Source organism: Equus caballus, chromosome 3, assembly GCF_041296265.1.
Source record: "Equus caballus isolate H_3958 breed thoroughbred chromosome 3, TB-T2T, whole genome shotgun sequence".
NCBI classification, from domain to species: Eukaryota; Metazoa; Chordata; class Mammalia; order Perissodactyla; family Equidae; genus Equus; species Equus caballus.
In genome coordinates, this window is record NC_091686.1 from 9,099,575 (window position 1) to 9,230,523 (window position 130,949).

At 43.0% G+C, this 130,949-nt stretch overlaps 1 protein-coding gene and 1 long non-coding RNA gene across 11 annotated transcripts; one reads left to right on the plus strand and one right to left on the minus strand.

Annotated features, from left to right (window-relative positions):
• Positions 1-14,335: 14,335 nt before the first annotated feature.
• LOC111772764 (uncharacterized) lies at positions 14,336-18,726 on the minus strand. The gene is made up of 3 exons (XR_002806787.2): positions 18,407-18,726; positions 15,601-15,717; positions 14,336-14,775 (listed from the first exon to the last, which is right to left on the minus strand). It is a non-coding gene; the product is annotated as an uncharacterized lncRNA (long non-coding RNA).
• Positions 18,537-120,854, plus strand: NUP93 (nucleoporin 93). 10 transcript variants are annotated; one of them, XM_023637027.2, is made up of 23 exons: positions 18,830-18,936; positions 35,907-36,099; positions 46,012-46,129; positions 82,249-82,311; positions 83,020-83,134; positions 87,583-87,711; positions 98,199-98,273; positions 100,925-101,014; positions 102,555-102,694; positions 107,097-107,229; positions 108,484-108,641; positions 109,623-109,788; positions 110,067-110,160; positions 110,933-111,124; positions 111,799-111,925; positions 112,041-112,113; positions 112,401-112,445; positions 114,013-114,129; positions 114,899-115,017; positions 115,866-115,983; positions 116,427-116,510; positions 117,938-118,066; positions 120,589-120,854. In XM_023637027.2, exons 6-23 carry the CDS (start codon positions 87,592-87,594, stop codon positions 120,697-120,699), a joined length of 2,091 nt encoding a protein of 696 aa, XP_023492795.1. In that variant the 5' UTR covers positions 18,830-18,936; positions 35,907-36,099; positions 46,012-46,129; positions 82,249-82,311; positions 83,020-83,134; positions 87,583-87,591; the 3' UTR covers positions 120,700-120,854. The 10 variants fall into 10 exon arrangements, with proteins under 10 accessions (XP_023492793.1, XP_070117933.1, XP_023492795.1 ...); XM_023637025.2 differs by lacking the exon at positions 83,020-83,134 and having other exon boundaries at positions 18,537-18,936; XM_070261836.1 differs by lacking the exon at positions 114,013-114,129 and having other exon boundaries at positions 18,854-18,936.
• The last annotated feature ends 10,095 nt before the right edge of the window (positions 120,855-130,949 follow it).

Genomic DNA, 130,949 nt, shown 5'->3' on the forward strand with positions numbered 1-130,949 from the left:
TTTGGAGTTAATTTTTGTATATGGTGTTGGTGAGGGTCCAGCTTCATTCTTTTGCAGGTGGATATCCAGTTTTCCCAGCACCATTTGTTGAAAAGACTGTTCTTTCCCTATTGAATCACGTTGGCACTCTTGTCAAAAGTCATTTGACCATATGTATGAAAATTTATTTCTGGGTTCCCTGTTCTCTTTTTTCTGGGCTGGCTTTCTATTCTATTCCATCGCTCTGTATGTCTGTCTTTATGCCAATAACACACTGTTCTGATTGCTGCAGCTTTACGGTAAGTTTTGAAATCAGGAATGTGAGTCCTCCAGCTTTGTTCTTTTTTGAGAGTATTTTGGCTATTTAGGGTCGCTTGAGATACCATGTGAATTTTAGGGTGAGTTTTTCTATTTCTGCAAAAAATATCATGGAGATTTTGATAGAGATTGCATTGAATCTGTAGATCGCTTTGAGTAGTATTGACATCTTAACGATATTGTCTTCCAATCCACGAAAATAGGATGTGTTTCCACTTATTTATGTCTTCTTTAATTTCTTTCACCAACGTTTTGTAGTTTTCATTGTGTAAGTTTTTCACCTCCTTGGTTAGTTCCTAAATATTTTATTGTTTTGGACACTATTTTAAATGGAATTGTTTTTGTGATTTTCTTTTCAGATTGCTCATTGTTAGTGTATGGCAATGCAACTGATTTTTGTGTGTTGACTTTGTGTCCTACTGTTTTGCTTAGTTCATTTATTAGTTCTAACAGTTTTTTCTAACAGTGGACTCTTTAGGGGTTTCTACATATGAGGTCATATCGTCTGTGAGCAGAGATGGCTTTATTTTTTCCTTTCTGATTTGGATGCCTTTGATTTCTCTTTCTTGCCGAATTGCTGTGGCTAGAACCTCCATGACTGTATTGAACAGAAGCGGCAGAAGTGGACATCCTTGCCTTGTTCTCGATCTTAGAGGAAAAGCTTTCAGCTTTTCACAATTGAGTATGATGTTTGCTGTGGGGTTACCATATATGGCTTTTATTATGTTGAAGTACTTTCCTTCTGTTCCTAGTTTGTTGAATGTTTTTATAATGAAAGGGTGTTGAATTTTGTCAAATGTATGTTACGCATCAATTGAGATGATCATGTCATTTTTCCTCTTTATTCTGTTAATATGGTGTCTTACACTGATCAATTTTCATATGTTGGAACACCCTTGCATTCCACAAATAAATCCCACTTGGTCATGGTGTATAATCCTTTTAAGATGCAGCTGAAGTTGGTTTGCTAGTATTTTGATGAAAACTTTTGCTTGTACTGTCTTTGTCCGGCTTTGGTATCAGGGTAATGCCGGCCTCATAGAATGAGTTAGGAAGTGTTCCCTCCTCTTCAACTTTTTGGAAAAGTTTGAGAAAGATTGGTATTAGTTCTGCTTTAAATATGTGGTAGAATTCACCAGTGAAGCCATTGGGCCCAAGACTTTTATTTGTTGGGAGATTTTTGATTTCTGATTCAATTTCCTTACTAGATAGGTCTAATCAGATTTTCTATTTCTTCTTGAGTTAGTCTTGATGGATTTTGCATTTCTAGGAATTTGTCCATTTCACGCAGGTTATCCAATTTGTTGGTGTGTGGTTGTTCACAGTATTGTCTTATAATTCTTATTTCTGTAGAATCAATAGTAATGTCCCCACTCCCATATCTGATTTTAGTAATTTGAGATTTCTCTCTTTTTTCTTAGTCTATTTAGCTAAAGTTTTGCCAATTTTGTTGATCTTTTTAAAGAAGCAACTTTTGGTTTCATTGACTTTCTCTATTGTTTCTCTATTCTTTATTTCATTTAACTCTACTCCAGTCGTTATTATTTCCTTCTTTCTGCTAATTTTGGGTTCTTCTTCTTCTAGTTCCTTAAACTGTATGGTTAAATTGTTGATTTGAGATCTCGCTTGTTTTTAAAATTTTTTTTATTTCATTGAGGTCTCATTGGTTTATAACATTGTGTAATTTCAGGTGTAAATTATTATTTTTCAACTTCTGTGTAGACTGCGTCATGCTCACCACCAATAGTCTAGTTTTTATCATCATACATTGTGCCCCTTTACCCCTTTTCCAAGCCCCCGCCCACTTCCCCTCCGGTAACCACTAATCTGTTCTTTTTGTCCATGTGTTTGCTTAGCCTCCACGCATGAGTGAAATCAAATGGTGTTTGTTTTTCTCAGTCTGGCTTATTTTGCTTAACATTATACTCTCAAGGTCCATCCATGTTTTTGCAAATGGGAAGATTTTGTCTTTTTTGATGGCTGAGTAGTATTCCATTATGTGTGTGTGTGTGTATATATCTATACACCACATCTTCTTTATCCAATCATCAGTTGATGGTTGCTTGGGTTGCTTCCATGTCTTGGCTATTGTGAATAATGCTGCAATGAACATAGGGGTGCATAGATCTCTTTGTATTGTTGGTTTCATGTTCTTTGGATAAATACCCAGTATTGGGATAGCTAGATTGTATGGTATTTCTATTTTTAATTTTTTGAGAAAACTCCATTCTGTTTTCCATAGTGGCTGCACCAGTTTGCATTCCCACCAGAAGTGTATTAGAGTTCCCTTTTCTCCACAGCCTCTCCAACACATTATTTCTCATCTTGTTAATTATAGCCTCTCTGACCAATGTGAGATGGTATCTCATTGTAGTTTTGATTTGCACTTCCCTAATAACTAGTGATGTTGAACATATTTTCATGTGCCTGTTGGCCATCTTATATCTTCTTTGGAAAAAATGTCTGTTCATATCATCTGCCCATTTTTTGATCAGGTTTTTTGTTTTTTTGTTGTTGAGTTGTATGAGTTCTTTACATATTTTGGAAATTAACCCCTTATCAGATATATGACTTGCAAATGTCTTCTCCCACTTGGTGGGTTATCTTTTCATTTTGTTTATGGTTTCCTTTGCCTTGAAGATTTTTAGTCTGATGTAGTCCCATTTGTTTATTTTTTCTTTTTTTTCCCTTGCCTGAGTAGACAGGTAATGGTATTTGAAAAGATGTTTCTAAGACACTTTATTTATTTCAATTATTTCTGCTCTAATTTTTACTATTTCCCTCCTTCTGCTGACTTTAGGCTGTTTGTTCTTCCTTTCCTAGTTCTGTTAGGTGTAATTTAGGATTATTTCTTTTGCAATTTTTCTTGTTTGTTGAGGTAGGCCTGTATTGCTATAAATTTCCCTCTTAGTATCACTTTTGCTGCATCACATGAGAGTTGGTATGTTGTATTTTCATTTTCATTTGTCTCCAGGTATTTTCTGATTTCTCCTTTGATTTCTTGTTTGATCCAGTGGTGGTTCACTAGCATGTTGTTTTGTCTCCACATATTTGTGACTTCCCCAGATTTTTCGTCACAGTTGATTTCTAGTTTCATAGCATTGTGGTCAAAAAAGATGCTTGATATGATTTCAATCTTCTTAAATTTATTGAGGCTTGCCTTGTTTCCCAACATATGGTCTATCTTTGAGAATGTTCCATGTGCACTTGAGAAGAATGTGTATTCTGCTGTGTTTGGATGGAGTGTCCTACATGTATCTATTAAGCCCATCTGGTCTATTATTTCATTTAAGGCTGCTGTTTCCTTGATGATTTTCTGTCTGGATGATGTGTCCATTGATGTAGTGGGTGTTGAGGTCTCCTACTGTTATTGGGTTGCTGTCAATTTCTCCCTTTAGGTCTGTTAATAGTTAGTTTATATACTTTGGTGCTCCTATGTTAGGTGCATACATATTCATAAGTGTTATGTCCTCTTGGTGGAATGTCCCTTTTATCATTATATCCTGCCCTTCTTTGTCTCTCATGTCTTTTTTTATCTTTAAGTCTGCTTGTTTGATATAAGTATGGCAACATCTGCTTTCTTTTGCTTGCCCTTTGCTTGGAGTATCGTCTTCCATCCCTTCACTTTGAGCCTGTGTTTGTCTTTAGAGCTGAGACGTGTTTCCTGGAGGCAACATATTGTTGGGGCTTGTTTTTTAAATCCATTCAGCCACTCTGTGTCTTTTGATTGGAGAATCCAATCCATTTACATTTACAGTGATTACTGACATATAAGGGCTTAATACTGCCATTTTGTCTCTTATTTTCTAGTTGTTCTATATTTCCCTTATTTCTCTTCCCTTGTATTTCTGACTGCCATTTCAATTTGGTGGTTTTCTCTGATGGCTTTCTCAGTTTTCTCTTTCTTTGTGTCTTGTGGCTGTGCCCTGATTTTTTTGTTTAGTGGTTACCATGAGGTTTGTATAAAAGATCTTATAGATGAGATAGTCCTTTTTCTGATAACCTCTTATCTCCATTAGCCTAAGCAGGTTCCACCCCTTTCCCCTTCCCCTTCTAAGTTATTGTTGTCACAAATTGTTCTTTTCTGCGTTGTGAGTTGGTGACTAAATGGAAGTGTTTACGGTTGTTTTTGGTGCTTTCTTTCTCTTTGTCTTTTATGTTATAATTAAGTATTTACTAACCTATTCTGATATAGAGCTGCCATTTTCTGATGCTATCTATTTATCTCCTTGCTCAAGGTTTTGTAAACCTTTGCTTTTTAGTTTCACATGGGAGGGCTCCTTTCAACATTTCTTGTAAGGCAGGCTTAGTGGCACCGAACTCCCTCAGCTTTTGTTTATCTTGGAAAGCTTTTATTTCTCCATCATATCTGAAGGATAGTTTTGCTGGATAGAGTGTTCTTGGCTGAAAGTTTTTGTCTTTCAGTATTTTGAATACATCATTCCATTCTCTCCTAGCCTGTTAGGTTTCTGCTGAGAGTCTGATTGGGGTTCCTTTGTAGATTATTCTCTTCTGCCTTGCTGCCCTCATTATTATTATTTTTTTTTGTCATTGACTTTTGCCAGTTTTAATATTATATGCCTTGGAGAAGGTCTTTTTGCATTGGTGTAATTAGGAGTTCTATTGGCTTCATGCATTTGTAAGTCCAATTCCTTCCCCAGGTTTGGGAATTTCTCAGCTATTATTTCTTTGAACAAGCACCTTTCTCCCCCCTTTACTCCCTCTGGTAGACTTATAATCCTTATATTGTTTTTCCTGATTGAGTTGAATATTTCTCAAAGAATTTCTTCATTCTAAACAATCTTAGTTCTCTCTCCTCTTCCACCTGAAGCATGTCTAGATTTCTAGCCTATAATTCACTAATTCTGTCCTCCATAATGTCAGTTCTATTTTTTTATAGATTCCAAATTATTTTTTTGTTTTATTTATTTTATTTTATTTTTATTTATTTATTTATTTTTGTGAAAGATTAGCCCTGAGCTAACTGCTGCCAATCCTCCTCTTTTTGCTGAGGAAGACTGGCCCTGAGCTAACATCCGTGCCCATTTTCCTCTACCTTACATGTGGGACACCTACCTCAGCATGGCTTGCCAAGCAGTGCCATGTCCGCACCCAGGATATGAACTGGCAAACCCTGGGCTGCCGAAGTGGAACGTGCACACTTAACTGCTGCGCCACTGGGCCAGCCCCTAGATTATTTTTTATCTCATTGTGTTCTTCATATCCAGACTTTCTGTTTTGTTTTATTTTTAGAGTTTCCATCTCTTTGGTGACGTATTCTTTCTGCTCATTAATTTTGTTCCTGAGCTCACTGAACTGTCTTTCTGAGTTTTCTTGTAACTCGTTGAGTTTCTCTATGACAACTATTTTGAATTCTGTAGTTTAAGCTGTAAATTTCTGTGACTTCAGGATCAGTTTCTGGAGACATGCCATTTTCCTTGTGTTCTGAAGTGTTACTGTAGTTCTTCATGGTGTTTGGTGAATCAATCCTCTGTCAGTGTCTTTGTGGTAGTATCCGGTCACAGATTACACCTGCTACCACTGTGGGGGGTGGGGAGGGGCGTGGGAGCAGGAGCTGCATTTTCTGATCCCACCCCATGTGCTGGAAGTTGTGCTGGTAGGGTTACTTTTCATTTGCGTACTGGCTGCGGACACTTGACAGGTCACACATTCATGTGCAAGCAGGGCCTCTGTGCCCCAACAGCAGGTCACTCTGGTGTGGAACTGCTGTGCACAGCAAGGCAGGGGATCAGCCAAGCTGGTGCACCAGGAGGGAGTGGTGGGCGCTTTCCTTCATGCATGTGGGCCAGCTTTGTGCTCATAGGTGGTTCAGCTGAGCTGCTAGGCTTGGTGGGGGCTTCTTCACTAGAGCTGAGCTGCACCATTCAGTGGGGAGTGTTCCCATGAGGAGGGCTGCTGTGGCACAGTGGATGCTCCTGTGGGCTGGGCTGTCACTCCAAAAGCATAAGTGTTCTCATGTAGGCCAGGCTACCCCTGCCTCCCGTTACAATCATACTGGCCACTGTGTGAGGACCTGCAACCTAGATCACTGGCGCCAGGGAGGGGGAGAGGTCTGCTCACCTAGTTCCACTGCTTCCTGGGGATCCAGTCCCCCCACCTTCAGATGTATAGCTGCACGGATCTCTCAGGCATCCTACTGTGCTGTTTAGGGAATCCTCTGTTGCTTAACGAATGTCCATTTAGTTGTAACTTAGAGGGGAGAGACAAAGGGAGCAACTCACTCTGCCATAATGTTGACATCACTCTTGCTTGCTTTTTCTAAATTTAAGTGTTTATAGCTATAAATTTCCCCCTTACTGCTTTCACCACATCCCATAAGTTTTGATATACTGTGTTTTCATTTTCATTCATCTCTAAGTATTTTCTAATTTCACTTGTAATTTCTTCTTTGATCCATTAGCTGTATAAGAGTATGTTATTTAATTTCCATGAATTTTTTAATTTTCTGGTTTTATGTCTGTTGTTGATTTCTAATTTCATCCTGTTGTTGTTGGAGAAGATACTTTGTATAATATCTATCTTTTAAAATCTATTGAGACCTAATTTGCGGCCTAATATATGGTCTATCCTAGAAAATGTCCCACAGGCACTTAAGAATATGTATTCTGCTGTTGTTCTGTCTTTTGTAAAGTGTTCTGTATCATGTCCGTTAGACCTAGTTGGTTGATTGTGTTGTTTAAGTCCTCTATTTCGTTACTTGTATTCTGTCTGGTTGTTCTGTCCATTATTGAGAGTGGTTATTCAAGTCTCCAGTTACTATTGTAGTTTTTTGTAGTAGTATTGCGTTGTAGTATTATTATTGTGGTGTCATTGTATTGCTGTTTACTTCTCCCTTCATTCTATCAGTATTTGCTTCACAGATTTTGCTGGTCTGTTATTAGGTACACAAATGTTTGTAATTGTTGCATATTCTAGCTATACTGAATCTTTTATTAATATATAGTATTCTTCTTTGTCTCATAATTTTTCTTGATTTAAAATCCATTTTGTCTGATATCAGTATAGCCACTCCTGCTCTATTTTGGTTATTATTTACATGGATTATTTTTTTCCATTCTTTCACTTTCAGTCTTTGTCTGCCTTCAGATCTAAAGTGTGTCTCTTTCAGACAGCATATAGTTGGATCATGTATTTTTATCCATCCTGCCATTCTCTGTCTTTTGATTGGAAAGTTTAATCCATTTACATTTAAAATAATTGCTGGTAAGGAGAGACTAACTTTTGTCATTTTGCTGTTTTCTATATGCCTTACAGCGTTTTTGTGCCTCACTTCTGCATTATCATCTTCTTTTGTGTGTAGATTTTGTAGTGAAACATTTAAATTCCTTTCTCATTTCCTTTTGGGTATATTCTATAGCTGTTCTTTGTGGTTACCATGGGGATTATGTTTAACATTCTAAAGTTATAACACTCCAATTTGAATTATACCAGCTTAACTTTAATAGCATACAAAAACTCTGCCCTTTTACAGTTTCATCCCTACCCCTTTCGGTTGCTAATGTCACAAAATTACACCTTTATACATTATGTGCCCCAAAATATGAAATAATTCTTTTTCTTAAAGATTTTATTTTTCCCTTTCCTCCCAAAGCCCCCCAGTACATAGTTGTGTATTTTTAGTTGTGGGTCCTTCTAGCTGTGTAAAATAATAATTCTTTTAAATGCATCAGTCTCTTAAATTATGTAGAAAAACTACATTTGGAGTTATAAAGCAAAGCTACAATAATACTAGCTTTTAAACTAATAATTTTTAAAAAATATATTAGCCTCTTAAATCATATAGAAAACAAAAAATGTAGCTACAAGCTGTTGTTACAATAATAGTAGCTATTATAGTTGCACATGTGTTTACCTTTTGAGATTTTTTATTTCTTTTTTTTTTTTTTTTTTAAGATTTTATTTTTTCCTTTTTCTCCCCAAAGCCCCCCAGTACATAGTTGTGTATTCTTCGTTGTGGGTTCTTCTAGTTGTGGCATGTGGGACGCTGCCTCAGCGTGGTCTGATGAGCAGTGCCATGTCCGCGCCCAGGATTCGAACCGACGAAACACTGGGCCGCCTGCAGCGGAGCGCGCGAACTTAACCACTCGGCCACGGGGCCAGCCCCGATTTTTTATTTCTTTACACAACTTTGAGTTACTGTCTAGTGTCCTTTCATTTCACCCTGCAGGACTCCCCTGAGTGTTTCTTGCAGGGCAGTCAAGTGGTAACAAATTCCCTCAGCTTGTTTATCTGGAAATGTCTTAATTTTTCCTTCTCTTGAAAGACAGTTTTGCCAAATATGGGATTCTTGGTTACCAGTTTTTTTTCCTTTTAGCACTTCAGATACATCAGCCCACTGCCTTCTGGCCTCCAAAGTTTATGATGAGAAATCTGCTGATAATCTTATGAAGGAGCCCTTATATGTGACGAATTGCTTCTCTCTTGCTGCTTTCAAGATTCTCTCTTTGTCTTTGTCTTTTGAAAGTTTGATTATAATGTATCTTGTTGTGGGTCTCTTTAACTTCATTTTATCTGGAGTTTGTAGAACTTCTTGAATGTTTATATTTATGTATTTCATCAAATTTGGGGAGTTTTTAGCTGTTATTTCTTTAAATATACTTTCTGTCCCTTTCTTTCTTTCTTTTATCCTTCTGGGACTCCCACAATGCGTGTGTTGGTTCCCTTTATGGTGTCCCACAGTTACCTTAGACTCCATTCACTTTTCTTCAATCTTTTTTCTTTCTGTTCCTCAGCTTAGATAATTCCCATTGTCCTATCTTCAAGCTTGCTGATTCTTTCTTCTGCCTGTTCAAATCTGCCTTTGAATCCCTCTAGTAAAATTTTCATTTCAGTTTTTGTACTTTTCAGAATTTCAGAATTCAGAGCTTTAGAGTAAGCTCCAGAATTTCTTTTTGGTTTCTTTTTAGTTTTTCTATCTCTTTACAGATATTTCCATTTTGCTCATATATCATTTTATTGACTTTTCCCACATCTTCCTTTAGTTCTTTGAGCATCTTTAAGATAGTGGCTTTAAAGTCTTTGTCTAGTAGATCTGCCACCAGCCTTTTTCTCAGGGACAATTTCTTTTGATTTTTTCCCCTTTGAATAGGCCATACTTTTCTGTTTCTTTTCTTTGTATGCTTTGTGATTTCTTTTTGTTGTAAACTAGACACTTGAATCTAATAACATGTTATTCTGGAAATCAGATTCTTTCCTTTCCCCTAGGGCTTGCTGGTTTTTGTTATTGCTTTTGTTTACTGTGTTTGTTGTTTTGATTCTTGTAGGCTGTATGTGTGCCAAGGATCAGCCTGAGACATAAAATAAAGGTCTTCTCAGATCTTTTCTGAGCCTGTGCCTGTCCTTGGGCACACGTGGTCACTTTCTAATTTTACCCATGTATGTAGTTGTTTTTGAATACCCTAGTCTTTAATGTCTGACTCCCAACAGGGGAAAAAGAGAAAAGTGAAAGAGGGAAAATAGGGCACTGGCTTTTAAATCCCCTGGAAGTCACTTCTGCTGAGGTGGAGGGGCTTTCAACAATGAGGGAAGGTGCAAGAACAATCGCTGCCCTTCTCTTTGTCTGCATCTCTGAGATCAGAAGCAGCAATCAGTGATCAGAGTATAGATTCTTAACATTTGGAGGACAAGGTTATTTTTGCCCACCCTGGCTCCTGCAACTGTGCATAAGCTGCTCTAAGAATATGTGCACGGCTGTCTGCCACATGTGTGGGGGTGATGGGTATTTGAGCTGAAACTGACTGAAGTTAACTTCAATTTACTGCTCAAGTCTTCCTCTGGAATTCCCAGGCTTCGATAGACTCCACAGTCCCAAAATAGTTACATCATACAGATTCTGCCAGTGCAATTCTTGTCTAGTGGGGAGACAGATTCCTGATGTTTCCTGCTCTGTCATCTTCCCAGAATCCTCACTCTACAATCTTTTGAACACTTGTCAACTTTTAAATGTAGCCATTTTACAAATATCATTAATTGTCAGGGAAATGAAAATTAAAACCACAATGAGATGCTCTATACATCTATTAGAGGTGCTCAAACAAAGAAAAAAATTGACAATAAAAAGTGTTAGTGAAGACTGGAGCAGCAGGAACTTTATACATTGCTGGTGGAAACGTAACATGGTACAACCATTTTGGAAAATAATTTGGAAGTTTCTTATAAAGTTAAATATAAAAATACCATATGACCAGAAATTCCATTCCTAGGTATTTACACAAGAGAAATGAAAACATACGTTCACACAAAAACTTGTACAAGAATGTTCCTATCATCTTTATTCTTAACAGCCCCAAACTGGAAATAACCCAAACATTCATCAAGATGAATGGATAAATAAAATGTGGTTTATCTATACAATGAATACTACTTATCAATTAGAAGGAATGAACTACCAGTACAGGTATCAACCTGGATGAATATAAAAAACATGCTAAGCTAAAGAAGCCATACACAAAAAATATGGTATGATTCTATTTAGATGAAGTTCTAGAACAGGCAAAACTAAGTTACAGTGTCAGAAAGAAGATCAGTGGTTTCCTGGGATGTGTTTTGGGATTAGAGAGGAGATTGACTGCACAAGGATGTGAGGAAACCTTTTCGGATGATAGAAATGTTCTGTATCTTGATTGTGGTACTGGTCATATATTTCTCTATTTCTTTTATTATATTTTTTTTGAGGAAGATTAGCCCTGAGCTAACATCTGCTGCCAATCCTCCTCTTTTTTTGCTGAGGAAGACTGGCCCTGAGCTAACATCTGTGCCCATCTTCCTCTACTTTATACGTGGGATGCCTACCACAGCATGGCTTGCCAAGCGGTGCCATGTCCACACCCGGGATCCGAACTGGCGAACCCCAGGCCACCAAAGTGGAACATGCGAACTTAACTGCTGTGCCACCGGGCTGACCCCCATATATTTATTAAATACATCTAAATGTACTTTTAGAACAGGTGCATTTTTGGGGAAAGAAATTGTACTTCATGAAAAATGTAGTCATTCTGGCCTGGTGGATGAGCAGTGCTTTTTCATTGTGGATTTAATTTTCGTTACCCTATGACTAATTATATTAAGCACCTTCCATATACTTTTTGCTATTTTGAAGTTTTTCTAGTTAGATTTCTCCAGAAAAGTCATGCTGGAGGCCCAGGAGAGCTTGCAGTAGTTTCAGCCCAGTGCAACAGGCTCTGGGCCCAAGTAAAGCTGATGTTTCAGCTTGTGTTGGAATGCAAGAAAAACCAGTGTCCCAGCCTGAAGGTGGTCAGGCAGAAGGGATTCTCTCTTACTCAGCCTTTCTGTTCAGTGTAGGCCTTCCTCTGCGTGGTGGGGCTTATCCACATTAAGGAGGACAATTTGTTTTACTCAGTCTACTGATTCAAATGTCAGTCTCATCCAGAGACACCCTCACTGACACACCTAGAATAATGTTTGACCAAACATCTGGGCACTCTGTGGTGCAGTCAAGTGGATACATTAAATTAACCATTATAGATATCCCTTTTGGGAAATACTTATTCAAGTCTTTTGCCCATTTCTAATTGAGTTATCTGTCTTTTTCTTATTGATTTAGAGGAGTTCTTTATATATTCTGGATATAAGTCTTAGTTAGAAAATGTGTTGCAAATTTCTTCCAGTGTTTTTCTTTTCACTCTCTCAATGGTGTCTAATTTATCAGTCTTTTCCTTATGGTTAATGATTGTTGTGTCTTATTTAAGAATGTTTTCCAACCCCCAGATCATGAATTATACTGTCTTATCTTTTAGAAGCTTTGTTGTGCTTTCTTTTCACATTCAGGTCTATCATCCCTCTGGAATTTATTTTTGGTCTATGGTATGAGATACGGATGAATGTCTTTTTTGGCCAAAAATCAGGTCACCATATAAGTCTAGGTCTGTTTCTGGACTCTCTATTCTGTTTCATTGGTCTATTCATCTATCCTTGTGCTGATTCTTTTCTAGTTATTATAGCTTTAAGTAACTCTTGATATTTGGAAGTATAAGTCCCCCTCCCACTTTGTTTATCTTCTTTAAGAATGTCTAGAAGGAATATTCTTGATCTTTTGCATTTTCAGATAAATTTTAGAATCAGCTTGGTAATCTCCATTAAAAAATTTGCTAGAGGGGCTGGCCTGGTGGCATAGTTGTCAGCTCCCATGCTCTGCTTCAGTGGCCTGGGATTCGTGGGTTCAGATCTGGGCACAGACCAAGCACTCCTCATCAAGCCATGCTGTGGCAGCATCCCACATGAAACAGAGGAAGATTGGCACAGATGTTAGCTCAGGGACAATCTTCCTCTCTCTCATACACACACACACACACACACACACACACACATACACACAAAATTTCCCAGGATTATGATTGGAAGTGCTTTGAATCTGTAGATCACTTTGGGGAGAACTGACATTTTTATATTATATCTTCAATCCAAGAACATGATATATCCCTACATTTATTTACGTCTTGTTTCTGTCGTTAATGCCTTGTAGATTTTAGTGTCCAGATCTTGCACATCTTTTTGTGAAGTGTATTCCAGTTACATTATTTTTATGCTAACATTAAACATTTTTCTAATTATTTTTGCTAATACATAGAAATACAATTAACTTTCATATATCAAGCAGGTATTTTACAAACTTGCCAAATTGTTGATTAATTTTCATATTTTATTTGCAGGTTATTCTGGATTTGCTTCCATGTGGTCATATCACCTGTCTGTGGTGACAGTTTTCTGTTTCCTTACTAATCTTCATACCTATTATTTCTCTTTCTTGCCGTGTTGCACTGGCTAAGTTCTCTAGTACAGTGTCAAACATAAATGGCAATATTTGACATCTTTTTCTCATTTTTGACCTCAGGGGACCTATTTCTATTTCATCAAGTGTGATGTTTGAGGAAGGATTTGCAGCTCCCCTGTATCTCATTAAGTTCCCCTCTATTCATAGTTTGTTAAAAATTTTTACCATAGTGAGTGTTGAATTGTGTAAAATGCTTTTTTTTGCATCCATTAAGATAAACAGTTATTTTTTTCTCATTTATGCTGTAAGTGTGAGAATTGCATTATTTTTCTAATGTTAACTTAACCTTGCATTTTTGGCTAAAAAAAAAAATCCTCATTCAACCATGGTGTATTATCCTTTTGCTGGATTTGGTTTGCTAACATTTTACTTAGAATTTTTGTTGTTATGTTTACTAGGGTTGTTGTTCTATTTCTTTTCTCGTAAGATCCTGCCAGGTTTTGGATTCAAGATCATAAGGGCCTCCCTGAACAAGTTGGAAAGTGTTCTCATTTCCTCTATTCTCTGGAAGAGTTTACGTAAGATTAGTGTGATTTCTTCCCTAAATATTCGAAAGAATTCACCAGCGAAGCCATCTGGGCTTGGAGTTTTTCAGTTTGAGTGTGTTCGTTTTATTTTGGTGGAAGTAGAGGGGGTGTTTTGAAATCCTGTGTGTCCCAGAGGCCGTGACACTTGCTGATCCTTCATGTCTCCACGTGGCTGCTCCTTCCACGCTTCAGTTCTCTGCTCAAACGCCACCTCCTCAGAGAAATCCACCATGACTGCTCCAGCTAAAGTAACACCCAGTCCCCTCAAATACCATTTCTACTTTTTTATAGACTTAGATTCCCTAAAAGGAACCTTTCCAAACATTTGTTTCTTTGCTTATTATCTGTCTCCCCTGTTAGATAGGAGCTGCGTGGGGCAGAGGCCTTGTCAGTCTCGTTCCCCTCTGAATCCCCAGTGCTCAGCACATAACAGATGCCCAACAAATATTTTTCAAGTGACTAAATGAATGAAAGGAAGCCAGATGAAGGCACTTTCCTGCAACGTCACCAGAAGACAAGAGCAGTGATGAATGCTCACCATCAATTCTTACCTTTTTGTGATAAAAATTGTCTAGGGTCTCAATCAGACTTAATATAGAAACAAAAATCTGCCACGTAATTCCATAGTCTCTGTCAAGTTAGGATGTCATTTTGAAACAAAATGTAATGAACGTAAAATAAGACTTTCTCAGTTTCGTTCTTTGTAAACAGAACTATTTAATGATATTTTAAAAATGTACAGAACAAAATGAAATATGATGCCGAAAACATTCTTCTTAACGTCGTTGAAAGAACCACCATATATCGCATGTGAGGGACAAGCACATTCAATTGGGAAAAGCTTACTGAATTCTGGCCTCCTGACCTTGTAGCGAGCTTGTTAGAGGAGCTGTTAGAAGGATTCAAGTAATGCCTGCCTCCTTCAGGATTATTTTGATTGCACGTGACAGAAAAGCCAACTGAAAGTGAGCAAAAAAATGGAATTTTTTTTTCCTAATGCCACGTAACATTCCAGGGGTATGTCTCGCTTTAGCCTGATCCGGAAGCTCACACGGCATCACTGGATTCTAGCCTCTCTCTCCGTCACGGCATTGCTGTCTTCTGTAACGGCTTCCTTCCAGGCAGGTTCTTCCCTCGTGGCTAATAAGCGATCAAACAAAGTTTTAAAAGGTTAATTTCAGGGAGCAAGAACTCCTCCCAAAACACCTTCGCAGCTTGAATTCTAGTGGTAAAGAAACAACTGTCTGAGCAGAACATCTGGGGAGTGAATTTTCTTGACTCTGTTGAATCATAGCCCCATCCCTGACCCAGCCCCCGTGGCAAAGGTACTGGAGTGCTCTGATCAGCTACGCCTGAGTCATACGCCACCAATCAAAATACAGGGACTGAGAGCAGGGGAAGGGTAGGTCCCCAGAGGGTGCTGAGCAGCGGATGTCCACTGGAGACCCACTGTGCGGTAATACAGTCTACTGCACGGGACGCACGTCCCACATACTTAATGAGTTAATCTGAAGACTAAGAATATCCGAAAACGCCACAATTCAACCAAACAAGAGTACACAGAGTTGCATTTGTTTAAGATGATTATGTAGGCAGAAAAGGTAAAGTTATACACTTGGCGTGTATACAAGACACGAAAAATCTGTACCATATATAAGTGCTCCACCAAAGATTTCCTTTGAAAAAAAGGTTCCAAGAGAATGTTTGGAAACCAACAGGCCAAACTGGTGGAGTTAAGGATTCCCTTAGCCCTCTTTTAAGTAGGAAAGACCATGCAATTCTCCAACTCAGGGAGAAAGCGCAGGTCTTACAGGGACCCTGGAACACATTACAGAACAATCTTTAGACAGAAGTGCTTGGCAGGGTCTGAGCTCAGTTAAAACTGATGTTTGAGAAAATACTTTAAGCTGTATAGTTAACTAACAGACAGACAGAAACAGCCCCAAGAATCACACTGATACAGACCTTGTCATCAGGAGAAAGAGACTCCTCTCTTTGTGCCATTTAGACAAAAAGGTGGTTTAAGGACCGTGGTTGGAGCTCAGTTTGGAATCCTTAGAGGAAATCCTTTGAATTACATACCTGGGTAAATATTGGGAAGCTGATGTTTGTTTTAACTCTTGTGCAAGCGAAATGACAAAACAAGTTTTCATTATTTTTTCTGATTATGAGAGTAATGCATGGTTATTTCACTGCAGAAACTCTGAAAACAGCACTAGCTTTTAAGGGCTTGCCTGTGGTTTCAAATACCCAGGAGAGAATCTGTTCCCATTTTACCATATTTCCTTCTCTCTCTCTCTAATGTGTATTTTTAGCAAAGTTGAAATTATAGTTATTTTGTTCTGCTTTTTTCCTCGTTTTGGGCATTTTCTTCCTTTATTATTTGAAAATATTTTATACATACAAAATTATTTATATATAATGTATATATAATAATAACAATATAATCAACACTTATGAACCAACTACCTGCCCCAGAACTAGAAATATCCAGTACCTACAGCTTTCCAGGTCTTCCTCCCCATATCCCTTCTTATCCCCAGAGATAATTACAATCTTAAACTTCCTATTTATCATTCTAATGTCCTATAGTTTTATCACAAATGTATCTATGTATAAAGAATATATTGTTTGATTTTACTTGCTTTTTAAATTTATTAGAAATTTTGAGCTTATACTATACTATATAGTCTTCTGTTACTTGCTTTTTCCATATGTTATGCTTCCAAGATCCATCCATGTTGCATTCGTAGCTATAGCACACTCATTTTTCACTGCTGTGTAATATTCCATTGTGATAATATTCACAATTTATTTATCTTTTTTTTTTGATTAATGGACATCTGTTTTTTGGGTTTTTTTTTTTTTTTTTTTGCTGTTAAGGACTACACTGCTATGGAGATTCTTTCAAACGTCTCCTGCTGCACGTGTATAAGAGTTTCTCTTGGGTACATTTTTAGGAGCAGAATTGCTGGGCTTTACAATATGGAAATATTCAGCTTTAAAAGGTAAATGTCCAATTTTTCATTTGGCTATGATTCATGAGTATTTGTCTATGTCATTAAAAATTCTTCTTTACATAAAGGAAAAAGCAAGGTAAAAGGATAAAACATTACACAGATGCAAGATGCTATTATATTTGTGAATACCATCTGACCACAGATGATGCATATTTAACAGCTGTAGGACAAAGCCACACTCATACATATTGTCAATCAGCACCAATAATTTATACAGAACCCACAATATGCCAGTGTGAAGTGTTAAAGATACACAAAGCTGGGGGTTGGCCCTGTGGCCAAGTGGTTAAGTTTGGCACCCTCCACTTTGGCAGCCCAGGTTCGTGGGTTGGGATCCTGGGTGTGACCTACTCCACTAATCAGCCATGCTGTGAAGGTATCTCACATACAAAAAATAGAGGAGAATTGGCACAGATGTTAGCTCAGCGCTAATCTTCCTTAAGCAAAAAAAGAGGAAGATTGGCAACAGATGTTAGCTCAGGGCCAATCTTCCTCAGCCGAAAAAATACACACAAATAAATTTTAAAAAAGACAATCAAAGCGGATACTAGATAAAGTGGTGAGGCCATATTTTAATCAGTAATATACTGTTGCAATAGGGAAAAGAGTCCAGCATGAACTGAACTCAACTTTGATTTCTACAGAGGGGACCGGGCATTTCAAAGGGAGAATGAGAGAACAGGGAGAGGGGTGAGCTACACGGAGTCAGGGAAGTGAAAAATTACAGAAAGGGAGGAGGTGTTGGTCCACATCAAACCTGTCTGGGTTTGCCTATTGCTGCTCGTTGAAGTTAGGCTCCTACCCTCCCACAGAAGCTGGGAGACAGGGGCCCCATCTTCAGGTGTTGGCTGGAACAAACTAAATTCTTTTGGCAGCCTTGAGTTTTCTCAGGCAGGTACTTTAAGAGGGGCTAGGGTCACCTAGGGAGGTGGCCTTGAGCTATTAGAAACTATCTTAGTGTTTTGTTCAAGTCTTTATAGACCAAGGTTGAGGCCTAGAAGAGAAAAGGGCTCAGAGGAGCCTGGCTAGAGTTCTGTCAAGGAGGGAATCTTTGTCAGAGGGTAGAGGAAGGATGTGGTGAGGGTGGGCAGAGCACTGCTCCTCTCCTCTCCATTCTGCTTACTCCATTCCCTAGACCGGGAAAAACTTCCCCTCTCTCTTTGCCAGGCTAAACACTACTCATCTTTATGGGAAGGCCTCCTTCACTTCCAACCCATCAAACTGGGTTAAACCCACTTAGCACCCTTACATAGCTCTGTCGTGCACTTAGCACATTAAACTGAAATGCAATCTGTTTATGTACTTGCTTCCTCACCAGACCATAAGAACTGGGCCATATTCATTTTGGCATGTTGTGAGCACTAACGTATGTTGCATGAGTGGACACTGCAACAATCCTGGTCCCACTAGCTCTCTGTGCTGGACAAAGCAGGAGTCTCCTACCGCCTCTCTGCTGCCTGCTGTCCATTCTCCATCCATCACTGCTCTGCTTCAAACCCTCCAGCGGCTTCCATTGCATGACTTTCTTTCCATGGCCTGAAGGATCTGCAAAGTCTGGCCCCAGCTAACTGTCTCTCCACACCTGTCCTCACTCATCCTCTGCCAGCCATACGACCCTTGTTTCTATTCTTCAAACGCCGTTTGTTTCCCTGAGGAGCCTTCACTCTCGTTCCCTCTGCCTGGAATGTTCTGCAGCCACGACTTTGCAAGGCTGACTCTTTCTCATCAGCCATGTTTCAGTTCAGACTCACCTCCTCAGGGAGGCCTTCCCTGACCACACAGGCATTCTCTTTTCCATCACCCTGCTTTTTTCGTCTTAGCTCTCCTTACAAACTGGCAGTTATTATATTTTGTTTCCCCCACCAGCCTGAGAACTCCATTAGGGCAGGGATCTTGACTGTCGTGGTCGCCACTGTGCCCCCAGCGCCTGGAATCGCGCTTAAGCACTAGGTTCGTATTCAATAACGGGTAAGAAATCCGCACACGCAGTTGTGGAATCGCTTGCTGCGAGCACAGCCGTCTCTAACCACGTGGGAGGGGTGAGGGCGGTGGCCGCGGGCCTACCGTGAGTGACAGGTCAGCCGCAGGCCCCGCCCCCAGCCCCGCCCACGTCCTTGTCCTTCTCCACGGGTCTCCATAAAGTTCATTCGGCGGCGCGCCGCGCGGGGGCTTCTGGGAGCGGCCGGCCGCGGCCAATCAGGAAGCGCGGGCGAGCGGCGCGAGAAGCGGCGGCCGCGTTCTCCAGCCGGGACTGAGTGGCGCAGGCGGCTGCAGGGGCCAGGTAAGGGTGGCTGTGGGCGCGCCCTTCGACCCAGGACTTGCCCTTGAACCCGGGGCCTCGACGTGGGCGGAGCCGGGTCCCCACACTCGGAGCCATGCTGCTCACACTTCCCGTTTTCCTCATGGCAGCCGGGCCTGCCTGACGCCGGCGACGGGGCGCCTTGGCGAGCCGCCCCCATCGCAGCGCGGCCGCGCGCCGGGAGGCCTCTCTCTGCCCTCGTTCTGGATGCGGAGCCTGGGCCTCCCGACTCCTCTCCCCCCTGTCACGCTCAGCCGCTGCGCGTCACGCCCCCACGTGCGAGCCCACCCTCCCCATCACAGCGCTCCGCCTGGTCACCGCGCCCTGCCGGCTCGCTCCCCCCTACCCCGGGCTGCATCGTGTCGGGAGGCGTTGCCCTCCGAGGGAAGGGCTCTTTGGGGCGAGGCTGACGACCCTGCGAGCCTCTCCCAACCCTTGACCTGTCTCCTCTGCCGGCGTCCAGGGGACTGCTCCTCTCGCCCGGGGAGATGCTAGTGATTAGAAACTGGAGGTGGCCCGCGCCTTCTCTGGGTTCACTGCACCCTATCCCCTGCAAAGGCAGCGCCCAAGTTTACGGGGCCTCTCTTTAAAAAAATTGCGGGGCCGACCGCAGGCGTCTTCGATCAAAGTTTAGACGACCCGTTGGCAGAGCCGCTGGTCTGGGTTTGCCCCTGTGTCAGGTGTGAGAAGGACGTTTTGTTGTTTTTGCTTTGGCCGAAATGTTTTTCAGCATGAGCAAGGGGTCACCTTTGTATTCTGTCTGGAGGCGTGAGAGGCTGTCCTTGGGCATCGTAGCTTTTCTTTCTTTCCACTCTTCTCCTGTGGGCATTTGTGTTTGGAACGTTTTCATTTTTCATTATGGTAATCTCATCGAGGCTCATCGTTTTTAAATACTTATATATTAGGCTAACATGTCATATTTATGTCTCCAGCGTGGGCCCCTCCTTTGACCTACATGCAGCTGCCGACTTAATATCTCCACTGAGATGGTTGATAGAGAGCTCAAACTGAACGTGACAAGATAGGGCTAGCAAGCTCCCCTCCATCTCCCTTCCCAAACCGCCCTTCTTGCTGTTTTTCTTCTCATCTCGGTGATAGAAAAGGCTCCTTTGACTCATCCTTGACTGCTCTCTTTCTTTGTGACTCCACGTCCAGTGCTTGCCACCCTGGGCTAAGTCACCACCATCTCTCGCCTAGATTATTGAAATAGTCTCCTGTTTGGTCTCTGCTTTTGCCCTGGCCCCTATTTTCAGCACAGCAGCTAGAAGGATCCTTTTAAAACATGTCAGATCATATCACTCCTTTCCTCAAAAAATCCTCCAGTGGGTCCCCGTCTCATTTAAAGACAAACTCCTTACAGTGAGCTATAAGACTTTACATAATCTGACCCACTGTTACTTCCCCACTCTTATTTTCAGCTGCTCTCCCCTTCCACGTGTCAGGCATGCTTTGACCTCAGAGCCTTTGTGCTTGCAGTTCAATATCCTTGTGGTTTACACTCTGACTTCTTCCAGGTTTTTACTCAGGGGTCACCTGGTGAGGCTGTCCGCGCTTCCTGTCTTCCTTTACTGCTTTAGTTGGTTTCTTTAGCACTTATGTTTTACTTACTTATCTCGTGTGTTGTTTGTTTTCTCCCTCTAGCATGTGAACGGGGGATTTTCATCTGTTTGTTCCCTGATGTATCCCCAGCACCTAGACCTGGCACACAGTAGGTGCTCGGTAAATATGAAATAAATGCACATTTCTGGCACTGTTATAGGCTTGGGGATACAGTGGTGAATGAGACAGGTTTGCTCTCATTGAACCGGCGTTCCTATGGAGAACACTACCAGCAGCAAGCACACAGATATAGAATGTAGTGTCAGGACTGTTTTTAAAGGAGGACAAGGATATCAGAACAGAAACTTGGTTGACATGAGAGAGCAAGTCATGGGAATATCTGGGGCAAGAGCATTCTGGAAGGGCAACAGCAAGTACAAAGACCCTGAGGTGGGATCATTTGGAGATGTGGTGAGCTTGAGAGTCTGAACCTGCTTCTTGATGGATTGAAGTAGAAAATGAGGAGAGTGAGGGGTCAGAGCAAAGACCCGGAGGTGAGGGCCCGAGGTGTGTTCTGGGAACAGGTCACTTTAATTCTGCAAACATTTATGTGGTACCTATTATGTGCCGCTTAGCATCCGAGGATTCAAAGTTGAGCAGTCTGTAGACCTCACCCTACCAGAACTCTTCATGTAAAGAGGGAAACAGACGTGGGAAGAATCATTGCAACTCTTCCACTAGGGAAGAACAGTAATAGAAGGTCCAGAATGGTGTGGGAGGGGTTTGAGGTAGGGGGGACTGCCCCAGCTCACTTTGAGGGGTACATAGGAGTTCCCCACGTGACAAGGTAGGTTGGGTATGCGTTATAGCAGAGTGTGCACCTGCGTGTGCAGGGGTGTGAAGGGAGGAAGAGCACGAGGCACCCCAAGGAGTAGCGAATTGCTAGAGTATATTTGGGGGGGAAGGCAGTGAGCAGTGAGGATGGCAAGGCTGGCAGTGCCCGTTCTGTGCAGTGCCTTAGGGCCGTGTCAAAGCACGAGCACTTCCTCCTGAAGGGGATGGAAGGTGTCCCTGAGGCGATTAAGGCAGAGGAGCGTTTCAGAAAGACCTCTCCAGCCAAGGGGAGGGTGGATTAGAGGAACGAGAAGGCTAGACTGTTGAGATAATCAGGAGAAAAGTGTGAGGGTCAGAGTGGAGGCAAGAGAGCTGAGGGTTCAACTTTACAAGAGGTTTGAGAGGTAGGATCTGGAGATTGACTGGCTGTTCAGGAGAGGAAGGGGAGGCCAAGGTGCCTCCCAGGTGGTTTCTGGCTGAATTGACTGGGTGCTGATTGTTCTACCAAGAGAGACTGGGCACCCAGGAAGAGGAAGTGGTGGTCGTGGCAGTGGCAGCTAAGAGGGGAGAGACGTGAGGAGTTTGGTTTGGGATATGTGCAGTTTGAGGCACTCATGGGTCATCTAGGTGTAGATGTCAGGTAGGCAGTTGGAAATATTGGCTCAGAGGGGAAATCTGGGATAGAGACGTGGGAGTCCTCTTTGTTGTGATAGAGCAGGGTCCTCCCCTGGGCTCAGATAGTCCTCAGAGATCCTCGGATGTACTTTCTGGGGAAGGGCAACTTCAAGCCTCCTAACATTGCATCCTCAAGAGTGTGTGTGTGTGGTTCTGTTGTGTGCACGTGTGTACGAGAACGTCAGATTCAGAGAGGTTTGTGGCCATCTGGAAGATTAATAGCCACTGGTAGGGATTGTAGTTGAAGCCATGGCCGAGGTGGATCTTATCCAGAGAAATATATAGCCCGAGAAGAGGAGGTCCAAGGATAGAAGCTCGGCATTTAAGGGGTGGGTAAATGAAGAAGCCACAGCAGAGGAGGCTGAGAGGAGGAGCCGGAGAAACAGAGGAGAACCAGGAGAAGGCGGTGTCTCCAAGTCCAGCGAGGAGAGCGCTTCAGGGAGAAAGGAATGGTCAGGTGTCAAAGGCTGTGAGAGGGAATGATGGAGGAGTCCGTTGGATTGGGCAGTGAGGTCATCGGTGATGAATAAATGAGGTGTGACAGAGGATGGCTGTCTCTATGAAGAGAGTGGGAGCTGGAAGAGGACGTGGGGTCGAGAAATTATTGTTAAACTTTTTATTTTAGAATTGTTTTAGATTTACAGAAAATGCAAGTTTCTGTAGCCCCAGTTTCCCCTATTGATGAGGAATTATTTTGGGAAAGGAGAGACTTGAATTCTAGCAGAAGGAACCAATGAAACTGGGGAAAAGGACAAGCATCATTTCCTGAGCTCTGGCTGTGTGCGAGTCCCTGCCGTGGGCTTTACTTGTACGATCTAATGTGGTCTTCATGGCAGCCCAGTGGTGTCCAAACCTCCTTCCTTCCCTGTCTTCCTCATTTCGGTCAATGGCACCTTCATGCTCTGAGTTACTCAGGCTAAAACCTTGGTATCATCCTTGACATCTTTTTTCCTCTCATGTTCTCAGTGATTTATGTCTACACGAATCTACTCTTAAAATATGTACATGAATCAGATCCACTTTTGTCTCTTCCACCACTGTCAGCCTATCCACGCTCTCGTGTGTCACATCTGGGTGAGAGAGTGGCCTCCTGACCGGTCTCCCTGTTCTTACTCTGTCCCCTTCCTCCCCTAACCCGTTCTCCACACAGCAGTGGGAATGGGCCGTAGAGAAGGCTCAACCTGTCCATACTCCCGTCACACACACACTGAAACCCAGTCCTTACCTGGTGCTGTGAAGCCCCCGTGATCTGCCCCTGCCCCAGCCCCTCTCCCACCCCTCTTCCCCGTGATTATGTGCTTCAGTCACGTGGCCGCCTGCTCTTCTTCAAATATACTAAATACACTTCTCCCTCGGGGCTTTTGCGTTGACTGTTTCCTCTGCAAGAACATTCTTCCCTCAGACATCTCCATAGCTCACCCCCTTACTTCATTCGGGTCTCTGCTCAAAGGTTTCCTTTTAAAAGCTTCTCAGAATGTGCCAGCTAAAGCAGTCCAGCTGTTCACTCCACCACAGTTCCTTGTTTTATCTCCTTTGTAGCACTTTTCAAACCTGGCATCGTGTGTCTATTTGTTTATGTGCTTCTGTTGTCTGTCTCCTGACAGACATAAGATCCTTGAGCCTAGGAACCTTGTCTGGTTTTTCCACAGCTTCACCCCCCGTGCCTTGAACAAACAGTATATAGTGCATGGTAGATTCTCCATAAATATTTGTTAAGTGAAGGACGGAAGGAATGTGGGACTCTAACTTTGGTGGCCCTTGTAAGGCCAACATAGGAATTCAGAAAATGAGGAGTCTTTAGACATTTTTGGGAAAGTTTGCAGAAGGTTATTCTGGCAGTTAGTGTCTGTATTGAGGATCTAACTACTGTTGGAGGAGACTGTTGGAGTTATAGAAAAAATGTAAAGCTACACAACGCTTTAAGCTTTAGGCTCTTTGGCCGAGAAGGGATCTAGGTATTAATAGACAATACTCTAAGGCAAATAATAGAGAGTGGCGTGAGCAAGAGGGCAAATAAGAGACACTCATCCCCCCATGAAAATGACAAAAACAATGAATAAACAACTACATATCGACAAAATAGCTCTGCGAGAGCTCTAGAGTGAAATGAGGAGGTTGCAGAAACCCCATGGAGCACAATAACTGAGGCTGGCTGTGTGGAAAAATGTAAGACAAGTAAATGAATGGAGTAGAAGGAAGTTAGATGAGGGGAGATTTCTGTGGGATGGGTATCGAGGACAATATTTGGTAGGTAGGACTTGAATTAATGGTAAAAATAATAGCTAATGTTTATTGAGTGGTTACTATGTGGCAAGTGAAGTAGGTACAATTATTTTTCCATTTCACAGGTGAGGCCCAGAGAAACTAATTAAGTTGCCTAAAGTCACCTAGCTAGAGAGTGGAGGAGCTGGCTGGACCTCAGGGGTGCAGTGGAAGGTGGGTAGGTATTCCTGGTTCAAAAAAATGGTAGGAGCCAGGGCACAGAGCAGGGCGTGCACAAGGATGGTCAGGGACAGAGCACATCAGTGCCTCATCTGGATCCCTGTGAGTGGGAGGCATTGAGGGCTTTTGAGTGGGAGCAACGTAGGGAAAGTGATGGTGGGAGGATTGAGGTGGCCACAGTGAGCAGAGGGACATTGGTGGGAGGGGCTAAAAGAGGGGCGACCATGTTCTAGCATCTAGCCAGAACTCGGGCTTAAAGGGATGGAGGTCTGGCCTCCTGTGATGGTGAGGAGGATGGAAGCAACAGTTAGGCTAGCCTAATTGTGATCATTTCACAATATATACGTCTGTCAAATCATCACATTGTTCATTGTAAACTTAATGTTATATGTCAGTTATATCTCAATAAAGCTGGGGGAAGAAAGGAAGAAAAGCTACACTTAGGAGACGCTGCAAAAATACAAGTATCCCTTGCTGTTTCAATCTGTTTAGGTGATGAGAGTTTGGATAGCACATTTGGAGAGGGAGGGGCTCTCATGTTGTCTGATTCTGTAGTATTTGGTTTTCTGAGTCTTTGTTAGGGAGTAGCGGTAGTTTGGGTAATGAGGAATACCTACTTGCTTTCTCTCAAAAAACGTGTCTGCATCTGTTTGTTTCTGAGTCTGGAGGGTGGAGAATACCTGTCAATAAACAATCCGAGGTTGTGCACAGATGCCAAGGAGAAGGGTGAGTTAGAACCTGACAGCGACAAGCCAGGGGACGGGGTGGAGGAGTTGGGGAGGGCAGCTGGTGGTGGGGGGGTTGGGGTGGGGGTGGGTACCTGCATTTTGAGACAAGCTGGGTGTGACGGCGATGTGCTTGAGTGGAAGTGCACGGGCGGCGCCTAGAAGCTTGGGGTTGGAGTGTGAGTGCAAGGAGCAGGGTTGGGGTGTGGATTGACAGTCGTTGCCATCGAGGACTCGGGGGCAGTGGTGAGACAGAGGCTCTGAAGCAGGGAGGGTAGAGCAGTTTAAAAATTAACAAGTTATTAAAAATTAGAAAAGGTCACATAAACTCTTGGAAGAGAGTTCAGACTGACAGAGGGTAGAAAAAAAGAAAAGTAGAGATCTCCCAAGTTGTTAATTTTGCTTTCTGGAGATATGCTAGGTTAAGTTTCTTGCTTTTGCTTCTCTAAACTATCTGTGAACAAACCTTAAGTGTATAGCTCAGTGAATTTTTACATATTTATTTGCTTATGTGACCACCACCCCTACTGAGATAGAGCATTTCTAGAACCCCCGTTTCTTCGCTTGGGCTGCCATAACAAAATGCCGTAGACTGAGTGGCTTAAACAACGGAAGTTGTTTTCTCACCCTTCTGGAGGCTGGAAGTCCGAGCCCCGGGTGTCAGCGTGGTTGGCTCTGGTGAGAGCCCTCTTCCTGGCTTGTAGATGCCCTGCGTCTCACTGTGTGCTCACGTGTTCTTTCCTGGGTGAATGTGGGGTGGGGCGGGCTGTTGTGGGGGAGGGGAAACAAGCTGGTGTCTCTTCTTGTAGGGCACTAATCCCATTATGAGGGTCCCATTTTCACCATCTTATCTAAACCTAATTACCTCCTAAAGCCCCCGTCTCCAAATACCATCCCCGAGGACTTCATAGGAATTTTGGAGGGACAGATTTCAGTCCATAGCACCTGGAAAGTTCTGTTGTGCTCCCTCCCAGCACCCCCACCACCCAAGGATAACCAGTGTTCTGGTTTCTAGCACCATAGATTAATTTTTTCTGCTCTTAAAATCCATATAAGGGGCCAGCCCTGTGGCGTAGTGATTAAGTTCAGTGTGCTCCACCTTGGTGGCCCATGTTCATGGGTTCGGATCTCGGGTATAGGCCTACATCACTTGTCAGCCATGCTGTAGTGGCGACCCCCATGTAAAATGGAGGAAGATTCGCACAGATATTAGCTCAGGGCTAATCTTCCTCAAGCAAAAAAAAATGGGGGGAAGATTGGCAACAGATCTTAGCTCAGGGTGACTCTTCCTCAGCAGAAAAAAAAAATCCATGTAAACGGAATCGTGCAGTATGTCCTTTTTTGTATCTGGCTGCTTTAGTCCATCATTTGCTTGTGAAATTTTCCCCTCTTGTTCCACGTAGCTGTAGTTCCATCTTCTCTGTTGCTGTCTGGTACGCCAGCATATGCATATTCCACCGTGAAAAACCCAGCTGGGATAATTCTGTGTATACAGTGGTTTTAAGATTTTGTGGGGGGAAGCTCAGACTTTTGTTAGAATCTGATAAAAGCTATAGTGCTTTTCTTAAATTAAAAAAGAAGTGTTCATAGATTTCCAGGGGTTCCTAGTGCCTTTGATGCTGGTGTCATGGTGCTCGGGACAAGAATCCTCCCTTGGTTGCAGGAGGGTTTCTCACCCTCAGCACTATTGTTATTTTGAGCTGAATGATTCTTTATTGTGGAGGTCGTTCTGTGGATTGTTCCACGTGGCATGTTTAACAGCACTCCTGGCCTCTACCTTCTAGATGTCAGTAGTATGTGGCCCCTCTCCCTCAGTAGTGACAACCAAAAATGTCTCTAGATATTGCCAGTGACCCCTGGAGGGCGAAGTTGCCCCCAACTGAGAACCTTTGGTTTAGGGAGAAGACCCAAAGACCTTTTGCAGGCAGACTTGGTGATCTGCCCCTGTTTATGCCTGTTCTAAGATGGCGGCCAGTGTCATTCCTAAGGTTCTGTATACAGATAATTTCCACCAGCACTAAAATGGGGCTGCCCTTTCTGAGGACGCAGCAGGTGAGTTTAAGGTCCGAATTGAAATATCTCACATTTGTAGATTCTTCACGGTGCGTGGGCCCTTAGAAATCACTTGAGCCGACCCCTTCATCTCTCTGGTGGTGAAACTGGGATCCAGAGAGGCAAACATTCTAGTCCCAGGGTCAGAGGGCTGATGTGGGGCAAAGCCAGGCAGGGGTCTACAGTTCTTCCATCCCAGGTCCAGCCTCTCCTCTCCCAGACTGCGCAGAGTTTATCAGAAAGTAACCTCTGTGGATACTGTCTGTTTCTGTGTGACGCCACGTCGCTTCTCTTTGCTCACTGAAGATGAAAGAATATAAGTGATACTTTAGGTATCAGGAAAGCTGATACTGCACATTCCTTACTGCAAACACTGAGTCATCCAGACCAGTGCTAGGACTGAATCACCCAGGTCTTTAATTTCTTTTCTGTCTAGGATAATTTATTTTAGTTCTTTGCTTTCTCCAGAAGTCTGCCTTCTGAATAATGATTAAGTCTGACTCTCTTTTACTTAGTTTCACTTGACTATAAAGAATTATCCCACAATGAATTTTTTTTTATCATCTTTTCCTCCTCTTCCAGATGTGTATGAAACAATAATATGTGTTAAGATGTAATTTTCTTTTTGGTTGTTGTAATTGACAGCTGACAGATGCAATAAAAAGTGGAATGATATTGTCATCTAACCATAGTTTATATATTCAAAAGAAGAGAGGAGAATACAGAACCAGTCTTAAATTTTTGATACCTCGAGTAAGGCTTTACTCATTAATCTTTGGTGTTGAATATTGAACATTGTGTTTTAATCCTTCTATAGTCTAATTAATAAGAAGGTTTAAGGGCAAGATTTCCACTTGAAATTAAATGCTAAATTTCTTTTGAATTACACTTTCATTGTGAAAATTTGGATTTATTAAAAAAACTGTATTTGATAGTGGGGAATAAAACATACATTTGAAAATTGTAACTGTCTTCCAGAAGTTCTTACTGAATGATACGAAACTATGAGTAAAGAAGTTATAATTTAGTATCACATATTTACTAGAAGGTTTTTTGAAGCAGAGATGTTTATAATTAAATGACAAAATGTTGCCAAATTGGCATCTTTGGAAAAAAGCTAAAATAGCATTTTACAATGATATAAATCAGTAGAGTTTATAAAATGCTTTCTGTGTATCATCAGCCTCTTGAAGTAGGTGGGAATTATCATCTCCTTTTTATAGATGAGGGAATTGAGAAGAGAGATTTGGATTTTATTCTAGGGGTAAATCGACCCACCTTCAGCTAGTAAGTGAACATTCTAGATTCAAACCAGATGTGTGGGTTCAAAGTTCAGTCTTCTCCTGTTTACTCATTCTGTTTAAAATTTTTTTTGGATTTATTTTACTGTCACATTAAAACTTTTAAAAATAATTGCAAAAAGGAATAACATTATTAGTTGTACATTTTGAAGAAAAAGGGTGTAAGTAGCAGCATCATTTATTTTCTCTAATGTATATAAAACTTCCCCTCGACAGCATCCAAAAAAATTTAGCAGTGCTAAATGTGCAATTTGTTAGATTGCAGGATCTTCGTAGTTGAAAGAGATAGTATTTGAGTATGTGGTAAAATTAGAATTCCACAGTGGTAATAGGTATTCTTTGAGTATATCGAAATTCTGCAAGGAAAGTAGTGGTGCGATCTCCCCGTGCAAGTTGGTGAATCGAGAGAGGGTCCTTCAACACTGAAGAAACAACAAATGGCCTTGTTTTTATCCTTCCATCTCTGTCAGCCCTTGTGTTTCTTGGATAACTGGGCTGTTTGGATTGTGGGTGATAAGAAGAAGGAAAAATTTGCGTGGGTGTAATATGTTGCCTTGTACTTGGAAAGGGCAGTGGGTTCCCTCTAGCATTCTGTGCCTTAGGTCAAAAGAACATTTACTGGACGGATTTTGTCATTTACAAAACACATTCCTTCCCCTAAATATATTCTCCATGTAAATCACTTAAAGTGGGAAGGGGAATGACAACAGACTTATTGTGTCACTTGTTTCATCTTTCTAACTCTTTTCACTGCCCAGGCCTCCTGAGGGTAGCTTGGGCCAGGGGCGCATAGCTTGGTAAGCGCTGGACCAGGATTTACTTACCAGGTTTAGCTCAGATACCCTAGGCAAACTAGGAGTTGGCAGACTCTGACCTGTGGGCCAAATAAACTGTTTTTTTACATCTTTAAATCATTGGGAAAAAATCCAAAGGAGAATATTTTATGACACATGAAAATTATATGAAATTCAAATTTGAGTGGCCATGATTAAAGTTTTATTGAAGTGCAGCCATGCTCATTTGTTTACATATTTTCCACTTTCAAGCAGAGTTGAGTAGTTGTGACAGAGACTGGCCCGTAGGCCCAAAATATTCACTGTCTGGCCCTTGCCCACTCTAAAAGACTAGAAACTGGGAAAGAGAGTTGGGTAGACAGGTCTAGGATGGATGGCTGTGAGGCTCTTTCATACTTTCCTTTGTTTTCTGTCAGCTTTGAGGCCCTGGAGGTGCTAATTTTGGGGAGTATACCCTGGAAGTAACATAGGCTTAGGTCAAGAAGACTAGTGAGTAGCAGCCATTTCTGGGATGACCCAGGGATCTTTAAAGCACTCATTGTCCCCAACTTGGGAGTCCGCAAAGCCCTGGACAGGTGAAAAGACGTATTCTACTTGTGGCTGATAGTTTGAGAGAAAAGAAACTAATGAACTAATAATTAATACCAGAAAACAGATGTATAGACATTTTAATACAATAAGCATGACTATTCTAAGAGATTAAGAATCAGATCACCTGCAAAATCCTAAAGGGGCCACTCTGAGAATACTGATTTAAAATGGTCTAGAAGTGCTGAGCAGTTTGAGTATTTCAGTATCTACTTGTAGGGGATGAATACCCTCCTCTGTTTCCTTTTCTCTCACACTACTCTGCTACAACACTGCTTCCCTTCTGACACCAGGTATATGGGTTTTCCACACATCAAGCTATTGGATGCTCTGGCCCCTCACTCTGTGTCCTGCTATTTAACTCAGTTCTGACACTATCTACCTGGAGATAGCGTCAGATCCCACAGGTTAAGGGCTCAGTCCCACAAGACACCCCCCCTCCACCTGCCCCTTCAGACACCAATTGCAATTCCGGGTTGTTACCTGTGCTACTGATCAACTGGCCATAGATGGGAGGTGTCCACAACCCCCTCCTCGAGTTTGATTAATTTGCTAGAGCAGCTCACAGAGGTCAAGAGAAACATTTACTTTACATTTACCAGTTTATTATAAAGGATACAGATGCACAGCCAGATTAAGAGGTACATAGGGCAGGTTCTGGAAGGGTCCTGAGTGCAGGAGCTTCTGTTCCCATGGAGCTGAGATGTGCCACCCTCCCATCATGTGAGTGCATCGGCTAACCCGGAAGTTCATCAAATCTCATTGTTCAAGAGTTTTTATGGAGCTTAACCTGCAGCCCCTCCTTCCCCCTCCCAGAGGTCAGTGAGTGGGGCTGAAAGTTCCAACCCTCTAATCACTTGATCTTTCTGGTGACCAGTCCCATCCTAAGGCTGTCAACCCCCGCCCCCCACCAAGTCCCCTCATTAGCATAAACTCAGGTGTGCTCAAAGGGGCCTCTTTGGAGGTTACACAAGATTCCTAACCTCAGCACCTTCCAAGGGTTTTAGGAGCTTTGTGCCAGGAAGTGGGGACAAAGACCAAATATATTTCTTATTATACTACACTACTGTCTTCTGGCTTGATTAAATATTTAACATGGTTATGTTGAGAATGTGAAAATGACCATACTTTTCGTAATTAACACACCTGTTAATAGCAAGTGAACCAAAATTATTTGATGTATTTTTGTTCTGCCTTTTTATTTAGTTCATTTCATCCTGAATGCAATTTGGAGATTTTAAAAAATCTTATTTGAGAATGTTTATTGCCTGGAGGGGGCATTTTTTTGGACACTGAATGATGCTGACTAATTTGAGGAAATGGAAGTCTGCCCAGCCCTTGGTTTTAGCTCTAGGTAGGAGCTGTCTCTCTAAAACTGTGGACTTTTTCCCCTAGTTAATTTTCTCAGCATCCTTTAGGTGTGGTGAAGGGATCTGGATCATGGAAATTTCCTACTAAGAGCATTCCTTATTTCTAACAAAGCAGAGGTGTCCTGCTGCAGCATCTGGAAAACAATGGGTCATTGTCCTTTGTTTTGGGGATAACTTTTATTGAATTGTGATCACAATCAGAGAAGTGCACAAATCGTGTGTCTGGCTCAGTGAATTTTCTCAAAGTGAATACACCGTTAAGCAACACCCAGATCAAAAACAGAAAATTACCAGCCCCCTCACAAGCCTCCCTTCTGTCTTCCCCCCGCAAGGGTTACCAGTCCTACCTTCCTACAGCAGTGGTAAGTTTGCCCTTCACTTTAAGTTCTCGGTTGCCTGGGTGGTTGAGGAGGTCTGTGGAAGCTCAGTCGGACTTCTGCCAAGTGGCGTGGGAGAGCAGTTTGTTGCTCAGGGCCCTGGTCCCCTGCAGTGCTCTCTGAAGCACCTGTCGGTGTTTCCAAAGGCCTCTCACAGTCGGGTTCCGAGTCATTGCGGACAGAGAGGAGCCCTAGTGCTGTGAGTCTGTCCTTGCTGGCCTTGTCCCATCCAGCCGCAGGTTGCTGTATTGGCTGTTCCACATCCTGCCTCTGTGGGTTTTCTATGCGGCTTCTTCCTGGCTCTCTCCCCATAGCTCCCCAAGGGTGCAGCTGGCATCCAGTCTCTCAGTGTGTCCTGGCTAGATTTTCTCAGCACAAAGCTTGAACTTCATTCCCGCTGCCCCACCTCCAAACATTTTAGTTCTCTCTATTGGATAGAGCTAGTGAGGTTATTTTCATGATCAGTTCTTAGTATCTTGGGTCAAAATTGATGGTTGGTTTAACATCTATATTATATGGCTAAGTTGACGTTTATTTTGCAGAATGGATAAAAATTGTCCTTTAAATTTCTGAAATTAACCATAAATTTAAAAATTTTAATGAAATATATCTGAAGTGTAGACTGTATCAAAGTGTAGATTTGGAAACTTTAATAACTTTTTTGTAAATCAGTTTCCACTGGTTGAGTTATAATGCAAATCTAGTTTTTCCCAAATATAGTGTTATATACATATCTCTCAGACAGACATGGAACAAGCTTATTTTCTGCTCTGATGTTGTATAGCAAAATTCTGTGCTGTTCTGTTCTATACAATAGAATATGGTCTTCTGTATGTATATTTATTCTTTTGGTTTGGAATTCTGCTCACCAAAAAACTGAACTATTTTTTCTAAAATACCACTGGTTTTTGTCTGGGTATTTAGAGGGAAAGCACTAGTCTGGACCAAGTGTGATCTGAATTCATGCCATTTATACTGTCGCCGCCTTATGCCATGCAGCCTCAGAAATGTTAAGTATCAGTTGGTAGTCGGAAGGGAATGTTTTTGCTCTGGTCTTTGCTTGCCAGTGGGTGCCGATTTGGCAGGGAGCGCAGGAAGCCTTCAAGAACAGACTCTCCACAAATGGAAGAATAAAACTCCTCCTAGACATTCAACAAATGAGCACCTACTATGTGCCAAACACTGTTCTAGGAGCTTGGGGTATGTCAGTGAACAAAACAGACAACCGGCCCTGTCCTTGTCCAGCTGGCATTCTAGTGGGGTGACAGACAGTAAGGGAAATGAGGGAGTGCTGGAGTGGTTGCAGGTTGCACTCTGAAATAGTTTATTCTAGGTTGGCGTCAAAGGCAAGGTGACACTTTAGCTGAAACAGAGAGAGAGGGAATCAGCCATGAGCGTATCTGGGAGAGGAGTGTTCCAGGTAGAGGAAACAGGGAGTACGAAGGCTCGAGGGCAGGAATATGCGTGACCCACTGAGGGACTAGCAAGGAGGCTCCAGGGTGGCCGGAGCCCAGGAGGGAAGGAGGACAGGGCTGGAGATGAGTCGGGGAGGTTAGGGGAGATGGGCCGCTTCTGTAGGGCTTCACTCTGTACAGGAGGTGTAAGCAGAGGGATGTGATCTGACTTCTAAAGGATTTCTGGTTGCGGGGTGGACAATAGACTGTAGAAGGCAAGGGCCGAAGCAGGGAGGCCAGGGAAGATGTGATGGGGACTCGGGTGAGCGGAGGTAGATTCTGGGTGCATTTTGAAGGTAGATTTGAAAGGCTTTGTTGGCCAATTGGATGTAGGGTGTGAGGCCTTCAAGGATTTTGGTCCAAGCCACTGAGTCTCCACACTGATGTGGCCTTTGTAGACAAGGTTGGAGTTCAGTTTTGGGCATATTAATTTTAGGATATTGTTTAGAGTTTCAGCCTTTGTTTCACCATGATCAAAATAATTCTATTTAATTAACTTTAAAAAATCTTATTTGGGCCGGCCTGGTGGCGCAGCGGTTAAGTGTGCATGTTCTGGTTTGGCAGCCTAGAGTTTGCCGGTTCAGATCCTGGGTGCGGACGTGGCACCGCTTGGCACGCCATGCTGTGGTAGGTGTCCCACATATAAAGTAGAGGAGGATGGGCACGATGTTAGCTCAGGGCCAGTCTTCCTCAACAAAAAGAGGAGGATTGGCAGCAGATATTAGCTCAGGGCTAATCTTCCTCCCCCCGCCCCCACCAAAATCTTATTTATTGGACCATATTAAGTAAATCGTACTTTTATTTTGCATTTATTACTTATACTCAAATCCATCACTCTACATATTTGTATGGATGGGTCATTTGAGAAGTTGAATGTTTCCTTTGTCTGAATTTGTCTGACATGGACATGAAATGTTAGATGTATTTCTTTTTTCTTTTTTTAAACGTAAAGTTTTGTTTTATTCACTTTATTCAGGGAGTGCCAAGATTTTCCTTCTGAAAGAAAAAAAGTATTTCCTTCTCCTTGGCTGTTGTTAGACAAATTATTTTATCTTAGAGTAAAAATGGGAGGAAGAGGCAGCATATTTTCTTTCCTCTTTCTGGTGGGTCACCGTGTTTTTGGTAGTTCATAGAATGTCGTTGACTCTGACATAGGTTTCTTAGAAAGAACATTTTTCCGTTAGGCAGGAACGTTGTTTAAAAATCCTCTTCTGTTTCTTCTTCTGACCCTGAGAATGCCTTCCCCTTCTGCCATCCCCATTTTCCCACAGGTGGAGATTGCCAGTTATAGCCTGATACTGTTGGGTCAAAAAAAATGACAATGATTATCTAGAAACTTTAGGTAAAGAGTTACTTTGTATATGACTTTTTGTCTAAAGGTGAAAGTCAGCTTGGTGCTTCATAAACAATACCAAAGTGTTTTCATGTTTACTCCACCTGAGCTATTTTTGTTTTAACCTTGTGCCCTTGCCTTTAAAGTTAATGTCCTTTAATGTTCATTTAAAAAAGTCCTTATTCTCCTGCTGTGGATTTATGGTGGTAACCATGCCCTTTCAACATTGACCTGTGCTTCATAGCTGAGATATAATTGTATGTTACATTAACATTGTAACTACAATTCTAGACTAGGGGATTTCAAAAGTGCAATAGAAACCGTGGATTTAAAACAAAGAAGAAAAGTATAATCAACAAGAGCTCCTATTTAAACAATTTTGTTTTCTTTTAAATTATAAGTTTGTTAACCTTTTAGCAATATAATTTTTGTTGGTAATGATCATGATATTGTTTATCTTCTGTTGATTTAAATAGTGGTAGGAGTTAAAAACATTCTGGTCAAGAACCTTATACAAGGATGGTACTATATATATAAGATTCACAAATGTGTAATATCCATTAAATATCAACACTGTTCATAAGGCTTTTCTGTCAATTGTTGGAGAAATGGGTGGTCTTGCTAATAACAATCATGGTCTAGAAGCCAACTCCTATTTATATTAGCAGTGGTAATTAGTAGCAATGGTAGTTCTAAAATCAAAAGGTATAGTAACAATTAAGTCTGCTGGTCTGAATGTCATATATAATAAGCAGACATGGATCTCTGCTCTCAGTAACCTTGTAAGCTAAAGAACCTGTGAATGGAGAGTTGGACATGAATTTTAAGACTGTCTTTTATGTTAGTGAAGGATCAGGTGTGTGAGAAAACCACGGGATTAGTCAGAAGACCTGTGTTCTTCTGGTCTTGCTTCAGCCACATTGCAGCTGAGAGTATTCTGGGAGCGGAACTGAGCTCCATGGACTAGAGTTGCTTGTCTGTCTGCTCAGGAGCCTGACAGAGTGTTGAGAATCGTGTAAGATAAGGGCCTTATAAATTGCCCAGCCCTCTGTGGGTAGTGGTGTTTTTCTAAGACAAGTGGAGGGCGAGGAGGTGCGGGGTGGTGGTTCTCTGAGCCTCTCAGAGGTTGCCGCAGTGGCTTCCATTTCCTTGTCGGCTTTGAGTCTGTGGAAGGAGGCAGGAGTTCTGGTCTGTGGCTTAACATCTTTGCATTTGTTCTGGTGGCAGGAATCAATCTTGGGGCTGCCAGTTGCACAGAAATGATCTGTTTCTTCACAGTTTGACTCATTTTCTCTCTCAGACCTGTTCTTGGGTTATGTTCAGGAACAAATCCTGCTTGTTGATGAGCTGTCTCCTTGTCTGTTTACAAAAAGTCCTAGTGTTTCGTTAATCTTGTAACAGATTCAGGCAGTGTTTCAATGCTGTCTTTCCCTTGATTTAGGTCTCTTCTTTTTTCTCCCCCATCTAGTATCTGCATCTCCAATGGATACTGAGGGGTTTGGTGAGCTCCTTCAGCAAGCTGAACAGCTTGCCGCTGAGACCGAGGGCATCTCAGAGCTTCCCCATGTGGAACGGAACCTACAGGAGATCCAGCAGGCGGGCGAGCGCCTGCGTTCCCGTACCCTCACACGCACGTCCCAGGAGACAGCAGATGTCAAGGCGTGAGTACTGGTGGGGAGGCAGCATTGGTACTGGGTGGCTTGGGGGCAGGATCCGTTTCTTCTTTCCTGCCTCGAGTTTTAATGCAGTCTGTAAATGACAGACACAAGCCAGATTCTCAGGAACTCAGAGAGGTTTTGTAAACAAGTCAGCAGCCTTGCTTTGTCTCCCTGCCTCTTGGGTTTTTTGGCCTGTCTGCCTGACCAAGCTGAGAGCCCCTATCACAGGCGGAGATGATCAGGGTAGAAAAGGGCAAAGAGCTTTGTCATGCAGGAAGCCATCACGGTAGTGCCTGCTTGGGTTCACTGACTGTTGGGTCATAAATGGGTCCTGTAAGCATCTTAGTAAATATGAGCCACACTGATGTTCCCAAGGCCAGAGAGCACTCAGTATGAGCAGAGGTTTTAAAAGCACTTGGAAGAATTGATGAGCAGTTAGTGACGAGAAGCCGTTCTAGTGAGGAGTGATTCTGTCTGCTTATTGTCACTGACCCTGAAGGCTTCCTCTGAAAGCCCTTGGAAGTGCAGGACCTGCCAGTTGATTGTAGAACAGGAAAGGGGCGAGCTCCAAGAGAGTGCAGATGGAGCAAGGTGCTGACTGACTGGCCGGCCAGTGGCTGCTGCTGCCACATGGGATCGATTGGGCTGTTGAATCCACAGACATGTGTTTAGAGTCCCCACTGTGCTAGGCCTAGGCCATCTTTGGGGCTACCACCATGAGTTAGACATGGCCCTTGCCTTCAAGAAGCTTATAATTTGGGAGGCAGGAAAAAAAACCTTGCTGCTTTCTATAAGAAACGTGATTTACCAATGACTTACTGTGCATCAGAAACTTGGCTAGACGTAAGATTTTGTTTAATCCTCACAGCGAATATTAGGACTATTGTACCGTATTCCAGTTGAGGAGCTAAGGCTCGGAGAGGGCAGGTAACTCTCAGCTCACACAGCTGGTGACCGGTGAGCAAGATTCAAACCCAGCAAGGCTGACTCCAGAGCACATACTCGTGTCATGGAAGGATGGAGGGGTGCTGTTACTTGTGACTTGGGTGGGTCTGGAAAGTGACTGAGATTCTGTGTGAGAGATGTGGGAAATTGTCAGTCATCTGCTCAGTTTTCGCTCCTTGAATTTGAGAAAGATGTAAGTGCTGGTATTGATGTGGGGACGTTGTTTGGGGTACGTAATAAATGTCTCAGGAGTGAGTAGAGGGGCTGTATTCTTTTCCCAACCAATCTTGAGAGCTGAATGTTTTGGCTGCTCTGCTGAGTCAGTAAGGATGTTGTGGAAATTCTTCTGTAGGCCTCCCTAGAACTTTGTTTTTGAAAATACTAGTGAGTTTTGGTTCTCTTGGTATTGGTAAAGGCAAGTCAGGGGAACCTTGGCAGGGATTTTTTTACTATCCAGTCTTGTACCTAAATGCAGCCAACTGCTCCCATACAGTGTTCCCCAGCACTCCAACCAGCCTCTAGACGTTTCTGCTAATTTGGCCTCCCTGCAGGCTCCTTCCTGCTGCTTCTGGCTGCCTGCTGTTAGCCCCAGTCTTGAGCATGCAGGTTCTGTGCTGGTGTGCAAGGATGCTGCTGGAGCGAAAGGACCATGATGCCAGCTGAGTTGCTATAGTTATAATTTAATTGCATCAGCTTTACAGCCTATTAAGAGCAAAGAGGGAAAATGTTTTCTTGGTAACAATTATCAGTCATGCTCTCTTTCTTGTAAATTTCCATTCTTCCTCTTCTCTTTCTACCTTAAATTCATTATTTTAGGGAGGAGGAAGTTTGAACATTGAAAGAATGGGTATAGGGTGGGGCAGACGCTTAAAAAGAAACCAAAGGGCTGATGCCTGTATTTTTCCATCTTCTTGATAGGCAGAGACATAAAGTGTGATGTGAATATTTTAGTACAGGGTGAGGGCAGAGGAGAGAACTGAGTAGGAAAAATTTTCTTACATGAAATAAATTTTGAAAGAAAATTTTGTCTTTAGGATTTTAGTTAAGATTAGATTGTAGATTTAAAATTGAATTGTTCTTTGCTGAATTCATTTGTTTAAATATACTTTGTTGGATTTTTCATTTTAGGGGACAGATTTGATAGCTTTTTTGCATGTGCATGTTTGATATTTTTAAATTTATTCACACGTAAAGAACAATGTGCGTAACATATATAAAGGTGTAAATCGGGGATTGGCAGACTATGACCTGTGAGCCAAATCCAGCCTGCCGCCTGTGAAAGTTTTATTGGAACACAGCCACGCTTCCTCGTTTATGTATTGTCTGTGCTGCTTTTGTGCTACAATAGCAGAGTTGAGTAGTTATGACAGAGACCGTATGGCCTGTAAAACCTGAAATATTTACCGTCTGCCTTTTACAGAATAAGTTTGCTGACTCCTGGTGTAAATAATAAAATGAATGAATACCCCTGTACACATTGCACAGTTAAGAGAGAGAATATTATCAGTAGCTGTGAAGCCCTCCCTGGGTACCCATCATCAACTGCATCCCCCTCTTTTCCCATCAGAGATGTCTCATTGGATTTTTCCATTCAACTCAGAAGCCAAACAACCTAGAAGTATACAAAGAAAAAGCCACTCGCTCTCTCTCCCTAACTTTACCCTGCAAAGTAACCAGTGTTATTAATTTGCTTATTTCATGCTTTTCTCCATATTCATGCAAAGCATATGCTAACATTTATTTGCCCAAAGTTACACAGCAAATTATAACTTTACTTGTGATAATACTACTAACCTACCTTTTTAAGCACTTACTGTTTGTCAGGCAATGTGCCAAATACTTTAAATGCATTACATACTTTCTTCTTGAAAGAACTCTGTGAAATAAGTGTTATTATCTCCATTTTATAATTGAGGAAGCTCGGGTAGCAAGTGATCACGTCAGAGTTCAAATCCAGCTTGGTCAGTAAGAATCTCTCATATTCATATGGCACTTTTCAGTTCCCAAAGGATTGTCGCAGGTATTCTCTTGACTGGTCTTCACAAGCCTGAGAGGTGAGAGGTAGGATTTTTCTCTACGTTCCACAGTCGGTAAGTGCCAGGTGGAGCTAGCCCAGACCTCCTGACTTTTTCTGCTCCCCATGTATCCTGAGCACAGCTTTTGTCCTCCTAACTCTCCTGGGCCTGGAGGGTTTGACTCCAGCCTCTGTGGCTTTCTGCTCAGGAGAAGCTGCTGGCTTAAGGAAATTGGGAGAGATAGAGGGCAGGGAGCCTTTGGATTTTCCCACCCTTAGAAGCTGAAAGTTTCTGGCACGGCCTTTATTTGTAAAACCATCCCTACCTTAGATTCCCTGCCTCTCCTCCTTCAGTCCTCCCTCCACCTCCCCCAATCAGGGCTTCTGCATTTGCACTGCACAAGCCATGTACTGCACAGTTCCTCCAGGCGCCACCCACTTAAATGACTTTTCTAATAATTCTGATAGCTAGTTTTTTTTAATTCCAAGGTTCTCAACCCTGGTACACCTTAAAATCGCCTGAGCACTGGGTACATTCTGACATATTATTGGTGGAGACATAGTGCCCATGGGACAGAGTTTGGCAATATTTAGTGAATTTTACTCTGGACCCAGCAGTCCCACTTCCCAGGATCTATCCCAAAGATAAATTGGCAAAAGTATGAAAAGAGTGCACATGAGAATATTCATTGCAGCATTATTTGTAATAGTAAAAATTGGAAACAACTCAAACATCCATCAGCAGGGGACTGTTGAATAAATGTGGTAGGTCTGTATAGTGAAGTGCCTTCAGTAGTACAAAGGAATGAGAAGACACACTGCCGTGGAGTGACTCCAGGACATATTGTTAGTAAAATAAAAAATACAAGCTGGAGAGAAGAGTATAGTACCCTATCATTTATTTAAGAAAGCAGGTGAAAGATATCCCAGGTTCATGGATTAGAAGAGTTAATATTATTAAGATGTTAATTCTTCCCAAATTGATCTGCAGATTTAGTGCAATCCCTGTCGAAATTCCAGCTGGACTTTTTTCAGAAATTGGCAAACTGATCCTAAAATCCATATAGAAATGCAGGAAACCTAGAATGGCCAAAACAATCTTTAAAACCAGAAGAAAGTTATAAGACTCACACTTCCAATTTCAAAACTTACTACAAAGCTACAATATAATCAAGACTATGGAATTGGCATACAGAAGACATACAGGTCAATTGAATAGAATTATGAGTCCAGAAATAAAGCCATGTGTCTGTGATTAACTGATTTTCAACAAGAGTGCCAAGAGCATTCAATGGGAAAGAGTAGTCTTTTCAACAAATGATGCTGAGACAACTGGATATCTACATGCAAAAGAATAAAATTGGACACCTACCTCATGCCATACACAAAAATCAACTCCAGATGGATTACAGACCTAAATCTAAGAGCTAAAACTTTAAAACTTTTAGGAGAAAACACAAGTGTAAATCTTCCTGACCTTAGGTTAGGCAGAGCCTTCTTAGATATGAAACCAAAAGAATCAAAAATAGATAAGTTGAACTTCATCAAAATTAAAAAGCTATAGACCTAATAAGGGATTTATCTAGAATATGTAAAAAGCTCTTAGAACTCAATAATAAAAAGACAACCCAATTTTTAAATGAGCAAAAGATCTGAATAGACATTTCTCCAAAGGAGATACATAAATGTCCAATAAGCACATGAAAGGATGGCCTAAACCACTGGCCGTCAGTGAAATGTGAATGAAAACCTCAGCGAGATACTCCTTCAGGTTCACTAGGATAGCCGTAATCAAAAAGACAGATAACAAGTGGTGGTGAGGATGTGGAAAGAATTGAAACCCTCGTAGACTGGTGGTGGGAATGTAAAGGGGTGCGGCCGCTTTGGTGAACAGTCCAGCAGTTCCCCACAAGGTGAAGTGTGGAGTTACCATGTGACTCAGCAGCTCCACTCCCACGTGGATACCCAAGAGAAATGAAAACAGTTGTCCACACAGAAGCTTGTACGAGTCTTCACAGCAGCATTATTGATAGTCACCAAAAAGTGATTATGTCTGAAAACTGATGAATTGATAAATAAAATGTGGCGTATCTGTGTAATGGAATAGTATTTGGCAATAAAAAAGAGTAAACTACTAATACATGCTCCAACATGGATGAACCTTGAAAACATGCTGAGTGAAAGAAGCTAGTTAAGAAAGGCTACATGTTGTATAGTTTCATTATGTGCAGTGTCCAGAAAGGCAGATCTATAGAAACAGAAAGTAGATTATTGGTTGCCTAGGGAGTTGGTAGGTTAGGTTAGAGCGACTGCTGATGGATAGGTAGGGCGTTTCTTTTTGGGGTGATAAAAATGTTCTAAAATCAGTTGTAGTGATAATTGTACAACTCTAAATAGAAACTACTGAATTATACACTTTAAATGTGTATAATTGTAGTACATGAATTATATCCTCGGTAAAGCTGTTTTAAAAGAGCAGGTGACACAAATGTATATACCTATCTGATAATAAAAAAAAGAAGAAATGAGTTTTAAAAGTAGCTGGGAGGCCAGCCCCATGGAAGGAGTGGTTAAGGCTCTGCATGCTCCGCTTCAGCGGCTTAGGTTTGTGGGTTTGGATCCTGGGCATGGGCCTACTTCACTCATCAGCGATGCTGTGGAGGCATCCTATATACAAAAAATAGAAGAGGATTGGCACAGACGTTAGCTCAGGGCTAATCTTCCTCAAGCAAAAAAAGAGGAGGATTGGCAACGGATGTTAGCTCAGGGGTAATCTTCCTCATCAAAAAAATAAATAAATAAAAGTACCTAGGATTTGCTTTAATCAGGTATGATAAGACACATGGACCTGGAAATGACTGTCACAGTTCTCTAGAAACAAGAGTCAGGACATGCCATGGAGGGCCACATAGGGAAGCACTGGGGTCAGTCAGGAGGCAGAGGGAGAAGGGGAAAAAGTGGGCATAAGCCTTTATTGTGGTTTCTGCAGGAAGACAAGGCAAGGCAGGGTGGCAGGCTTGGGACTGGCTAGTTAGCAATAACCTCAGCGGGTTCTGGGGGTACCGGTCCTGGCTCTAGGTGTCTGGTACCTAGCCCTGGGATGATAAGGGCAGGAGACAGCGGCCCAGTAAAGGAGGTGGTTGGGTTATGGGCTCTGGATTGATTGGTTTGCCTGTGAAATAGGCACTTGCAGGCCTCTAGGAATTAGCTGACCCAGGGAGGGGCAAGTGTCAGCAAGGTCCCAGATGTCAAAGCATCAAATACAGAAAATAAAAAGGTACAATTAATATGAAAGATAAATAACCAAAAGGTTGCCTGTAGGAAGAGGGAGGGAATAAGGTGTAGAAGACAGAGACTTTTTTTATAGATTTGACTTTGGAATTGTGGAAATACTTTATATAATTATAAAATAAAATTAAATTTATAAAAGGGAAAATAAATACTTATCCAGTTGGTCACATAACCACACAGAGAGGAATAGTTCCAAGTAATGTGTTAATCTGTCTTCGGTAATCATGTTGTTGATGCAGCGGTTGTTAACTCCTGTTTTGAGACTGTTGTGTGTATAGTGTAGGATAAAGCAAGTAAGTAGTTTTGGTGGTGATGCTGAGAAGTGGGACTTTCAGTGTGGGAGGAAGGACACACAGATAGAAAATCTATGAGGTTAACCCAAAATCTTGTGTTTTTAACTTTGAATTGGAAGGATCAGTATGAATTCATGATAATTTATCTAAGGGAAACTGAAACAAAAGTAACAACTCCATTTCTAGCTCTGCCTTTTGAAAAGGCCTAGAAACAATTAACAGTGAGCAATCTTAGTGCCCAGATAGTGGTCCCTAAAATCCATTTCTTAATAAAAGGAACTCGGCCTCTTTGGAGAGTTGGCTGATTCTAGGACTCGGGCAGTTCTGGATAAAATAAATAGGAAACACCTGTCATACCAGATAGCAAGGAAGTTATGAAGGCCTGCTTGAGTCATGGCGGAAGAACTCAGAAACCGACTTCACAAGGCTTCTACTGGCCAAAGAGGAGATGCTTTGAGCATCATAAAGATAATAACTGCACTGGGTTGAAATACATCAAATATGTTTAAATTCATGAGTTCGTAATGATAATAAAACAAAACTCATCAGTCATCTTGGGAGGATTCTAGAGAATGACTCATTATTCAGAGTTATCACATAGTTGATGAAGAGTGTGTCTCTGAAAGGAAATATTCCAGCTAATAAAGATAGAATACCACCATTTTGCAACCTCTAAGGAATTAATGAATCCAAGCAATGATCATCAATGTCTGCAAACATTCCAAAAAGAGATCATCAGACATTCCATACCTCTTGGTGTAAATCTGAAGTTATATAACCAAAAAAATAATGCTACCTGAATCTGATCAGACCTTTAGTGCTTACATTCAATTTGCAGGAAGTTGGACAGAAGCAGCTAGAGGAACGTGTGGAATGACGTCATGGAGATGCAATCAGTAAACCTGTTATGTGGGAAACTGCATCCTTGCTACTTTGAGGGTAGTCCATGGATCAACAACATAAGCATCACCTATGAGCTTTTTAGAAGTGGAGGATCTCAGGCCCCATCCCAGACCTACGCAATCGAAGTCTGCGTTTTAACAAGCTTCCCAGGTCATTCACATGTACATTTCAAGTTTGAGTAGCACTGCTTTACAGGACAAATAATCCAGAGCCTCTAACAAAGAAATTATAAGAAGAAGAAAGAGATGGAGGCAATTTGTAGATTAAGAGAGATTTAGGAGGCATAGTAAGCATTCACAAGTAGAGACCTTATTTGTATGCCATTCAAACAAACACAAATTTTAAAATTATGAAATAACTGGGGAGATAATCTTGGATCTACTTTGAAGTAATCGGGGTGGTGGAGAGAGGAAAGTAGGTAGGGATGTAGATGAAACAGGGTTTGGCTATGACACGCAAGTTGTTGAAGCTGGGTAATGGGTACAAGGAGGTTTACTATTTTAATTTTGTATTAAATTTTTTTCACTCTAATAACAAAAAGGGGGACTTACTAAGATGGCTGTAATAAAAACAGTAATAAGTATTGGCGAGGGTGTGGAAAAGATTGGAACCACGTGCATTGCTTGTGGGTATGGAAAATGGTGTCGCTGCTTTGGAAAACAGTCTGGCAGTTCTTCAAAAGGTTAAACAGAGAGTTGCCATACGATCTAGCTACTCCACTCTTAGGTGTATACCCAAGAGAGAGGAAGACATATGTTCACACAGAAACTTGTACATGATGCTCATGGCAGCGTTTTTCATAATAGCCAAAAAGTGGAAACAACCCAAATGTCCAACAACTGATGGATGGATACATTCATAAATATAAAATGTGGCATATCCATATAATGGAATACTATTCAATAATAAAAAGCAATGAAGTACTGATACATGCTACAACATGGATGAACCTTGAAAACATTTTGCTAAGTGAAAGAACCTAACACAGAAGACTACAGCTTATATTATTTATTTGTATGAAATGTCCAGAATAGGGAAACGTATAGAGATGGAAGTTAGATCAGTGGTTGCCAGGGGCTGAGGGGGGATTTGGAGGGACATGGGGAGTGACTGCTGATGGGTAGGGGGTTTATTTTGGGGTGTGATAAAAGTTCTAAAATTGATTGTGGTGATGGTTGTACAACTCTGTGAGTATACTGAAACCCACTGAATTGTGCTCTTTAAATGGGTGAATTGTATGGTATGTGAATAACATGTCAGTAACGCTGTTATTAAAAAAGGAAGGTGGCTGTTAGACTGATACCCGTGCTCCAGGCTTCACCCAACATCAGTCAGGATCATTGTGAGGAAATTTGCCTAGGTGATTCTAATGTGCAACCAGGGGTGGGAACCACTGTATTAGAAAGCTAGCTATTGAGGATTGTAAGAAAAAAGAGGCAAGATTATCTATTTGACATGGTAGCCTGGAGGGGAAGCCTCAGGGATGGCATCATAGTTGACCTGTCTACATGGAGGAGACAAAAATCTACAGTGAGGAGCCCTCTGGGCGCACATCATCTATTTCTGTAGTACTTAGTAGAATGGAAATAAAGAAGCAACAATCTGAACAATTAATCTAATTCTCCTAAGTTTCTTTCTTCCAGAGAGTGTTCTAGATATTAGTGAGAATCTGTGGTTTTTTTTCTTTTTACTCTTCCATTGTTACGTTGCCCCAGATGAGTAGAAATAAAGCCAGCTGTGTTATTCCTGCCTGTCTTCAAAAGCATTAATTAGTCAGGTGACAGCCTCCTGGATTATTGAACTAGGCAGCAGAGAGGGATCTTGCAGAGGTACTGCATGTGGTACTTGGCTTTTGAGGAGAACTGGCCTTGGATTCTGGTTTGACTGCCTTTCGCAAATCATTGATTGCCCTGGACTATTAGATTCCTCAACTAATGAGTAAAGTTTAGACTAGATTGCTCCTGAAACTTCTAAAATTTTGTGGTTCACTATATCTGTCTTTATTGATGCTGTAACTATAGGGTGGTTAGTAGTTTGTGTTCTGGAGCTTGATGACCTGACTCCGCCATTTCATGGCTCTGTGACTTTGGATAAATTGGTTAACCTCTTCGCGCCTTGGTTCCCCATCTATGAAATGGGGATTGAGACTAGCATCTACCTCATGATTTTCTTTACTATGAAATGTTTGGAGCAGTCTAGCCTGTCATTTTATTGATACATTATCATTTTATTCTGGATAAATTCCTTACTCTAATTCAGGCTTGATCAGAATTTTCTCTCTTACTACCAAATGCAATGTTGTATCTGTTATTCTGGGTGATAAATCTTTATGGGAACGTATAAAACAACTAGATAGAAGTGTCTGGGCAGTATATAGGAAGTTAGGAATAAAAAATACTCTTTAGTATTTTATGAAGCGTACTAGATGTCCTAACCCTACTTTTTTCTCCCTGCTCTGTATCCTCATAGGTCAGTTCTCCTCGGGTCTCGAGGACTTGACATCTCCCACATTTCCCAGCGATTGGAGAGTCTGAGTGCAGCCACCACCTTTGAGCCTCTTGAGCCTGTGAAGGACACGGACATTCAGGTAAGGGCTGCCAGGTGCCAGGACCGGTGCAGGTTGATCCTTGAGCATGCAACCCAGGCTGAAGGCCCTGGCCTTTGTTGACCAGCTGCTTTAGGAATTCCAGATTTCTTTGTTAATTCTCTTTTTCCTCAGATATTAAGAGATTGGGAGAGACACAGCTTTGGAGGTATAGTGGGTATATATGTTGGGTTATTTTCAGAATGCTCTGTGAGGCTGAATTTAAGAAAGCAATTCCAACCTGCAGTTTTTAGATAATTGTAATTACGAGAACAGATTTCTCTTCCTTCCTTGGGCTTAATCCAAAGCACAGAGACATTAGTTGTACGTTTCTCTTGCTTTCTTTGCTAGATCTCAAATAATTTTACTGTTCATCTTCCACATTTCTTTTCTACGTCTTACTTGTATTGGTTGGCAAAGAGCTGGGGAAAACTTGGAGTACTATTTACTGAGACCTACTCATTGATTTCTAGGAAGTATTTGGCTGCGTTAGTGGCACCAGGAAATGGTCTAATAGAGCACTCCAGTCTCATTTAACCTAACATGCCACTGGGCACAATTGATTGTTATTTTATCTAATCAGAAACTGATTTTGTATGTGTGTGTGTGCGCGCGTGTGCACTCAGAATTGTTAAGGAAGAGCTTGTGATCCATTTAGTTTTGAGGAATTGGAACACTGTGTTGGTGTTAGATTGAAGGGACAGTGGGTACCATTTTTATCATTAGTTTGCCTTTGAAAGGAAAGGATGCAGGTCCTACAAAGGCAAATGCTAGTACAAACGGGTACTAATTGTGTTATTATTTGGGCTCAGTTCGAATTAATACTCTCTGCCCCACCACCCTTTCCAAGAACTGTTTTAATCCATCTAATGGCCACAGTCCTACTGGATTAATTCCAGTGCAGAAACCTAAAATCCCCTAGACTTTGAGTTGAGAGTTGAACAGCTATAAACGTTTACTGTTTTTCCTGTTGTTGATATGTTCCCAGATTATGGAAATCCCTTTTTTTCCAGTTTTATGTACTAAATCACAGTTTCCTGTCACCTTATAGATACTTTCTCATTTCCATGTAATCTTAAAATGGCATGTATACTTAACTTTTTTTTTCTTTTTCTAGTTTTAGCTGTCCCCTTCTGCCCTTCTATTTCAACTGCTTGATGCTCTATAAACAAATACTTGTAACAGGCCTGTGGTGGGTGAATGAGATAGAGCTCAAATAATTTGAATAATCACCGTATATTTTGAGGAGTATCCCTAATAGTGTGGAATGAAATGGCACTTTCTGAAAGGTGGTTGTTTGCTTATTTGTTTGAGTGTTTTTAATGTTTAAAATACCAAAGAAGCTGTTCATTTAAAAAACTAATTGCTTTTTAAATTTTCTGTGGCATATTTGTAATACGTGTTGGGATACTCAGGAACATTTAATGACGTACTTCATGAACTCCCACTGATGTGGTCCTCCATTTTTTGCCTTGAGAAACTAATGAAAGGTTTATAAATGTATTGAGTCGTAACGGTCATTTATTGTAACCTTTTGCTTAATGCATGAACACTCACCATCAACATCCCCATTAGATGGTTTCCGAGCAATGCATGCTTGGTGAAAGAGAGTTTCTTAATTTGGAATGAGCGTGGCTAAGAGTTTGGGTCCTGCACCACAGGGAAATCTTTGAACTTGGAGAGGAAGGATGCTTCTATTTCAGAATTTTACTGCTCAGTTGAGTTTTTCCAGAATAGCTTCAAAAGTGCAAAATGGTGAGTCTAAGATAACTTTTGATTGATTGGGAATTGATCATCTAGATCTGAAGCAAAGATTTAAGCCTTACTAGTTTCAAAATAAGTCCTCTATTGACTTCATCTTCTTGCCAGTGAAGACTTAAAGGAGAAAATTTAATTTTTAAAAGGCTGAGGCTTTGGCTTGATCTGAGGTGGTTCTAGTTATTGATAAGGGTTGGAAGTTTTAACTTGTGTTGTGTGGCTCAGCTGGCTTGTGCTGAAACGTCCTGTGCGCGCAGTATTATCCTGTCCTTGCCTGACTTCTTGTTCGGTACTCAGATGTGGGAGCCAAGCCAGCTTTCACCCTGAGCATGGGGTGGTCCTCCTTTTAATTCTTCTCACAATGTGTTGGTTATCCAAGAAGAGTTAACGTGAACACTTTCAGTTTTTTCTTTTTAGAAAAGCCAGATATACTTTTTGATGGACAGTTTTTTCTCATTTAACAGCTTTATTGAGATATAATTCACATACCATAAATCTGATGGATTTTTGTATATGAACTTTTGTTTTCCCACTAGTGTGGGTTTTGAGATGAGAATGCACCCTAATCCCATGTGCTGAGTGTCAGTGAATTTATTATGTCAATTTATAAATTCGTTAAAGGAAATGCTGACAGATCCTCTGACAGATGCTGTCCAAGACTTTGTATCCTCCATCATTTGCGTTACTTGTAAGGTTGGAAAGGCATCTTCCCATGTATAGTTATATATAGAGATACAGGTATAGTCCTTTTGTGTTTGGTAAACGTTGATTGTATTTCTTTCTGTTTCTAATGGAGCTTGAAGTTAATATGAGTTTTTTTGTTCTTACTGTTTTGTTGTTTGTCATAATCAGTGATGTTGGCATGCGTTGAGAATGCATTTTTAAAAGATTGCTGTGGCTAGCAAAGGTAACATATTTTACCACTTAAATGTCTGTATGGCTGAGGCTAGTAGAATTTTTGAAATGTTTATTGATTTTGTTTTTGGAAATGCTCATAAAGAAGGCCTACACGTTTGTGTAGTAGAGGTCAAGAGCAATAATTATTAACAGGACGTGGTGCTAAAATGACTGCTGCTCTATTCTAAGTGACTTCATGGTGCTTGTGAGTACAAGTCCTCTTGTAGAGATCCACTTGCTCACTTCTGTCTTTGGGAAAAAAATATTGAGGGCAGATTGCGCATCTTGACTGTGATCTGAACAGGCCTAACGTACCACGGATGATGTGTATTATATAGCAATAAAGTACAGATTTACACAGTTCACTTACATTTTGGGCTTTTTCACTGGATTACATGTATATTTCAGTAAGGCTGTGCAAAAATAGCCTGAGTTGGCCCTAAAAATGGGAGCTGCATTTTCTCAGCATTAGGCTATAATACTTTCAAATGGCATTAGACCAAAATATAGTAATATTATTGCTAAACTTATTATGTTAGATTTGTAGGACTGCCACAACAAATTACCATAAACTTAGTGGCCTAAAACGTTAGAAATTTATTCCCTCCACAGTTCTGGAAGCCAGAACTTTGAAATCAAGGTGTTGGCAGCACCATGCTCCCTCCAAAGGCTCTGGGAGAGAATCTTTCCTCTTCCAGCTTCTTGAGGCTCCTGGCGTACCTTGGGTTGTGGCAGCGTAACTCTAGTCTCTGTCTCCATCTTCACAGGTTTTTCCTTGTTTGTGTCAATCTTCACAGGTTTTTCCTTGTTAGTTGTTGGATATAAGGCCCACCTTAAATCCAGGATTATTTCATCTTGAGAGCCTTAACTTAATTATATTTACAAAGACCTTATTTCCAAATAAGGTCACATTCATAGGTACTAGGAGTTAGGATGCAGACATATCTTTTTGTGGGGGACACACTTCCACCCACCACACTTACAGTGCCAGAAAATTTAAAACTGCAAATTAGTAAAACATCTTCAAAGCTAACCCTGTATCACAGCTGTCTGTAATATTGGAATAACGCATCTATTGGTAATTGTTCCAGTGACTGCAAACCTCAACCAGGTATCTGCTCTCATCCTCAGCATTCTGTTTCAGGCCTTTGGGAAGTGAGGCTGACTACCCATGTCTGATTCCAGAGTTCCCTAGTAGTTACTCTCTCCAAATAGGTTAGTGCCTTATGTGTTTGAGAGATTTCTGTAGGGATGTTTTTCAATTAGAGACAGTCTGCTTTTTAAAGTACTAAATACCTAGTTTTTAGGGTCTATATAGGTAGGATTAAATTGTGATACTTCTCTGAGGCAGGAGGAGCTACCTTGTATATATGTATTTCTACTTCAGCCAACCAGGTTGCCTAACCCTTTCCTTTTTCTTTCGTACTTTAGGCTTTTGTTTACTACCTTCCTTTAGCTTGGAGTAGCACCTCTGAAATGCCAGGTCCTATCAGTCTGACGCTCTGAGGCTTTCCTTAACGCCATCTCTTTCATAGTCTTCTCAGATCTTTCTACCCATGGCCTCCAAATAGAGTATGTTGGCTTTACTGCTTAGGGGAAAACGAAGCTTTCTGAATTTTCTCCCACATTACTTTAAACAGAATATTTATGTTGTTTAGATTATGTTGTTGGAATTGACTTAGCAGCTGGTTCAAATCTTAGATAAGTGAAAATTCAGCCCCTTCTACAAAAAAAGGGGGGAAAAAAAGACACTATACTTGAAGGTCTTTGTAATCTGCCTAAATTTCCAGATAGAAATCTGTCCTTTATGAGCAAAGAGAAAAAGAAGTCTGAAATAGGATAAAATAAGTATAAGAAAATTAGAATCAGAGAAACTGATCTATCACAATATAAGACTAATGGTGCAATAATAATTGACTCGTTAAAAATTTCTTTTGCTTGCCACACTGTATCTGTAATAAAATATTCATTATTTCCTTCCTTTTTCTGTCCTTTGCCTTGGAAATGTAGAGTATGCTGAAACCATTCTCAGCTTATCTTTTACATAATCAGAAGAGACTAAATGGCTTAAGTATAAAAACGCATCAGTGGTGTGTAACCCCTTATCACCTAAATTGTTATTTTCGTGGTTTATCTTTTAATTTTATATCTTCAGAATTAAGATATGGCTGCTTAAATGCTGCTATATATAACAGCAAAGAGGAGAAGTAGTTGTGTTGCTTGCTAATTGTGTGTTTATAGTACTGGCAAGTTGTTGGGGGGAAGTTGGTTCCAGAAATCCCGTGACATTTGTTGGAAAGAGGGTCAGGCTTGCCTAGAATGATTAGTGTGCTAATAGTAGCTCTTCAGGAATATTACTGGCACAATATTAATATTCAGGAAAAAATGCAGTAAGCTTTCCCTAGCACGAACCAGTTGAAGGAAAGTTCAGTCTGAATGGGTGAACAATATCTTAATTCTGGAATTATTTTTTGAAGAAATGTAGTTGTCGTTTTTAACTGTTTCTAGAAATTGAAACTACTAAGCATGTGTACCAAGGAGAGGTCTTACCAGAGTTGCTTTAGTAAATTTAAGGAAGAGACAAGGTTCATTCATAAGAGTTGCATCTATTTGCATACTGTTATTTGTATAACAATCCAAGAAATGGTTTAAGCAGGCAAAACATGCCTATCTTCCATATTGTTTCTGCTCTTAATATGCTTGAGCAGGCTTTTCTGCACATAATGGTGATGTAGCCCAAATTGGATGATTAGACATTTTGAATTGATGGACTCTGAAGGAATAAGACTCTGTTATTTAAATATTTTCGCATAATATAAAAATATAAGAGACTATTGCCTGGAATCTGAGTGAAGATTTTTAGTTAAGCATTTGTGATTATTGACCTTCTTTGTTATATTCTTCCTGCCCCTAAGAGAGTCAATGGGAAGTTCATGGTAACCTTTCTTTTGAGTTTTAGAGGACTTTAATGGATATTTGAATTTTGCCCTTCCCCAGCTCATAACAGCTGCCTATTCTGGACTTAAAACAACCAATAGTTAAGACTTTTGGGTACACTAGCAAATGAACCCAATTCTCTCTGGATCCAAAGCCTGTTAGTTAGAGGGAAACCCTTTCCTGTAACTTCAGGTACATTTTAGGCCAAAATTCAGCTGTAGTGGCTGAACTGCATTTGGAAAAGACACACATCCCCTGTGCCGTGTATTGTTGTTCAGGGCGGTGGTCGTGCCAGGCTTTGTCTCTTGTGTGGACACTGCTGTGTTCATTCACCTCCACTTAATAAACATATTTGCTGTTCCTTGTCATTAAACCCTGACCCAGTGTAAATCTCAGAGCGGGTAAAAACCAGTAAATATGTAAAAAAAATAAAATAAAAAAGTGTCTTCACAGAGGAGGTTAATGTGCCATCCTGTTTTATGTTTCTAATTATGTAGTCTAATGCTGATTGCTATGTAAGTACTGAAATGATTTAATTTTTCTGCCTATTTGTGGTAAGGGAGAAGGAAGGTAGGCATTGTGATCTGGTGGCAAAATATGCAGTTCCATTAAAGTATCCTGTGAATGGAAGTAAAAATGACGACTTTGGACTAAAAATGGCTGTTAAAGGCATCGTCTGTGGAAAATGTGAAAAACTGCTTTTATGTGAGCCAAGGATGTAAGATTTCAGCCTTTTTACCTATCCATTCACACTTATTCCTGAATGTAAGCTTTCAGAACAAGCAGGTAGATAGATGCCGAATGCATTCTGAGCAGGCAGGAAATGACAGGCTTTTTTGTCTTCTCAGAGGTTTCTTATATCCTGTAGTGAGCAAGGGAATATCAATTACCAACTTAAAGAAGAAGTTGGAATGGTTTTGGAAGAAGCCCATGGCTAAAATATTTATCCAGCAATGTAGTAGAGCACTTCAGATATTGGCCAGGCCCTGGTGCTTTGCTCTGGAGTTGAGTCACCCCCACCAGGAGCTGTCTCTTAATCTGCCGGTGTCTGTGACGCCTCAGCGCTCTGGAGATGAGGAACATACACTGTCATCTTCAGGCTGGTTTCTTTAACTCGCTTGGTTTCGGGAACCAGAAATGGGCACGTCTTTTTATCTGCTGAACTAGTTGATACTGAAGTGGATGTGATTTAAATGGGGATTAAAACCTCCTCGAAGAGTGAATGCATTCCTGTAGACCAGTTTGTCATTCTCGGATGGCAGCCCTTGACCCTGGACGCCACTTTGATCTGCTTGCCACAGCACCTTGTGATCTCTTATTTCTGTTTTGGAATGTTCGATCCAAAACTTCCCAGGCCTGCAGCCTGATGTGGCTCCTTGCGTTAGTGGTGGTTGCAGAGTGTGGCTCCTGACAAAACTTTGAGGTCCAGGTCCCCGCTGTCTCCACTAAGAATCCATATCCTCTGAAAGAACTGAGAGAGGGGCTCATACAGGGAAGACTCTTGGTTTTTCTTCTTTTTGTTTGTTTGGTGGGGACCAGGACAAGAAGCTGGGAGGTAGGATGGGCGACGACATCCTCTGCTGAGAAGACCTGCATGTAGACTTTATTTTGCTGCAAAGCTCTCATAACCAGTGTGTGTTGCTTTCTTTTTAAGTATTTTCCTGTTTGACACATGCTTGGCTTCCATCTTGCACTTCACTTATGGAGGGTGAGTGCCCCAAGCTCAGGTTGCCGGCAGCCGAGCTGAGGCTAAAGCCCCTGATTCTGACAGTCCCTGGTCTGCAACACTATCGTCAGCAGCAGTGCGTTCACCACTTTAATTATCCTGGAGGACAGAAGGGCGAGTCCTCGCTCCTCACCGTGGAGTGGCTGAGGGGCTGAGATGCCATCAGCAGAATCCTGCCTGTGCTTTTCAGAAAACCGCAGCACTTGAAGTGGGGCAGCAGAATCTGCTGAGCAGGGCGCCGTGTGACACAGCTTCCACGAAACTGTACAGAGAGAACCCTTGTCTCATAAAATGTATTTACCACTAGGACTGGGCTACTTGTTTAATTTATAAAACAAAGGAGAGGATTGGGTCAGCAGAACATAGGTGGCAGTGTGGGTTTACTGGCTGATTTTTATTATTACTACCTGATTTGGTTTATTTCTTTGGCATGAGCAAAAGCATGTAGGTGGGGGAGAGTTTCCTCCGCTTCTCCCTTTTCTTTAAAAACAAGATTGGCTATTTTAAAATGCTGTCACTATCTTAGGGATAGGTAGAAACAGCCATGAAAGGTTATAATATGCTTGATTTGCTCAAGGTACCAAAAAATGCACTGGTGTGATGTTAACTGGGAGTACCTTCTCCTCTCTTATTAGGTTCTCTTATCCACAGTGCGTATCAGTCTGTCTCAGCAGGACCAGTCGCTAAATGAGCAGGGCCTGGTGGATCCTTGAAGGTTTACAGGAATTCACAGGAGCACTTGCTTCTCTGACGAGGTCCCAAACTGCCCCAGATGTCTTTGTGTTGGAGGAGTATGGTGGTGGGTGTTGTTCATTCAAAAGGTCCTCACTGAATCACTGCTTCCCAAACAAGTTTTTTTTTTTCAGATTTGTGTCAGACTGAGAGATACTTTTATAAAATACAGTAAAAGTGAATTACTAGAAAAAAATGAAATAAAAGACATGCAAAATACAAGCCCTAGTTTTTAAAGTTAAATTCAATAGATATAAAATTACTCTGTCAGGTTGCTACAAAAGTTTCTACATGCTTGTTCTCGGCTTCTGTAATTATTTGCTGCAGACTCGTACTGCTTCAACTCTACTTTGAGTAGTGCTAGTTTAAATAATTATGTTTTCTTCCTCCCTCCCTCGCCTCTTCCCTCTCTTCCCTGTGTCCCCTCCTTTCTTTTGTTTAGTTTAAGTATTCTCTACTGGTGCAGTGAAACAGGCACCGAAGACAGGTTTGAATTCCTGTCTTCTGTTTTCCCCCAGCTGAGGTGAGGAGGCAGAGCTAAGGTTTACTGAGCATTTGCTGTGTCTGGACACTGTACTGAGCACTTACTTTCTGGGTTTCCTCATTCAGTCCTTCCAGTAACCCTCTGAGGCGGATACTTTTGTTAACCCCATTTCACTGATGACAAACCTAAGGCCTGCAGGGCCGAGGTATGCCAGACTTGGACTCCCTTCTGTTGGTTCGAGTTCAGTACTGTGCCCTTAGCTCCCTAGGTTTTACATTTTATTTGTAGACTGAGACTTTTAGTAAAGGAGTGAATTTCAAGATATATTTGAAGGAGGAAGGAAGTAGAAGTATGAAATAAAAGTAGAATTGATTGCTTATTTAGAGTAAAATAAAGAGTAGAAAGCCCGTAGTGAATGGATGTGGTGGGCATTGCTCTTATTTACATCAGCTTAGTAGTAAAACGACATTGATTGAGGGAGAAGCTGGAACATGCATTCTAAACCGTGATACAAACCCCTGCTGGTTTTGGGGGGAGATGAGCTTTGCAGGAAGGCCAAAGCTGCTTCATCCATTTATCTCCAGGTGCTTGCTTTTTTGCCGTAGTTTTCTGCTTGCTGAGCTGTCAGTTTAATTTACTGTCTAAAACTCAGCCTGTTATTTCTCAGGTTTGCTGCCCTACAGGTACACTATAAAGGATTTCTGTGAAATCCTGGAGCAGCTTTTAGTTTTGAAATGCCAAGGCTTTGTGTTCGTGAAAATAGGTTGTGTTCAGCTTCTTGCTTGATCATCTTTGTTTTGTTTTGCTTCTGAAGCTGAGCTTGAGTTAGAAGGATGATGCTAGAAGCAATTTGAAGGGCACATCAAATTTTTACCGTAATCCTGAACTATTGATTGTTGACTTATTTGTAGGTTTAATGCAGACCCATTTCCTTACTTAGCGTCTGACTGGCCATTAAGCCCTGGCAGTGTGCCGGAATGTTGAAATCTTGCATCTTATAATATGATTTGGCTGTCTAAGGGTATTATGTGTGTTTGGTTTTTAAAGACACAGACAGAGCCCTCAACTTTGTGTCTGCTCCAGAATACAGGAAGGAATTTTTCTACAACAAAAGTATTCATTTCTAGGTTACAGCATAAAAAGTAAGGCATTGACATACAGCTGAATGTTAACACCTGAACTCATGCAGACTCATGCCTTTTGGACTAACTGGCTCTTATAAATAAATGCAAACTAACATAACGGAATCTTGAAGAGAAGACCAAGGAGGGAACTGAAAAGGCGTGGTAGTGTTCCAGAATAGGTCACAGTTAAGCAGTCCTGTGTAAGTGGCTCTCAGCGTGTGCCTGGTGCCACTCTCCTAGCATGAAGTTGAAATTAGGATCTAGCTGAGGGGCTGGTACAGTGTCCTGCTTCCTGAGGGAGCTGGGCTCAGAGTGGTTGGAGGAGAAGTAATCATTGTCTGCAAAAGACTTTTACCCTCCTCTTTCACAACCTGGACACCTCTTGACTAGAATAGACGGTGAGCCCTCACCTCTTGAGTGAGGGCTGAGGGAGTTAGATGACAAGGAGAACTTAAATTTAGGATTTTGAGAGTGTGAATGAGAACTGAATGGCTTTAGGAGGGACAATTCACTTTCCCCCCAGTTACAAAAGTAAGACACGCTTATTAATTCAGAGAACTTGGAAAATGGCTCCATAGTGCACTTTCTTGACTGATATATTGCCCCTTGAAGTTGTCAGAACAGTCACCATTTGGGAATGTTGAATTGTTTGGACCAGGTACTTGAGACTATAGAACATCTGTTTGAAATGACAAGGAAACTTGATTTATTTTAACAGAGAGATGAGGAATTAGTCCATGAAACGTGTTTGAGATGGACCATAAAAATGGCCCTCATAATTGAGAACTGGCCAGTTCTTATAAAATGACACACAGTCTTTTTCTTTATTCTGTAATGGAAAAGCTTCCTAATGTGTGAAAAGGGATCTGAGACAGGCAGATTTCATGAGCAACCATTACGCATTTCGCTATCCCCCTCAAACCATTTAGAAGAATATTATTGAGAAGTTCTGTGACTTTGTCTGAATTTGGAAGATTTAGGGGGAGGTAACAGGCCAGGAATTTTATGTGAACTTTGAGGCCATGGTAACGTGAACTTGGAACATAATAATCCTTCCATTTGTATAATACTTTGCAGTGGGCTTTGTCTTATTCCTCATTGCAGTGTTTGAGGTGGGTTGAATGGATGTTGGCGTCATCTCTGTTTAGAAGGGGAAGAAATTGAGACCAAGATAGAGACTTTAGTTACTATCAAAGGTGGAACTTGAAACCAGATACTCCTTTTTTTTAAAGATTTTATTTTTCCTTTTTTCTCCCAAAAGCCCCCTGGTACATAGTTGTGTATTTTTAGTTGGGTACTTCTAGTTGTGGCATGTGAGATGCTGCCCCAATACAGCCTGACGAGCGGTGCCATGTCCGTGCCCAGGATTCGAACTGGTGAAACAGAGCGCCCAGACTTAGCCACTCGACCACAGGGCTAGCCCCCAAACCCAGATGCTTCTTTTTTTTTTTTTTAAAGATTTTATTTTTCCTTTTTCTCCCCGAAGCCCCCCAGTACATAGTTGCATATTCTTCGTTGTGGGTCCTTCTAGTTGTGGCATGTGGGACGCTGCCTCAGTGTGGCTTGATGAGCAGTGGCATGTCTGCGCCCAGGATTCGAACCAACGAAACTCTGGGCCGCCTGTAGCGGAGCGTGCAAACTTAACCACTCGGCCACGGGGCCAGCCCCCCAGATGCTTCTTAATACCTTGTCTTGTATCCTTATTGTCATGCCTCCCTGAGGAAGGCATCAAGGAGTGGACTATTTGGGTAAATTCCACATTATTTTTTTTTGCAAAGACAGTGTTAGTTCTTTTGCTACTGGTCAAGTTTCTTATGTTTTGGTCCTGTCTGTCCTCTCGGACCTTTTCTTACTTGTTTTCTTTGAAGTGACATTTCCATTTATTCCTTTCCATATGAAAGATTTGCTGGTTAACTCAATCAATTGTAGAGATGAAAATGCTACTTAGAAGAGTAATACTGTAAACTGAGTAGTGACAAACCTCACATTTTCCACCTGAGATACACTTTGGAACAAAATGTGGTACTGATGTTTGTTGCTACTGCTGACGGTTTACAGGTGCCGTCTGTGAAGGGGCTCAAGGTTTCTCAAGATTTGTCGCACTAGAGCCTATCAGCCTGGTTTATGCTGTCTGAGTAGGTTATTGGTGGCAAGCAAGTGCAGAGCGGCAAACTGCAATGCAAGTTGTATTTGAAGCTTTAGGTGGACTAGACTGTCAGGGTTTAGAGCATATTGGAGGAGAGGTTTTTTGTTTGTTTTTGTTTTTGCCAGTTTTTTGCTTTCTGTTTCACCCTCCTCCCGTCCCGGTTTTCTTCCATTCTTTTTATCTGTTCTTTTGTCGTTTCTCCTTTCTTCCTTTCATTCTTGCTTTCCTTCTCTCCTTTGCTTTCCTCTTTCTCTGCCTCTCTCCCCCAAACTTTTAGGCTGGCTGTCATCTGAAGCAGCCATTCCTAACAGGAGTGTACCTCCTTTTTCCTGATCAGGTATTAGCTGTAGATCTCAGCTCTTAGGATGGTTCCTGCAGCCTGGCAGTGTGCGCCCCCGAAGCTCTTGCTCTGTAGAGGGAGCACAGTCTAGGCGTGATGTTGAGCTGGACGCTGTGGAGAGACTGGTTCTGTGGAAGCCCGGCCTCTTCTTCATGTGCTCTCATTACTTGTGCTTGCTTGCTTGCTTTTTTTTTTTGGTGAGGAAGATTTTTGCCCTGAGATAACATCCGTTGCCAATCCTCCTCTTTTTTTGCTTAAGGAAGATTAGCTCTGAGCTAACATCTGTGCCAAACTTTGTCCACTTTTTTGTATGTGAGATGCCTCCACAGCATGGCTGATGAGTGGAGCAGATCCATGCCCAGGATCTGAACCCTGTGAACTTGGGTTGCCAAAGCGGAGTGGGTGAAACTTTAACCACTTGGCCTGGGGCTGGCCCGCATTCTGCGTTTTCAAACCCCAAAGAAGTGGAGTTTAGTTTATCAATCTAGCTAACTTGCTTTTGTTTTGCTGTTTTAATGAGTGCCCTGAAGTGCATTTCCTTATTTTTGGCCCTTGCGTAAAGCCTCTGCTAATATTCTACTTTTGTTTCTTTGGTGCCTGATTCAGCTTGGTATTGAGAGTGTGTATGAGTTTTCTGTTCCAGTGCATAGCAGTCTGGGGTTTGGGTGAGGCTGTTACAACTTATTCATTTTTTAGGACTGATTGTATGTTACAGCCAAATCCTAAATTGAGGGGATGATGGGGAAGAAAGTGACCGAGGAAAAGGAGATATTTGATTTTGTTTCTCATGTTTTAGGAATGAAGTTATAAATTAATCTAGCTCTCAACTTCATATGTGCTCTTCCCCATGTGTTAACTGTTCATCCTACTAGCTCGGTTCTTTGGGGGAGAGGGAGTGTTATGGAATGGGGTTTGTTTTGGGCAGCAGACATGCAGAGCCCTTCAGGCATCTGGGTTTTTCGCTGGGGCTGGGAAGGGAAAGGAGCTGTAAAGCTCATCACTGTACCTCAGGTTGGTTTTCATTTCCTTCTCCATTCCTCTCATGCTCTGAATGCCTTGATCAACCAGAGGCAGCTCTTTGTCAGTGATTCTCAAGTGTGGTGCCCAGACCAGCAGCATCAGCATAACCTGGGAACTTGTTAGAAATGTAGATTCTCAGGCCCCGCTCCAGGCCTGCTGAATCCAGTCTCTGGAAGTGGGGCCCAGAATCTGTATTTTAACAAGCCCTCCAGTGTGAGATCCACCAGGTTAAGTGATTACCGAAGTTTAGTGTAGGTAAACCCTGCTTTTCTAGCAGTCTCTGCCAACTTGTAAACTTTATCCACCTGTGAACCAACCCTGAACTTTTAGCCTGCAAAGCAGTGTGTTTATCTTTTAAGTATTCAAGTCCATAAAGAATTTGTAACTACCTTTGTTATTATCTTTGCTTTGTTAAGGACACAGTGGTCAATAAAATATAGTTAAAGCTTATATATATTAAAAACTTATGACTTATATTGGTCATTGATTATTTTTCACCATGGAGGTATTCACTCTGATGCTGAGGCTGTAGCTCAAAATCCACTGCCTGAAGAGCAGTCGGAGCCCAGAGGAGAATGCAGAGAGGGAGACAGAGGAAGAGGAAACGGAGGGATTAATAATCCCATCCTGCTTCATCATCATTGTCCTCTCTGATCGCTGCGAGCGGATGTGCTGTTGCTTCTGCAAATGTTAATAATTCATGGATGGGCTGTGCCAAAGCGAGGCCTTGAATCTGGTCTCTCAGCCGATTAAATACGCCGTCTGCCGTCAGTAGGAACCCAGAGAAATGAAAGATGGACTTGCTGTTTTTACTCATTAACCTGATTTTCTCTACCTTTCTCCTCAGCTCCTCTCATTCTCCTTCTGTTTACCTTCTCATTGCTTCTCTCTGTACCTCCCCTCCCCCGTTAAGTGAGTGCTCGGGATCTTGGGTCTACTGTTAATGACATTAGATTTACTTTTCCTTAGCTACTAGTAACAACAGATGCCATGAGAGAAAGCAGAAAGACAGAATAAGTATTTCCTTGGAAATGTCTAAATCAGTCTGCATATTTGAAAGATATATTAAAGTGTGCAGGCTGTGTTTTAGACATCACTTGAAATTGCTTCTCTTTGCTTTGAAGAGTAATGCTATCGTATAGACAGTTGAAGGTATATATAGTATTCCTACTTCATATGGGTCTGGTGGCCTTTTTCCATTTTACAGATGAGGAAGCTGAGGCATGAGGTGAATGACTCATGTGGGGTTACCTACAGCCCAGTTCTTTTGACTCCCAACTCCACTATGCTTTCTGCTAGACTTAATAACCTCTGGCTTTTAGAAGTCATATGTAGGTAGCCTTATGGGGCATTTCATCAGATTAAATTCTAATAACATATAAATAGCTTTACAGGAACACTTCAGATTAAATTCTAAACGTAAATTTGCCAAGAAGCACCATAGTCGGAGAAGGCTGATGACAGTCTGCAGTTCTGTAGACATTTCCAGAACTTCTGCATAACAACTCTCTACAACTTATAGGTTAATCAACTTATAGGTTAAGCGCTCAAAATATATGTTGAGCGCTTAACCCTGTGCCTGAGTTTTGGTTAAGCACCCTAAGTGGATATAATATAGTCCCCATCTTTATTAGATTTTCAGTGTTTTAGGTCTATCCAAGGGGATTCGGCTGCTTGGAATGCCCCGGTATTGACTTAAGTATGTAAGATGGCCAAGTGGTAGAACTGGGATGTTTTAGTTAGCTGTTTGCTAGAGGACTCACTGGTAAGAAGCATATTAATAAAACTGGATCATTGTTTTTAAAATGCTTTCCACTCGTGTCACTGCTGGAAGGCTGGCGGAGAGAAGAATGGCCTTGGGAAAAGCATATTTTAAAATAAACCTAATTTTCAAAAAACTGTTTTAGAATTGCACATCCCTGTGTTTGTTCCTGTTGTGGAGACGAGAAGGGTACAGTACAGAGAAGAAAACCCAACCTGGTGTTTTATGGGGCAGCCTAAGTTCCTGGGGCCTAGACAAGACCACTGTCTCTCTTGCCCTGGCTGTCTGTCCTGACCCGAAGTGGTGCGTGATGAAGGGCAGGGGCCTCCTCTTCCCTGTCCCACTCCTTCGTGGAGGCCACCATGTGTTCTATTGCAAATTCATTTTGTTGTTATTTCTCATATAATTTTTACTCTGGTTATTTTCTTGTGTGGTTTTTTCCCCTTAAGGTTTGCCTCCTTGAATATAATTTTATTACATCTTGATGTCAGATTTTATTTATTGCTTTGAAGAATGGCATATTCAACTTTATAATAGGGATTAATGAGAAAATAGAATCCTGCCTATAATTTCCTTCATAGAAAATTTCCAGGAACCTGTATTTTTTATGTCAGTGAATTTGAAATTCTGACCAGATAATGAAATAAATAGTTTTGCCCTTGTTTAAATCATTTATGGTTGGATAATCTTAGTACCCCTTTTCTAGATTTCTATTGAGGAATTTTTTTTTTTAAATTAGTGTCAGGCCTCAACAATATTTTCCAACTAATAGCGGAAATAATAAATATGTACAGCAAAAACATTACATGAAAATTAAGGTTTTAGCATCTTTTCTTCAAAATAGTAGTAATAATATGATGGACCATGCCTTAATAAGCAAATCCACACTCTGAATATCTGCATTTATAAAAGAAATCTTGGGGTGACATTTAGCTTTAGTATTCCTTCAATTAACAGCTTCCCTACTGAATTTAAAATAGAATTTGTTTAAAAGAATTCTATTTACAATCAACCTGGTAAGAAATACATCTGTTGTGTGAAGTACATTGGTAACAAGAACTAGCAAACTAGAAGAGGTTCTTTTGTATCCCTTATCATCCCCATGTAATAACTTAAACTTCCATGAAATCTGGGGTTCAGGCACACACTTGAGCAGTTTTTCTCAGTCCAGTGTCCCATAGTGCTGTACAAAGAGCCCTGTAAGCAAGAAACTCAGGTCCCAACCCAGGACCTGGACCCGGTCACTGTGTGACTTCGGCCAGAATCTGAGTTTCTTTGTGCCTGTTTTCTTGATCTGTGGCACAAGGAAAGTGAATTGCCCCTGGAATTTTATGGCTATGACTCTGCTGAGTCTTCATGTACTTTATTATTTCATTTGTTTTTTATTGAGGTAGAACTTCTTCATATAATCTACAAGTTCTTGCCAAAATCATTTGTTCCCTCGTTCTAAACACTAAAGCTTGATGGATGCTGTGAGCGTGTTTGTGTTTGTGTATGTATGTGTGTGAGAGAGAGACAGAGAGTTCTCCTCATTCTGAGTTTCTAAACTTAGGACTGCACTGAATTGCTCTGGAGGAATACCTGAGGAGATGCTTCCTCCTCCCATTTTAGCCTGTTCCCATTAGTAACTGCATTTACTAGGGAACTGCTTCTTGAAGACATGTTTAAACTGGAAATCTTACATATGAAATTATTTTCACCCACATGCATTAAGTTTCTGGCTCACTTCTAAATCCTGCTGCCACCCTCTTTGATTTATAGGCATACCAGAGGCAGAACCCCGTGCTGCTGCAGTTGAACTCATCAGCTTCTAAATGCAGAGAGAACTTTCTCTTCTCTGTTATTTCTTGATCCCTGGACAGACAGGTTTGCATATGAGCAACAAAGAATGAAACAATTTGTTTTACTGCTAAAGACAGACATGTTTAAATCATCTGATTTTTATTGACTGCCTAAATCTAGCATTTCTCACTTATAACAATACTCAAGGTGAAATGTTATTGATAAAATTAGCAGATTGCATTTTCATTCTCAGCTGATTTGTCAGGACAGATGAGTTGTGAATGCCACACCAATGACTTTGGGCCAAGACCATCTCATTTTCCCTGAACCTCCTTGGCTCTCGGTGCAACTGAGGAAGCCGACTTTGGGAATTGAATATTGTTGGTAATGATGCTTAGTCACAAAGGAGAGTTTGGTGCCTCTGCACATTGGCCAGGAACCACCTCAGCATCTGTCTTACTTCCTGAGGCTGCAGTTTTCTCAGGGAGCTGAAGAGATTTGAAAGAACAAACAACAAGCAAAAGTAATATTTAGCTCCCCTTTAAGTAGTTGCCCGCATCTACCTGGGTGGGGCCTCGTAAACAGTAATAAAAATCAATGAAGTAGTCTTGTTGAGTGCCCATTAGGACAGCACTGTGGTAAGCACTGATGATAATTAGAATAAACATAAATTCTGGATACTGCTCTCGGGAAGCTCATTGTCTTCTACCTGGAGAGCCAAGACTAACATTCCTATAATAGGATCAAACTGCCCAAGCCAGTGTAAAGTGACAGGCAGAACTGAATGGGAACGACGTGAGATTCTAAATGCCGTGGGAGTTCAGGGCAGAGGAAGGAGGTAATGAAGAGTGAATTCTGGGGTAGTTGGGGAAGACCCCCTGGAACAGATGGGATCTCAGTGGACCTTGGAAGATTAAATGGGTTTAGCTCGCAGGAAGTGAAAGAGATGATATGACAGTAACAACCTGACCAAAGTCAGGGAGGTGATTTCAGAAGTTATGTGCTAAGAGGGAAAATCTGTCAGGGAAGTGGAGATCACATGTAGGAGTGCCTGCCAAGCAGTGGGATGTCGGCACTGTGTGCTGCTGAACGTTTGGAGCAGGTAAATGTCAAGAAGAAGGGAGGGAGGGTGTGGAAGCACCTGTGGAAATTGGCTTGGCCAGAGGAAGGATACCTGCTGAGTGTTGTTCAGAGACAGTTGTAACATATCCGGCCAGGACCAGGTTGGTGGCTGAGAAAACGCAGAGGAAAAGATGGATGAGAGATGTTTGAAATAAAACATCTGCCACTCTTGGTGCCTGATGGGCTTAAGAAGGATGATCAAAAATAACTCGAGGTTTGGAGCAAGGAGAAGGATTGGTGCTATTGGTTGAGGCTGAGAGATTAGGAAGATTAACTGGATTGAGAGTTAGAGTTTGTTTCAATTTTTGATGTTCTGGTAAGACATCACTGTGAAAATGCCCCTGAAACATTTAGAGATAGGATAAGAAACACTGCTCAGAAAATAGCTCCAGACAGAATTTTCCAGAGCCAGTGGTCTAGAGCTAAGACTTGCGGCAGTAAAAATGAATGTCCGGGAAATGTACAGCATGGGGCAAGGGAACAGGGTCTCAGCAAAGAGAGAGGAGCCAGGAGGAGGTTGGTGATGGCCAGCTGGGAAGGGGAGCTGGGTCCAGCTTTGCTTCAGAAGGCTAGGGGTTAGGGGACAGTAATTGCCCAACCTCCCATTCTTAACTCTGAAAGGCACTTCCCACCAACGGTATTACTTACCTTCCCAGCAGCCCAGTGCACCTGGCAGAAGGCAGGACAGAGCTCACCAAGAATCTGTAAACGTTTGATTTCTGGGTAAAGCCCTGCATACGCTCCGTGTACTTTATTTATGGTTGTTCACTTCAACATGATAATTTCACCTGGTGATTATCATCATTCTTCCTGAACCTGAACCACAGAATTTCAATGGCTTCCTTTTTCTGTTCTGTAATCCTATTTATTAATGGTAACAGGAGAAAAAAAAAAGAGTATCAGTGCCACACCTTCAAAAAAGTCTCCTCATCCTTGGTGTGTTTCAGGTGTGGGCTTAAGGAATTTGGAACTATCCCCCCTTCCCTTTTTTTTTTTCCCCTCCTACTCAGAAATCTTTCAATCCAATTAACTACATGAGGGAAAAGGTCAGAGTCTTGGAATCTGGGTATCTTAACTTGGAGGAAGTGTCTGTACTTTTTTAGGTAAAAAAAATCTTCCTTTTTTTCTTGGTCCTCTACTTGTACTTTGCTGAGAAGTTGTTTAATAGGCCAGTGAAAGAGTCTGTAGAGAGATGGAAATAGAAATAACAAACTTGAAACTTCTCTATTAAAGATTCTCATTACAGTGGATTCTAAGGAAATATCTAAAGACATGCTTTGTTGGAATTTTGTATGGAATACTGTTTGAAAATTCAAGCCCTCATCTGAAATTTGGAGGTCTTTCAATACAGAGACCTTAATACTTGGGTCATTGTGGTAGTAAGATGCATCTGTCCTTACTTTTGGGTGTCTAGATTTTTTATAGAGAGTGTGTATCTCATGTACAAGGTGGCTGTTGTAGTTCAGAATGGTGCAGTGCACAGAGAATTTTGAAAAGACGGTGTCAATTCCCTTTGGTAGAAAGGATCAGACGTCGTCCCTGCATTTATATACGCGAGCCTGTTTTCATTTCTTATATTAATAAATGCAGGGTCCACTAGTTGTCTACCCTTTTCTCTTTGTTTTAGTTTTTGGTGCTTACAGCTGTATAAAGCCAAAACACAAAATTAAACAATGGACTACCAAATAGACATTTAGGAATGGATCACTTTATGTTCAGCTACTGATAAAACAAGTGGAGAAATACATCGTTTGTAAGGTGTCTTCTTCCCAGTGGTTCTAAGACCTTGGCATACGTATAGGCACCTGGGGTCTGAAGGCAGGTTAGTTACACTTCTCAGTACCCTCTACTCCGACATCCTTTGCAGCTGTTATATTCTGCAACTCATCTGGTTTCCTTGGGATACTCACAGATTAGGGGAAGATGGAGTCTGGGCTGTTTTACGGTTTATTCTAGCGTAAAGATATATCCTTGTAATTTATTTGTTGGCTGTACCGACGAAGAAAAATGTCTTAATAGTGACCTGATGAGTGGGGTTTTTTTAAGTAATTAAAGGGGGCTTTCTCACTTCCCTGTAGTGAACTTCAGATGTCTCCCTCAGGAGCAGGTTTTAACCATCAGTGAAATGGTTTGACTCTAACTACATTTGGGTCTTCGAGTTCTTTTTTTCTTGCCCCTTCCATCCCCAGGCAGAGACTCCTATTGCTGTACATCCACTGTGCTTCAACACAGTATTTATTTGATCAGAAACAAAAGAGTTTGCTTCTTGCACTGGTTCAGAGAGAGGTCCCCCAGGATTGTCTTTTGTTCAGTAATTGGAGCATAAGCTGAGCCTGGTTAATTTCAAAGCTATCCCAACACACGTTCCCTCCCTCCCTCCTTCTTGTGCAGTTTCTTAGCTGCCAGTGGTACCTTGTATTGGGTCTGGAACAAAAAAAAGCTTGAATTGTTGAATGTTAGCTACAACTACTGTGACATCTGGTATGGCACCAAATAGCACTGTTGGTACAGTTAATTTTGTTAGGATAAGAAATAAAACTAGAAAGCTCTTCAGCGTTACAGAGCTTGTTAACACATGCACCTCCAAATTATGCATTTGGTGCTATCACAATGAATAAAACAAAGGAAATCATGGGTTGATTTTTATCTTAGTAACATAAATTCTTTCGTTGTTATTCACTGTTTCGACACCAATGTGTTCCTATGCTCATTCTTGTTCGTTTATTTTTTTTTTAATAAGGCAGAAACGTCTGAAACATCCTCAACTCTGAGCATTTAATTGGCAAAAGTTCTGATGTTAGAAATAAGTTAATTTTTATAAAGCAATGATATCTATAACTTGGTTCTGCTTCTTTAAATACCAAGATGGTGATTGTAGATGAATAAGAACCTTGAGTAGCCAAATTGTAGATGCTAAGCATCCAAGTTAATATTTGTATAAAAATATATTGTGAAATTGGCAAATATTATGTGTCCTTCAGGTTCTGCAGCGTAGGTGTTGGTTTTGCAACCAACAGATTGCAATCATAGGGTTTGTGGGTTTCATTTCTGAAGATGGAAGGGTCTTTCTCTTGATTTTTCTTCTGCAATCTGCACCGTAATGATGGTCGACTACCTGACTGGCCTGACTTTTATCATCTGGTGCCTGGTTCTAATGCCGTTTCATCTTTGCTTTTTCACAAGCTTTCCTGTAATTGTACGGTTGTTTGCTGCATTGAATTTCTTTTAGTGACAATGAAAATCGCATGTTAGTATTTTAATGTAGTCTTTAATTTTCAGGTTATACATTAAAACATGGAGGGGAAAAAAGCCCTTTCTGAGGAGCACTTTTAAAAACCATTACAGTAGGACGGGAATATTCATTACTTACACACCCTATATTTTTTTCCCTAAATGTTATACAAAGAAGTGACAGTTGAGCTGAGCATATGTTAATAAAAGGTCTGCATTTTCCTGTGTCACTGACAGTTTCATTGGCTGTATATTCCTGAAATGCAAATAACCTCAGTTCTGTTCAAAGCTGTAATTAATCTGAATAGTTATTTAAACAGTATCAAAATCTTTTAACTACTGAGAGGCCAAACATTTAAGATGGTGAATTTACTGTTTTGTTTGAAGGACAGTGCAGTTGAAGAGGGCACAGTGACCTGAGACTGAGATGCTGTGTATGTTGGAGCTACACGTTCTGTAGGCTAAAATGGCAGAATCTGTTTGCTGCTGTAGAAAATCTTTTAACTACCATTTATTTTAGCATCATGGCATGTGCAAATTCCTGCTGCTCAGTTAAGGGACCAGCTTCACAACTGGTGTTACAATCTGTGGCCACAGCACTGCATCACAATGCAGCAAATGCATTTTCCACATTAACCAAACATGACAGCTGAAGCGATTATTAACCATGCAAGATGTCGGAAGTCATCAAAAATTCACATCAGAGTAATTGCGGTGGCTTGGGTTGGGGAAAAAAAAAGTATCATAGCTTCCCTTGCCTACATGTTGTCTCTCCCCCTTTTAAATCTTAACTTGGTACAGTCCGTTAACAATAAAATACCCTTCTGTAACCTATAAACTGTCACTCCCATCAGTTTGTGCTTTCAAACTGATGGCTGACTTCTCTGAATTTGTGGAGAGCAGCAGGAGTGATGATGCTGTGCCCCGGGGGCTGCAGTGCATCCTTTTTAAGGAGACCCTGCAATCTTATTGTCTAATTGGACTCTTTAGTGCTTCAGTCATATCAACATTTGCAGGGTGTTCTCTTTTCTTTTTTCTTCTTTCTCTCTCTCTCCTCTCTCCCTCCCTCTTCCTCCCTCGACTCTCAACTCTGGCTGTTTGGAGTGGGAAAAACTTGAGCACTTGTTCCAACAAAGCTCATCCCACATAGAAGGTCTGGAAGAGCTGCAGTGACCAACAGCATCGAGCGGTCTGTAACTCTGTACATTTGGGAGCTGCAGGTAGGGTTACTAATGTTCTGTAAAGACATTAAGATAGATGCGTACTGGTAAATAGAGTGACAGCGTATTGTTGCAGTACCTCTGAAAGACAAGGTCTTGGTTAGTTTAAAATTTTGAGATAAATTCAAAATCATTTAACTCATTTGATAGAAAAAGTACTTGATTCTCCTGAGAATTGTTCAGATTTGTGCCTTGTCATCCTGATATTTCTCTTTAAAAAAATCTGTTGGGTGGGGCAGAGAGGTATTTGCTTAAAGATTTAGATTGTTTGTTATTTAGGATTTTTGCAGACTTCATCTTTAAGTAGTAAGTAGTGTAAACTTTCTTTAGGATTTTTAAGAAAGATGCATGTAAACTGCAGAATTCTTATAGGAGGTAAAATATTAAAATAGAATTTCTTTTCTTTGCTAAAACAAGATCTTTCTTTGGGATTATAGGGGTGTGTGTGTGTGTGTATGTGTATAGGATGCCTTACTAAGGAATTCAGTCATTTATATTTTGTTGTAGGAAAAAGTACTGTTAGAGGTATTTGGAATTATCTCACAGGAAATGCTTTAGCATAAGGCTTTAAATGAGAGTAATTAAATAGAGGCACCAAAGATGTGGATTCTTAAGTATTATCAAATGTTGGTAATTTAAATTAGGATAGTTGTGTTTCCTTTCTTAAATTCATCCTCAAAAGAGTGTGACGAGTCCTTTAAGTATATTTCAAATTTTTGCTGTAGAGAATGTGATTTGTGTAAGGGAAATGAAAACTTCCTCAGTCATGTAAGCATTATCTGGAGGGTAGTAAAATTATAAATGTTGTCTACAACACTTTTAATACTTTGATTAATATCAGAGATAAAATGCTTTTAATTCAGCATTAAAAAGCAGCTTGCTTGTTGTCTTCCTTAAAAACAACAAAAAAGACAATGATGTATAGCTTTTTATCCCAGGGAATGTATTTGTATCATGGGACCTGTAGGGTCTGGACTTCTTTTCAAAGCATGGTCTTGGAAATTGCTCACCTAGTTGAGACATTTAGCTCCCTCAGAGGTGTGGGACTTTCTGTACTCTTAACAATAGGAAGACTTGAGGAGCTGTCAAGTGGGGAATGGAGGAGAGCTGCTCAGGGAGCGGAGAGGAACTGTGAGAATTTCGCTCGTCTCGGCATTGGAGGTCTGGATTTACCCACGACTAAGATTTCTTTAAAACTCTGACCCAGTGCAGCATTGCAAAGAATTGATTTCTGAGATGAGACAATGAGCTGTGGTTTGCCTTTTGTGAAGATGGAGGAAACGTCTAACATTGACCCTGTATGGGAGATGACTCAATTATCCATGCCTTGGTACTGTTGCAAATTATTTTCCTTTGTCTGAAGTGGGTGGATGCCAGCGCCTTCATCAGAGCTCCTTAATTTAATGTATGGAAAATGTCTCAGCCACCATTTTTAACATTTAGCTGTATCATGGTTGAGGTGAGCTGGGTTCTGAAGGCAGCTGCAGGGCCATTTCATTTACATTAGGTTCTATGGCACAAGAGCTTTGTTACTGTAAAACTCAGAAAATGAATTTGCACACTGCATAGAAGAGTTCTCTAGGAGAGTGGAGAACATTCCCACAAAGAAAATGGAACCCTTTTGTCTACAGTAAGTATTTCTCAGACTCACATAGCGGTGAGAGGTTGAAAATTTGTCTTTGATTGAATAAGCAAAATAGACTTTAAAATGAATGCCACAAATATGAAAGGTGTAACACAGGTTCTTTGATGCCTTTTTTAATGTATGTGTTAGAAACCAGTTGTGATATATATACTTGAAATGTAGGTTTTATGAATGATTTTAACACATACTTGTAATTAATTATTCATTGGTAATTTAAGTTAATGAGAGGCATGAATTTATCACTAGTCACACAAAATGACACTTGAGAGAAAAAAGGAATCTAAATATGGTCTATTTAAAAGAGTTTAGGCTTCTTTTCACTGTCTTTTGCAAACAGTTTGTTTTCCATTCTGAAGAAAATTGCTGTATTTTAGTTCTTTTTTTTTGTTTGTTTAAGAAAACCGCTTCCATGTTAATGATCTATAATAGCTGATTAAAATATGTAAGAAAAAATGTTTTAACAAAAGATTTTGTCTTAAAGGATCAATAGATTGAAGCTTTCACTCTCGTTAATGGGGATAATTTTTAGTGCTTTCTGTTTAATTAATAGTTGTGACTTCAAAGCTACTTGTGTAAAACTCTTGCTTGTGATTGTAAGCTTAGAAATCTTGATTCTTAAAATTAATTGGATTTGACTCAGCTTATTCCTTTGTTCCTTTATGCTGTTACTAAGAGGAAACAAGTGGATTTTAACTTTGATTTGTGTGTTTATCTTTTTAAAGGCACTTAGCCCTGAAGAATTTATAGTAAGTGTATTTTACAGTGAACTGTACCATGAAGAATTTGCTCAGAATGCTTTAGTAGCCGTTTCAGGAGTTGAATCTTCACAGAACTGGGTATTTGAGAGTCCTTTTAACTTGATACCAAATTTATAAAGCCAGCTGTTCCTCTAGGCCTTGCACTGGCTGTTGTTCATCCTACTCACTGACTGCTGTTTTCTCTAATTAAAAGATGTTCTTGAAACTAGGGGAGAGGGGGATTGTCACATCAGTCTTTCCATTGAAATAGGAAGGCTCAGTTATCCTAAGCCCTGTTTAGAATCCTATAAAGACTCCATAAATCTTGCATAAATCTTCTGCTTGCAGCATGAGAACCTAGATCTTAATATAAATTTTTTAATCTTGGGAGGGACATTTAAGATATTAATTGTTTAGATATATGGTAGAAGGCAAAGGGAGTCTTTTCCTTTGATTTTTATAAGGCTTGCACTTTGAAATAAGAGAGTTTTAGGGCAGCAAATTAGAACTCCATTTTAACTGCATCTTTGCGTGCATAAAATGTTTGGTTGGATGGCATGAAAGGGGTCACAAAGCCTTCCTTTGGAATTTTTAAGGTGAAACTTAGTTGAAGATTCTGGTCTTTTCTTCCTCCGGCTTTGTGTGAGCTGGGTAGTAGTGCTCTGGGAGATGGCAGAGACCCGGGAGCTGCCCATTTGCTTTGCCTCCACCATGTCTACTCAAGTTTGGCCACCGGGAAGAGGCTTCCTTTCTGGTACTTGTAGGAGACTCCCAAATCTCTTCAATCTGGGAGCTCTGCAGTTTTCTCATAAAATTTTAGTGCGACTGTAGGAAGAGAGTGAAAGGCTGATTCTTTTTGCTACAAAAAATGTCTTCCTATCAAACCTTTGACTGCTCTGGCAGTGCCATGATGTAGATAAGCAGGCACGTCGGCCAGCCCGCTCGGAAGCATCCCGTGGCACTAAGATGGCAGTGAGGAAGGAGGAAAATGGCGTCCCCAGGAGCACGATGAGACAAGGTGGGCCACACGAGTTCTTTCCTTCAGTCAGGTCTGAAGACACCTCTGGGAGCACTGCCTTGCCAATTTACAGTTACTTTTTTAGAAGATGGAAATTTTGAAATTTTCCTGAAGTAAAGTCTTTATTAGCATTCATATCTAGATAGCTTCCGATTGTTGCTTTTAAGAAATTGTTGGCAAATATGGATAAAATAAAATTTCAAATAGATATTTTATCTCAACACTTCTGAAATTCCTTGCTTTGTGTTTTCTTCGTCTTTTTTTTTTTTAATATAGGACCTTACTCCTTCCAATATAGGATGGATTTTCAGAAAACAGGACAATATGCTTCCCGTTTTATGGCCAGATAAGACTAGCATTCCTGCGAAAATATGTTATTTGTCTTTGATTCTGATTTTCATTCTAGCATTTTGTGGGCTTTGGTTACTTTGTATATAAAATATATGTCCGCTGCCTTCAAAAACAAAGTTTATTGTATTTCTTTTGTGGTTCAAGGTCTGGATTATTTTGGAAGTCGACTATAGCCATAGTGGTAGCGACAGTGCTATTTTCTTACCTGTTTGCATGTCTCACGGAGTTGGAATTTCTGGAGGTAGCCTTGGAGTTTGTGTCGTGCAGTCAGCTCATCCCACCGTTAGGTAAAGCAAGGTTTACTGTAGCTAAACAACTTTCTCAAGGTCATACATCTAGAAAACAGGTGATTTTGCCCTAAACCCAGGCCACCTGCCTCCTAGTGTGTGCTGTGCTGCGCCTCTGTCTGCATTTGACACCATCTCTTTTCGGGCTTGCTGGAGACGGACAGGTCTAATGGATCGAGCCTTCAGCAAAGTCTGTCTTTGCTTTAGCAGCCTAACTCGGAGAGATGTGCACTTTCAGTCTTGTCAGAAGTGACTTACTGAGCTGTGCGCGGAGGCTTCCTGGGCCTGTATTTTAGAGGACAGGCATTATAAATTTATCATTTGTAAACAAACATTTAAAAATCCTGCAGGCTGAGCTCTTAGGGCCATTGCGTTGACTCGGCATGAAGGGTGAAGTGCTCATCTCCTGGGATGGGCGAGGACGCCATGTTCGTCTGCTCTGAGCTGGGACGGAGCCAGGCGCTCTGACGTGCCCTCCCAGCAGAGCGCTCCCCTAACTCCAGCTGAGGGCCCACCGTGCACGGTCGCCCTTCCTCCTGCTACAGACGGGCTAGTAAAAGGCTCTCGCTCCCTGTCAGTTTGGGGCAGTTTGTATTTGAAAAATGATCTGGCCCTCTCTCCTGCTGTTGCTTGTATTTGCCACTCCATCTCAGCAACGTTCCGTGTTTTCTGTACCCGTGGTGACAGTGGGGAGCGCTGCGTCCTGCAGTATTTCCTCAGCTCTGACAGGGTAAACTCAGAATGTTTCCAAACTTAATTAAGGTTTTAGAAATTCTGAGGACTGTTGGCAGGGGAGTGCCATAACAAATTCCATTTAAGACAACGTGAAGTTATAAAAGAGAAGGTCTCTTATTTGTTTTAGTGGTCCCCAAATGAATTTTTGAAAAAGAATTTCTGAAGGAGAAGAAACTGCAGCAGAACCAGAGCTCCTTTTCTGTGACAGCCATGATGATCAGTGCTCCAGTCCCATCAGCATAAGCTGTGCTGCATAGCGGGAGGAGCCGTGATTTTCGACTGCAGTGTAAATGACTGACACCGTGTACCAGCAGGGAATTAATATGACACGTGGTTCCCAAACATTGTCTGGACTAACAGCGCTCCTTGTGCTTGCTAAGTAGGACTTGAGACTTAATCCTAAGCACTGTAGACAAGCCTGGCAAACACTGCTCAGCTCCTACCTGACTGGCCCAGAGACACACCCTCTGCTGTCTGTCCTTACAGCCCCCAGATCTTGCTTTTGTTTCCAAAGGGAAAAGACACTAGAGCCAGGGGATCTGTGTTTTTATAATACAGGGTTGTTTGAATGAGTTCTTTCAGGGGGCTTGGGAGGCAGTGGGAGGGGCTGTGGCCGTGATAAAGGCCATTATTGATGCGTTCCCATTTTATGCTGCAGTGCAGTTTTACTATCCACAGTTCTTTGACTCATCCATCTCCAAGATGGAAATCAGTTCGCCAAAGGCATATTAAAATATTTTTATTGTCCCTTAATGTATCCTCCTTATCTTTCCATCACCTTAAAGTGACTGTGGGATTAATATTTTTTAGATCTATTCATACCTTTGGGTGAGGAGAGGGTTCTTCTGCTGCCTTTTGAAGCCAGACATACTCCGGCACACTGTTATGTTCCGCTTGCAAAGCTAGATTGAAAAGTTTTCTCTTTGGAATGCTCCTGTTCTTGTGCCCCCATAGGGATGCAAGTATGCTAGGTTTGGGGGGTGGGGGGGGTGATAAAAGTGCTCGGTTACTGTCCTTGCTTTCTCCCACAGGGCCACCTCAGCAGTCCGAGAGCAGTTGGCTGGCTGCCCTCCCTCCCTCTCTTGGCCTCTAGTGTTCCTGCCCCTCCCTGGCCCCCCTTACAGAAGTGGAGAGAGGATGGCCAGCCGAGGCCCAGCCACTGCAGCAGGGTACATCCTGCTGCATCACGGCCCCTCTCACTAGGGTGCGGGCTCTGCCTTGCTTTTCTGGAAGTGGTGAGGTATCAGCACTGAGCAAGTCACAGCCTTTCCCCAGACCTCCTGGGACCAGCAGGGGAACGTTGCTTCCACAACCCTGAAAGGTTATTGCAGGGCTTTGCTGGATTTCAGAAGAGGGGGTAGTTCTGCTGAAAAGCATTTTTTTCCCACTAGTGCCTAAATAGCCATCATTTATTATTTCGCTCATTTATATTACACCCTTACTGCTTGTTCCCCCTCTACATGGAGTCTTTCAGAACGGAGTTGGCCAGGTTGCTTTCCTTTCTTGGATGGCCAGGGATAGGCAACAGATAATAGGAATGCCCTGGGCCCCGTAAAGGGGGCAGAACTGGCTTTGCAGCAGTAGCACAGCGATTTAAATGCCTCTTACAGGGATGCAGCCTATAACCTTGGCCTTACTTTCCAAGTGCAGCAACCCAATGTGCTAAGCAGCTCCAGCTTGATGTCTTGTGTAGCAATAGGAAGAGGCATCTAGTAGTTACGTGCTCACAGTGTGTTGACAAGGGAGGTGTGCTTCACACCCCTGCGCCCCAGGAATGGCATTTCCCCATTCTCAAAGATGACTTTCCCTTCTGGGTGAGTCCTCCGTCTTCTATTCATCCTTTACCCAATGTTGACAGTCTTGGAAGTTGGGTTTTTGTTATATGGTAGTTATTTTTCTTCTTCTTTTTTTGTGTGTATTTGGGGTGGGGAGCAGTAATAGGAAGGGGTTCACCAAAGGCAATTAGATGGACTTATGTGAGTGGCTCTCTTGAAGGTCTGTGGCTTTTCCAGAAGGCACAGGTGTGGAATTGTATCACGGCCGTATTGGCATGCCCTTGAAGAGACCAGGTGGCTACTTAAGTCAGAATGCTTGCCTGTAAGGCTCGAGGCAGGTCCAGGAGGAGGCACTGCTCAGAGCTGTCTATTCTTGGGTTTAGAATCTCCTTGCACAGACTGAATTCTCTTCAACCTGTGAGAATTTGTAGACCGTCCTGTAAACCTATGTGAATTATAGGAGCAAGTGATTTGTTTTGCCTTAATGGACCCAAATCCATCACGTAATTGTCTGACCCTTTGTTTTGCCTAGTAGCAGACACCATGTACAAAATGGGACCTGGCAGCCTGACAGTAACAGATGGCCTGGTGCCCACACAACACCATGTTATAGCACCAAGGTGTGCCACCTGTGGCTCCAGAGCTGCCTGCAGACCCATGGATCTGCTGAGCTGGCAAGTAGTGGGAATCCACAGCCACTCTTGCAGGGTCTGCTGCCACCTGCTGAATGAGAGTGACTAGGCTTTTGCATAAGTGCACAGTGAGAAATCATAGAGCAGTGTTAAAAATATGTTACAATTGGTGATGTCTACTCTGCTGGCTTAGCATTGCTTTCTGCAGGGGTATTTTTTGAAGATATGTATCTCTATATAGCTATATGAGAGAGACATTTAATGCAATCTGTGAACAAATGATTTAAAATATTAAAAATTTTTGTAGAGAACAGGCAGTGGGAGTTACTCTAAACATCTGAGTTGGAAAATGAAGGCTGGATTTACTATTCATTCTGTGTTCCTTGCAAAAGGAGATTCAGTCTCTCATGAGCTTTTAAGCTGACATTTTATGTATTCTTATTTTATTGCATTAAGTATTGAGCTAATAAAATAACCAAACATGCTATAACACTTTATGAAAGTTCCCCAAATCTTGGAAAGGCCCAAATTTCAAAATTCCTCTATTCATCTTTTGGGCTTTATCAGTAATGACCATCTCTTTGCGCTTGAAAGATTCCTTGAGGCATTCTCTGTAGGCACCACAAAGGGAGCTAATGAAAAGCTTGTCCACACCATCTGATAAGCCCAGCGGGATTTCTGTTCTGCCTGTCTGAAGACGGTATCTTACTTCGTCCTTCCTCACTTTCTCCTTAAGTAGCAGTTTTACCATTGTAAAAATTTCACTCAAGAGAAGGTTTCAGAAAAGTCGTTCGTTCAGAAATTGGGAAGAAGGTTTGGGAGAGGTTAGAGAGTAGGTGTTTTACTCAGAATGAGCTGAAGCAGAATAGTGGGTGCAACTCACAATCCTGTCTTGATAGAAATCAGACACTTCTCCATTTCACTGTCTGAAGTTCTAATGAATACTTGCAGTGCTTATTGGAATTCTTGTTTCGTCTTGGAGCAGACCCTCTTGATTATTCTGTTTGTTAAATTTATGTTTTGGTCTCTGTATTTTGTTTCCTTCCTTGCCTTCCTAGATGTTCCTGGGTGTTGGCAATGTTTTTTTTCAATCAGTGACCATTTTCTATGGTCACTGCTTACTTATGTCAATATTATTTTATTTGGAATGTTGGTTACAGATTTCCTACTAATTTGTGTGTATTGTATGTATTAAATGAGAGAAAATACAAGATTTTTATGGCACCTGCCATGTGTTTTGTCTCGTGTCGGATACCTTCTGGTAGCGTGGCTGGCCTCCCAGGTGCCTCACCCTTCATTTTCACAGGCTGGATTGTTGAAGGGGAAGGAACATGGTCTTTTGTGTTTTGAGGGTCATGTGAAATATGACTATGGCTTTGTGGGGCCAACTTAGACTGATTAGTTTATCTTACTTTGTTTTATTTTTTAATGGTCAAGGAATTTATGTGTTCTTCAGTTCAAACTGTTTATGTAACTGTTCAACAGATCACGTATTTATTGTAGGTGGGAAGCAAAAAAATGTGAAAGAATCAATGTAGGCTCTTTTTTTGCCATCTTACTTTCCTAGCTAAAGTGGATACTGAAATTTTTCTCAGAGACCCTTATTTCTTAACAGTTTTCACTTTTGGAAAGTAAATAAGCTAAGAGAATTTGGCCATTTGACAAAAACAAACATCCTTTTGCCCACTGCCTTTTTCTACAGTGAGAGTTAGCTATTCTGCAGTCAGAATAGTTGTGTTCTGAAACCCAGAGTCTGCGTGGTGATTGAAAACAAGGCAGCTTCACACCCGTGCTTCTCTCTCTGAGCCATTTAAGAGCCCGTTTGGCTGCCAGGTCCCTGAAATGTGACCACACGTTTGATAGGAGAATCGGCTTACCTTGCGGTTACATTCTGGGTTGTTCTCGGCCAGTATACGTTGCCAGGCAGCCCACTTCCTGTATTCAAGATGGAACACGTGGCTGGAGATATTGCTTGGGCAAATGTACAGTGTTTATTATTCCACAGCAATAAATAGTAAATAATATTTTGGAATGCTGTAGGGTTGACATCTAGAGCAATGATTTCTGGCTTTTTTGTCTAGGACCCATACTAAGAAATACATTTAACATCATGACCCACTTCATACATACAAATAAGTAGATTATAATTGAAATAAAAATTTCACAAAACCACATTTACCCATACCATATATCTCTGTTGCATTTTATGTTATTAAAAAATGCTGATTGAGTTCATGACGCAATTATGAGTTCTGACCCACATTTTGAAAAACACTTTTAAAGGAATGCCCAAAACTTGACATTTATTGTCTTGTTCTTGACCTAACTATAGAGGCAGGGGGAAGAAAGGAATGAATATGCAAGTGTAAAGTATCTGTTTATCCCACCTTGATTTGCTGTGGTAAGAAACAAAGTGGTAGAGAGGAAGAAGGTAAACAAGGGGTCAGGAAATGTGGATTTTAAGTCTGAGCTTTGCGAGTTACAAACTAGGTGGTCTTAATATGGAACCACAACATTTTAGAGTTGGTAGAAACTCTAGAAACCATCTCATACAGCTCTTTCAACTTTTAAACCTATATTAAGAACATACTTCAAAGTATGATCAGTTAAGTAGCATTGAGAGACAGTTTAGCATTGGGTTAAAAGTGAGGACTAGAACCAGATGTGTGTCACACACACCACAACAAAGTAATCACCGTCTCCATGTGTTAGCTCTTGTTAGTACTGGGATGCAAATTAGTATTCTCTGAGCCTTCAGCTTCATCATCTTTAAAAGAGAACTAATAGCTGATGAAGAAAATAAATTTAAGGATATTTTGCTCCCTTCCTAGACTCCATCCTTTTAGAGAAAAAAAGAAGTTTGTCTTTATTTTCTCGATTTAGAAATTTACTGTTCTCCAAGTATCTCAAAAACAGTTGAGAACTGTGTTTGAATCTTGCCTCTGCCTCTTCCTGGTCGGGAACCCTCGATCAAGTTAGTTAAATGCTGAAATCTGTTTCTTACCTGTAAAATGGGGTGGAAGTGGATGCGGGAAAGTGGGGTGTTCATGTCTGTTCTTTCATATTGTTAAAAGATTAGCAATAATGTCTTAGAATTGCTTAGAGCAGTCTCTGGCCCTTAATTCTTCCTGAATAGGAGCTATTGTGTGTCACAGAAAGCTTGAAACCAAAACCCGTTCAAGAAGCCAGTTAGAAGAGGATCTGTTTGCAAGATTCTGGTAGTGAGGAGCAGTATACAGCTGCAGAAGTCAGGAGTAGTTATCTTATTTTCGGGCCTGTAGATGTTTATGGAATGTTCTTAATATTGAGTGGGCCAGCAGTAGAAGGGCTGGGGTCAAGGGTGGGGGCACTGTGAGCAATGAAACAGTGCTTGTTGGGAAGCAAAGGGGATGTTAGTGATAAGGAGCTCTGGGGGTAATAGACGCCTGGCATCTCCGAGTGGGAGATGACTGCTGGGCCTTCTCTGTGCCAGGGGTCTTCAGTGTGGCAGGGAGCCCCCCCAAGGAGAGAAGCCACCTCCTAGTTCACTCTTAATGCCCCAGCTCAGCTCTACAGAAAACCCATTTTCCGATAAGCTGTACAAGTGTATCTCGGGGACGAGGGCCATGAGAAGTGCCCCACAGAGAGTTGGAGGGAGAGGAAACACGCATGTGGAAAGGAGAAATTGAGGCAGAGATCTCTGGGAAACTTGGGCTGAGGCAGGTGTGTTTCTGCCTAGCTTTTTAGTTCTTTATTTTTGGTTGAGGTATGTGTTCTTTAAAAGAAAGTAACTGCCACTAGGTGGCACACAAATTTCGGCACTATTCTGACTGTATAAATTATTATTTTTAAGATTCTTTTCAAAAGATAGGTCACTAATGTGTTGTTTTTAAAAATAGAATATGATATGTAGCCTATTTTAGTGTTTCATTTTAGAAGAGACTAAAGGAAGAAGAGTTAAAATTCAGAATCTGCATATCTTGTAGGCTCAGTTTTTGCTGTAGAGAAAGGCCAGTTGTTGAGGTACGCAATGGCTCTTGGTCTTGGTTCAAATGTGGGTGAGGTCTAAAATTTGATTCTCATGCAAAATGCTTCATTTAACTTAAGTGAGATTTTTGGAATGTAGCTTTATAATGAGTATTTTAAAGAAGAGACTAATCTGCCCCAAAGCAATAGCTCTTTTCTTCTTTTTCTTTCTTAACCACTACTTGAAATTTCATCTGTTAGAAATTTTGGAATAGTGTTTCTTATAGAATATTATGTTTTTAAACAAATGTGTCTGATTATTGCTTTGCGTTTGTGTTTTAATTTTGTGTATGTAGGTTATTTGTAGACATCGGTGCAGTTAAAAGAATGGAATGGGCTGATCATTGACTGGGAAGAGCAGAGGAAACCCAGAGAGGGGTGAGGGGCTCGGCACAGCCCTTCCCACTCCAACCAAAGAGAGAATGAGACCAGGCCTTGTAGGGCAATGGTTATCACCTCCCCACCTCCAAAATGTGGCTTGTTTAGACAATCAGCTTCCCATAGCAGCAGCCACGAAAAGGTACAACAGAGCAGAGTCTATGCCTACGCTTTGTTCAGGAACGGCAGTCGATGATAATATTCCAGAGCTTTGTTTATAAGCTGACACTAAAGCCTTTAGCCATTGGAGACCACTCATGAAAGGGAATTCACACTAAAGGTTTGTTGACTTGATGTGATCATTTGCCGTGAAGGGTGTAAACAAGGTGTATTAAAATTCTGCCCATAATTTCATATCTGACTCCCCTGCGATGGCTAGAAGCAGGCATATGGTGACAAGCTGCCCTCTTCTGAATGGACCACATGGGGTCCTAGTTTTATGTGTTCTGGTTTATTGAAGCCATTGCATTAGTAGGTAAGTGACAGATGCCTCTCCTCACCCCGCTCCAACACCAATTATCAGTATAGATATTTGGAGCAGTCTTCCTGTCATGTCCCCAGCGCTGCCTAATTGCTGCCTCAGAGACTGCCGAGGCAGAGCCTGTGAGGGAACAGTTTCCTGGGCTGCTGGCCGTTGTCCCTGTCCATCCCAGTGAACTGCCCAGGTTGGGGTGTGACAGCAGGTGGGGGAGAATCATGGACCAATACCTAAGAGATCTGGGAAATCCATGAAGATTGGTAGTATTTTATTTAAATTTATATCCCCAGTCTTGTTTGGCCCCCCCCCCACCCTTGTTTATTTTAAGAACCAGCAGCCTCATATCTGGGACTGTTTGAACAAAATATACTAAAATGTTACAGTTATTAAAATATAGTAAGTAATCAAAAGTTAGTTAATTAACCATGACAGTAAGTTCCAAGAAAACTATCAAATAATATTTTTTAATTTAGCGTGTCATTGTAAAAGCTTTAGTTTAATTCTACTTTGTATTATATTCCCCCAAAGAGTTCCTAAAAAAAAAAAAAAAAAAAAGAGCAAAAACATGGTTTTGAAAAAACCCGGTCATTTTGGACATGTATAAATGCAACAGTATTGTGCTTCATGTGCAGGACGTTGTGTTTCAGAGTATAGGTGGGTCTAATGTATAGGGTGACTTGAATTCTTTCATGTTCCAACTGAGACTTTGATCTCTACCTATTAGTTGATGGATCATCTTCCTTGTTGCTACTTGGCCCTCACGCCCCAAGCTGTGGAAAAGAAACTTTACCCTTGTGTGAAGGGCAAGGTGTTGGCATGGAGGCAGGCATGGAAGCCCACTCTGTCTGCAGCTTTGACTGACTGTCAGGAGTGTCCCGCCTCTCCTCCGTAAGACCTCAGCTTGAGCAGTGAAGACACTGAAGAGCAGTAAGGAGGTCACCCTGGGCGTCTCTTTGTTTAATATCACCAACAGATCTAATTGTGATAGAGTCTGATAATAGAGCTAGATGTATGAACCTTGGGCCAAGTGCTTGGTTACATTATCTCATTAGTGATGGTTTTTCATATGAGTAAACTAAGGTTTAGAGAGTTTGGGTGAGTTGGCTAAAATCATTCCATTAGTAAATGGAGGCATCAGGATATGAAACTAGGTCTGTGTAGTTGCATTTTACAGGCATTTAACCTGTGCATATTAAACCAGACTTGTGGACTCTCTCCTCTTCACCTACCTATATTAAACAAGCAGCAGATGTCATCAGGCCTGAAATAGGGAGTACACGTGGCAAACCCCAGAAGAAATGTGTAAATAAATGATTTGGGGCTATCCCAGCCATTGACAAACAAGTGAGAAACACACAGATGAGTGGATGGTGATGGCTTCCTCAGTACTAGGAAGTAATTGAACAGAGTTAATTGAAAGTAACGAGAAATAAAAACTAAGGAACAGAGGAACTGTGACTGGTTGCATAGTAAAAGCTGTATCTATAATATGGGCCATTTAGGAATTTTGAAGGGCAATCTTGACTGTTCACATTTGATATGTTTACAGGACGTGGGACTCCACACTGTTGCCTCAGGGGGACTTTACCTTCTAACAATCATCATGTGCTCCCAGAATGAAAGAAACTAGGAAACATCTGTAAAAACCATCTATTTTGATGTTTTCGAGTTGAGAGAGTTTTGTAAGGGTGGGCGGGGTAGTAGATATCCTTATGTTTATTTTTTTTTCCTACAGTGTATGTTTGATTATTAAAAGGTTTATTTTAACCTAAGTTGTTTCATTTCTTTCCTTTTTCCTAGGGTTTCCTGAAGAATGAGAAGGACAATGCCCTGCTGTCTGCCATTGAAGAGTCCCGGAAGAGGGTAAGAAACGAACCCAAATGCAGATGTACACTGTGGTGAGGGCAGCTGCCAGAAGTGGGAGCCTGTTCCCAGGCCCAGCTCTCCTGTTCGGACACCTAGTTCACCAGAGGAGCTTCTACAGGGACCGTTTTTAAGGAAGATACTATGCTTGTAACTTTATGTGTATTTAGTGACTGAAATGCATCTGAAACACTGGACTAGTCAACTCATTATTAAATTCATCTTAAAGTGGAAGAGCCAGAAGTTGTTTGGTTTCCTTGTTATAGCATAAGTGGTATTTTGGTTTCTACTGAATCAGCAGTTCAGAAAAGCAATTATGATCAGTGATAATTTTCCTCAATTTCTTTTCCTTTTATCACACAATTTGACTTTCTCTGCTACCTTTTATGTTAACATTTTTTCCAAGCTCTTAAAAGCAGAAACCTAGCTTGGTGCTCAAGAGGATGGTAAATCAGTCAGGCAGAGCTGCCGTTGCATGTGCAGCAGTATTTTGCAGCAAGTATTCCCTCAAGATACTCAAATGATCGTTTACTTTGCTAACATATGAGTTATCTATCTCCATGTGTTTCTGACAAGGATTAAAAGATCAAAACCCTTCCAAAACATCCCATATGGAGGAAGAGCTCCTGAGGCCACTGGGGTCTTCTGGGCAGGGAGGAAGGGTCAGCCATCACATGGAGCTGGTTCCAAAAGTGCATCTTTTCCTAGGAAGAAGGCTGGAGGGTCCACGCCAGTCTGCCAGCAGTGGTTGTCTCTGCAAAGGCGAGCAGGGGTGAAGGGGACGTCTGTTTTCATGTTTACTTAGATAACCCTTGTATCACAGGTATCTCAGTGTCTTTATTAAAATCTTCCGTGTGGGTGGAAGTGCCTCGATAGGGCTGATGTGAGTGAGCTGGGCAGCAGGGGGCTTGCCAGCTCTGGTTTATAAGAAAGTGTTCCAAAGGCATTATTTAAATGACTGGTATGTTTAATTATCAGAGTAAAATTCCCTAAAATTTCATTAATTATATTTTTGGCAATAGTACATATTCCTAGAAATAGAGAAATTCATTTGATTCAGATTTGAAGATATTAAAAAAAAAAAGCCTTTCTTTTTTTAGGTTCATACTTTGAGCGAGTTACCCACCAACATTGATTCTCCTGCTGTAAAGGACCAATAAAATTAAATTAGGATTGTCGAATGCCACCACCAAGCCTTATTAATCCATTTACCCTGCGGAATGTGTTTCTGGAATTGGCAGTCTCTGAACATTGTGCCATACTGAGACTAAATGTGCAGCCAGCCAAAACATTTAAGTGACATACCACAGTGCAAAATGTGTGCATATGTGTTTGTGAGGGAGATGTTCCGGTGTTGGGAGCGGCCTGGGGGGGCACCTTTTACCTGTCTGGACACCGGGAGATTGCCGCTGAGCAAGAGTCGTTTTCAAACAAAAGGTGAGCGGCTTCCTGGCATTTTGGTGGTAATTTCATGTTTGAATAACTTGCCAATGTCCTGCTGAAATGCCAAGAAAACAAGCTACAAAACCACAAATGTGTCCTATCTTTTCCCATTTGGTGCATCCCAGCAAAAACGGAACAACATTATCAGAACATATGTAGAGTTTCTAAAAGCCAGCAACAGCTCAGTAATAAGCGGGTGTGAAGTCAAAGCATATTGCCCTCTTCCCTTTGTGAAAATGGGGTTCAAGTGCTCCCCACCTGTTCTTAATTCAGTTGCCCAGTTCTCTTCCTGCCTTCCTTTCTTAACTGTGTTCAAAGAGATAGATTTCTGCACATAACTTGAAAGATTCTGATTTAGTTTATAGTTTCTTCATTGCTTTGTCATTTTTTGTGGTTTGTCTTACCTTCCTTTTAATTTTTAGACCTCTGCACACCCTTCCAGATTATCTCTTCTCTCTTTCCCTTGGGTTTCTTTCCTCCTTTTCCCTGCTATTCCCTACCTCCCACCTCGCCTCAGATCCTCACTGTCCTCTTCTCTTAGGCCTTAGTTGAACAGCTCTCTTGGTTCTCTCTCATTAACTCCTCTAGTTGACATTCTTCTTTGCACCTAATCTGGTGTTGCAGAGTGCGTCTAAAGGGAATAGGCTGGAATAGGGCAGATGAGTGGCTGATCATCCCTGATTAGCCCACAAATTGGATGTTCCATTATCTCTAATGTAATTAAGATAAGCTGGGGTTGGCATGGTCAAGGGAAGAGAATTTTAATGTTGGGCCGTTTATTTTTGTTTGAAGCCCCTTATCACACTAATGATGAATGGAACCATAGTGCTGTTCGTTCAGGTTGTGGGGCTGTTTCTAAATGAGTAACCTGGCATATTTCTCAGATGTATCTGAGGATTTGAGCCCAGAAAGCTGCCAGTTTTCAGAGTACTTCCTGTGTTCTCAAAGCAGGAGTTCTTGGCACACAGGTGAGCAGCCTAATTAACAGGGGATAGTTAATTCCCAGAGTTGTTGCTCTGACCCTTACATGATGCTGGAAGTCTGCCCTCACCGTCCTCATTCAGCAGTGTCTTTGGGTGGTAAGTTGTCTGTTTTCTTCATTTGCCTTTACTACTCTGCCGTTCTTTATCAGCCAGAAGATTTGTCTTTAAGAAAAACTCTTGTGACACTGTGGTGTCTTGGATCAATGCCACAGCTTAGTCAGCGCCTCACTTGCTGTTGCAAGCACAGAAAGCTGTATGGTATGCCAGCCTTCCCCCACCTCCTTATTTCTCCCTGCTCTGATCTTTGTGCCACATGGCCCTCCATTTTCCCTTACTGGGAGAGGCTTGAGGCTTAGGAGGTGGTTGGTTTGGCTACTTAAATAGGAAGAATTTTAGATGAAATTATGGTTCACTTGTCCACTATTTCTGGATACTTTCCAGGGAAACTACCCTTTCCCCTTTCCCCCCACCTCACCTTTCTGTTCCAGCATACTTCTGTCTATTCAAAATGCATAGCTTTCATGTTTAAGTTCACTATGTAACAAGAGAAGATGATTTTTCTCTGAGTGTTTTTTCAGTTCAGGCTGACTGACTGGAATGGTCCTTTCTGCCTGACTCTCAGTGAGAAGAAAACCAGGTGGAAGACTGTTTTTAAAATTTGCGATTGTCGTTTCTCACTGTCTTCAAAATACATATTAGAAAAGGGATCTATTGATAGATGGACCAAAATCAAATTTGCAAGGTGTGCCAGCCTTCTTCCTTATCATTTTTGTGTGTGTCTAGTGTCTGTCTTTTTCACTTTTTAGTAAATGTTGGTGCATACTCAAACATCCCATTTGTAGGAAAAGTATGTTTTTCTAAGAGTTTACCAAAGCTCGTGTGTATGGATATTATCAGTATAAATGATCTTCGTTGCCAGAAATAAAGCAGGCATTACTAATACTCATTCCCTTGGTGCTACCTAATTAGATGCGAATCTGATTGTAAATGAAATGGCTTTTTGAAAAGTGGGCTTAAGCTGATAGGGAAGCTGGGTCTGCCAATTAAAGAACAATAGGCTAAGAATGGTCATGATTCAGTATATCTCTGTAAGTTGCTTTGATTTCCTCCTCAGAGGTTTTTTTGTCTCCTTCCTTCCTCCCTCCTTTCCTTCATTCTTTTTCTTTTGTCTTTTCATTCTCAGTGCCCTTGTTTGGCAACAGGCTGCAGTGTCACCAGTAGACAGGAGTGAGATTTGCCAGACTTTTCAGGAATGACTGAGTAGAGTGATAAGAAATCTAATTGCAGAAGGCTCTCTTTTTCTTCTACTGGTTTGCTTCCTCCTATGATTTACTGTTTTGTTTATGTTTGTTATTTACTGTTATGTTTACTGTATGATTTACCTCCTCCTATATTTACTGTTCCTTAAAAAAAATAAAGACACTGGGAGAATCTTTTTTTGTGTGTTATCTTAGATGCTTATTAAATCTTAAGATACCATTGACTTTATAATCCATCATTTTACATAATACAAAGAAAAAGTACTTCAATTTAAACTATGACATGCTATCAATTGTAATATGTAGCCTGATTTCAGAGATTTTAAAAAGATATTTGTCTTAATAAGCTCCTGAAAAGATATTCAATATCACTAATCATTAGGGAAATGCAAATCAAAACCGCAGGATATCACCTCATACCCATTAGGATGGCTACTATCAAAAGAAAAACAGAAAAGTTTTGGCAAGGATGTAGAGAAATTGGAAGCTTTGTGCGTTGTTGGTGAGGATGTAAAATGGGGCAGCCCCTCAAAAACATAGAGTTACCATGTGATCCCGCAACACACCCAGAAGTGTATACCCCCCCCAAAATTAAAACCAGGAACTTCAAAAAATAAAATCTTTAAAAAAACGAAAGCGGGGGCCTGGCCCCATGTCCGAGTGGTTAAGTTCGTGCGCTCTGCTTCAGTGGCCCAGGGTTTCTCCGGTTTGAAACCTGGGCGCGGACATGGCACTGCTCATCAGGCCATGGTGAGGTGGCGTTCCACATGCCACAACTAGAGAGTGACCCACAACTAAAACATACAACTCTGTACCAGGGGGCTTTGGGGAGAAAAAGGAAAAATAAAATCTTTAAAAAAAAAAAAAAAAGAACTTTAAAAGATGTTTGTATACCCATGTTCACAGCAGCATTATTCATAATAACTGAAACGTGGTGACAACTCAAGTGTCCATGGATAGATGAATGGATAAACAGAATATGGTATATACATACAATGGAATATTATTCAGCCTTAAAAAGTCAAGAAATTCTGCATATGCTACAATGTGGATGAACCTTGAGAACATTGTATGAAATGAAATAAGCTAGTCACAAAAAGACAAGTACTGTGTGATTCCACTTACGTGAGGTACCTAGAAGTAGTCACAATCCTAGAGAGAGGATGGTGGGTGCCAGGGGCTGGAGGAAGGAGGGAATGGAGAGTTGCTGTTGAACGGGTATAGAATTTCAGATTTGCTGGATGAGAAGAGTCCTGGAGATGTGTGGTGCTGATGGTTGCACAACAGCGTGAATATACTTACTTCCACTGCACTGTACGCTTAATGGTTAAGATGGTAAATTTTACATTATGTGTATTCTACCACAATTAAGTTTTTTAAAAAATGTGTTAGACTCGATGAAATAAGGAGTATATAGCAAACAGTCGTTAGTAAATTCTTTAAGGAGATTTTTTAAAGTAGATAGTTTTTGCTCTATTTTTGGGAATATGGAAGATCTGGGGGCTTTGAATTTCTGTTGAACTTTAAAGGGAACTCTATTCTTTGTTCTTTTGTCTGGGTCATCTCTCTCTGCTCCTCTCTGACAGACCTTTGGCATGGCTGAGGAGTACCATCGAGAGTCAATGCTGGTCGAGTGGGAGCAAGTGAAACAGCGAATTCTCCACACACTGCTGGCATCAGGAGAAGATGCCCTTGACTTTACTCAAGAAAGTGAGGTAGGTTGGGTCCAAAAGATATACCACTATTAATAAAAATGTGAGGTAAAGAATGCTTATCTCCTTGCCCACTGGCAGTCTGGGCACGGCTCATCAGTCTCTCCCACCTGGAACACTCTTCACTTGGATGCCCACGCTTGCCTGGATTTCCTCCGTGTCTGGCTGCTTCTGCTCAGCCTCCTTTGCTGAGTTTTCCTCAAACTCCTTAACCTCTAGATGTTTGAGTGTCCCAGGGCTCAATCCTTGACCTGTTCTTGTCTCTCCCTCAGTCACTGCCCTGTTGATCTCATCTGGGCTTGTGACTTTATATACCATCTATGTGCTGAATGCTCAAGTTTACATTACAACCCCAAACCCAACTCTTATCTAGTGGCCTTCTTGGCTCTGCTTGGGTGTCTTGCAGCCATCTCAAGCTAAACATGTCCAGAATTGAGTCATGATAGCAGCTGCCCCCCACGCCAGCCTTCTCACGGAGTTTCTCATCTTTATAAATGGCAAGTCCAGTTTTTCACTTGCTCGGATCAAAAACCTCAGATTGCTTTTTATCTTCTTCTCCCACCTAGTCTCTCTCACGTGTTGACAAATTCAGTTAACCCTACTCTCAAAATACGCCCAGAGTCTAACCACTTCTTACCTCCTCCACTGTTAGCACTCCAGTCCAAACCACCATCATCTCTTGGTCAGATTATTGAGCTTGCCTCCTAACTGGTTGTTTTAGATATCTTATTGCTATGTAACAAATTACTCCGAACTGTAGTAAAACAAAAGCGTTTAGTGTAGCTGGGTGTTTCTGGCTCAGGGTCTCTTGAGGCTGCAGTCAAGGTCTTAGCTGGGGCTACCCTCATCTCAAGGATCGACTCAGGGAAGATCACTCCCAAACTCACTCATGTGGCTCTTGGCAAGCCTCAGGTCCTCTCTGGCTCTTGACTAGGGACATCAGTTCCTTGTCCTGTGGGTCTCTGTTGTGCTGCTCCCAGCCTGATAGCTTTTCCCCCAGAGCAAGAGTGAGGGATCTGAGGGAGAGCTAAGGTACTCTTGAGACAGAAACCACAGTCTTTCGATAACTTAGTCTCGAAAGTCACCTCCTATCCCCTCTGTTCAAAGTAAACCACTAAATCCAGCCTACGCTCATGGGGAGAGGATTATTCCAGGGCTCCAGTCCCAGGGGATGGGGGTTGTGGAGACCGTCTTAGAGGTTTTTGACCACACTTGTTTTCCTGCTTTTGCTCTTGTACAGTCTCTTCTCAACAGAGCAGCCAGAGTGACACTATTAAAACACAGGGTAGATCAATCGTCTCACTCCTCTGCTTGGGTCCTCCAGTGACACCCATCTCACTTGCAGTAAAAGCCAAAGTCTTCACCATGACCTCTAAGTCCTCACCTGCTCTGGTCTTGTTGCCTCCTCTCCAAACTCACCTTATGCTCCTCTCCCCAGTGCTCTTGCTGCTGCAGCCAGACAAGCTCCTGACAGCTTCCTTGAGCAGAGCTGGCAGGCCTTCTCCTGCCTCAGGTCCTCTGTGCTTCCTGTTGCTTCTGCCTAGAATGCTCTTCCCCCAGATAACTGCGTGGCTCTCTCCCTTCAAACATTCACCCAGTGCCCTGTCGGTGAGGCCTTCTAAGGCCTTCGCAGCTGAAATCCCAACCAACCTCTCCCCAGTCAACACTCCTTGTATCCCCTTTTCATGCTGTATTTTTTTTCTTAGCCCTCCTCCCACATACCACTGTATATGTTGTCTGTCTTTATGTCGCTTGTGTCTCTCGGCGGGATGTGAGCTCCATGAAGGTAAGGAGTTTTGTTTGTTTACTCTTGTATCGCCAGTGCCTAGATGAGTGCCTGGAACATAGTGGATGCTCGAGAACTATTTGTTAGACAAATCATTTGGCTCTAGCTAACTTTGTGCTAACTGAAGTATTAGGGATTATGATTTTACAGAGGATGTGTTAAATAGGGTTTCTTTTAATTGCCAGTGTTCATTGATTGGTGGTAGTGCTGAGTTGACAGTTTTCTCCTCATTAAAATCTTTTTTTTTCTTTTTTTGTGAGGAAGATTGTCACTGAGCTAACATCTGTGCCAGTCTTCCTTTATTTTGTATGTGGGATGGCTCCACAGCATGGCTTGACGAGTGGTGCTGGGTCTGCACCTGGGATCTGAACCTGTGAACCTCATGTTGCCAAAGCGGAGTGCGCGAGCTTAACACTATGCCACCGGGCCAGCCCCAAAATCTAATTTTTAAAAAGGCAGTGTAGAGGCTAGCCCCGTGGCCAAGTGCTTACAGTTTGGTGCGCTCTGCTTTGGCAGCCTGGGTTCATAGGTTCAGATCCCGGGCGTGGACCTACTCTACTCGTAGGCCATGCTGTGGAGGCATCCCACATACAAGGTAGAGGAAGATTGGTGTGAATGTTAGCTCAGGGCGAATCTTCCTCACCAAAAAAGAAAAGGCAGTATATTTATGTGATTCAATAATTAAAATACCCTGTCCCCAAAAGCCCATTCCCTCCCCCCTCTGCCTCCCCCCGAGGTAATCACTATTACTGCTTTCTTGCGTATATTTACAGTGTTTCTTTATACAAATACAAGGATATGAGACTGTATGTTCTTATCCCCCCTGCTTCTTACACAAAAGTTAGCTTACTGTTTGCTCTGTTCTTTATCTTGCTTTTTTCACTTACTGTATCCTGGAGATCTTCCCTGAGAGGAATTTTGGGGCTGCATCCTGGGGTCGGCAGGAAAGAGTGTCTTGCTTGATTAGTGACGTCTGCCCTTGTGCCAGGGGAGCTGTGGCCGCATATTTACCACTCTGTGTTGGGGAGAGACCATCTCTGGGGCTCGGATCTTAGCTTCGCCACTGACTAGTTCTGACCTCGACCACGTTACTTACCCTGCAGGCCTTCGGTGTCTTCAGTGGTGACATGGGTGATGGGGAGGATTTGTGACAGTGGAAAGCACCTGGCCCGTAATGGCCATCCCACTGTTGTTCCAGAAAAAGTCGTTTCAGGTAATTTGGCAGTGCAGATTAAAAGTTGTAATGTTATAAAAATTATGATATTAGACATTTCAAGTAATATTGCCAATGCTTCATGATAAGTCTTTTTCCCAGAAGTTGTTTTATGGCTAACTAGCATTCTTTTCTCACGAGAGCTAGGACAGCTGAGGCTCAGAGAGACACACAATATGCTGGTGAGACCCAGGAATGTTGGCTTCCAGACCATCGTTTTGTTCAAGTCTGGGTCAAGGGTGGGTAGCTTGGCAGTTTGTCATGCCTGCAGAGTAACTTCACATATCCCGTATCTACAAATTTGCTGCTGATTTAAAAACTAGTTTTTCTATTCAATTAGTCCCTGAATAAATAGATGCTAAAGTCATTTGTCTTAGGAAAATACTCATTAAGGACCCTGTTCCACATTTCTTAGACTCAAAGCCTTCAAAGACTTAGATCAGAGTCTTTGGGAAAGAAGAACTAATGTATAAAACCCTTGACCAACCTAATGTTTCTTTCTCAATTTCTCGTGAGTCTGGGCAGATAAGTAGAACAGCTCATGGTTTTATAAACTTCATTTTTTAAAATGATGTTAATGGGTTGGGTTGTGGTCTGTATTGGGATTTGGAAGTAATTATAAGCTGCTAATGAGATGTTCTTTCTTGATTGCTCTTCTCTTAAAAATAGACTAGTCTATTTAGTAGACTCTTCTTCCTTGACCTCAAGTCCCCTTGGAAGGGAGTTACTGATACTTTTGCTGTTCTCTGGTGTGACACCTAGCAGAGTGGGTAGCTTTGCTATAAAAGCTGGCAAGTGATGCAAATGGTCTCTCCTTAGGTCATCCAGGGAATTGCCATTTTCTGGAACCTTGTAGGTTTTGTTGTTTGTTGCTGTTTTTTTGAACTTTTTTCCTGAAATAGAACATATGTACAGAAAAGTACACACATCATAAGTATACAACCCAATGAATTATCACAAATGGAATACACCCAGATGAAGAAACAAAACATTACCAGCACCGCTGTAACCCCCTGTGTGCCTTTCCAGTTACTTCACCCCCACCACCACCAAGGGAACCACTGTCCTGACGTCTGCCTCATAGATTAATTGTGCCTGTTTTTGAGCTTTATGTAAGTGGAGTCATACAGCATGTACTCTTGCTTCTGGCTTCTTTTCCTTAACGTCCTGTATGTTGTTGCATGTCATTGTAGACCGTTCATTCTCATGGCTGAGCAGTCTGACTGCAGTCTCTTTATCCATTCTGGTGTTGATGGACATTTGGATAGTTTCCAGTTCTTGGCTTTTGTAAATAGTGCTGCTGTGAACATTCTTGTCTGTGTCTTTTGGGAAACATATGTTTGCATCTCTGTCGGGTGCACCTAAAAGGGGAATTGCTGGGTCAGAGACCATGCACATGTTCAACTTTAGCAGATACTGCCAAATGGTTTTCCAAAATGGCTGGAGCAATATACCCTCCCACCAGCAGTATGTGAGAATTCCATTTGTTCCATATCCTTGCCACCCTTGGTATTTTTTGTCATTTTTAATTTAACCATTCTGGTGGATATGTGGAATCGTGTTTTTACAGGCTTTTTCCTATAATTTTCTTCAAAATGACGGAAAAGTGTGGTATTACCTCCACTTGGGCAGGTGCTTTCTCTGCTCTCTTTATAGGAAACCACAGAGCATGAAGGCCAGAGACAGGTGTTGGAATTCAGCAGGCCTGGGTTCCTCTCTTATAAAGGCCGCTCTTGAAGAGCTGCCCTCAGGGGTATAGACGGTGGGTGAGGCGCCCAGCCAGGGCCGGTGTGCAGTGCACGCTCTGTGCCTCCCAGCGGTGCTTGTGGTGGCTGTTAGCATTTGGTAAACTACACATTACTAAGTCTATCTTAATCGTTTTAATATGGATCTGTCCCTTTTTAAGTGTTTCCTTTGATTTAGAAAGTATCAGTAGGAATGAAAAGAAAATCTTTGGGTATAAATAGAAGAAATAAAGAACTCTGACTTGCTGTCTATATCCTTCTTCTCTGGGCACTTTATTGTCAGGAACAAGGTTGTTAAAATCATTATTAGGAAGAAGGCTTTCGATCATTTTGAATTGACCTTACATTTGAAGGAAAATGTCCAAATTTGGATAATTTAATATAAAGAGAGGCTTGAGGCTTTTTTTACATATATATAAGCAAAAATGAATAGGATGTGGTGATTCCAGAAACATTTTTCCTCTAAGCCTTCCGATAACAGACGAACAATGACACATTGGTAATATCTGTTCCTGGCAAGTTTTAATACGGGAAATGAGGCTTCAGTCATATAAATTCAGTTTGGGAATTAATTTCCTTAGGATGTCATTGAAGAAGGAGGTATAATTTTTAAAGAAAGGTAGGAATTGAAAGATTGTTAATAACTTTTCAAATTGTAGCCTGAATGAAAAGGATGTGCTTTGAAGCAAGAAAGAGACCCCTGGTCCCTGCGCCTGGCCACAGTGAGGAAGAGCACCCCCAGAGCCCCGCTGCCTCCATCGCAGCACGTGGGGTTTGAGCAGTGTTGGGAGTCGTTGCCATATCTTAGCCCACTTTTAAAACAGTATTTAAAGGTGAATTTATCTAACCTCAGTGGGGTCTAGTGGCTGTGTTGGTATTAGACACAGTCACTGGATGCTCCTTTAATGTATCGTCTAGAGAATGACTTAGCCTGGCAAGCAACAGGCTCGATAGCAACAGGCTAAGTTGTAGCTTAATAATTACAGATAATGGTGGTAACATTCCACGCTGTGATGTGTGAACAGTGTGTGTTGAACATAGTCTTTAATTTTGATAGCTGACTTAATACCATATTTCATCAATTCCCAGTTACACATCTTTTCCACATTTTAGCATCTCTGAAATCAGGATTCAGTGATGTGTCATGGTTTAATTGACAGCATTTTTCCTTCCTACATGAGTAACATTTTCTCTTACAATGGTGTATTAGCTTCATTGGAATACAGTAAAATAAAGACCAATAGAGTTTGAATTTAAAAACTCCAGACTACATGATTCCAAACTGTATTTTATGGCTCCCTGGTAGTTTTGAAGTGGGTGGGTTTGTTTCACATATTGAAGTTTGAGTAGGATTTCAAGTATAGAAAGTGCTCTGCTCTTTTCAAAAAGAAGTTTTAAAAACCCAACTCAACAGGCCCTTCCTTATCTCATCATGATGTATCATACATGAACACCTTCTTCTTGCACAGTGTTCTAGGAGAGGCATAGAGACCCACATGTGAAAACTCTGCCCTCTCCTCCACCCCCACCCAAACAGCCTGTGCAATGGTGCACGTTCTTCCAGTCCCCTCAGGTACTTATGTGCACATTTACATGGATATGTCCATCTGATCAGTTTGTTATCAATTTATTCCATAAGTGGCACCATTTTATATGTTGGAGTCTACAACTTAGCATTATGTTTTGATTTTTTTAAAACTTATTTTGGAGCTTTTTCTAGATTAGCGCATGTAGGTGTCTGTCATGTTTTAGTGGCTCTAATAGGTTTCGTCGTATAAATGGCCTAAGTATTCTTCTCATTTTAGCCATGAAGAATAAGGCTCCAGAGAAATTAGATGTCATTACCCAAGGTCACACAGTCATTAGTTGGGTTGCATTGAGAACCTAGGTCTTCTGCTCCCCAGCTGGTGTTTTTTTCTAGTAGTACTGAGCTTCTGTGTACAGATTTTATAGGCAACTGTTGTAAATTAATCACTTTGATTCCTTTTTGCTTACATAAAGCCAAAACGCTCAGAATTTAAAAACTCTCTTCCTTCCATGATATCGTCATATTTCCCTTTTACTCTGGACTTGTTTTGCTAGGAGTGCTAGTTACATTCTTTTTTCCCTAACTAGAATGTGCCCTCCTTGCGAAAAGAGTTTTATTCAACTCTCATATGCTTTGCACCAAAGTAGTTATTTAATAAAAGTTTGCAATTTCCTCCTGCCACACTCCAACCATATCCTACCTGTTCTGGAATGCTCTCTTAGAATGGCTGTTTTGGGAACACCATCTACTATGAGAAGACCCTTCTCGTGTCTCTGCTCCCAGAGGCGCCTCTTTCTCCACATATCTCCAGACCCCTCGGTGAGCCCCTTGTTTTCCTCTTTGGCCCTGCCCTCCCATCTTCTCTGCCTTTCTGGTCTCTGATTCCCTGCTCCTGTCATGCCTGCTATGGTTCAGTGAGGCCCCAGTGCAGAGAAACCCAGAGGTCCGAGAAGTCTGGAATGTTATTTGCACACATCATGCTGGCATCTACTTTCCCAGCCCTCAAGCAGGCCCCGGCTTGGAAATTCCAATGAACATTTGCAGTTCCTCTGCTCAGGAATGTGCGTGTACACATCCTGTTGATGGATAATTGACTTTATGTGTGGTGAAATAGAGGCTTGGCCAAGGGCAAATGAAGGAAAGGTACTTTTGAAAACAAGAGCATTAGGCAAAATTAATTTAAATGGAAATTTGAAGGCTGAAAACCAACTGCTTTTTAAATGGATAATTTTAAAAATTAGGTCTTTAGTATTGGAAAATATTTCTCAAGGCTGTTTATGTATATTGAGCTGAAACAACTTTGTCCTTGCAGAAATGTTTTAATGCTGTTCCCCTCTTCATCCGCTCGTTTATTCATGACCCCCAGTTAGGTTACTGGAATTAACAGGCTTGGTGCTCTGTCCTTTTAAAGACGTGAGGCTCATGAGCTTCAGATGGCTAGTTCTGTTCCAGAAGGGTGGCTGCCTTGTAGAATAGTCCTCAAGTCTGTGTTCCTGGGACCAAACAGAGTTAATCCAGAAGTGGAAAATGAGCTGGTGATGGTGTCTGTTCATACGAGGAATATGTGTTTATCGTAGAAAAATGAGATGAGAATTTCCAGCCAGCACAAAGTAAAATATTTTACATTATGTTTCTGTAGTGTCCATATCTATCCATTGTTGTTCAATGTAAGATTTATTCCTATGTTCATTATGGTGGTTTATTTTTTGTTTAAAAAGTGATAACAATAGCTAGCATTTATTGGCCAAGTGTTAGGCATTGTGCTGAGCTCTTTCTGCTTATTGCTCACAACAGTGCTGTGAGATAAGTACTATTTTCCTCCCCATTTAATCTTCATCACAGACCTATGAGGTGGGTAGCATTACTGCCCCTGTTTTATGGCTGAAGAAACTGGGGCTCCAAAGCGGTATCCTCAGTCAAGATCACATGGCCAGTGAGTCGTGGAGCCAGGACTGCTAAGCACTCCCCTCCCCCGTTCTCTGTTGGCCGTCCTTGGACAGTTGCCCTGGCTGCCCCGGCAGGCAGTGTGGTGCCTGACTGTAGATTCACACTGTGCCTCCACTGCTTCCTGTTGGAGTGACCTCGGGCAAGTTGCTTTCTGTGTGCTTTGGTATCTTTATCTGTAAAATTGATGGGATAAAAGTACCTGTCTCATAGCATGGTGGAGTTAATACCTGGACATTAAGATAGTGCTTGACACATAGTAAGTGCTCAATAAGTGTCACTGTTGTTCTTACTGTAATATAGTGGTTTTCAGTAATTCTGTGTTTCAGGTGTAAGTAAAGAAAATCTGAGTTTGAGTGACTTGAATGGGGATTTATTTTTCCCACCTAACAAGAAGTCTGCAGGTTTGAGGAGTGTTGGCATTAATTCAGTTGTTAGGCAGTGCCACCAGAGACCCAGCACCTCCTTGTCTTTGTATACCGCCATCCGTAGCACATCCACTTACTTTAGCTTCACAAGATGGCTGCTGCAGCTCTGGACATCATATTTGCATTCAGGGGAGAAGGCTGAAAGGCCATGCCAGGCTTTTTATTCTCCCTTTATCAGGAAAAGCAGAAGTTGTCCCCAACACACACTACCAGACTTGTGCTTTCCTCTCATTAGCTTGAGCTTAGGGTACATGGCCACTCCTAGCTGCAGCAGAGACTGGGAAAAGGTGTATATGCAGTAGAGGGTAGAATCAGCTCATGAGGGCCTATTGTTAAATTTTCAGAAAATTTGCAGTCTAGTTGATAGCACCTCGGATAGCTTGAGACCGTGGTGAGAATATTTATACCACAGAAACCAGCAAATGCTACACATCAGGCCCTGTTCCCCAAACCAGTTGTTAAATGTTTACCCGCACACCACTGGGTATATTTAACTCTGTGAAGAGGGAAAGGTGGCAGGGTGTAGAGGTGGGAGGTAGGAATTCAGAGTGGTCATTGGGTCAGCCAGCCAGCAGCATCTACCAAGGTCAGTAAACTGTTTAGAGCTCTGTTAATAGCAATGACTGTGGAAAATCAGAGCTCAGGAGGACCTCTTGAGATTGTCTAGGACAGCTCTTTCACTTGACTGATGCAAACCTGAGGCTTCAAGGGAATGTGCTTTGCCCCAGCCAAAGCCAGCGAGTGACGTGGCCCTCCTGGAACCCAGGTGTCCTGACAGTCCAGTGTTCATTCTCCAGTACTTGAGGGTTTAAAACTCCCTTTTCTGCCTCTGCTCCTCTCTCCTCTTCTGCTTGCTCCCAGGGTGTGCTCACACCAGCATTCCTTTACCAGCTTTGGTGGGGCTAGGCAGTTTTGCTGCTTTCTTTCATTGGTTTCCAAGAAGCCTACTTTAAAACTGCTTTGTTTTAGATTTTAGAGAATAGATCATTGATTTTTTCTTTTTTTTAATGAGAGAAACTTAAAGAACTTGATCTCTGCTACAGTACAAAGTAATGTATTGGAAATTTGGAGATATGCCTAATATACCTAGTGGAATATACTCGATTTTTATTTGTTGACAGTAGGGAATAAGCTTAGCTAAAGATAAGTCTTTCTAAAAAAAATACTAATAACCTTTTTCGTATGTTTGTGCCTGACTCTCCCCATCAGAAGGTAAGCTCTTTGGGGACAGGCTCTGTGGGCTGGCTTATTGTCATCCGGTGGGGATAGAGGAGCACATAGCTGTGCACATGGCAGGCACTTAGCAAATGTTTACTGAATGAATGACCACCCAACTTAGACTTGTTTCACATCTTCAGATGCAGAAAATTAATGAGCAGCTGTTGTCTTAGTGTGGCCCCTAGATTGGAAATGTCTGAATGTCCCAGTATCATGACCCTGTAAATTCCGTTCTCTAAGCTGTCTGCTGTGATTGGTGGAAACAGGAGGCTCACACATCACAACGGCAGCCTCATTGGTGTGAAGACATGGAGAGGGGAGACGAAGCGGGGAGAGGCTGGGGTTGAACTCAGCGCTGGGAAGATGTGTTTCCAGAAATGGTCGTTGAGGTGTCCTTATAGCTTATCTACCTCCCGTGATTTTTAAGTTAGTTGAGCCCCATGCCTGCTCCCTTCTCATGTGTTCATGGTACGAGAGTTACATTCTGTTGAAACTCCTAAAATCATGATTTTGGGGAAATCTGACTAGGAAATAGACTCCTCACAGCTTCATTAAAGACAAGCATTTTTTTTCCTTTACATGACTGAATGCTGTTTGTAACCAATTCTGAATGTGTATTTATCTACAGCCAAGTTACATCAGTGATGTGGGCACCCCTGGTCGAAGCTCTCTGGATAGCATTGAGATGGCCTACGCCCGGCAGGTGAGCGCACCTCAAGGAAGATGGAATCCAGGAAAATCCTGTGTGAGCCCTCTGGGGAGTAAAAGGGAACAAGACTTCAAGTGAAAGTCAAACCCTGAAGCACGTTGGGTTTCCATTCAGAGGACTGGTTAATATTTTACCGTCTGGTCACTAGAATGCCGTCAAATTGGGTAATAGAATGACTCAGATTGGATTTAGGGAAATTGAGATCTGCCCTCTACACTGACCAAGGCATCTCATTTTGCATTTGGCTGTAGCCCATGTACAGTAAAGCCTGAGTAACCGCACTGCGTGGCAAAGGGAGTTGTATATTAACTGAATTACCTGGTAGGCTGATGGTATTATCAGAAGTCCTTCTTCAGCCCTTGTTGCTGAGAGAGGTTTTCCAAATGCTTTTCTGCCTTGGTAAGCCTAGTGTGCTCAACACTACTTAATAGAATATTGCTGTCCTGGAGGAGCTCGTGAGACTTGGCGACTGTGCTTCTGGTGGTATGTGTCAGGGCCGTGCAGTAGTACGGGTGTGGGGTGAGGTGCTTTGTGGTAAGCGCAGGAACTGCTTTGGACTCAAACTGCCCCAAGGACAGTACATATCTGGAATTGACTTTTTGAATAAAGCAGTGCTGGTTGCCTGTGTGTTTCACTCTAATTTGCCACTTTCCCACACAAAGTACTAAGAAGGAAAGCAATCTTGTTTCTTGAATTGAGGGTGGTGTGCTTCCATCCCCTTTAGATTGTCCTGCACCAGCAGTAGCCAAGGAACGCCTGCTTAGTTGTGACCAACTCCCCTGATTTTTTTTGAGGAAGATAGCCCTGAGCTAACTGCTGCCAATCCTCCTCTTTTTGCTGAGGAAGACTGGCCCTGAGCTAACATCTGTGCCCATCTTCCTCTACTTTATTAGTGGGATGGCTACCACAGCATGGCATGTCAAGCAGTGTCATGTCCGCACCTGGCATCTGAACCGGCGAACCCCAGGCCGCCAAAGCGGCACATACGCACTTAACCACTGCACCACCAGGCCGGCCCCTCCCCTGATTTTTTGAGGAGAGAACACATTGGTGCCACTGTGGCCCTCAGCATTACCCACTTCCCTCCCTCCCACCTGGAGTAGGTGATTGGAGGAAGAAACACATGGCAACTCTGGAGGCGAGCAAGGGGCAGGGCAAAACTCTGAGACCCTGTGCTCTGTAATAGAAGCCTCTACCTTGAGCTGCCAGTCACTTAGCAAATGGAGTTCTGTGTTAACTGAATTCCCTGGTAACCTGATGGTACAGAAATCCCTCTTGCACCCTTTCTTGAGAAAAAGTTTCTGAATGCTTTTTTAAGTCTCTCTCATTCAGTGTACCGTTCAACTTCAGACTCTAGGCAGCCCAGGCCGGCCTCATCAGCTTCCCGCACACAAGTCTTCCTCTTTCCAACTCCGTCACGTTTTACTACTGGGCCTTCATATGTTTTCTTATGCTTCAATTTTTAGTTATCTTTCTCCCCCGCTACATCTGCATCCTTTAAATTGCACCCTCATTATATGGCTGACTGCTTCCATTGCCACGGCCACCACCTGAGTTCAGCCCAAATGAAATTCATACGCTTCTGAGGAAAGAAACTGTGTATGTTCTGTATCTGTAAAGACAAAGGCTTCATAAAATTAACATTTTCTAGAACTTAGGACACCATAATGTCATGTGTCTGTTTACATGGCTGTCTCCTCCAGTGGAGAGTATATTTTTATATCCCCTGTTGAACACAGTACCTTGCAAAGAGAGGGCCCCTAATAAATGCTCATTGAGTGAATAAACACCACCTTATAGTTTAAAAACCATTTTATTTAATCTTTATAATACCCCTGGCGGCTACCTGATACCATCCCCCATTAAAAGTAGAAGAGAGTAAGGCTCGGTGGGGTCCTGAATGTCTAACGTCATTACCTTGTTCCGTCCTTGGTAGAGCAAGGACTCCACATACAAAGAGTAGAACTTACCAGCTTTTACCATCATTATTTTAGTTCTTTTTAAAATAAAGTTGGAAGTAATAGTGGTTTTCCCATACTTTAAACATTGCATAGTTCCTTTTCCTTAGAAAATTTAACCAAAGGAGCAGGGATTCCTTTCAGGAGAAACAGATACCAAACGTGCAGCAACGACTGTTCTGACATCTTTGGAGGGCTGTGACTTGACACTTCCACATAGCCCGCCAGCCCTGGGCCTGTGCCATTGAGTCCTTTTGCCAGACAGATGACCAAACTTGGCCGCAGGTCCTTAGGAATCAGCAGCAGGAGTCCTCCCCTTGTCCCGTCTTTCCCTTTGGTCCTTGCTTCCTGGGTCTCAGGGTCTGCTGGGCAGAATGGCATAGAACTGCCCGTGGTGCTCCTCCCCCAGGACCACCCTGCTCCATCTTCAGGTGTTCAGAAGGCTGGGCTAGCAGTTAGCTTTGGTGTGTGTTGACTGCTGCCAGAGCTCAAACACAGAGCTGGGGGACTGGCCAGAGGCCTTGCTTTCCAGGCAGTGTGGATAGCTCAGCCGGTCTCAGGAAGGAAGGTTTGGCTGAAGCTTCTGCTGACTGTTGGGCAGAAGCTGGCTTCAGAACTGCTTCAAGAGGTTTTAAAAAGAGGTGAATATAGAAATTACGCCATTTACTTTGTTTTTCTTCATTTCAGATTTATATCTATAATGAGAAAATTGTGAACGGGCACCTGCAGCCTACCCTCGTGGACCTCTGTGCCTCCATCGCAGAGCTGGATGATAAGGTAGGCCTGAAGCTAGCCCAGGTGCACACCAGCTGCTGGCTTGACAGAAACGTGTGGAAGCGAATACTCCACTTCCTTCTCTGGAATAAAGTGTTAACTGTTCTTTAGAGTTTTATTTTAAATAATTTTGAAGTGGTGTTTTGATGATGGTGCTATAGATATGTATTTTTAATGCATCTTCAAAAATCCCAGCCAGGATCAATTAATAGTCAGGAGTTCTCCTTGAGCTATATTTGCTTTGAAGTCCTGTTAGGCTCCAACTCCTCCCTCACCGTTTCCGCCTTAGACTAAGGGGCTCTCTAATGAGAGCTGAGTTGTAGAGGTACAGTTTTCACACTGGTAGGTGAGCCCCAGAGGAGCCCTGAGTCCCTTGACTCAGGTCTGGTCTTTACAAGCATTCTTCATATGCCGCTGGTTCCGTTCCTCTCTCACTCTCCATCTTTATTCCCATCCCTCAATTCTTACCCATGGCAAGTTTTCTCCCCCTAGGGGGAAAAAAAATAAAAAACAAAAAAGTGGATGGATGGATTGGTAGATGGCCAGGAGGAAAGGGAAAAGGAGGGGAGTGTATAATGGAAGCAAATACTCATACACGAATTTTTTTGTTCTCAAAAATAGTTTCAGCTTTATTTTTTATAAATAGTAAAATATAAGGCAGTATAAACAGACCTAAAGAAGAAAGTAAGAATTCACCTACATCTCACCACCTAGAAGGATTCACATTTGGGTGGATTTTCTACAGTTTGAATTTTTGACAGAGACAGTGAAAACTGGATTTTCTGTTTTCCTTTGGAAATATCGTAAGCCTGCTTTTCTTCAGTCAATGCTGTCTTCCAGGGATGCTTAACTAGAATATTGCAGAGCATTCAGGGAACACATTTTTAAGGACAGATTTACATCCAAGAGGATCTGGGGCGAGGGAGTCCCAGCTGTGTGGTGTAACACGAAGGAGAGAACACCCGTTCCTTTCCTGTCCTCTCCTGGGAGGCGCCTTTTGAAAGGAGTGAGTAGGACGGAAAATGGTAGGCTGTGCCGCTCACAAAATGGAGTGAGAGCAGTGGCCCCTGGAGAGTTTCTGGGAGGACAAAAATCTGTATTATTTAGGTTAAACTCTTATTTTAAGCCTTTAAAAATTCAAATGATTTTGTAAGGACTAAAGTGCAGCTACTTGAGTTTAAGCTGCTAGAGCTTTGGACAGTTATAAATGTATTCACTCTCTTAGAGGGTAGCCCTCTGAGATTCAGTGTTCTTATTACTTTTATATGGTCTTAATTATGTAAGTGATTATGGTGGGCCTGGAATAGTAATTGATCTGAAAACCAGGTCGGGACAGGGGCTGCTCATTGGAAGATGTGAGCCTGGCAGCTGGCAGGGCAGAGGTGCGTCTTCTGTGCTGGGCGCAAGCCTGAGGGGCTCAGACAGAAGTCATAACCTCTTCCGCCTCCACGTCCTGCGTGCCATTGAGCTCAGAGTGCCAGGAAGAGCCAAACAGTTTCTCCAGCCCTGCAGCATTGTCACGTGCAGTCTCATTTGTGTGCAGAACATCTCTGACATGTGGACCATGGTCAAACGAATGACAGATGTCTTACTGGCGCCGGCCAGTGACGCCCTGAAGAGCCGCAGCAGAGCGGAAGTGCGCGTGGAGTTTGTCAGGCAGGCCTTGGGGCACCTCGAGCAGAGGTAAGGCGCTGTGGCACCAGGGACTAGGTCTAAAATCCCCCAAAGTCAGAACACGTTTCTCGTGTTTTAAGTAGTTCTCAGGCTAAGTGCTCTGTAGCTGGTATAATTTAAACAAGGTTGAGCAAATCTGAGAGGTGTCATCTTGTTTTCAGAGACACTTCTCTATCAGGACTATTTCTGCAACGATATAAAATCATGGTAAGTGGGAGCACTGTTAGACATTTTCTCTTTCTGTTTTTCTGCTCTCTGTCCCTCAGTACAGAGATATTCTGATTATTAGGCCATGGTGCCTTGGGTCAGGATCCTGTTCTTCAGTGTGGTTCAGCTGTTACTTCTTAGGCTCTTTTGTTTTCTCTCAGCATTTTAATTTTCACACCCAGCAATAGTACCACCTACAGACCTTAGGAACTTTATTTTGATAAATAAACCTTGATCCTTTATTTTCCTTCTGGCTCTACTCAGTTAATCCCTGTGAGTCCGGATCCTTCCCAGCTGCTAATGCCTGTAATTTGTGCCTGAGTTTCTTTGCCACCTCCTCACTAATTGGAGTTGGTTGCTGAAGGGTTTGTGGCTGTGCCCTTGTGCTCTACCATTGTCCGCTTCATTGGTAGGGCCCATGCCATTCATCCCTCACTGTGGACACTCTTTCTGCCTCTGAATTGGCTGGCAGGGGTTGCCATGAGTGTGCAACAGACCCGCTTTATTTCAGAGACAGGGCGCTGGGCCTCTGCTGGCTTGAGAAGAGACAGCCACGTTGAATACACTGGCTAAATTGCAGCTCTTTGCCACTGAGCCTGTGTAGCTGCCAGGGGCCTTGCAATGTGGTCGCCCTTTATCAACAAAATAATACTTCATTAGGAAGTCATAGCATTTCCTTGTGTGTAACTGAGGTAATTCAGACTTGGTAAAGCAGAGAATAGGTTTTTATACCAAATATTTTATAAATTATACAATAGCTACATGAGATGCCATCAGACATATTAAACTCACTATCCTCCATTCTCTTGTTAAGAAAAATCTGGAACTCCAAATGGTTTTTTACTTGTTGTGGCATAGGCACAAAAGAGTCTAAAATATTTCACTGGGCTTTGGCTACACTTTTGTAACATAAGTTTTGAGTATATTGATCTTCAGCCATAAAGAACCTAATGCATGTGGTAATATATATTTGCTACAAGTCAGCAAAATATGAGTCAAAATTTCCTACAGTGTATAAAAACCTTTAGGATTTTTTTTTTAATGGGTCTAAGTATGTGACTGCTCATGACTGCTTTTTCCTTAATAAACCTAATTCTTAACCTTGGAGCTTGACTTCACCCATGGTACCAGGCTGCGTTGCTTGGTTTTGTATCTGGTAATCCCATCCCATTTTTTTAATGATTCTTTTCATTAGTTTTTTAGAGTGATCTTGTCACATTAACTCGTTTAGCAGCCGTGGGAGCTATTGGGAGTTTCCTGTCCTCAGTGATTGTAGCTGTATTTTCTTTTTTCAGTCTAGTAGCATCATTCCCTGATGGCATCCTTTCCAGGGATTCATTGTCACCTTTTGATAAAGGGAGTATTTTAGAATAATTATACTCACTTTTAAAGTAATTATGCTGTTACTAATCCACTGACAGTTTACGTGTAATATTTCCAGTGATGTAATCTACCAGGCGGCAAAGTAAATTCTGTTCACAATGATTTTTTGAGTCTAAGGCTGAAAATGTTGAGAAAATACAAGGTTGGTCTCTCTGTTCCCTGCCACATTCCAAGATTTGAAGCAGGGTATGTATTTCTTAGCCCTCAAGGACTTTAAGCTGCGTCTTCAGCTTAAGCCCCTGCCAGCTTGCAGGGTGTCCGCATTCACGTTGGAAGAGACCACAGTGGGCATGTTTCTCATGGCGGCTGCAGGGCTCTTTCCTCTAAAATCTTTTCCAGCCCCTGCTATGAAATGCTTCCGGTGATGGGAAACTCATTACATTTGTTAAATTAAGTTTTGTTTGTTTTTCATTATAAAAATGATGGATACTTATAGAAATTTTGGAAAAATCTAAAAAGAAGACCTGAAAAAGGGGGGAGGCTTCTGGTACCTTGTTCTATTTCTCCCCCCTCCTTTTTTGATACATGAATATTTTGTTTCATTTTATTTTTTACCAGGTATAATCCAAATTTGTATGATATATGGTTTTGCTTTTTAAATTCTTTGTCAATATCATTTTTTTGTAACTGCATCAAATTCCATTGAGTCTGTTTTCTGTAATTGACATTTAGATGTTTCTTTCTCTTTCACTCTCGCTCTGTCATTATACTTAATGTGGTGTTGAACATCTTTGTGCATATGGAGCACCTGACTTTTTGGGGCAGTCTGTTTTGTTTTGGACAAGAAACATATTTAGAAAGTCCTTTTATATTAACCCCATATTTGGATCCCCTAATTTAGACTATTTAATCTTAGTATGGCAGCACTTTGAAAACACTGTAGAGAATTTTAAGAAGCATGCTAGCAACTAAATGAAGAGGGAATGATAGAGAATCATCATTTGTGGCCACCAGTGTGGTGATTGGTTCAGCAGGGACCACCAGTGGAAACCGAAACCACTGGGTACAAGACTCTTGGTAAACATAACAGTGACATGACCTCCAAGCATTACTCCACAGAGGACTTACTAATTGTAAACACGAAAGGTACTTTTTACCGTGGCGAAATCTGGTGGACAACACCTTTTAACCAGGTGATCAAACTGAGTGTTACCAAGAATGGACAAACTGATACTACCTGCCTCATTATGGGACTCACTGGGCAGTGCCAGCATTAGCTGTGTGGGATTCTTGGCAAATTTGAACCTGAATCAAATCATGAGGAAACTGTTCAGCTTGTGGGACATTCTGTCAGACAGCTGGCCTGGATTCTTTTTAAAAGCTCAATGTCATGAAAAAAGATGGTAAAATTACCCTAGATTAAGGGAAATAGAAGTGGCATGACAACTAAATGCCATGCATTTCTTTTATTGGATCCTAGACTTAAAAAAAAAAAAAAAAAACTATAAAGGACATTATTGAGAAGTTTGATCAAATAATCCAGCCATTCCACTTATGGATATTTATCCAAAGAAAATGAAAACATTAATTCAAAAAAATATGTGCACTCCCATGTTCATTGCAGCATTATTTACAGTAGCCAACACATGGAAACAACATAAGTGTCCATTGATGGATGAATGGATAAAGATGTGGTGTATATACACAATGGAATATTATTCAGCCATAAAAAAGAATGAAATCTTGCCATTCTTGACAACATGGATGGTCCTTGAGGGTGTTATGCTAAGTGAAATAAGTCAGAGAAAGATAAATACTGTATGATCTCACTTACCTGTGGAATCTAAACAAAACAAAACAAAACAAAACAAAAACAAAACCCAAGCTCATAGGTACAGAGAACAGATTGGTGGTTACCAGAGGTGGGTGATGGCAGGTGGTTCAGATAGGTGAAAGGAGTTAAAAGATACAAACTTCCAGTTATAAAATGAATAAGTTATGAGGATGTAATATACAGCATGGTGACTATAGTTAATAATACTGTATTGCATGTTTGAAAGTCGCTAACAGAGTAGATCTTAAAGTTATCATAAGAAAAAAATTCTGTAGCTATGTATGGTAACGGATGTTAACTAGACTTAACTGTAGCAAATCATTACGTTGTATACCTGAAACCAATATAATGTATGTCAATTATACTTCAATTAAAAAAGAGAGAAATTTGAGTATAGGTTATATTTTAGATAATAGTATATTAATGTTAAATTTCTTGGTGTCATAATGGTATTGAGGTGAGAGAGGAGAATGTCCTAGTTCTTAGGAGATAGGTGGTGAAGTATTTATAGAGGAGGCAGCCCCTGATTTCTGTAACATTTTTAAATGGTTCAGAAAAAAGTATGTATGTTTATGTATGTGTGTATGTGTGTGTGTCTATATAAATAGAAAAAACATGCACACAAATGTTAACAATTGGTGAATCTAGGTAGGTTTTTTGAGCATTCATTGGACTGTTCTTTTAATTTTTTGTAGGTTGAAACTTTTCAAAATAAAAAGTTTAAAAAGAAGCCACTAGAGCATTAGGCTGTGAGCTGGAGCAATTATTATTCTGCACATTAGCCCTTAATGCATTTGAAGTCCACAATTGTCTTCCTCCAGGGATTCTTTTAAGCATCCACAGTGATGAGAAATCTTTACTCCCACTGCCCACTGCATAAATAATGCAGTTTGCCTCATTAAGCGTGCACTGTTTCCTCTTCTGTGTTAGGTTGGAAGTCCAGGCCCTGTCCTGCAGAGTTCACAGTCTGATGTCACGGATATGGATGTAGATACGTGTAATGAGTGTATTCAACCTTTCTCATTTTTTCCTTTTAAATTTTTCCAGTTATAAGAATTACACCCTTGTGACTGTCTTTGGAAATTTGCATCAGGCCCAGCTGGGTGGGGTGCCTGGGACTTACCAGTTGGTTCGAAGTTTCCTGAACATTAAACTTCCAGCCCCCCTGCCTGGACTTCAGGTATTGATAACTTTCTCCATTTGATCAGTTACGCTTCCAGAGCAGTCTCTCTCGGATAGGTGTTTTCAGTTAAGATGAGGTTATGTGTGGACACTTGTATGGAGAAGAGACCAGAGGAGGGCGAGGAGAGAAGCTGGGAGACCTTGGAGGCTAGTAGTGTGGGAGCCCAGCACGTGATGGTGGGTGCTCAGCTCAGGGTGGGGAGGGTGCGGGAGGATGATGTTGTTGGGTCCTTGGATGTGTTTTGAAAGCCGTACACTGGAGCTTTGTACCGAGGGTGGTGGGATACACAGGAGGCTGGCTTCATAAAGGAGGGGAGGCTCACGCTTGCGCTTGAAGAATAAGGGCTCACCAGCCTGAGGGCTTGGAAAAGGGTACTCCCAGAGGAGGGAATAGCATGAGCAAATGCATGGAAGCAGGAAAGAGTATCTGACATATGAGGTGTGTGGTATAGGGCCTGGCAAGCTTGGGGCCAGCTGGTAAAGGCCTTGAGTGCCAGGCTAAGCACTTTGGAGGTAAACAGCTCAAAGGGGTTCAAGTGGGGAAGTGACATGATCAGATCTGAGTTTTAGAAAGAGTCCTACCAGGGGAAGGGGCTGAGAAAGGATATCTGATGTCCACTTCTGGAGGAGTTGGGCAAAAGCAGGAGGAGAAGATTGACCACAGGCTAGCTGTGCAGATAGATGACAAAGCCAGATTTGGAATAGATAAGCTAGTGCTGGAGAGTGGGAACAGATCCCCAGTGCCTGGTCTAGCGTCTGAAACAAAGATACTCAGTGTTGGTGTGAATGACAAACATGAATGAAAATGCCAGTATCCGTGTCCCTAATCATTAGTACTTAACATTTTATAAACTTGATAGTCTCTTATTGGTCAGTGAACATCTTTAGCCCTTGCTTCGTGGGGGTTACAGGAGGGCGTGTCTGTAGTTTATCACAGGAGAACATGTCACCCGATTACTGCAGGCTAATGGGATTCTGTGGAGAAACCTCAAGCTGGCTTTGAGTCAGATGGGGCACATGCTTTCGAGGAAAAGCTCTGAAGTTGGACTGCCACTTACCAGCTTACCTTGGACAAATTACTTAACCTCCCTATGCCTCAGTTTCCTCATTTGTAAAACAGGAAGGAGGAGGCTGCTAATTGTCCCTTTGTAATGGGGCTGTGAACATATAAGGAGAGGGTTTGGCTGAGGATGGGCACATCAGATAGCCATCAGCTAGCTCTTTGTTTATTTGAGCCTCTTTCCTCTTTTAGGATGGAGAGGTGGAAGGCCATCCTGTGTGGGCATTAATTTATTACTGCATGCGCTGTGGAGACCTGCTTGCCGCTTCCCAGGTGGTTAACCGAGCCCAGCACCAGCTGGGAGAATTTAAAACCTGGTTCCAAGAGTATATGAACAGCAAGGATAGAAGGTACGTGAATGAGATGGCGCGTCCAGAAGAGGCCACATGGAATCAGCAGGGTGGCCTCTCCTGGCATTGCACTCTTTTCCCTGTGTGCATGGCTCAAAATAAGTGTTTGCTTGGGAAAAACTGAAGTTTAGAAAGCAAGTAGATCTCTTGAGAGTAACAGTTGAAAACCTTAAAAGAGCCCCATTCTGACACTGCTGTCTAGACTGAGCACACGTCTGTGCTCACGGATCTTTCTGGTCCAGTGCAGGAGGGACTGGCGAGAAACATGATTGACCTGTTCTGTAACCAGGGCGCATCGAGGATGCTTTATAAAGTGAAACTTTGTTGTATCGCACCTTACTTGTTAACACTTAGTGCTTTTCTGCTTTGCTCAATATGAAAATATGTTGTCGTGCACTTCATAGTTCAAAGGCTAACATTAGAAGTTAGTAATCTTGAAACGTAATCATTGAATTCATTCACTAAGGTTTGCTTTTTTTTTTTTTTTAGTATTCTTGCATTAAGGAACCACTAAGTATTAGCTTTTCTCTGGATTTTGTTAATGTAATTGGACTTAAGTTCATGTTCGAACCTGGTTTAAATTTACATACGTGTACGTAGAAGAAGTAATGAGTGCAAGGGGGTTATTTGGGAGGTGATCTCACATGGGTAAGGGAGTGGGGAGCCGAAGGGAGGCTAAGACAGTTAAGGGAAGAACTCAGTCTTGTCCGTCACTGCTTGAGGGCTGCAGGGGCGTGATGTGGAGTGTTAATTCCCCAGCCATTAGGCCTCTGCTAGAGGAAACTGACAGGCAGAGAGACGCAGGTGCTGGTGGTTGCAAGTCAGATTAAAGTGACGGTACCCAGGGCATGTGGGCAGTGTCTGTTACCCTCAGGGAAGGAAGGCTTCGTAGCTCTGTTACATGGTTGGGGCCAGGGTGCTTTCAGATGCCCTTGAGGATCTCTAGTGAGTGTGTGTGTGTCTGTTCTTTTGTGTGTTTAGATTGTCCCCAGCTACAGAGAACAAGCTCCGGCTGCATTACCGCAGGGCCCTCCGGAACAACACGGACCCCTACAAGCGGGCCGTGTACTGTATCATCGGTAGATGCGATGTCACCGACAACCAGAGCGAAGTGGCCGACAAGACCGAGGACTACCTGTGGCTGAAGGCATGCACTGCTTCCCTTGCTCATGCAGGGCCTTAGCCCCTCCCTCTGCTCACATTCTGCACACAGATTTTGCCTGCTTAATGTACGATGCCAGTAAGGTGGTCAGGGACGTCCCGGCTCCTGACTCCATTTTTTATTGTGTAATTCCCAACCAATAACCACAGCTGTTAGACCTTCCAGCTCACAGCCTCGAGCACTACTGCTGAGCAGCAACACCTCTGGTTGTCTGGCTCAGGAAGTAATTTGTACCAATGCATGTGTTTCTCTTCGGGTTTTAGTTGAACCAAGTGTGTTTCGATGACGACGGCACCAGCTCCCCACAAGACAGGCTCACTCTCTCACAGTTCCAGAAACAGTTGTTGGAAGACTATGGTAAGAGATCCTCGACATGAGCCCCTTCTCTCTCTCATCCACCTAAGGTCACTACTTACCTTTCATCTCAAACAATCTTTCATCTCTGAACTCTTGCTCTCCTTCAAACCCTATGGATCTTCAAAACAAAGCACAACAAAACAATTTCAAATTTGGGTAGAGGCCATGTGGCTTTAAGAGATGCATGTGACTTATATGGTCCTATACAGTAAACTGTTTTCTCCAGTTCTTTGAACTGCTCTGGCAGGCATTTGCTCAGGGAGAGACGTAAAAAGGACTTGGCTTTTGCTTCCTTCAATGCATGTATCTGAGCACAAATGAGGGAGAAAGAGCTTTTGTCCCCCCTCTCTCATTGTTTAAAAATTCTCGGAAGAAAAAAAGATTCCATCTAGTGGTCAGCAGTTGTTGAATTCAGCTCTCTGTGAATCTGAGTAAACTGAGGTGTCTGCATTCTTCATTCCTCTCCTTATTGAGTGACTGTCATCAGGATAAAGGAGCTAAACAGCCCCTTTTTACTCCCTTTAAGGTCCTGAACTCCAGTTTGGGTTTTACGACATGACCTCCACTTGACAATTGTGTTGTGAGGCCTGGAGAAGGTCGTAGAACCAGATCATAGTTCATGTGGAGGTCCAGGGCCTCCCCATTAATTCAGGCTCAGGCTGGTGCTTTCCTCCTGCCCAGCAGGTCCTGTAAGCACGCAGGGCTTCTGCCTGGGGTCGGGGCTGCCAGTAGGCGGACTCCTTCTGAGTCAGCCTTTTCTCCTCTCCTCCAGGTGAGTCCCACTTCACGGTGAACCAGCAGCCCTTCCTCTACTTCCAAGTACTGTTCCTGACAGCGCAGTTCGAAGCTGCAATTGCCTTTCTCTTCCGCATGGAGCGGCTGCGCTGCCATGCCGTCCATGTGGCACTGGTGCTCTTTGAGCTGAAGCTGCTTTTAAAATCCTCGGGACAGAGTGCCCAGCTCCGTGAGTATTTGTTGACAGTGGCATAACCATAACACACCCCCCATTGAGTGGCAGTGGACACGTAACTGCAGCCAACAAGGATTTGAGCAAATGACTCAATCATCTCAGAACCTTGTAAGCATTTGGACTTCTTGGGTGATTAGTGTTAGAGTTCTTGCTTTCCCCCCTCATTAGTATTCCCTGGGGTGTTTAATAAATAAAATGCTGTTCAAAGTGCTAGTTTGGTGGCCAGTCAGGCTGCCTGGTGAATGGTGCAGGAGAAGCAGGCCCTAGAGTCACAAGTCTGCTTCCCAGTAGGGCTCTGGCTGGAAACATTGGAAGCCCCAACCAGCTGTCTTATGTGCATATCTGCATGGGGTGGGAGAGTCAGAAGAGAGAGAGAAGATAAATGTGGGTGAATGGCCACAGCTTTCACCCCAGAGCACATGCCATGATGGTCATTTGTCTCCGTCTTTCATTTCAAAGACCTGGATACTAGTAACTCACTACAAAATGCCATTTTCTGCACTTCCGTACTCAGAAAGAAATGGAGGACAGGGTGCTAAAGGGGATTGGCTATTGGCTGGGCTGCAGGAGTAGCTGCTGCTGGGTCTTTGGATTCAGTTCCCCTCGTTCCTGGTGTCTGGGTCAGAAGGGCGGCATGGCTGTGACCAGTTCTGTCCCCCGTGGTGCAGTCAGCCATGAGCCTGGTGACCCTCCCTGCATGCGGCGCCTGAACTTCGTGCGGCTGCTCATGCTCTATACCCGGAAGTTTGAGTCCACGGACCCGAGGGAGGCCCTCCAGTACTTCTACTTCCTCCGGTGAGACTTGCTGTTGACCGTTTACTTAGCTGATTTTGATTTCCACCATTCTGAGAATGACTGTGAGAGACCTTGAGTCCACACAAGAAACGAGGTTGCCTTTGTCCCCTCACAGGGACGAGAAAGATAGTCAAGGAGAAAACATGTTTCTGCGCTGTGTGAGTGAGCTGGTCATAGAAAGTCGAGAGGTATGTCGGTTTCCTTTTCTCTCCCACAGTGATTTTCAGTCCACGTGTTCTCGTGCTAATGTGATACTACATGGTCCCTTCGATATGATTGCAGTGGATATGGCCTAGCAGAGTTTTAGTTTTCTTCTGTTTCCAACAATGAAAATACTGGTTCGGTCTGACTCTTTTCTAGTTTATGTAAGACTTCTCCCACCTCCCCTATTTCCTTCCCCTCTTTTGTCTCAAGAATTGTGGATTATGTGTGTATCCTTGTCCGGTAAATGAGTAAACTTTTTTTGTCTCCGCAGTTTGATATGATTCTTGGGAAACTGGAGAACGATGGAAGTAGAAAGGTTGGTTAAATGCCCCCCTTGAGATATGTTAATTTGTAGTTGGGGATTTTTAATTGTCAAAAGATTACAGTTAGATTTTAAGATTCAAGGTACTAAAGATGCAAATCTTAATGAAATTGCTTAGTTTAAAAAACAAAGAATGAAAATTACCGCCCTCAAATAATGACCTTGATTTTACACACATTTATATTTCTTCTTAAAATGGGTAAATTTGTGATTAAATAGCTTTTTTTATTATGTTCAGAATACTCATCTGTTCATGTCTGCCATCTTTTGAGCTGAGAAGGCTACATTTTTATCATTTTTGCCTCAGAAAAATATGCAAGAAAAGAAATTGATTACCACACCTGCTCTTCCCAGATGGGAAAGTTAGAAATGTGCTCAGCCTCTCTCAAAAGGTAGTTTCTCAGGGCTCAGCACTCTCCACTGACCCCGGAGATACGGCTGTTCCCTTGAGCCCTGGTGATTCCCCGAGACCCATCATGCCTGTTGGGTGGCGTAGCAGAAGGGGCAGAGGTGCGGGCGTCAAGGACCAGTCCTGATCCCGCTCAGGCACTCTCCCTGTGGCCTTGGGAGAGTCACCTCCCTCTCTCAGGGACTCACTCTCCTCACTTATGACAATGGGTGGCTTGGAGCTAGCAGTCTCAAGGTGAGCTCACACCGTCCAGCTCAGATGCAAGGCCAGTGACAGTGCGGATGACGATGGCCATGCTTATTGAGCAGTGACAATTTCCAGGCCCTGCGCTGAATGCTTCACATGTATTTTCTTATTTAATTGCCACAGTAACCCAAGGAGGTAGGAACCATTATTACCTATATGTCTTCCAGGTGAGGAAATGGAGAAAAGAGAGGTGGTTTCCCTCAAGATCACACAGCTAGGAAGAAAGGGAGCTGGAATTTGAACCCAGTCCTTCTTGCTCCCAGAGCCCATGCTCTTCACTGATCTCCTGTACTGCCAGGGTGCAGAGCAGGTCATTCCAATTTGGTCCAGGGCTGATACGAATCAGAATGGCCATGCAGACGTCACATGATCACCCTCTCTTCCGTGGTTCCTAAGGCCTCGGTCATGCTCTCCTGACTGGTTGCCGTTGATTGATGATGATTTTGTTTTTTAATATCCTGGCACTGCTTGCCATATATTTTTTCAGCACTGGATATCTTTTGCCGTCTGTCTTAGAAAGCAAATCCAGAATCTTTCAGCTATTTTTTCCTAAGCTTCTTGATTTTCTCCCCTAGTGCCTACTCATCAGCAAAGTTAAGATCATTGATGATTTCACCTACTCTCTGGGTCATTTTAGAAAATTAGAAAGCACCGTCTTATGGCTGACTCCTCCATGCCGCCGTGAGTCTGCCTCTTCGTGTGTAGTTTCCTTGGTCCCTTTCATATGTTTAATAGGTCCTTCTGTCTTCAAGAAAGCTGGAGTCTAGCTGATGGAATATATGCATTGCCCAGGGCAAGCATTTTCAGTTAAAGTAGTTTTCAGATCCCAATTGCTTCTCTGTGTTTAAAATAACAGCTCTGTGCACCGTCTCTCTCTTTCTCCTCCTCCATAATTTGTCTTGTCAGCCTGGAGTCATAGATAAGTTTACTAGTGATACAAAGCCTATCATCAACAAAGTTGCTTCCGTGGCAGAAAATAAAGGCCTGTTTGAAGAAGCCGCTAAGCTTTATGACCTTGCCAAGGTAAATGTGCCCTCTTCCTTCTTCTGCACTTAATAGATCTGCCAGCCTTTTGGCATTAAGTGCACAAACATTCTGATGACGCCATCGTTGTGCCACTCGCCCTGCTGAGGCATTTTCCCCCAGTGCTTAGGCAGTTAATGGTCCGGTCAGGGTGAAATTCTCATTTTACAGAATTATTTCTGCCCATAAGGTATTTCTGGGCAAACAGGAGTGGCATTATTACCAGGATATCCTGGAGGCATTGAGCTTGTAATCTCTCTTGGCAGCAGAGTAAGTGTCCGTCACGTTTCACATGACGAAGTTGCTGGTGAAAATGCCTTTGTGCTTCCCCTCTGGGCAGCCACAGCCAGGCTGGTGATCAGCGTGTGTTAGGGAATAATACGACAGCTAAGGTATTTTGAGAGACTTGGAATAAGTATTCTACATAGGAACGTAGGATGACTGCTGATGATTGTGTGGCCTAAAAAAATTACAGCTCTGCTTTTGTCACCTGAGAATAGTGGACGAAAGAGGGTTATAATTCTTTTTTTTTTAAATTTAAAAATGTTTTTGATTGAGGTCAATTAATATGTAGAAAAATGTACAACTGTTAAGTATACAGCTTGATGAATTTTCCATAGGTATATATCTATGTAAACACCACCCAGCTCAAGATATAGAATATCTCCATGTTTTACCCAGAAATTTCCCTCTTTTGTTTTGGTTATTTAGTTTTTCCTTTCATTGATTATTTAATTGATTCCTTCTTTAATTTTAAAAAATCACACAGAACGCTGACAAGGTGCTGGAGCTGATGAACAAACTGCTCAGCCCTGTTGTACCCCAGATCAGTGCACCTCAGTCCAACAAGGAGAGGCTGAAGAACATGGCACTCGCCATCGCAGAACGGTAAGGCCGGGAGCCAGCGCCCAGGGGCCCTGGGGTCCCAGCGCCACCGCCCACCCACGTGCTTCTTCCGCTTCACTAGTATCATCGTTTTCCCAGAGTGGCTCTGCTGGCTCACTGTCCCTCCAACTCTGTCTGAGAGTTCCATTTCCCCACGTCATAACCAACACCTGGCACTGTCAGACTTAAACATTGTTTCCGAAAAGAAGGGTATGAAAGGGTGTCTCAGCATTTTAATCCCGTATGTGAGTTTTCATTCTAGGCATTATACTCATCTATATACTGTTACCAGCCATCTCGGAGGCATTTTGAAACAAAACTTGTGCTGGCTGGATGGAGGAATTCTTAGAGATGGAGTGGCCAGTGTTCAGAACCTCCCTTCCTCCCTGCGGGTTAACTGAGTTCTCAGACTTTACCCAGTGTAACTCCCAGGCTGAAGCAACAGTCGTTCCTTTTGTGTCCTCTACAGATAGTCCTAATAAAGTGAAACCCAGAGAAAACTGGGTGGGAGGTGCTTTCCTGGGGTAGCAAGGAAAACATTCTCTGGCAAATGAGCTACCATTTAGCAAACGGTCCCCAGTGCGGGCCCATCAGCACTTCCCATGCTTCCTGGAGTTTTGGATGCTGAGGTGGTGGCTGAAACTAAAGAACCATGCTTCATGCAAAATATTTATAGGTGGATTCCTATCAAATGCTTGGCCATTTCAAGAGAAACACTATTTCCTGCTCCTTAATTCACCTCATCAAGAGAGTTCAGGAGGTCTTGGCATTGTTCAGATGCTACTCTGAGTTACCGATTGCACAGACATTCGTAGTGTACCCCGGTCCCGCTCCCTACTTTTGTCTTTCAGGTATCGGGCTCAGGGAATCAGTGCAAATAAATTTGTGGACTCCACGTTCTATCTGCTGTTGGACTTGATCACCTTTTTCGACGAATATCACAGTGGTCATATTGACAGAGCCTTTGATGTGAGTTTCAGGAGGAGCCTTTGAAGTGCAGGTTAATGTATGCCCTTGGAAATTCAGAGCACTTCCTGGGATTCATTGAAAGCAAGGGAAATGTCACCAGTACGCCTGCTCAGTGAAGAACAAGTGTGATCCTAGCAATTTAAAGGGGATTTCTGGGTTGCTCTGTTTCCTTTTTCGTTTTTATGTTTGTTTCTCCTTTAATCTGAAAAGAGAGATTTCTCACGGTAATTTGAAATATCTGAATGTTAAAATTGCCTCAGAAGATGAGGATAGGAATTAAGTTAGTCAGCAAGTTAGAATCAAAGCTTTTGTGTGTATGAGGGGAGTAGCATTTTCTGTTAAGAAACCCTTTATGAACATGTGAGATGCTGACTGTGTTTAAGGAGAAGAAATGACTACGATGGTTGTATCTTATGGGGCTGGTGGGTTTTTGTTTTAAACAGATAATTGATCGCTTGAAGCTGGTGCCCCTGAATCAGGAAAGTGTGGAAGAGAGAGTGGCTGCCTTCAGAAATTTCAGTGATGAAGTACGTCCTTTTCTTCTGAGTTATCCAATTCTTTTTCTCCCACTTCTGCTGGAAGCTGTGTTTTAATGTAGCTGATAACTTTAAGAAGCTTAGTACAGTATCCATCCAGACTGAGTTTTCTAAGACAAGTCCGGCTTCAGATACCCTGTGAGTACACATATCCCCACCAGGCTATCGTCCAAATTCCTGGCTCAGAAAACATAGTCGCTTTAGTGATCAGACCTGTTCTTGGGAGAAGTGGGTTTCTGGTTGATCCTGTGAGGTCTGCTCTACTTCTGTATTATCCACTTCCTCTAGAGGGTATTTTAGTGCTCAACTCTGATCTTCTGTAGGCAGTTCCATTGGATGATGAGACATGCATCGTGATTCACGTCCTTCCTTCTCCTCTCTGAACTGTCTTGTCTCAAGAAGCAGGTGCAGACTTGGCCTCAGTTATCAGCCTGTGAGAACCAGAGCCACTGTCAGGGCTTCTAGCATGTTGCCGCCATCTGGCCCAGGGGTTCTCAGATGGGCTACATACTGGAATTGCTAGGAGAGCTGTTAAAAATTGTTTATGCCCAGGCCTTACCCCCAGCAATTCTGGTTTCCCTGATGCGGGCTGTGGCCCAGCACTCCTCTGGTCGTTCCCATGTGCCGCTAGAGTAAGACTCTTCACTAGAACCACGGACTCGGGGCCAGCTGCCTGGTCCTGGGATGGCACTGACAGTGTTTCAGTTTAAAACTGTTACTCAATAAGCAAATACCTTTTGTAAAAACATGTTTCTGTTTTAGAAGAAGGCCAGCTTCTGCACATGTGGGAGCCGGTTGCCCACTGTGGTACACACAGTTCAGAAGGTCTTGCCTCTTGCCAACCTTCCCTTCTTGCCTGCTGTTGGTTCTCCCCCAGCCACTTGGCCTTTTGCTCCTTCTTGCCTTGCCCTGCACACGTTGTTCATGGCATCGTGGACGGAAGTGGTGCACCACAGCTTGCCCCTGTGAGCCTGCCAGGGACTCTGCTAGGGCTGTGCAGGGCCAGAGGAGACAGTCTGGTGGGCCCAAGACAGTGGGGACTGGAGAGCTAGTGTATGTATCCCTACCTACTGACATTCAAATCCAGACTTTTTTGGTAATCATCATTCTGCTGACCAGCCCAAGCCTGCATGCTGGCCAGACGTGGTCAGTGTGCTTTTGGCTCACTGCCCCTGCCTAGGAGGAGTGGCGTAAAGAAAGCAGAAGAGTGACCCCCCTGGCCTTGCCTGGGCTTTGTCCTCATGCTTCACATTTCACTGCCATCGCCTCCTTTTTTGGTGACTCTGTAGCTCTCCACCTGGCAGCTGTGGGGATGTGGGGTGACCAGGCCTGCCTGGAGTGGCCACCCGCACGCTCTCCTGTTGTTGGCCTGGGGGCTTGGTTCCTTTTCCTTACTTCATGTGTTTCTCTCTGTGCAGATCAGGCACAACCTCTCAGAAGTGCTTCTTGCCACCATGAACATCTTGTTCACACAGTTTAAGAGGCTCAAGGGGACAAGTCCATCCTCAGCATCCAGGCCCCAGCGAGTCATCGAGGACCGCGACTCTGTAAGGTCCCAGCGTTGGCCACAACCATCGCTGAGAATCACCTCTGGTTTGCCATCCACTGCACCTCATGAGACCACTGCTCATGACCCCAAACTGCTCTCTTCCCTTACCGCCTGGCAGCTGGGTAAACCTTATGTCAGGACGCTCCCAGAAGAAATCAAACTTTATGGGATTACTGTTCTTCTCAAGCTAAAAAAAAAAAGATATGTCAAGTGTGTGAATATCATCTTTTAAAAAATCAAATAGGATGGTTATTTGTAGTGATGCCACAAAAATTTCCTGCTCATTTTAAAATGTTTATTTTGTGAGTCTCAGCTCAGCACTTTCATGAAAACCATCCTTATGGTCAGCACATTAATTTGATGCAAACTCTTGTTTCTACTATCATCTGAGCCTTACAGTGACCCCAGAGGGGTACCTAGGGCACTCAGTGTTATCCTCATTTTACAGCCAAGGGCACTGAGGCCTGGAGTCGGGAAGCAACTTGCTTTCATGGGCCCTCAGGCCATCAGTGAAGGAGCCCGGTCTGGAAGCCGGGTCTGACTGATGCCTGGGCCAGCGCCCTTCCCGCTGCCTGTGGGGCCTACAGCCTTGGGTGAGTCAGGCAGAGTCCATGTGGGTAAAACCCTGGGACTCACACAGCATATGTTGTCCAACTGATTTGACAAAAGGGCAGACGTGTTTGACCCAATTAGACCATGAAAACTGGTGGTGTTTTAAAAATTATCTTTCTCTTAACTTTTTCGCTTAATGTTTGATGAGACTCTCAGTGTGGTGTGTAACAGCCATATCTGATTTTGGCAGTCAAGAAACTAGAGCCTCGAAGATCCTGTCTTCTGCCTGCAGGGGGGTCTGTGAGCTCTGTCTGCTCCGCCCCGCAGAACTTCTGCCTAGTGAGTGGTGGTGGAAATCTTCACCTTGAGCAATTAGGTAGCAGTGCTCGACAGGCCCCACAGAAGTGATAGGCCCATCCGTGTGCACCCCAGGCAGCTGCTGGTCTGCCTCTGCCCTTGGACAGGCAAGAGCCTAAAAAGCATAAGAAATCAGTGTCAGGAGGTGTGCCAGAGACGAGCTCACTGGGCCTGGGCCTTGGCAGCAGGCTGTCTGTGTGCAGTGCAGTGCTGTTGTGAGTATGAGTGTTGAAATGGGGGGTGTTTCTGGTGCTCTGGGGGCTGCTTACGGGTCAGAGGAGGGCTTGCCCACAGAGAGCCAAGCCAGTGGCCTGGCAGGCCACTTTCCACATCTGAAGGGAACTGTTCGAAGAATGGCTGAACTCAGATTCTGTGTGTTGTAATCTCTCTTTGTTAGGCACTTAGTTTTTGAGTAAAGCCCTTCTCCTGTGTTGCTCTTGCTCACCACTCTCCTTTTTTATGGAAGGTGGGGATGGGTAGGGTCGAGGAGAGACTCCTATGTAGAAGCTGGCTGCCCAAGAAGTGGCTTCCTGGTTGAAAGCACAGTGCTGCCCTGTAGCCGATGGGTCCCTTTTTCCTGAGCAGCCCTAGAGCTCGTTTACTGTGGCTTCAAGTCAGGCGTGAGAGCTTCTGAAGGCAGTCTCACAAGTACTCTCATTATAAAGTGAGAAGTTCTTTTGGTTTGGACATTAATTTGGACGTACACTTGCCAGTTTATTTCACATATCAGGTAAAAAGCACTTGCCTTTCAGTTTTCTTCTTGAATGGTCCTTAAGAAGCCTAGTAAATGATCCTTGAATTTTCCTTATAAGTCTTGTTATTGGTCCAAAAGGGAGACTTTTGGTAGACTGTCCCTTTCTATTCCATATATGGTGTCCTTTCTTGCTGGTATAAGCATTCAACACACCTCAAGATGAGCAGCCTACAGCTGTTCTCCTAAGTTTCTTTATTCCTTATTCAGTAATTTATCGCTTAGAAATCAGAGTGAAGATTGTCTTTTTCTGTTATTGGAAACACCAGAGTTAGAATATTTTTCTCTCCTGGAAAAATCCAGGAATCCAATAAATATTGTTGCCTGGGAAAAAAGGGCCAAGCGCTTATGTCAGGAAGGAGGAAATGGAAGGAGTAAAGGAAGGAGCAGGGCAGAAGCAGGAGAGGAGGAGAGCTGGGCTGGGACTACACTCAGTTACAGCTGCTGCCTCTGGTGTTGCAGATGCTTTGTGGGGGCCCTGGAGACTCAGATCCCCGTGGGAGCAGGTGGACAGAAACCAGCCAGCAGAGAGGGAGGCTCAGAGTGGAGCAGGCAGTCTGAAGCCCAGGGCTGTGTCAGAAGCTAGTCCAGTGTGTCAGACAGGGCAGCTTGCCTGGCAGACACATCTATCTTCTGCTTAGTAGAAGAGCTTTGGAACTGGGGCCCCAGTGGACAACCTTTGCTAACTCTGTCCTAGGCTGGCAGAACATGACAGTGGAGGCTGAGACTGTCATCCATGCACCAGGAATCTGGCCCTGACACCAAGGGGTAGAAAGTGGAAGAACATGGTGGTTGCTCCTGGTACGGTGCCCTGACTTGAAAGTTAACTGGTTTTCTTCTCTTCTCCCCTTCTCTCTCAGCAACTCCGCAGTCAAGCCCGAGCCCTGATTACCTTTGCTGGGATGATCCCCTACCGGACATCTGGGGACACCAATGCGAGGCTGGTGCAAATGGAGGTCCTCATGAATTGAGCGCGACGCCGTGAGGGCCACTGGAACTGCACGCCGTCAGTACCTCAGGCGCGTGGGCCGCCGCGGTGGGGTTTCTGGTTTTGTTTCTGTTGTGTTTTGTTTTGTTTTTTGTATTATGTATTTTTGTCAACACAAATAAATTTCTTTGATTTGCATTTCTTTTCACATTCTTTTATTTTGGTTTTTTTTCCTTTGACATTTTGTTTAAATTTTCATTTGTGTGGGAGGAATTGTCTTCACTAGTGCTCGGGCCAGAGAATGATAGGCTGATATAGGCGTCTGTGATTTGGGTAAAGTTGACCTTAAATGATTAAAAATTCACCCAAAATGAGCAAGGAAACGAAGCCTTTGGGAGTTACTTTTATTTAGATATAATGTTCGATATAGTAGGGTCCCGGTTCATTTTTCACATTTTATTTGAATGTGAAAGCCAGCCTCAGCCTGGGTGAGTTAAGGTGTGTGTGAAACACCAAGCCCTGTGTGTCCTCCCTTGTCTCCCGGTGTGCCTTAGGGTCCAGGTGGTCCAAGACCATCCTCCAAATGATCTGCTCTGATTCCAGGATTCATTAGTTTGTTCTTCTGTTGAAATCCCACTGGAGATGAAAACATCGGCCTAGAAAAAGATAGCCTTAAAAATGAACGTTATCGGTGTTGCATCTGGGGCTCGAGAAGGGTAAACCTCACCACTTCTGCCTCTAGCTGCCCCACTGAGAGGCGACCCCCTCTTCAAGAGGACTTCTGAGCCCCTCTTTCCTTTCTCTGGTGGTCAGTTCCTCTGCTTAGGGAACCCCCTTGCCCCTCTTCCCCACTCATGAAGCCAATTGACCAGGCAAGCTCATGGGTCACATTCCACATGTCTGATGTACAGACTCCAGACACCACTGGGCATCAGCACTGTGGATATGTGATCCCTGAGCAGAGGTTGTCCCCAGCAACGGCTCTGTTTTTCCTGCCACCCGTCTCGAAGCCCTGGACTAAACTCAAGAGGAAATGAGGACCAGTGTCTGTTCCTAAATGGGCCAACTGAGAAATTGGGCAGTGGGTCGGCTCTGCTGGTTTTATGGACCACTCCTGGAGTGGACTCTTCCAGGCGGATGTTGAGATCCCCAGAGTCTCCAGAGCTGCTTTTTGCTCCTAGAGAGACATGTCTCCCGTCCCAGGACATGGTTGCCCTTGCCGTCCTCTCGTTGTTCAAGTAATCGTAACCTTTCCTTTGGGGAATGAGCTAATCTGAGGGAACGGGACCATTTGCTCTTCATCGGTTGGATTCCATGTGTCCATCAAGGAGCAGCCTAAGGGTCAGCAGGGACTGCTCTGCCTTCTTCTGGTCCCTCTATTCACCCTCCGCCGAGCTTCACCGAGAAAGTCTCAGAAGATGAGCCCTGCAGGGGACTTGACGTAGCAAGTTGTGCCCTGTATAGATGAACTGATTTATATTTTAAGCAAATCGTTTGATAGTGCTTTCAAACAATGCTTTAAAAAAAGAATATTCTGTGGACTTTTCATCCAGTGTGAGCTACTGTTTTGTTTTTAATATTCAGTCTTACTTGTAGCTAGAGATGTCGCAGTGCCATGAATGTGAGGCTCAGGTTGTTTCACTGTGTTTGCTCCCTGGCTTGCCCCTTGTTCACCATTCTCACCATGAGAATTAATTGTGACTTTGCCTTTCCTTGCATCGCGCAGTTGTGCCAGCTCCAAGTAGGAGAACTGCACATGAGGCCGGCACAGGGGGATGAGGTTCTTTGCCCTTTGACTGGTAGATGAGACACAGAATGAGAAGGGAGAGAAAAACGACCAGCCCTTGAGCTGCCCCAATGGGGAGCTGTATGGAGTTCAGAGGACAGCGGTCTCTGGTTGGCATTTGAGGACCTGCCCAGAGAGAGACATTTAGAGGAGAAACAGGACAACTCGGTTCGTACCGGAAGGGCTGAGCTCATGGAGCAAAGCCCAGTGCTTGTCCTGTGGGCCGATTCTCTGGGTGTAGAGATGCAGGAGAGACTTAGGCTGAGTTTGCAAGGCCACAACATCGGCAGGTTCCCACGTACGCAGGGTTACAGCTTGTGCCCAGAAATCGTGATCTGGTTAAAAGTCATCCTCAGCTCACCCACTCAGGGAACTAAATCCTGTCACTCAACCTTGGTCCCCAATTTCACCATTTACCCAGAGAAGCTGAGAGAAAGTGGCATTGGAGGTCTTTTATCTTCCAGGGATGTGATTCCAATCTTTCTAACAAAATCGAGGACACTTGGAGAGCTCAGGGTTAGTGCTGTCTCACAGTGGCTCGTAATAAACTCACTGAGACACTCGAAGGGAAGTGCTGACTTGATCTGGGTCCTTTTCAGAGCCATCAAGATTTGATTTCAAGGATTCTGTTCCTTTGATTTTTTTTTTTTTTAATAGCTCTGGCTGCCTAACTTCAAAGGAAAGCTGGAGTGGAACCGGTGAGCTCTCAGAGTGAATCCCTTGGTTTGATCCCTCCTTAGCTGGACCAGCTAGCTCATCACCGAGCAGGAGGGGCCCCTTCACACGGGGCCAGAGTGTAGGCCCCTCTCCTGCCCTCCAAGAACTTACAGTCTAATTGGAGACTCTTGATGGCAGTGCAGTGGCCACTGTTACTCTTTTGATGCATCATTTAAATTCTAGGGTTTAGTTAAGCATAGAACTATAGACTCCTTCCCTCAGTATCCAACATTTGCTGATTTAGGAAAAAAAATTGAGGACTGTTCTCTCTTTGGGTTCTCATCCCTGCCTGCTCCATTTGAGTGAACTCTCCTGGCCAAACCCTTCATACTAAATTTAGCAATCATGAGATGTGCCAGTATCTACTGCTTTATGCTGGAGCTCCACAGTCCTTGTTTCTCCATCAGGCGTCAGAACCTTTGTCCAGCTCATTAGGAGCTCACATCATGGCCAGATTTCCATCATGCCACTCAGGAAGTGACTTGAGCACACTGAATGCTGAATAAAACCCCAGGCTGGCACGTCACCCCAGGCCCACCAACGTGCTGGCAGGCCCTTCACTGGCCAGACTCTCACTCAGCCTCAGTCTGCCCGGAGATTGATTGAGCCCAGCAAATTAGGTGTTACAAAATTCCTAATGGGAACGTACACATTATGGTACCACTCAAAGTGCTTGTTTTATATCAGTAAAATAAGGCTTTTGTACCCACATTTCAAAAATATCAGGAAGAAGTCAGCAACTCATTATGAGGAGTGTGTAGCATGCTAGCGGGAAAAGAAGCAGTTTTGAGGGTCCTGTATGTCCCACATTCCTCATTCTTCTAGGCTGAAGTGAGAAGTCCCCTGCCTCTAGCCCACCTTCTGACAGTTTCCTGGTGTGTTAGTGTCCCTCACAGGGCAGGAAGAGGAGGGAAGTCAGTCTGTGTTCTTACCACTTGTTTCTAACAGAAGAGGTTGGTGGAAAAAAGCTTAAAACCCACTAACTAAAATGTCTTGAAAATTCCATTCAAGTCATCTGTGCTTCTCTTTCCTTGTTATACATATGAGTGTGGTGACTGGCTGTAGCCCAGAGCCCATGGATTGATGGGTCAGCCCGAGTTCACTCCAGCAGTCACGAAGCTCCTGCACGTGCTGGGCTGTGCTCAGTAGCCCAGGAGAACCGGGGTCATCAGTCCCCATCCCGGATAGGTTCATAAGTCGAAGAAAGTGGCCTCTTCCTTCTATTCCTCTTTTTGCCAGAATCATCTAAGTGGAAATACTGGTGTTTCTAAGTTGCTGACCCAGGAATGGAGGAAAATTTTCTGTCCTAACCTTGATTTTTTAAGTATCTTCCGTGTGCCCTCTCCTGGGTATCCAGCCCACGATGGATTGCTCTACAAATGTTTGAATGAGCAGGTTCTTTGCTTCGGCCTCCTGTACATGCCCTCTCCCCACATCCTTGGTACCAGCTCCACGAGCCTGGATTCAGACTCCTCTTTTAGGTTGGGGGCCTTTCCTAGGCATCAGTCTGAAAGAAGGTGGAGAGGAGTGTCTGCTGGACTCAGACTATCTGGGCTGATCCTTCAAAGAAGGGAACTTGCAGAGCTGCACAGTCTGCAGGGAAACTTGAGAGGAAACGGGTGGAAATTTGGTTTACTGTTACCAGTAATAATGGTCAGATCATTTAAAAAGGAGGAGGGGAGGGCTGGCAGAAACCCAGCGTTGCATTGGCATACTCTGTCCTCCCTGTTGCCTTTGCCCTTGGGGCGGTTGAGAATCTGTTCGTTGCGGATGGGGAGGGTAAAAGAGTTTGCCTCAGACAGTGGCTTCTGTTTGAGCAGGAACTGGGGGAGCCAGTGATCCCAGAGGGGGCTTCTAGCAGATAAACATACAATAGCCCCTTTGGTGGCCCCAGCAGAGCTGGCCTAGACAGGTTCTCAGGTGGCCTGCAACTAAGACCCCTTCAACCAGGCTGGATTCAGCAAATAAAAATACAGGGCACCCAGTTAAACTGGAGTTTCAGATAAACCGTGAATAAGTTCTTCGTATAAGTGTGTTCCAGTTTGATCTGGCCGCCCTATCCAGCCTGCCTCTGCTGGCATCTGCTGCCTGGAGCCTCCCAGGCTTGGCACAGGCTGCGAGGAACTTTCCAGCTAAAGTGGATCACCCTGATTTGTTGCGCTGTTTGTGCTCCTGTGGGCAGCGGAAGTGACAGTGAGATAAGAAAGTCACTGGAAAGAGAGCAGTGACTGGAATTCGGTTTTGATGAAGCCAGGCAGGCTGGCTGAGTGGGTGGCTGTGGGCCCCAGTTGACCTTGGCCGCTATCATCTACTGGGTATTTTTCCATCAGGAATTTCAAATGAATGTTTTATAAAGGGAGGAAGGAGGCGAAGGACAGCTTTTTCTCTCTTGATCAGTGACTTTTATTAGAAACACAGTGGGGAGAGTTCTTTGCTTTCTTCAGTTGACCGCTTATTTTCCTTTCATCTTTGCTTTTCTGACATTGTCGCTCCGTGTGGTGTTTGTGGGGAGAAGGGACAGGGCGGGAGAGAGTCGGTGGATGTGTTCTGCATGTTCCTTTCTGTACAGTAACTTCTACCATTTACTCTGTTTAGGATGGTTTCTTCACCACCACCCCTGTCTGTAGCCAGTAAATGTCTGGACTGTCCTCCCAAAGTGCCATGTGCCCCCTTTGTTCAGTCCTTTAGTGGAGCAGAGACCTCTCGGGCCTCCTTTCCTGGGAATGCTCTTAGCTAAGGTGCACTGGGGGCTCCTCAGAGGACAGCAGTGCCTCTTCTCAGCCTCTGGGCGTGACCGAGCCAGGCCCTGTCTCCACTTCCTGCAAGGAAGGCTCAGGCCTGCCTGGTCCCTGGGTCTGAGAAGTCCCCACAGCTCCAGAGTCTTGCTCTGCCCGCACCAGCCTCAGAATTCAGGCCAGGGGTCTGAGGAAGACCAGAGTTTGGCTGGAGGTGTAGTGGGGTGACAAATCAAGACCATTGTGGTGAAGCCAGCATGCGGCGCGCGCTCCGGGGCTGGGAGCCGGTGAAGGTCTGTGGCCGTTTGTTTTGGACTCTCAGTGGAAAGCATTTTCAGTGGGGTTGGGAGCCAGTTACTGGCCTTGGGGAAGGGGAGGCAGGACTGGGGACTATGTTTTGATCAGACAGTGGGAGAGACTTGGGCCTGATCACAGGACAGATGTCTCCCGCTCTCTCGGGCAGTCTCTGCCTGTGTTTCTGGCCAGGAGGGGCGTGTTCAGGGTCTAGGGCATGGGATTCTACTTGGTGATGTGCAGATGGCTGCGGAGGTGGGGGTGTTTCTCTCTCTCCACCTGGGGGACCTTGCCCTAACAAGAAGCCGTGAGGTGACTTGGCTCCAGCTGCCTGGTGGCCTGAGTGTTCTCTCTCTGAAGGGGCTGCATGGAGGAGGTTCTGCCCATTCCCTTTGCATGGGGGCCCACAGCTCGTTCTGGTCCCTGAGGCCTATGGGAGGCCATTTCCGATGAATCCCCTGGGAATCTGGGCCTCACGCAGGTGCCCCCACAGCCCGTCACAGGGTCAGTGGTCTCTGGGACTCTGCAGCACATCCTGGAGCCGGGGCTGGTGAGCCCGTAGCTGGTGAGGGGACACTATTGAGGGGTAGGGGGCAGACGGAGAGATGGCCACTGCAGTAAAGTGTGACCTGTTTACCCAGGTATCAGAGCCAGAGGCCTCTCAGTGGAGTCCTCAGTTAAGACTTTTTACAATGCCAGCCCAGTGGCAAGAAAAGCCGACAAGACGGGGCCCTTGGTCACCCCTGAATGAGGAGCACCTTAGCTGTTCCCTAGGAATGGCCAGGTCTCTGTAGAAGCCCTGAGAAGCAGACAGCCACAGAGAGGTGAGGGCCAACGATGGGCAGCAAGGCCCAGGCCCAGCGTTTCGTGCGGTCAGCGCGGTTGCTGGGGAAGACATTGTCCTTGGGGAGTCGGCTGGAAATGTTTTTTCCTTGGTGGCCACAGATGTCTCCCTCCGGAACAGTGCCAGCCTGGGGCATCGCCCTCACTGCCCGGCTGGCCACACTCAGTGTGGGTCCCAGGAGCAGCTTTCCTGCTTATCAGGCCGACAGATAAGCTGGCTTGCATGTTTAGGAAAATTAAACCAAACCAAAAAGGGCACTTCCTTTCCTCAAATATGAATGTTTGGGATGTGGCCCTCCTGTGGCTGGTGGCAACCATTAGCGTTAGAAAACTCAAACTGCCAAGAAGGATCTTGAGAGTTGGTGGAAAACTAAATTCTGGAAGGAAAGAGCTTATCAGCACGGGGGTGAGGAGAGAAAAGTGGGAGACGGCGGAACAGCAAGAATACAGCCCGAGACTGAAGGCTCTCTGAGCACAGAGCCCTGACTGGGTCAGGCCAACAGGCAGCAGCCCCCAAGACTTCAGCGCCCGGCTGTTTCAAGAGAGAGCCTTAAACTTCGGAGCTGACCCGAAAGTTGGCTTAAAATCCCTTCCTCACCATTGGGTAATTGTGTGACTGAGAGCGAGTCGTTTGCTCTGAGCCAGTTTGCTCAGGTATAAAGCAGGGGAGAACAGTTCCTATTCCATCAGGCTATTGGGAAGATTAGGTTAATTTGTAGAAATCACCTACCTATGGCCTGTCACACTGGGTCCTCCGTCAGAGTTAATTTTGGCCATCTGGCTCCCAGCCTCATTTAGACGGCTTTCTAGGGCTACAGGTCTGTCCTCTACCATTTGTCTTCTGTCTTTCGCAACAGGTTTTTCACATGGGTGCACAGTGGAATCAATTACCCCCACCCAAGGAATAGCTTTTTAAAAATTCTTTTGCAAGGGAAAATTAGGTCTAAGTTGGCAGGCTAAAAATTTGCTGTTAGGGGACTGACATTGACAAGTCAAGTTCACCTTGTGATTCCTGTCGATTCGGTGACTGCTAAATGGAGATTGCAAGTCAACAAATGCGTGAGCATCTGCCCTGTGCCGGGCATTGTTCTAGGCCCTGGGGACACAGACGGGAAACGAGCCGAGGTCCCTGCCCTCAGTGAGGAGCTTACATTTGACTGGGCTGAGAACAGCAAAGGGCCTCTTCCTATGAAAGTGGATTTCTCCCCCTAGGCTGACGTGAGAGCTTCCCTCAGCCATGGTGCAGCCACCGGAGGCCTTGGGGCTAAGAGCTATGAGGTGACTGCTGAGAGTGAGGTACAGTCCCGGCTTTCTGAAGCTCACAGGGCGGTGGGGCAAGAGAGATAAGCAGCTGTGTGTGTACATGCACACAGACACACCATAGTAAGATAAGAAGCCTTAAAAAATGCCACAAGAAAGGGACCGATGAAGAAGATCAAAGGCTCAAAGGCAGGATTTCCTGTCGCTGGGGGATATGGGAGCCATCTGCAAGTGACCAGCACTCACACCTGCAGAGATGGGCAGCATGGTGTGCATGTGGCCACCCTCCTAGCCTGAGATGCACGGAGCCCTGGTGGTGTTACGCAGTAGTGAGCCTCACCCATGGCCTTCATGCAGGAGGAGCAGCAGGACTCAGGTGAGTTGAGGGCCGTGGTGCCAGGTGGAGACCTGCCGGAGGCCTCAGGGCTAGTGTTCTACCCTCCCTGGCCAGCAGAAGCCTGACGTGGGCGTCCACCTTGTTCAGGAGGTGAGTATGGGGTGTTGGGGGGACAGCTGGGGGCGTGTGGTCCATGAGGCAGAGAGATGAGGGCTGATCTGATTTGGGGGCACACATTTGTCTGTACCAATCAATAATTAAAAAGGCGCCCTGTTGGCCTTGGGTAATGAATCCAGCTCAAAGGGCTGGTGGCCTGCTTATGGATTCATGAGTCTACTCAGGAGAAAAAAGCTCTTTAAAAACCACCTACAATGTGGAAGATAACTTTTAAGAAACTCTATATCAGCATTACCTTTGTCAAGAAGAGCCAGATTGTGTGCTGCCCAGAGCCTTGCCAACACAGCTTTTTTCTGGCTTAGAGCTCTGGCTCTGCTGGTCTTGACCCCAAGCTGCTGACTTAATTAGCTTGGGGAGGGGCCTAGGCACAGATTGGCTTTTTAAAAGCTCCCAGGTGATGGTCACGCCCTGAGTCAAGGAGGCTTGTTCTGACTAAAAGCAGGGAGTGAAGTAGGCTGCGGCCTGTCTAAAGGTGGCATTCCTCTCCCCCGCTTCTCAACACAGGCTTCACAAATAAATCCTAGAATGTAGAGATGCACTAAATAGGAAGAGGAAAATTCTAAGTGGTTTGGAAAAATATGCACCATACTAGTCCCATCGGGCCAGCTTGCCCATTGTGTGCCCACCAGGGTCAAAGCCAGTTGTCCGACAGGTCTTCGATGTTGGTTGGTTAATCAGTAAAAATGGTGTCAGTTGAGGAGTATCATTGTGTGTGTGCTGGGGGGGAGTGCACAGTTCCCAGGAAATCACAGGCGAATGACCATCTGACCAGCCTGATCAAATCCCTGGCCCCTCATCAAAGATGTTCTTTCCTAGTGTCCGACTGCCCGCAGTATTCCTGTGTCCACCCTCGGCGGGCGCACCGTGACTGGGCTTGTCCCGGGCCTCCCCAGGGCACCTGCTCGGGGCGGCTGCTGACTGAGCTCCCTGGGGGTGAGACCTGACTGCTGCTCCCCACGCAGCCCCGCAAACTGCCTGCTGTGGGCCTCCCTATCCTGTGGGACCTGGACCCAGAGAGAGGCCCCATCTGGAGGGGAGACTCCCAATCCTGCTCCCCGCTGAGCACAAATGCAGCTGAGTGGCACGTGTCATCCTGCAGCTGAACCCTGGGGTCCTGCGTGACCACTGGCAGCAGCTCCTTTGGGCTTCTGCTTCGGGATGTTAAGGAGCTTGGAGCTCCTTTCCAGGTATCCGGTAGGGGCGAGCCCATGATGTAGGAGAGCCTCTCCCACTCTGAGCTCCCAGGACTCTGAGTGCTTCCTGCTTGTACACGCACCTTCCGTCACAGCCTGAGTTCTGGTGACTGCAGATGGCCGAAGCCAGCTCTCTTTTGGTTTCTGCTTTGTGATCCTGGGCAACTCTTCCCCGACTCCTCCCCAGGACCCAACTTGTTCGTTTCTTAACAAATTTTAGCAACTGCACTTACCGGAAAGCAGTGCCTTAAGCGGTCCAGGATGGGTTGTTTTGCTACCACCTTCCTTTTCTGGTAAACTAAAGAGGGGTCCCCCCAAAAAAGATCATTTATGTTGGCAGAGCACTGCTGTCCTCAAATGCTTCTTTTACAAGTTCCCTCTTGATCATCCAAAAACCCACTGACGAGAGGAAGTCTCCATTTGGCAGTTGCTGAAACTCAGGCACGCGGGGCCGGCTCGAGGTCCTGAGGCTGGCGCAGGGCCAGCGTGGGCCTCCTGTGGCTCACGCCTCCCGCTCCCTCTGTGTCCAGGGCTGGGCCCGGCGTCAGGGGGAGCTGAGCTTTGAACAGCAGCTCCGTGATTCTAGGCCCCCAGTGTCAGCTGCAGGAGCAGGTCAGAGGCTCCTGGGCTCCCAAAGAACCCATCAAAGAGTGTTCTGACTAGAAATGCACCCGTGGAATTGAAAATCGAGCAGAACACTTTCAAGAAAGAAAACAGGTTTACAGTAAAGTTAGAAAAGCCCAAGATGTATTGAAAAATAAAAGGCAAGTCTGACCATGAAGGAAAAGGAACCAGGAGTCCTTCCTTTAACAATAAAAATATCTTCATAAGCATCTTTCCCTTTTGGCTTCAGCTGCCAGTAGCTTCAAGGTACTTCAGTGTCCAACTGTTGTAACATTGGGTGGAGGGACCAGGATTGCAATAGACACACTTAACGCAGTCCGCAAAGCT

Excerpts from the sequence above, each read along its gene's own strand:
- NUP93 (XM_023637025.2), top strand. The coding sequence starts at position 35,921 with ATGGATACTGAGGGGTTTGGTGAGCTCCTTCAGCAAGCTGAACAGCTT. Across the intron at positions 98,274-100,924 it reads AGATGGCCTACGCCCGGCAG|ATTTATATCTATAATGAGAA; the intron begins GTGAGCGCACCT and ends TCTTCATTTCAG. Across the intron at positions 109,789-110,066 it reads AGGACTACCTGTGGCTGAAG|TTGAACCAAGTGTGTTTCGA; the intron begins GCATGCACTGCT and ends TTCGGGTTTTAG.